Genomic DNA, 144,179 nt, shown 5'->3' with positions numbered 1-144,179 from the left:
GTGAGCTGTGATCAACGCTGCTGGGTGACAGAGTGAGACCCTGTCTCAAAAGAAAATAAAGAAAATTTAGAAAGGAAATGTAGATACATCACAGAAGTACTAGAAAGACTTAAGTAACAGACTCTGACTGAGTTTCCAAGAATGATCTCCAAAACCCAGCAGAACTGGACAACTAAGAGAACTGCAGCCACTATTATGATCAGGAATTTGCCACCAGCAGTACTGGTTTTAGTATCACGCTGCCACTGCCACAATCTATATGATAAAACCAAATGTACTATACCCTGTTTCCTCATAATTCAATCTTGAATCAAAATCTCCCTCAAGTGAATATTATTAACACAACCTAAATTACATTCAGAATTCTAACTGCTAGAGAATCTAAAACATGTAGATTTTACTTTCAGCCTCTATATGTTATAAAGCAGATTATAAAAATAATCTACATGATCAGATTGTTTTAAAGATGGTTTCTTCAAAACTTTCCCAAAAGAGATAAGTCTAGTTTATACAAAGTGTTCCAGAATAAAAGAAAGTGAAGGACAGCTGCACAACTCGTTTTAAATCTTCCAACTCTCAACTCATTTTAAGAAGTTAATTATAATCTTCAGACAACCACTGGATTAGGACAGTACAAAAAAAGAAAGTTATTAGCTACTTGTTAGCCATAAGTGAGTTATTAGCTCACTTATGAGCAAAAATGTGAAATTCTAAATAAATATTAGCTTATTTCAACCATGTTTTAATAAAATATGGCAATGTAAAATTTATTCCAGAAATGTAAGGAGGTTCATCACCAGAAAAGATAATAATATAGTTTATCAAATTAGTAGACTAAAGAGGGAAAAATGACTCAACATATACAGAAAGACCATTTGATAATGTTTAACATCTAATTATGAGATAGTTTAAAGTGTTAGAAAAATATGAATAAAAGATAATTTTTTAATTTGACAAAAACTTTTTTTTTTTTTTTTTTTGAGATGGAGTCTCACTCTGTCACCCAGGCTGGAGCGCAGTGGCATGATCTCGGCTCACTGCAATCACCACCTCCCAGGTTCAAGCGATTCTCCTGCCTCAGCCTCCAGAGTAGCTGGAACTAAAGACGCCCACCACCACGCCTGGCTAATTTTTGTATTTTTAGTAGAGACAGGGTTTCACCACATTGGTCAGGCTGGTCTCGAACTCCTGACCTCAGGTGATCTGCCTGCCTCGGCCACCCAAAGTGCTGGAATCACCGCTCCTGGCCTCAACAAAAGCTTTTAATAAATATCTATTAGCAAACTTCGGAAAAAAAATTGTGACATACCATCTTTAGGGACAAGAAAGAGCCTTGTTATCATGGCTTCCATTGAGTATGGTGAGGGGTTCTCAGTCAACACGGTATTTTTTCCTTCCAAAAAAATAGGAAGTATAAGGATTGGATAGAATGGACAACCCAACCCTTTCACTGTTTGCAGATTATTAGATCTTGTACCAGAGGACCCAATTGAATCAATAGACAAACTATTAGAACTAATAGGAGAGCTCAGAAAGGCTGTGGAGATGCAACATTGATGATAGGCAACAAAACAGTAGTGAATACATATAGCATTTACTTAATTAGTATATAAGAAATTTTATAAATATTTTCTGTATATTAATTAATTTAAATTCCATATAAAAATCAGTAACATTCTTCTGTATCAGCAGTGACCAACTGGAAATTAGTATAAAATGCAATTTCATTCACGATAGCAATAACAACTACAAAGTACATAGGATGTAAACTAATGAATGAACCCATCCTTCACAGAGAGTTTTTCAAGCTCTATTAAAGGACATAAAACAAGATACAGGTAAGAAGAGAAAAGTACCACGTTCACAAATGGGATAAATTAATATTGTAAAAATATTATTCTCCCTGAATTAATCTATAAATTCAATGCAATTTTAATGAAAATTTCATCAGGATTTTGTGATGAACTAGACAATTAATTAGCTTATAAAATGTGCATAGAATAATAATAGACCACAAATAAATAAGATGAATTTTTTAAAAAGAAGAGCAAACAGAGGGAACTTGTCTTGTTGAATATATTAAGACATATTATAAAACCATAGCAATAAAAATAGTATGATACCAGTATAGGAATGGACAAAAAAATTGATGTAACAGAACAGAAAACCAGTAAACAAGCCTATGTTATATATGAGAATGTGGAATATAATAGAAATTAGCATCATAACTCATAGGGGAAAGACAAATTATTTAGTGGCTCAACACATAGGAAAAAATAAACTTAGATTCTTACCACACTGCAAATACAAAAATAAATTTTGAATGGATTAAAAACCTAACTATAAAAAGCAACACTATGAAGTTAGTAAAATACATGAAGCTTTCTTTGTGAACTTGGGATGGGAAAGGATTTTTAAACAAGACCCAAAAAGTACAAACCTTAAAGGTAGGTGGTGGAAATTGATGGATATGATCATATTAAAACTGAATATTTCCATACAAAGAAGATATGATAGACAAACTTAACAGACTGGTTGCACACATATTAGCAGGAAATGTTTTTAAAGTATAACACTAAAAAGTGATTAACATGTAGACCATATAAGGAACTACTAAAATCTACAAGGAAACTCAAAAATTGAACAAGGACTAAAATAGACAATTCATGAGAGGGGAATTCTAAATAGCCAAAATGTGTATGAAGAGATGTTCAACTTCACTTGTAATCAACTTCACTTGTAATCATAGAAATTCAAATTAAGTCAACAAAAAATTGCTAAAAATTACAAAGTCAGCTAATACTAAGTGCTGGCTTGGATGTTGAGAAATCAGAAATATCTGTTGGTGGAAGTGTAACTCACAATACCTAGTGAAATTAATTATTCATATAGTTCTGTATATATTTCATTCCCTCACCTGGGTTTATATTGTGTACAAATCCTTAAGGGGATATTTTGGAGTGTGGTATCCTAGCATTATTTGTGTTAGCAAGAAGTTAGAGGCAGTTTAATGTCCATCCCTAGGGAAATGGCTAATCAATGCATAGCATGTACATACAATGGGATAAAATACAGGAAGAAGTAGTTAACCATTTTTATATATAGGAATGTAGATGGATCTTGGAAATATGGAATGAATTCTGTAGAACAAAACAATTTTTATATATTCAAAATATACAAATACACAGAAAACAACCATGTATTATATCTCAGGGCTATATTTTCAGATGCCTAAGGAAATGTATTGGATATGTTAATGTGAATATCTCTGATTGGAAAGACCATGTATACGAGAATGAATAGGACAAAGGGGAAAAAATAATGAAGTAAAACGAGGGGCATTGTACGGACTCATAATGATGATGGAATCTGAAATCTGTGTATTTGAGAGCTGTATGACTCACAGATAATGCATGTGTGCCCTAATTTGGGGAGGAATATTTAGGTAATGTTCTCAGCAAAAGGAAGTACTGGTTTTAAAACAGATTCTGGGAGGATTTGAATGGCCTTATGTAGAAGATAGATGGATATGTGATTAATACAAATTCTTGCTTTAGGTATTTTCCTCCATCAAAAGTGTTAAAAATTAATCTGAAATTAATTTGCCTCCAGTAATCATTCTAGGAGAGGAGTAGAAATTTAAAAGTATGGTTATTTAATATTCAAAGAGAATGGCTCTGTAAATCTGGAAAACACAAATATCCTGACAAAAGCTTGTTTTTTATTTAGTTTCATGTAATCTGTCAGGCAGTAGTTTAAAAGCTATCAGGTTTTTTTGTTCTCATATTATTTTATTGCATGTACTCACTGACAAAACCTTTTATTTATCAATAAAATGTTCCCTATGATTAATTGTTATGTAAGCTATATACGACAAATTACTGCATAGCTATTAAATGCTGCTCTGCCGTGCTAAACATACTGCGTTATTTGACTGTTTTGTGTTCTTGGTATTAATCTTAGGCTCTTTAAAAATAAGTCTTTTAGATATTATGTCATATATGGACATATTGTACTTAATAAAACATAGCAGTTTGCCTGTACAATTAAATGAAGGTTGAATCCTGTGGACTACAATATTCAAATGACACTACTCTTTTATATCCAGTTTCATATAGTTTTCATGGATTTCTCTCTTAGTTTAAAAATAAAGATGCCCTATAACTACCTTTTTCTATGTTTTTGTTTTGTTTTGTTGTTGTTGTTGTTGTTGAGACGGAGTCTCGCTTTGTCGCCCAGGCTGGAGTGCAGTGGCCAGATCTCAGCTCACTGCAAGCTCCGCCTCCCGGGTTTACGCCATTCTCCTGCCTCAGCTTCCCGAGTAGCTGGGACTACAGGCGCCCGCCACCTCGTCCAGCTAGTTTTTTGTTTTTGTTTTGTTTTGTTTTGTTTTGTTTTGTTTTGTTTTTTTGTATTTTTTAGTAGAGACAGGGTTTCACCGGATTAGCCAGGATGGTCTCGATCTCCTGACCTCGTGATCCACCCGTCTCGGCCTCCCAAAGTGCTGGGATTACAGGCTTGAGCCACCGCATCCGGCCTTCTATGGTGTTTTTATATTTTAGGAACGATATGATTTTCATTACCAATATTTTAAACAATGTCCTTTAAGTCATAGTTCAATAGCTATATTAAAATGAGAGCCTATAATAATTGTTACTATTATTTAAATATATATAATATGTTTCTTGTTCATGAATTTTGTGATTTCTTTATTCAATGAATTCTAGTCCTTTTCCAGCTTAAGGGAAAATGGGTCAGTATACAAATATTTTGAGCATACTAATGCATGTCTTTCCACCCTGGCAACATCGTAAGATATTTCTAAGGCATCCTGAGAAAATCCAGTGAAGTTGCCTGTAGCCAGAGGCAAGTGCCCTGCTTATAGGTCTTGTACGACCCCGCTAAGGGATGAGGAAGATGCTATTTCCAACACGCTTAACAACTATGTGTGCCTCAAAAGCATGATTGAAAAACTCTGAATTAATGCTTTGTAATTTTTCAAAAGAAAGAACTTTTCCAGCCTCTGGAGGTGAAATTAGTTCTAGAACATAATGAGGCTTCCTCTTTTATGAAGAATTTAGAAGGAATAAAAGAAGATAAAGTGGTATGGCTCTTCAAAAAGTAGGGAAGATTCAGGGAAGATCTCTGGAGATTTTCTTATGATATTATTATTATTATTATATCATTACTATTATTAGTAGTAAATGTGATTTATATTTGGAATTCTGAAATGTCTGTCTGGATTTATTAGTACTTAAAGCATGCCAGGAGTCAGGCAGACATAGAAAGGTGACAGGTAAGTAGAAGAGAATACTTGGAAGTAACTATGGAGTGACCTATAAGGCATTAAATTAGAGATCAAACAAGAGATTATTCCAGAGCAATGAATCACAAACTACTCAGACAATCTTTAAAGGATGAGACCCTGAGTAGGTATCTGTTGGGCTGTGTGAATTTCCCAAACTGGATTATCCAGGACTTTATCTTTGTAAGATCATCATCTTTAGAGGGGAAAAAAAAATGAATCCCTTTATCAAATCTGAGAAATTCTGAAATAAAATTACACTTGATACTTAATGTTTCAGTCTTTAATATGCTATCATTCTTTGTGTTTCTAGGAGAAATCAAAAATAGAAAACTTTTCTTAAACATGTTTGGCCACATACACTTTATTTTTTCTCAAAACACCTATTAATTTCTGTGAGGATACAATGGTTTTTCCTAAGATAAGAGCAGATCTACCTTACTGCCTTAAGGTATACTATTAGGAAATATATATGCCAACTTTGAAGCTATTGGTAGTAGCAATCTGTCCTTACACTAGTTCAGTGGAAGTGCTTTTTCTTTGTTTACTTTTACTTATTTTCTATCTTGTTTCAATATTTTGAAAATGAACACTATTATAATACAAATCTATTTGTGACTAAGTTTCTCAGTTTATATAGCTGAGTTTTGTACATTTTTGACAATCCAATCAATCTTTCTAGTAGTTAAGATTTTTTCCTACTCTTGGAAAAAGTTGATGGAAAATTACATATGGCTTTTATAGCCTTCCAGTGTTACTTATTTAATGTTTTTTCTAATAAATTAGGAAAATGTAGAGAATTATAAATTAGTGAAACTGATTAATTTACTTGGTGAACTTTTCATAGTTGATAGTAAATTTGATTTAAGTCATTAACCCAGTTACGTATTTTAATAATTTTTTATCTGTTATAATTTTTCTAAATTTTCTACAATAGAATATACTACTTTTATAGTGAAAAATCAGGCTGTGTATTATATTTTGCTACATGATGCCATATAAAATATATGATCCCAAAAAAACTAGAAGGAAATAGTGCAAAATATAACAGTGTTTATCTTGGGATGGTGGAACTTCATGTGATTTTTTTATTTCTTTTATTTCCTATGATGATCATGGGGAAATTTTAAGAATGCATAACTTTCCTGGATAAAAAAGGAAAAATGCCTTTTAAGCTTAACTTTTTATTTGCAAATCTTTTGTTTAAATAAACCAGAGTAAATGTTCTGAACTGTTTTATTTCACTTACTGATGTAGGAACACTTAAAAGGAAATCAGATGAACATCACACTTGTGGAATCAATGTAAAGAAACAAAAAGCACTCTAAAATTCTTTTCTGCTTTATTTGGTAGATGTTTATTACTTAATATCTTTCAATGATTATTTTTCTGAAAGCTTACAGATATTACATCTGAAAGTAGATAAATAAACATAGTCAAACACCAAAGGCATTGCTTCTTTCAGTGCTTCAGGAGTTACTTTGTTTAAAAGTAATTTATCAAATACATGAGAAGTCATAATTGCAGTATGATGTTTCAAAAGTTTTACCCAAGTATTTTAGTTAGGTATTTTTCTTGTTGTTGTAAGGCACATACTTCTTCAGTTTTGATCCCACCATTTCAACGCCAATGTTTCAGCTCTGAAGAAATATTAAATAGAAATATAATCACAATATATAAGCTTTCATTCTTTGGTTTTCCAACCAGAAAGTATTTTCAGAGCAAACCCCAAAAACCAGATAATTCCTCAACTTTCTGATATGGTTTGGCTCTGTGTCCCCACCCAAATCTCTGAATTATAATCCCTGTAATACCTACATGTCAGGGGCAGAACCTGGTGGAGGTGATTGAATCATGGGGGAGGTTCCCCATGCTGCTCTCGTAATAATGAGTGAGTCTCACAGATGTGGTGGTTGTATAAGTGTCTGCCATTTCCCCTGCTTGGATTTCTCCTTCCTGCTGCCTTGTAAAGAAGGTGCCTTGCTTTCCCTTGGCCTTCAGCCATGATTGTAAATTTTCTGAGGCCTCCCCAGCTATGCTGAACTGTGAGTCAATTAAACCTCTTTCCTTTATAAATTACCCAGTCTCAGGTATGTTTTTATTAGCAGCACGAGAATAGACTAATACAATAGCTTAGTTAACGTTTCTAGTTTTTACTATTTTTATCTTTATTAAACTTATTCTTACATTTTATAATCAAGATTTTAAATTCATCTAACTTGCTTTTATTTGTTTATTTTATTTATTTATTTATTTTGAGATGGAGTCTTACTCTGTCACCCTTCCTGGAGTGCAGTGGCGTAATCTCAGCTCACTGCAACCTACACTTCCTGGATTTAAGCAAGCCTCACACTTCAGCCTCCCAGGTAGCTGGGATTACAAGCATGCGCCACCATGCCTGGCTAATTTTTGTATTTTCAGTAATGACAGGATTTCACCATGTTGACCAGACTGGTCTCAAGCTCCTGACCTCAAGTGATCCACCAATCTCGGCCTCCCAAAGTCCTAGCATTACCGTGCCCCACCTAACTTGCTTTTATACATATAAAATGAACTATTCCATTGTGAAATTAATTTTTTTTGCCATTATATCAACATCATTTTTTTCTGACCTATATTTTACTTGTTATTCTGTTTATTCTGATGTCTACCCTACAAACATCCTTGAGAAGATAGTCTTGAACAAAGGCAGTCAGGTTCTTCTCGAAAGATGTAAAGAAATGTGAGCTATGTAGAGAACGCTCTCCTTATAGTAAAGCAAGAGGCAGAGAGGCTGCAGCTATTCCAATAGATTGCTAAACTGTGGAATTACAAGTGGCATTAATTCTTTTTTTCTCTGCTCTGTTTCCTTCTGTTAGTTCCTTCACTGCTGTTCCTTGCATCTAGCATCATGCCTCAGCATCTAATACAGTGCCCAGCACTGAGGAGCCCTTACTTTTTTGAGAGAGGAGAAGGAAAGAAGGAATTCAGTTTCCTATTACTGCTGTAACAAATTACCACAAACTCATATGAAATTAACATATACAGCTACTCTTAATAAAAAGAAAAAAAAATGATATAAATGATAAAGGCTTAATACATAAATTAGATAATAATTTATAAAATTAGAAAATTTAAAAAAGAAGGATAAATTTCACACATAATACCACTACTCCCAACACAGTCCCTTTAAGAAGTTTTATGTAGTCATTCCTATTCCAACATAAATGAGATAATAGACATATTAAAAATACTGTAACTGTGGATCATTCTAAAATATAGTAAAATTATCAAGTCATCCTACTACCACATTTAGCACAGGCTGCTAGTAGTATCCTTATTTCTTGTCTGAAGTTCTAGTACAGTTAAATAGAGGGGGCATTAAAATGAAAAAAATTAGACTGTAGTAAATAATTTTTTTTCTGGGCCAGGCACAATGGCTCATACCTGATCCCAGCACTTTGAGAGGCCGAGGCGGGAGGATCACTTGAGCCCAGGAGTTTGAGACCAGCCTGGGCAACATGGCAAGGCACCATTTCTACAAAAAAAAAAAAAAAAAATCAGTTGGGCATGATGGTGCGTGCCTGTAATCCCAGTTACTCGGGAGGCTGAGGTGGGAGGATTGCTTGAACCTGGGAGAGTGAGGGTGCAGTGAGCCATGATTGTACCACTGCACTCCAGCCTGGGTGACAAAGCAAAATCCTGTTTCAAAAAAATAATAAGAATTACTTTTTCTGACAAACCATTGAAGGAAGGCTTAAAACATGTTCAGAAGACAGAGAAACTCAGCAAACACTGTGCTTCCCAGTGCTTTTGTCTCTGTATATAAGATTAAGTTGTAAAGAGATCAGGAAATAACTAGGGCTTCTTATTCAAGAGTGAAAATGAGACTCTTCCTACGGGCTAGAGTCTCTGAAGGTTACCACCGGCAAGTCCCAAGCCACTCTTAACCAGTCAAGAAATACATCCCACTGACTGATGAAAGTTGGAATTAGTTCTTTTGCTAATTGATCTAGCATGCTATCGTAGGGGAGATTTCTTTTTCTTAGGTTCTTGGTTGAGATACTCTCCTGAAGTCAGATTAACAAAAGAAAAATAGCAGAATTTTGCTAACATTTGTACCTATTATGTGGGAGAGGCCTCAGGGCAAACATATTTATCTTTCAAGGTAGTGTTTTAGAGGCCTTGTTGAAATGGTATTTTAACAACGGCCCATAAATCCTATGTAGTGACAAGACAAAGAAATGTTAAAAGAAAAACCTTAGCCAAATTAAATTTAACAGAATTTAATTGATCAAAGAACAATTCGCAAATCAAGCAGCCTCCTGAGCCAGGGAGACTCCAGTGCAACCATGTGGTGGAAGATTTACAGACGGAAAAGGAAAGTGACATACAGAAAACGGAAGTGCAATAGGAAACAGCTGGGTTGGTTACAGCTTGGCATTTACCTTATTGAACATGGTTTCAACAGTTGGCCCCCTTTGGCTAAAACTCAGTGACTGCACAGGCATAGGCTTTAGTCTGTGTACACTTCCATTTAAGTTATAGTTCACTATGTACAGAGAAACCTTTAGACTGAACTTAAAATGTGTAAGGAGGCAGCTTTAGGCTAAGCATGATGTAACAGAAAAGAGTATGTTCAGGTTTCCATAAGGCAAAAAAATATAGGAAGGTAAATTTATGGGGAAAGGAAAGTCTGCTCCTAGATCCTCTGGCACCTCTGAGTCCTGTTTCTGAGCTGATAAACAAAGGAGCCCATCTTCAGGTAGGAAAGGCAAAGGGGAGGGTCACATTGTACTCCTGCATTTCAACCTTAATTTAGTCTTAACAATCCCCAGTATTTTAGAGAGAATATTTTGGTTTCCTTCATCAGAGATATGTTCCCAAAACGTGTAAAATTGGTTTTCTGCCTCTATTTCCCTGTCTAGCATTCCTTTTCCTGACTAGAACAACTGAAGTTCTATCCAAAACCTCAGCCTGTAACAGATGGGCTGGATCACCGACACTGCTCCAGCCCTAGACTACAGACTCATGTCTGCCCAGAACAGCTGAAGCCTTGCCAGAGAGGGCATGATTTTCCAGAAGCACAACGCCTTTCTTCAGTATGGCTATACATTTTTTTTTTTTTTTTTTTTTGCATGATAAAAGCCAAATTACATGACACAACATTAGAAAATGTAGAAAATAAGGACAAATTTCACACGTAATACCACTACACCCAACACAATTCCTTTAAGAAGTTTGGTATCATTATTCCTGTACAGTTTTTAATGTACAGTCATTTTAAACATGTAGAGCGAAATTCCTACCTTCAGAATAAACTAGGCTCACACTAGAACTCAGACATGTCTGGGCATATCTCAAGGTCTTGCTGAGGCCTGCCAGGGGAGAGAATTTTGAGGTGGGGTGGGGCTCCCAGTTGGGATTCATGCCAGCCACACAGACCCACATATGAGTTCTGGGAAGAGAGGACAGTGAATGGATATGAAAAACTCTTCCCACCAACCAATCAGCAAATGAAAACTTAATTTCATTACTGTTTGAAATCCAGATATCAGAGTTTATCACTAAAGTGAGGGAAGAGTGATTTCTACAACTTCAGCAGGACTAAAGTAGGACTTCTCCTTTAAGGGCTTAGGGATAGCTTCCTTAGGGCACCAACCCAGAGGAGAAGGAGAGGGCAAGATATGATCAGTGAGATGTCTGAGGTCATGAGAACAAATGAGAAGGCTTCTGAAAATGTGAGGAAATGTCTGAGGCTTTGAAACAGGTTGAGGACAGAGGAATGCTATTGTGAACCTAGCATTCCACCTCTAGCCTAGAATGACTTTATGGAATTCAGGTTCCTTTTGGAGCCTCATGGAGCAACATTATAACCTGGTGCATTGTCTGTGTGCTCCAAAGATTGCTTCCTTCCCTAGAATTACAGCTAATTGACATGTTAGAGACAATGGTGGGGACATGATTAGACTACATTGCAAGCTCCTGGAAGACTGGAACTGTGCTTACCTCATTCTCTATTGCCAACACTTAGCACAGTGCTAGCGCGTAAGAGATACTCAGTAAACACATGCTAAATAAATGCCAGATAAATGCAGAATGAAGCCTAGTACACCTGGTTACAAATGGAACCTTTGGAAATCATTGCTGATTTGGAGAAACCAGTGAACTCTGTGACAAGGCTAAAACCGGAGACATCCTGCAGACTGCTCTAAGGTCTTCAGAGGGTAGAGACTGATCAAAAGCCTGAAAATCATTCAAGGCCTTATTGCAGACAATCTGTACAACTGTGATGGAAGGATATGGGCAGAAGGTGTTAGTTTTAGAATGGTAGAGAGTGATTAGCTCTGAGAACATTAAAAGAAGGAGGCTTTTGGGACAAGAGTTAGGAACCTAAGAACCAGAAACAGGTCAGAAATTGGGCATGCACACCTGAGATCATAGGAGCCAGAGGAGTAAATTCAAATCCAAAATTTTCGTGGCTTAACATAATAAAAACACTTGCTATTAGGGAATGCAAATGCGTATCAACTGTCTTAAGGGTAATTTGGTGACATAGTAATAACCAACTATGTGCCAGACTTTAAATGTCTTAACTCATTTGATTTTCTCAATAGTTCTGAGTTAAGTATTAATATTAACTCTATCATATAGATGGGGAACTCAGATGAATTAACTAATTCAAGGATGTACAGCTAGTGAAGCTCTAAGTACAGGCAGCTTAGCTTTGGAGGTCAAGATTTGAACCGGGCTCTGATCTCTTTTGGTGTAGTAAGAGGTGAGGGCCTTCTGAATGATACTTCTGTTTCTAGAAATTTCTTCTAAGGATAAATAATCAAACATGTTACTAAAAATATTTTGATTGTAACTTGGATTATAGTGGCGAAAAAGTGTAAGCATCCAAAGTGAGGCAGCAAGTCCTAGGTGTAAAGACACCAAGGGTTTTAGAGTCAGTTCTGGGTCAGATCCTGTCTCTGTCACCTACCATGGAAACTTAGACAAGTCACTGACCCACTCTAAGCCTCTTCCATAAAATTAGAATAGTAATATGCCTACCTCACAGGAATTTAAAATAGGAAAATACTGTTTTCTGGAAGCCTCAACTAAAGATGTGACTGCATAAAGACAATAGCTCTTTGAAAATCTCCCAATTTGGTAACTTAATTGTACAAATAAAGCAATGTTTTGCCACTGATACAATCAGCTTAATCTTTAGTGCATTAAAGTTAGGGAAACCCGGAGGGAAACTGTAAAATGTGAAAATTCTAAAATAATCCACAACAGCTCTGATGAGACAGTGAATCTCCAGCCTGCCTCTTTCAAACCTCTGTCTGCGTTTTACATAGATCAACATTCTATGGTGGTGGAGGCGGTTCCCCTGCTTGCCTTTGCTGAGACAAGGCCCATTATTGTTCCACTTTAGTTCAAAGATGCAAGGTCACTAAGCATGCTTCTTTTTTGTTTCAGTTTTAGAAATTATTGTATCTTGTTCTACATCACTTTAACATTCTTGTAATTGTTGAAATTTTACCACCCAAGGCATAAAAGGAAATATCTAATAACCTCGATGCAACAATTGTTTTAGATGCATGAGTGGCTTTGAATCCCAGCTCTCTTACGCTGGTCCACGAAGTGAAACATTTAGTCCTTTATGTACTTGTGGAACAGAATGAAGGAGGGTGTCTTAAAACTTTTATCTTTACTACAACAATTTCTTACTATTGTATTGCCTTTTTTTTTCAATTTAAAAGGATAATAAGATAAATAGTTACAGGGAAACTATGTTTCAGTTTTAATATTTTGAACAAAACAATCTATTGAGTCTTTGACAGGAAAACTCGCCCACAGGGGAAAAAACAGTTTGCTGCTGCTTTGCTGCAGTTTTTTTTTTTTTTTTTTTTTTTTTTTTTAAATATAGACAGGGTCTTACTCTGTTGTCTAAACTGGAGTGCAGTGGCACAGTCACACACACAGTCACAGGTCATTGTGATTTCAAACTACTGAGTTCAAGCAACTCTCCTGCCTCCACCTCCCAAAACACTGGGTTTACAGGAGAGAGCCACCATGCCTGGCCTGCTGCTTCTTAAGGCTCATTTTTAAAAACTTTAAAATACAAGGACATTCATGAGAATTATCTAATGATTCCTGCAATATAGTCAGATTCATTTAAGGGCAGAACACCAGTAAAGAAAATTTGCTGCCTGGAGGAAACACAGACCCTAGATTAGATGGTCCTGATGATCTATTACACTGGCAATAAATAGCATGTAGGAACAGCGCTATGTTCTGGAACATACTACTTGTTTTTTGAATTTTTAAAACAATGTTTTAAGCAAGGATTCTGCTTCCATAATCTTTGGATTCTGCTAATCCGAAAAAGGATTTAAACCCCTTTTTTGATCCCAATCCAGATTTTACTCATGGCCAGAGCCTCTTAGTTCCTGGGTGAGGATAGCTGGTGGAAGACGAGAGGGGCACACGTTGCACAAAGGAGTGTGCTGACTATGCTCAGACACACAGAAGACAGAGATAGAAAAGTGCTTGGTATGCAATATGTAGAATGATTTTGCACATCTAATTTTTGTTATTCAGGAGTACTACTTAGAAGAAAAATACTACTGTTAATCAGCATCCAGTCAGAAAAATAAAGCCCTCACGAGGTAATTCAATAGAGGCAATTTAGTATAGAGACCTGTTACAAAGGTCCTGAAATCTGGGGCCAGCATGATTTTGTGTCAACAGTATCTTTACCCCCAGGCTGTTTCTTTCATTTAAAAAAGAATGAGGTAAATGAAAATTTTCTTTTCAATTGCTTTCTTCTTAGAAATTTTATTCTTCATATAGATTCATTAAAATGTAGTTTATATATTTATATATATATAATTTTAGAATAGATACTCTAAATCCTTTTCTTATTTACTTTTCCTATGCAACTCATACTCAGAAAAGTATGGGTTGCATTTATTAGTATTACTCAGAAAAGTGTGTTTAAAATTATAAAATCAATAATGTTCATTTTAGAAATCTAAAAAATATAGAGACAAAGCTTTAAACTACCAGTTATTTTATCACGTAGAAATAACACTTGAAATTTTTTGGTTTAAAAGCTTCTAGAAAAATCTGTATGGAATCAGATATTCTTATCACCAGATTTTCTTCCTTTTGTTTTTGCAGTAAACATACTTTGTTTTCTTCCTTCTTCATTACATATTCTTCAGAAGCAGTCTCTTTAGTGGCTTTTTCAATACATTCTAAGTCTAAATTTCTTATTTTCCTACTAGTGGACGTTAAGTTTCTTTTCAACTCTTCATTATTTCAGATCGTGCTTCAATATTGCACGATTGAAGCAGGATTTGAGTTACACCTAGGCTGGAGTGCTGTGGCACAGTCACAGCTCACTGTAGCCTTGACCTCCTAGGCTCAAGAAACCTCACAGCTCACTGTAGCCTTGACCTCCTACCTCAGCCTTCTGAGTAGCTGGAACTACAGGAGCACACCACCATACCTAGCTAAATTTTTGTATTTTTTGTAGAGATGCGGTTTTGCCATGTTGGCAAGACTGCTCTTGAATTCCTAGGCTCAAATGATTCACCCAGCTCAGCCTCCCAAAATGCTGTTGTGTGCAGAATTTATTCCTTCTTGTGGGTTCTTGGCCTTGCTGACTTCAAAAAGGAAGCCACGGACCCTCGCAGTGAGTGTTATAGCTCTTAAACATGATGTGTCCAGAGTTTGTTCCTTCAGATGTTCAGATGTGTCCATAGTTTCTTCCCTCTGGTGGGATCATGGTCTCTCTGACTTCAAGAGTGAAGCCACAGATCTTTGCAGTGAGTGTTGCAGCTCATAAAGGTAGTGCAGGCCCAAAGAGTGAGCAGCAGCAAGATTTATTGTGAAGAGAGAAAGAACAAAGCTTCCACAGTGTGGAGAGGACCCGAGTGGGTTGCCACTGCTGGCTGGGGTGGCCAGCTTTTAGTCTCTTATTTGGCCCTGCCCACGTCCTGCTGATTGGTCCATTTTACAGAGCACTGATTGGTCTGTTTTACAGAGTGCTTATTGGTCCATTTTACAGAGTGCTGATTGGTGTGTTTGGAATCCTTTAGCTAGACACAGAGTGCTGATTGGCGCATTTTTACAGAGTGCTGATTGGTGCATTTACAATCCTCTAGCTAGACGCAGAGTGCTGATCCGTGCATTTTTACAGAGTGCTGATTGGTGCATTTACAATCCTTTAGCTAGACAGAAAAGTTCTCCAAGTCCCCACTCAACCCAGAAAGTCCAGCTGGTTTCACCTCTCACTGGGACTACAGGTGTGAGCCACTGTGCCCAGCCTGTAATAGTCTTTTTTTTTATTTTTATTTTTTGAGAGGGAGTTTTGCTCTTGTTGCCCAGACTGGAGTGCAATGGCGCGACCTCTGCTCACCGCAACCTCCACCTCCTGGGTTCAAGCAATTCTCCCGTCTCAGCCTCCTGAGTAGCTGGGATTACAGGCATGTGCCACTATGCCTGGCTAATTTTGTATTTTTAGTAGAGACAGGATTTCTCCATGTTAGTCAGGCAGGTCTCAAAACTCCCGACCTCAGGTAATCTGCCTGCCTCAGCCTCCCAAAGTGCTGGGATTATAGGTGTGAGATACCGCACCTGGTCCCCAGCCTGTAATATTCTTACAAATAAACTTTATTTTTTCTTTTTGATTGTTTCCAAGCCAAAACAAAAAACAAACAAAAAACTCAGCATACTCTCTTTTTGCCTCTCTTCTTAATTAGATTTGTGAGAAGGGAAAAAAAATCTGCTTCAATCATGGTTTAATATGAGTGGTGTTAAATAACATGATTTCTCAAAAATAAAGGAATATGTAATATAAAAAGCAATTAGACATAACGAATAATACCAGCAACCTCTAAAGACCTTGAAATGTCCCTGAGTCCACTCAACAGTCTCTTTATTTTTTTCTCTCTCTCTGTTTTCCTCTAAATAACCCCAGTCTTTTTCAGTATTATCCCTTAGGAAAAAAATCTGATTCTTTTGTATAGATATTCCACTTAAAGAGTGTAATCGGAAACAATATTATTTCCTACTATTTCTTCAATTGTAATTAACTGCATTTCAGGTAAATAATAATCTTGGATACACTCTTTTTTTTTTTTTTTTTTATTTATTTATTTTTTTTTATTATACTTTAAGTTCTAGGGTACATGTGCATAACGTGCAGGTTTGTTACATATGTATACTTATGCCATGTTGGTGTGCTGCACCCATCAACTCGTCAGCACCCATCAATTCATCATTTATATCATGTATAACTCCCCAATGCAATCCCTCCCTCCTCCCCCCTCCCCCCTCCCCATGATAGACCCCAGTGTGTGATGTTCCCCTTCCCGAGTCCAAGTGATCTCATTGTTCAGTTCCCACCTATGAGTGAGAACATGCGGTGTTTGGTTTTCTCTTCTTGTGATAGTTTGCTAAGAATGATGGTTTCCAGCTGCATCCATGTCCCTACAAAGGACGCAAACTCATCCTTTTTTATGGCTGCATAGTATTCCATGGTGTATATGTGCCACATTTTCTTAATCCAGTCTGTCACAGATGGACATTTGGGTTGATTCCAAGTCTTTGCTATTGTGAATAGTGCTGCAATAAACATACGTGTACATGTGTCTTTGTAGTAGACTAATTTATAATCCTTTGGGTATATACCCAGTAGTGGGATGGCTGGGTCATATGGTACATCTAGTTCTAGATCCTTGAGGAATTGCCATACTGTTTTCCATAATGGTTGAACTAGTTTACAATCCCACCAACAGTGTAAAAGTGTTCCTATTTCTCCACATCCTCTCCAACACCTGTTGTTTCCTGACTTCTTAATGATTGCCATTCTAACTGGTGTGAGATGGTATCTCATTGTGGTTTTGATTTGCATTTCTCTGATGGCCAGTGATGATGAGCATTTTTTCATGTGTCTGTTGGCTGTATGAATATCTTCTTTTGAGAAATGTCTGTTCATATCCTTTCCCCACTTTTTGATGGGGTTGTTTGTTTTTTTCTCGTATATTTGTTTGAGTTCTTTGTAGATTCTGGAAATTAGCCCTTTGTCAGATGAGTAGGTTGCAAAAATTTTCTCCCATTCTGTAGGTTGCCTGTTCACTCTGATGGTAGTTTCTTTTGCTGTGCAAAAGCTCTTTAGTTTAATTAGATCCCATTTGTCAATTATGGCTTTTGCTGCCGTTGCTTTTGGTGTTTTAGACATGAAGTCCTTGCCCATGCCTATGTCCTGAATGGTACTACCTAGATTTTCTTCTAGGGTTTTTATGGTATTAGGTCTAACATTTAAGTCTCTAATCCATCTTGAATTAATCTTCGTATAAGGGGTAAGGAAAGGATCCAGTTTCAGCTTTCTACTTATGGCTAGCCAATTTTCCCAGCACCATTTATTAAATAGGGAATCCTTTCCCCATTTCTTGTTTCTCTCAGGTTTGTCAAAGATCAGATGGCTGTAGATGTGCGGTATTATTTCTGAGGACTCTGTTCTGTTCCATTGGTCTATATCTCTGTTTTGGTACCAGTACCATGCTGTTTTGGTTACTGTAGCCTTGTAGTATAGTTTGAAGTCAGGTAGCGTGACGCCTCCAGCTTTGTCCTTTTGACTTAGGATTGTCTTGGCAATGCGGGCTCTTTTTTGGTTCCATATGAACTTTAAAGCAGTTTTTTCCAATTCTGTGAAGAAAGTCATTGGTAGCTTGATGGGGATGGCATTGAATCTATAAATAACCTTGGGGAGTATGGCCATTTTCACGATATTGATTCTTCCTATCCATGAGCATGGTATGTTCTTCCATTTGTTTGTGTCCTCTTTGATTTCACTGAGCAGTGGTTTGTAGTTCTCCTTGAAGAGGTCCTTTACATCCCTTGTAAGCTGGATTCCTAGGTATTTTATTCTCTTTGAAGCAATTGTGAATGGAAGTTCATTCCTGATTTGGCTCTCTGCTTGTCTGTTGCTGGTGTATAAGAATGCTTGTGATTTTTGCACATTAATTTTGTATCCTGAGACTTTGCTGAAGTTGCTTATCAGCTTAAGGAGATTTTGGGCTGAGACGATGGGGTTTTCTAAATATACAATCATGTCATCTGCAAACAGGGACAATTTGACTTCTTCTTTTCCTAACTGGATACCCTTGATTTCTTTCTCTTGCCTGATTGCCCTAGCCAGAACTTCCAACACTATGTTGAATAGGAGTGGTGAGAGAGGGCATCCCTGTCTTGTGCCAGTTTTCAAAGGGAATTTTTCCAGTTTTTGCCCATTCAGTATGATATTAGCTGTGGGTTTGTCATAAATAGCTCTTATTATTTTGAGGTACGTTCCATCAATACCGAATTTATTGAGCGTTTTTAGCATGAAGGGCTGTTGAATTTTGTCAAAAGCCTTTTCTGCATCTATTGAGACAATCATGTGGTTCTTGTCTTTGGTTCTGTTTATATGCTGGATTACGTTTATTGATTTGCGAATGTTGAACCAGCCTTGCATCCCAGGGATGAAGCCCACTTGATCATGGTGGATAAGCTTTTTGATGTGCTGCTGAATCCGGTTTGCCAGTATTTTATTGAGGATTTTTGCATCAATGTTCATCAGGGATATTGGTCTAAAATTCTCTTTTTTTGTTGTGTCTCTGCCAGGCTTTGGTATCAGGATGATGTTGGCCTCATAAAATGAGTTAGGGAGGATTCCCTCTTTTTCTATTGATTGGAATAGTTTCAGAAGGAATGGTACCAGCTCCTCCTTGTACCTCTGGTAGAATTCAGCTGTGAATCCATCTGGTCCTGGACTTTTTTTGGTGGGTAGGCTATTAATTGTTGCCTCAATTTCAGAGCCTGCTATTGGTCTATTCAGGGATTCAACTTCTTCCTGGTTTAGCCTTGGGAGAGTGTAAGTGTCCAGGAAATTATCCATTTCTTCTAGATTTTCTAGTTGATTTGCGTAGAGGTGTTTATAGTATTCTCTGATGGTAGTTTGTATTTCTGTGGGGTCAGTGGTGATATCCCCTTTATCATTTTTTATTGCATCTATTTGATTCCTCTCTCTTTTTTTCTTTATTAGCCTTGCTAGCGGTCTGTCAATTTTGTTGATCTTTTCAAAAAACCAACTCCTGGATTCATTGATTTTTTGGAGGGTTTTTTGTGTCTCTATCTCCTTCAGTTCTGCTCTGATCTTAGTTATTTCTTGCCTTCTGCTAGCTTTTGAATGTGATTGCTCTTGCCTCTCTAGTTCTTTTAATTGTGGTGTTAGAGTGTCAATTTTAGATCTTTCCTGCTTTCTCTTGTGGGCATTTAGTGCTATAAATTTCCCTCTACACACTGCTTTAAATGTGTCCCAGAGATTCTGGTATGTTGTATCTTTGTTCTCATTGGTATCAAAGAACATCTTTATTTCCGCTTTCATTTCGTTATGTACCCAATAGTCATTCAGGAGCAGGTTGTTCAGTTTCCATGTAGTTGAGCGGTTTTGATTGAGTTTCTTAGTCCTGAGTTCTAGTTTGATTGCACTGTGGTCTGAGAGACAGTTTGTTATAATTTCTGTTCTTTTACATTTGCTGAGGAGTGCTTTACTTCCAATTATGTGGTCAATTTTGGAATAAGTGCGATGTGGTGCTGAGAAGAATGTATATTCTGTTGATTTGGGGTGGAGAGTTCTATAGATGTCTATTAGGTCCGCTTGGTGCAGAGATGAGTTCAATTCCTGGATATCCTTGTTAACTTTCTGTCTCGTTGATCTGTCTAATGTTGACAGCGGAGTGTTGAAGTCCCCCATTATTATTGTATGGGAGTCTAAGTCTCTTTGTAAGTCTCTAAGGACTTGCTTTATGAATCTGGGTGCTCCTGTATTGGGTGCATATATATTTAGGAGAGTTAGCTCTTCCTGTTGAATTGATCCCTTTACCATTATGTAATGGCCTTCTTTGTCTCTTTTGATCTTTGATGGTTTAAAGTCTGTTTTATCAGAGACTAGGATTGCAACCCCTGCTTTTTTTTGTTCTCCATTTGCTTGGTAGATCTTCCTCCATCCCTTTATTTTGAGCCTATGTATGTCTCTGCATGTGAGATGGGTCTCCTGAATACAGCAGACTGATGGGTCTTGACTCTTTATCCAGTTTGCCAGTCTGTGTCTTTTAATTGGAGCATTTAGTCCATTAACATTTAAGGTTAATATTGTTATGTGTGAACTTGATCCTGCCATTATGATATTAAGTGGTTATTTTGCTCGTTAGTTGATGCAGTTTCTTCCTAGCCTCGATGGTCTTTACATTTTGCCAAGTTTTTGCGATGGCTGGTACCGGTTGTTCCTTTCCATGTTTAGGGCTTCCTTCAGGGTCTCTTGTAAGGCAGGCCTGGTGGTGACAAAATCTCTAAGCATTTGCTTATCTGTAAAGGATTTTATTTCTCCTTCACTTATGAAACTTAGTTTGGCTGGATATGAAATTCTGGGTTGAAAATTCTTTTCTTTAAGAACGTTGAATATTGGCCCCCACTCTCTTCTGGCTTGTAGAGTTTCTGCCGAGAGATCTGCTGTTAGTCTGATGGGCTTCCCTTTGTGGGTGACCCGACCTTTCTCTCTGGCTGCCCTTAAGATTTTTTCCTTCATTTCAACTTTGGTGAATCTGGCAATGATGTGTCTTGGAGTTGCTCTTCTGGAGGAGTATCTTTGTGGCGTTCTCTGTATTTCCTGAATTTGAATGTTGGCCTGCCCTACTAGGTTGGGGAAGTTCTCCTGGATGATATCCTGAAGAGTGTTTTCCAACTTGGTTCCATTTTCCCCCTCACTTTCAGGCACCCCAATCAGACGTAGATTTGGTCTTTTTACGTAATCCCATACTTCTTGCAGGCTTTGCTCATTTCTTTTTCTTCTTTTTTTTTTGGTTTCTCTTCTCGCTTCATTTCATTCATTTGATCTTCAATCGCTGATACTCTTTCTTCCAGTTGATCGAGTCGGTTACTGAAGCTTGTGCATTTGTCACGTATTTCTCGTGTCATGGTTTTCATCTCTGTCATTTCGTTTATGATCTTCTCTGCATTAATGAGTCTAGCTGTCAATTCTTCCACTCTTTTTTCAAGATTTTTAGTTTCTTTGCGCTGGGTACGTAATTCCTCCTTTAGCTCTGATAAGTTTGATGGACTGAAGCCTTCTTCTCTCCTCTCGTCCAAGTCATTCTCTGACCAGCTTTGATCCGTTGCTGGTGATGGGCTGCGCTCCTTTGCAGGGGGAGATGCGCTCTTATTTTTTGAATTTCCAGCTTTTCTGCCCTGCTTCTTCCCCATCTTTGTGGTTTTATCTGTCTCTGGTCTTTGATGGTGGTGACGAACTGATGGGGTTTTGGTATAGGTGTCCTTCCTGTTTGATAGTTTTCCTTCTGACAGTCAGAAGGACTCTCTGTTGGTCTGTTGGAGATTGCTTGAGGTCCACTCCAGACCCTGTTTGCCTGGGTATCAGCAGCAGAGGTTGCCGAAGATAGAATATTGCTGAACAGCGAGTGTACCTGTCTGATTCTTCCTTTGGAAGTTTCCTCTCAGGGGTGTACTCCACCCTGTGAGGTGTGGGGTGTCAGACTGCCCCTAGTGGGGGATTTCTCCCAGCTAGGCTACTCAGGGGTCAGGGACACACCTGAGCAGGCAGTCTGTCCGTTCTCAGATCTCAACCTCCGCGTTGGGAGATCCGCGGCTCTCCCCAAAGCTGTCAGACAGAGTCGTTCGCGTCTGCACCGGCTCCCGCTACTTCCCCTGTTGGTCTTCAGCTGTGCGCTGTCCCCAGAGGTGGAGACTACAGAGACAGGCAGGCTTCCTTGAGCTGCTGTGAGCTCCACCCAGTTCGAGCTTCCCAGCGGCTTTGTTTACCTACTTAAGCCTCAGCAATGGCGGGCGCCCCTCCCCCAGCCTCGCTGCTGCCTTGCGGATAGATCGCGGCAGACTGCTGTGTTAGCAGTGAGGGAGGCTTCGTGGGCGTGGGACCCTCCCGGCCAGGTGTGGGATATATTCTCCTGGAATGCCTGTATGCTTACAGCGCAGTATTGGGGTGGGAGTTACCCGATTTTCCAGGTGTTGTGTGTCTCAGTTCCCCTGGCTAGGAAAACGGATCCCCCTTCCCCCTTGCGCTTCCAGGGGAGGCGATGCCTCGCCCTGCTTCAGCTCTCGCTGGTCAGGCTGCAGCAGCTGACCAGCACCGATTGTCCGGCACTCCCTAGTGAGATGACCCCAGTACCTCAGTTGAAAATGCAGAAATCACCGGTCTTCTGTGTCGCTCGCGCTGGGAGTTGGAGACTGGAGTTGTTCCTATTCGGCCATCTTGCTCCGCCCCCTGGATACACTCTTATACTTAATATTGTTTCTATGGGAAAATGTGTTCACAGATTCAAATACATATTTACAAATGAACTTTTAAAGACACTATTTGTTTATAAATAAAGGATTTTCAGTATCTCAAAAATTAAACCATATTTACTTAGCCTCATATTTCATAATTCTTACATTGCTAAATAACACTGTGCTTAGATATATAATTAATCATCAGATCAAATATTAATATTTTCTTTTGTTTTAGCTTTTTTTTTTGGAGACAGAGTCTAACTCTGTCACCTAGGCTGGAGTGCAGTGGTGCAAACATGGCTCACTGCAGCCTCAACCTCCTGGGATCAAGCAATCATCCCACCTTACCCTTCTAAGTAGCTGGGAGCACATGTATGTGCTACCATGCCCAGCTAATTTTTTTTATTTTTTATTTTTTGTACAGACAGGGTCTTGCTATGTTGCCCAAGCTGGTCTTGAACTACTGGGTTCAAGCAGTCCTCTACCCTTGGCCTCCCAAAGTGCTGGGATTACAGGCATTGAGTCACTGTACCCAAGCCTCTTTTTGCTTTTTTTGGGATAGGGAGATAGGGTCTCACTCTGTTATGCAGGCTGGAGTACAGTGGTGTAGTCATAGCTCACTACAACCTGAAATTCCTGGGCTCCAGTGATCTTCCTGCCTCAGCCTCTCACATAGCTGGAATTATAGGCACATACCACTACACCTGGCTGAATATTGTCTTTTCTAAAAGATTTGTGTGTGTGCATGTATTATATATTAGATATGGTAGAATCTTTGTAGGACTTGGGCATTGGAATTATTAGCATGACCCTTAAATTATGTTGATCTCCAAAATGAGATTATAAACTGTTAAGAGTGAAGATCCAGGACAAGCTATATAAAATAGCAGTCACCTCTGTTGCTTGCTGTCCCTTTGCCCTGCTTTATTTTTCTTCATAATGTTTATCACCACCTGGCTTATATTTATATGTTTTCATATTTATTGTATGCATATTTCACTAGACTATAAGCTCCCTGAGAGTGGGACATTTCTTTCATTCTCTGCTTTATTCACTATCTGGTACATAGAAGGTGCTCAATAAATGTGTCTTATTTGGCCAGGTGCAGTGGCTCACACCTGTAATCCCAGCATTTTGGGAGGCTGAGGCAGGCAGATCAACTGAGGTGAGGAGTTTGAGACCAGCCTGACCAACATGGTGAAACCCCATCTCTACTAAAAATACAAAAATTAGCCAGGCGTGGTGCCGCACACATGCAGTCCCAGCTACTCGGGAGGCTGAGGCAGGAGAATTGTTTGAACCCAGGAGGCAGAGGTTGCAGGGAGCTGAGATCGCGGCACTGCACTGCAGTCTGGGTGACAGAGTGAGACTCCGTCTCAAAAAACAAACAAGCAAAATTTTAAAAATTAAAAATGTGTCTTATTTGAATGAGTGAATATTACTTGAATAAACAGTGAAGGATCTTTGTTTTCAGATTTGATATAACAGAAATAACGTATAACAAAATATTGAAAAATTTGTAAATAAGTCCAGTTTTGAAAACTTTCAAGTGTCATGTTTTTATTATCCTTTTAAAATTTTAATGTGTCAATTCTTTAGCTAAATCTGTGCAGGAAAGAAATATGAATCTCAGGGAAAAAATATCTTTTTTCTTTCCAAGTAAATTAAAGAGTTTTGCCTTAAAAATGTGCGATAAACTAACTCTCTCAACGAAGGAGCATTGCTAATGATTTCAAAATGTAGTTGTCCTAACCTTTATGGAAAGTCAGAAACCTGTTTTTCATTTAACACAGACTACATTTGCTAAATTTTTAATAAGTAAATTAAACTTCCCACATCATAAAAATTACCCTTGGATAGTGAATAATATGTAATCTAAATTTTTGAAAAGTAAGAATTCTCAACAATTCAAAGATAAACTGTTCAGTTTCTTTTTTAGAGGGGCAAGTCTACAAAGAAATAATGAGGGCCAGGCACGGTGGCTTACCCCTGTAATCCCAGCACTTTGGGATTACAGGCGTGAGCCACAGTGCCCAGCCAGGAATGGGATGGATTCTAAACAAATGTTTATTAAAACCCACAACTGTGTTCATTTTTGGTAACTGGATCTCCAAGGCAGCGTAACTGAATATACAATAACGGATTTTTTTTTTCATTTATAAAAGGAACTACAAGTTAGATTGTAAACAATAATCAAAGAATCGTTAACATCAGTCATCCTTACAACCAAAGCCTTTGCTTTCTCATTCACTAGGAGATGAACAAGTTAATATACCAATGCCCTGCACATTTTTATTATATCCCTTTTCTCCACGTGTCTTTTTCACTCTAGCCCTCCCATTTCAGACCCCTTCCTTCCTCTCACAACACAGTCAAACTACATCCTATACACATAGAAAGCTATGTCTTTGGTATAAAGCTATTGTATGCCTAAAGTTTAATGTTAGCATGTTGTCTTTACTAAAGGACCTAGGCATAATTATCTCATTAGCACAATTACAGCAATAGCTGCACATTGCCACAGAAGATCATATGGAAAAAAGTTATTCCCTTTTCTTTTTCTAAAATACCTACCTTGTAAAGAAAGCAATTACTTTTATCATCTCCTGCAAGTAAAAATAATAATTTTTTTAATTTAGTTTGGCCTCTGGAATCACATAGACAGGTATTTATATCAGAGTCTAGAAAAACTGTCCAGAATGTTGACTCAATAATCCTAATGCTAACAAATCTATCATTAGAAAATATTCCAAAATATGGGAAAGTATGAATGTAATTATTGTTACAAGTAACACAATTAATTCTGGCAAAATTCAGCAAATTGTATTTGTAGAAAAGATAACAGGTAAGTCACAAAATTAATGAAACATTTCTAAAACAGTTTCAGGATTGAACAGGAGTTAAAATATAGCTCTAGTGTAGATCGTCCAGGATACAGAACTCCCTAAAATCTCTTGTCAATATCCTGCTACTGGAATTAGCTCCAACTGCTTTTTCTGTCTTGGTTTCACTGTGCTTCAGATTAAAAACCCCAGAAGACTGATCGGCTTTGTGTTTTAAAGCAACGAACACTCTAAAATACAGTGGATCAAAAATAAATACAAATTTATTTATCTGTCATGTAACACTCCAGATTATAGTTCAAGGCAGATAATCTGTCCCACAATGTCATTCAAAGACCACGTAGTTCCTTTTGTTTCATTGTACTGTCATCCCTTAGGGACTGTCGACTCTAGCCAGATAACCATAGATGGCTCACATGAAAGGGGGATAGAGTTTAGTGGATAAGCAGCTTAATTCTTTCAAAAGATGCTGTCACCTAGAAGTTGAATATAGTATTTCTGTTCATTTCCCATTACCTGAATGCTAGACACATATACACAGATCTGGAAGTAAAGTTAGAAATGTGGTCTCCAAACTAAAACTTGGAAATATTCTACTGCTAAAAAATGGAAGAGGAGAATGAATGCTGGGGACCAGAGCAAAGACTAGGATGAAGCAAGTATATTGCCTAAGGTGCAAAATTTAAGGAGACACTCGCAGGGATAAGGTTTGTTTCTGTATCCCCACCCAAATTTCATCTTGAATTATAATCCCCACTTGTCAAGGGAGGGACCTGGTGGGAGGTGATTGGATTATGGGGACAGTTTACCCCATGCTGCGCTTGTGATAGTGAATGAGTTCTCATGATATCTGGTGGTTTTAAAAAGTGTTTGGCAGTTTCCTCCTGCTGTCTTCTCTCCTACTGCCATGTAAGACATGCTTTGCTTTCCCTACACCTTCTGCCATGATTGTAAGTTTCCTGAGGCCTCCCCAGCCATGCAGAACTCTGACTCAATTAAACCTCTTTCCTTTATAAATTACCCAGTCTTGGGCATTTCTTTATAGCAGTGTGAAAATAGACTAATACTGGCCGGGTGCGGTGGTTCACGCCTGTAAACCCAGCACTTTGGGAGGCTGAGGTGAGCAGATCATTTGAGGTCAAGAGTTCGAGACCAGCCTGGACAACATGGTGAAACCCCCATCTCTACTAAAAATACAAAAATTAGCCAATCATGGTGTTGCACACCTCTAATCCCAGCTACTTGGGAGGCTGAGGCAGGAAAATGGCTTGAACTCAGGAGGTGGAGGTTGCATTGAGCCAAGATCATGCCACTGCCCTCCAGCCTGAGTGACAGAGTGAGACTCTGTCTCAAAAAAAAAAAAAAAGAAAATGGACTAATACACTCAGTATTATATAAATGCATGTGCGCCTTAAATTTTGCACCCTAAGAACTTCACTTGCCTTAACCTAGTTCTGGTCCTGCTCAGCACAATCAGCACTTGCTTTAACCTAGTTCTGGTCCTGCTCTACCACCCCTAGCTTATATTACATATGAGCACAAAATAGCTTAATTTACCAAGAGTACATACATTGGGGAAGAAATAGTTCACCAAAAAGAAATTGGAATACAATTGGTGAAAATAGGCTGAATATATGGTGTGTAGTCTGAAAAAAAAACAAGAATACCCATTACAAACATGAAGATGGCTGTGATATATTGCCAAATCCCCACAACTTTTTATACTCCTGTATCCACACCCCTTGCCATGTAAATTTTCAGCTCCCTCCCTTTGGATCAGGGTTGTATGTTTGATGAGCTTTGAGCATCAGAATGCAAGCAGAACAGAACAATATTGGGAAAAATCTTATTTGCTTTAAAACTTCATTCAAGACTGCTTCCATGAAAAGACAAACTGAGTATTATGTTAGCTGTGGGTTTTTCATATATAGTTTTTACATAGAGGTGGGTTTTTTTCTATTTCTAGTTTGTTGTACATTTTTATTGTGAAAGGGTATTAAATTTTATAAAAGTTTTTTTCTTCATCAATTAAGATGATCATGTGGGTTTTCTCCTTCGTTCTGTTAATGTGGTATATTATGTTAATTAATTCTCATATGTTGAACCATCCATGCATTCTAGGAATAAATTCTACTTGGTCATGGTGTACAATCCTTTTACTATGCTGTTGAATTCTGTTTGCTAGTATTTTGTTGAGAATTTTTGCATCAGTGTTCATAAGGGATACTGATCTGTACTTTACTTGTAGTTTTTGTCTGACTTTGGTATTAGGGCATTGTTGGCCTCATATAATGAGTTAGAAGATGTTTCTTTAGTTTTTTTGGAAGAGCTGAAGAAGGATTGTTGTTGGTTCTTCTTTAAATGTTTGATAGAACTTGCCAGTGGAGGTGGCAAACTTCAAGTTCAGGGCTTTTTTTGTTGTTGTTGGGAGGTTTTTCATTACTAATTCAATCTTTTTACTAGTGATGAGTCTATTCAGATTTTGTTTCTTTGTGTTTCAGTCTTCATGTTTCATTCTCTTATAATCTCTTTATTTCTGTAAAATTGGTATGCCTCCATTTTCATTTCCGATTTTAGTAATTTGAGTCTTCTCTATTTTTTTCTTTGTCACTCTAATGGTTTGTCATTTTGTTAATCTTTTTGAAGAAACAACTTTGAGTTTTATTTATTTTCTCTGTTGCCTTTCTATATTCTTATTTATTTATTTATGTTTTTTTGTTTGTTTGTTGGAGACAGGGTCTTGCTCTGTCACCCAGGCTAGAGTGCAGTGGCATGATCATGGCTCACTGCAGCCTTGACCTTTTGGGTTCAACCAATCCTCCCAGCTTAGCCTCCCAAGTAGCTGGGATGACAAGTATGTGCCACCACACCCCACACCCAACTAATTTTTATTTACTTATTTCTTTATAGAGACAGGGGTCTATGTTGCCCAGGCTGGTCTCAAACTCCTGGGTTCAAGCAATCCTCCCACCTCGGCCTCCCAAAGTTTTGGGATTAAGCATGACCAACCATTCCTGGCCTATTCTTTTTTATTTATCTCTGTTTTAATCAGTATTATTTCTTTCTTTTACTGTTTCTTGAGTGAGCCTACCTTATCCCCTCTTAAATCCTTTACATTAGCTTTCATCTTTGCTTGGGGTGTTCTCTTAACAGCTATATTCTAGTTGGCTTGTTCCTTCCTTTCTCTCTCTCTCTCTCTCTCTCTCTCTCTCTCTCTCTCTCTCTCTCTCTCTCTCTCTCTCTCTCTCTCTCTCTCTCCCTCTCTCTCCCTCTCTCTTTCTTCAACAGTGTCTCACTCTGTTACCCAGACTGGAGTGCAGTAGCATGATCATAACTCACTTTAACTTTAAACTCCTGGGCACAAGTTATCCTCCTACCTCAGCCTCCGGAGTAGCTAGGACTACAGGTTTGCACCACCATGCCCAGCTTGCTTATTTATTTATTTATTTATTGAGACAGAGTTTCACTCTTGTTGCCCAGGCTGGAGTGCAATGGCATGATCATGGCTCACCACAATCTCTGCTTCCTGGGTTCAAGTGATTCTCCTGCCTCAGCCTCTCTAGTAGCTGGTATTACAGGCATGCACCACCATGCCCAGCTGATTTTATATTTTTAGTAGAGACAGGGTTTCTCCATGTTGGTCAGGCTGGTCTTGAAATCCCAACCTCAGGTGATCCGCCCACCTTGGCCTCCCAAATTGCTGGGATTACAGATGTGAGCCACCACGCCCAGCCCAATTTTTTATTTTTTTTATTTTTTGTAGAGACAGGGGTCTCACTATATGACCCAGTTGGTCTTGAATTCCTGGCCTCAAGTGATCCACTCACCCCAGCCTCTTAAAGTGCTGGGATTATAGTCATTCTTTCCTTTAGTATTCAATTTCTTAGGAAACCTTTATTTTCCACACTAGAGTAGCCTAATCATACTTTATTCCTCAGAGCCTTTATTACTTCGTGATTCCATTAGCCCATTTTGCATTGCTATAAAGGAATACCTTAGACTAGGTAATTTACAAAAAGAAGTTAATTTGGCTCACAGTTCTGCAGGCTGTACAAGCATGGCACCAGCATGCACTCAGCTTCTGGTGAAGCTTCAGGAAGCTTACAATCATGGCAGAAGGCAAACGGGGAGCCAATGTATCACATGGCAGGAGAGGGAGCAAGAGAGGAGGAGATACCAGCTCTTTTAAACGACCAGCTCTAGTGTGAACTCACTAATTCCCATGGGGAAGGCACCAAGCCATTCATAAGAGCTCCACCCCCGTGACCCAAACACCTTCCACTAGGCTCCAGCTCCAACATTGGGGAACACATTTCACCATGACATTTGGAGGAGACAAGCATCGAAACAGTGTCAGTGGGACAAGCATTGAAACAATGTCAGTGATATTTTCTTATTTCATTTCATTTGCTCCCTGTGACTACTACATGCATGTACACACACACAAACATGTGCATGCACACATATTAGAATGTAAGCTCTGTAATAACAGGAACCTTCTCTGTCTGGTTCAACCACTGCATCCCAACTGCCTAGAACTGTCCCTGATTCAAAAATAAAAGATGCTCAATATATATTTCTGGATTCCTCTAAGATGTTGCAAAGGCTATTATTGTGAAAAAGGAATGATTGGCTGAAAAATGTATCACTCCTTGCTCCAAGGAGATTACTGAGAAAGAAGCAGTTTTAGATTTTAAGATGAGGCTAGATGCAGTATCTTACGCCTTTGATTGAAGCACTTTGGGAGGCTGAGGTGGGAGGATCACCTGAGGCCGGGAATTGAAGACCAGTCTGGGCAACACAGTGAAACCTTATCTCTACAATTTTTTTTTTTTTAAATGTAGCTTGGTGTGGTGGTGTGCACCTGTAGTTCTAGCTACATGAGAGGCTGAGCCGAGATGATCAATTGAGCCCAGGAGTTGAAGGTTATGAAGGGAAGGGAAGGGAGGGGAGGGGAGGGGAGAAAAGAAAACGGAAGGAGGGAAGGAAGGAAGGGGAAGGGAAGGAAGAAAGGAAAGGAGAGAGAAAGAGAAAAGAAATTTTAAGATGTTAGTAATCAAAATTATTACTAATATGCTTTAGCAATATAATAATTACTGTTATAGGACATCTTTATAGTCAGCATCTACTTATTTATAGATTCTTCCATTCATTTTTGAGGCTAATGGATTTTGGACTACAAATATACACTACTCATATAAGGAAGTCAGTATGTGGCACTAAAATGAGCATCAAACTGAGAGTTTGGTATGTTAGTTTGTAGCCTCATCTTTGCTACAATATAATTGTATGATTTTGATTCGAATTATTTAACTTGGGCCAGGCGCAGTGGCTCATGCCTGTAATCCCAGCACTTTGGGAGGCTGAGGCGGATCACTTGAGGTCAGGAGTTTGAGACCAGCCTGGCCATCATGGCGAAACCCTATCTGTACTAAAAAATACAAAAAAACTAGCTGGGTGTGGTAGCACGCATTTGTAATCCCAGCTACTTGGGAGACTGAGGCAGGAGAATTGCTTGAACCCAGGAGGCAGTGGTTGCAGTGAGCTAAGATCATGCCTCTGCACTCCAGCCTGAGTGACAGAGTGTGACTCTGTCTCAAAAAAAAATTTAACTTATCTGTACCTTGGTTTCCTCGTTTGTAAAATGAAGATATTAGATTAGTTGACAAGTACCTTCTAGCAATCTAATCTATAATTTCATAACTTACAGCTCAATTTTGTGGGTTTGAGATACATTTTTAAATTGTTATTCATAATACATTTCTACATTTTTAAATGCCAAGTTCTTTGATGAGTCATTAATAATCCACTTATAGTATTGTATCTACCAATTGGAACACAGTCTGCTTCACACATTTCCACTTTATAATGGCATTTCCAGAACTGAGCTTCATGAAGTTTTTCCTACCCTAGGCAAGATGAGTAGTTGACTCTCATTAAATGTTTGTTGCATTTTTATCTTGAGTCTACCAACAGGAGAGCAAAGATAATATAGCATGACCGATTTTTAAGAAAAAATAAATAAATAAAACTGGACCTAGGCCAGGTATGGTGGCTCACACCTGTAATCCCAGCACTTTGGGAGGCCAAGGTGGGAGGATCTCTTGACTCTAGGAGTTCGAGACCAGACTGGGCAATGAGACCCCTTTCTCTATTTTTATATTATTTATTTATTTATTTATTATTTTTTAAAAATAAAAAACTAGACCTAGTGAAATAAAAGGAAATGAATTAAAAGGGTAAATCATTAACTTGGTAATTTAAAACTGCTGTTTATTTTTTATTTTTTATTGATTTTTTGACAGACTATCACTTTGTAGACCAGACTGGAGTGCTGTGGCACAATCTAGGTTCACTGCAACCTCCGCATCGCAGGTTCAAGCCATTTTCCTGCTCAGCCTCTGGAGTAGCTGGGATTACAGGCACATGTCACCCAACCTGGCTAATTTTTGTATTTTTAGTAGAGACGGGTTTTCTTCATGTTGGCCAGGCTGATCTCAAACTTCTGACCTCATGCTGGTCTCACACTCCCCCATCAGCCTCCAAAGTGCTGGGATTGTAGATGTGAGCCACCACACCTGGCCAAAACTGCTGTTTTTATTTAGCAGCCAACCAGGTGTCTAAAATCTAAAAATCAACCTCATTGCTTGTGCTGAATGTTGTCAGTAATTCTGCTGCTACTTATAGATTGGATGTAATTGATTACATTACAAAAGTGCATAAATAACACTAAATCAAGGAGTTGCATTTTCATATAACAACTAAAACAACAAAATAATAGGTTAAGGAGAAAAAGTATTTTCAGACTCTATGATATTGATAAAATAAGTGGCAATTGCATTTCGATATAAAAGACATTAATCTAAATATAATGAGTAACATTGAGAGGACAATACTGATGCTTCACTTAGCCTTTTAAGATCTTAAATGTAAACAACTGTCATACATTGGAAGAAATAGATCTTAGCAGGTAAGGTAACTTTACTTTCCAAGCTTCCTGACCCATCATTGGAGGACCTGTCACATTTGTGTTGAGATATACATGTGTGCACACACACATAAATAAAAATATTTTTGGTACATTTAGAGTAAAAAAAAGCTTCTGGGGTATAACGAAAAGAATATTTCATGTCTTCAGAGACTGGAAGTGGTAAAGACTAGCTATAAAAACCCAATAGGTAGCTCTGCTCATTAAGAAAAATGTGGGTTATAACTCTATAAGGTAAAGTTTTTATTTCCGGTTAAGTTGCCATTTAGGGACACTTGTACGATTGTAAAATGCCTTCTGTGGATGTAATCTATTTGATTTGTTACCATTGCTTTATAGGACTAGAGATAACACAAAGGGAGTCTCCGAAGAGGTATTAGAGACTTTAGTACTGGCCAACCATTTAGCATGTTTCTAATTACCCTTTTACTCCCCTCTATACTTAGACCATTTAACTCATTTAGAATCCTCATTGAAATTGCAGCACATCCTCTGCTATGAACCATTTGTGGAAAAACTTACTCCATACAATCCATTTTGTACTATATAATGAAAGGGCTGAGCAGAAAGGATTTGTTAGGCATAATTTATATCTACTGCATAGTCAAACCTTAATTACTCAGTGGCTACCTGTCCTGTTTGGGGATTATACAAGCACTTGGCCTTTACTTTGTCTCACTGTGGCTATTTAGCTATTTCACTAATCACTAATATATGTGCCAAGAGTAGTTTGGAGATAGAGGAAAGCAGGGGATCATGTTGTCCATCATTTTGCTATTTATTAGAGGATTTAATACAGTCTTTGATGAAAGAGGGGACTGAATTTCCTGTGTAAAGTGATTGTCAGTGGACGTTAATGTTTCTGTTAGCTATATTAGTCTATATATTAGTCTCTCTCTCCCAAGGACAATTAAAAGCTGTCTGTGTATGTTTTTAAAACCTTAAAATAAGGATAAGAACATGGTTATGCATATTAGCATTTTAAATATATTATCCCACAAAAAAGTTATATCAAACTGCACTCCCACAAATGGTATGTGAGTGTGCCTTTCCCTTTTAAACTTCTCCAAACAATACTGTAGCCCAGTGCAATGACTCGCACCTGCAGTCGCAACACTTTGGGAGGCCAGGAGTTTCAGACCAGTCTGGGCAGCATAGGAAGACCGGTGTATACAAAAAAAAAAAAAAAGAAGAAGTAGCTGAATGTGATGATGTGTGCCTGTGATCCCAGCTGCTTGAGAGGCTAAGGTGGGAGGATTGTTTGAGTCCAGGAGGCTGAGGCTGCAGTGAGCCATGATCACCGCACTGCACTCCAGCCTGGGCAACAGAACAAGACTTTGTCTCAAAAACAAAAACAAAAAACCCAACACTGAATTTTTTTCCTCCACAGGGTAGGTGAAAAATTATCTTTAACTGTTAGTGTGTTAGGCATTTTATCTTTCAGATACATAAATGCCCAAAGGCATTTTCATTTCAAGAGATAATAAAATCCACAGAGAAGTTTAAGGCGTAAGGCGTAAGGTTAAAGGGAGAGGGATATTAAATCAGGAAAATTATTTTTAATATAATAAAGTGTTTCCTTTAAATTGCATTTTATATTAAAACTTCTTTCAGAAGTAGAAAAAATCAAATGAAGAATTACAATTTCACATTACAAATATTTAATATTAACATATAACCTGATATTGTTATATTGTTACTTCAATATAAAATTCCACTATGAGCTAATTCAGCAAAATCATTATATAAACTAACTGGAAAATTAGATAAGGGGTAGCATCTCCTGTTATAAAATGAGTGAAAGGAATATATCAAAAGGAAATGTTAAAATTTTACTTACTTTCATACTATCACCAGCATTTTCTCTTGCTATCCAAACCCCTTTTTTTGTGAATAATTTCCTTATTATAATCATTTATAATACAGAATATTTGGAAATGGTCAAAATCTTCAACAATGGGGCAGTATAATTAAATGTTGTGCAGCCAAAATGGAAGTTTCAAAGAAATGTTAATGGCAAGGAAAATACTCTGCAATGATATAATGAGTGAAAAAGAGAACAGAACTGAAAATTCCATGTGATTTCCATTTAGTACTCCCATCTCCCGGGGGTAGAGAGCAAATGAGAAGGGAGAGGAAGGGAGAGGAAAGAAAGAACATATATAAATGTTAATAATTATCCCTGGACTGTGGCATATGAGAATTTTAATTTTCCAAGTTTTCTTTATTTCTGTATTTTTATTTTTATTCTGTAATTTTATTAACAAAATTTACTCTCCATTCAATGTGCATTTTTTTTTACATCTGTATTCATGCACCTATCAGCATATACTACAGCAATTTGATCATGGCACATCTTCCATAAAACTGGGATTTCTTTGGGGAAGGGAGTCTTGTTTATTTGTATTTCTAGCACATAGTGCTTAACAAATGTTTCTTAAATGTAAAACTTCAAGAAACATTGAAAATAACCTCACAATACAATGAACATCCAACTATCAGAGTACTCATCCCCTAGATTTTCCAAGTATTAACAATTTGTCAGATTTATTATCTATCTGTTTACCATTGCTGATGTCATGACACATCACCTCTCCAGAACAAAAATACTGTTCTACATAAATATAATATTATCACAAGCTACACATTTAATACTTTGTAGTGCTATTATGTTTTGTTCAAATGTCTCCAATTGTCTAAATAGCAGCATTAACATTTATAGCTTTTTAAAAAAATCCAGGGCAAAACAAGGACCAGACAGGCATTGCATTTAGATGATGAGTTTCTCTAGCTTTTATTCTAGGAGTGTTCTGTTTTTGTTTTGGATATTTTTCTTTGACTTCCATGAGACTGACATTTTTGAAGCATTTGGGCCAGGTGTTCTGTAGGATGTCCCACGGTTTCAATTTGTCTGATTGTTTCCTCATGATTAGAATCAGTTGAAATATTTTTGATAAAAATATTACAATGATGATATAATGTCTTTCTCAAATGAATTACATTGGGAAGTACATAATATCATTTTGACCTATTTATATTCTTATTTTCTTTTAAAAACTTTATTTATTTTATTTGAGAAATAAAAATTGTATGGTTATGGTATACAACATGATGTTTTGGTATATGCATACATTGTGAAATGGTGAAATCAAGCTATTTAGCATATGAATTACCTCACATATTTATTTTATTGTGGTGAGAACACAAAATTTACTCTCTTAGCACATTATTTAATTCATTCATTCATTCATTCATTCATTCATTCATTCATTCATTCATTTTTGAGATGGAATCTTGCTCTGTTGCCCAGGCTGGAGTGCAGTGGTGCGATCTCAGCTCACTGCATCCTCCGCCTCCTGGATTCAAGCAATTCTCCTGCCTCAAGTAATCCCAAGCAGCTGTGATTACAGGGATGCACCACCATGCCCAGCTAATTTTTGTATTTTTAGTAGAGAGGGGTTTCACCATGTTGGCCAGGCTGGTCTCAAACTCCTGACCGCAAATGATCTGCCACCTACCTTGGCCTCCCAAAGGGCTGGAATTACAGGCGTGAGCCACCACTCCCGGCAGCACATTTCAAATATACAGTATATTGTTATTAACTGCAGTCACCATGATGTGCTATTTTTTATAGATCTCTTGAATTTATTCCTCCTGTCTAACTGAAATTTTGTGTCCTTTGATCAACATCTCCCCAGTTCGCTTATTCCCAAGTCTGGTAATCACCATTTTACACCTTGTTCCGATGAAGTTTCACTTTTTCATATTTCACAGATGAGATCATATGACATTTATCTTTCTGAACCTGAATTATTTCATCTAACTTATGTCCTCCAGCTTCATCCATGTTGCCACAAATGACATACATATTTTTTTCTAATATAAGTATTTCAAGTGCTATAATTCCTTCTGACTACCATCATAGCTATATTCTACAAATGTGCATAAGTAAATTCATTTTCATTCAGTCCTAAATATCAGCTTCCATTCTGGTTACCTTTTGAAATCATAAATTATATAGCTATGTGTTTTGACATCTCGAACAAAATTTTCCCCTTTGTTTTTATCACCCAGATCCTCTGTTAATATTTCTGAGCCATTTGAGAATAAGTTGCAGACATGATACCATGTTATCTCTTAATATTTCAGTGTTTGTTTCATGTATACAAGGACACCCTACTACAAAATCACACTAGGACCAGGAAATTAGAATTGTAAATTACCATCTAATCCATAGGCCCCATTCAAATTTTACCAGTAGTCCAATCATGTCCATCATAGGTCCGAGATGTAATCCAGGATCACATGACACATTTAGTTGACATGCTTTTTTAGATTCCTTCAATCTGAAACATTTCCTGTCTTTCTCTTTCATGCTGTTGTTACTTTTGAAGAGTTACTTTGTAGAAAGTTCCCCAAATTGGTTTTGTCTGATTTCTCATGATTTGTGCATTTTTGACAGAAATGCCATATAAATGATGTGGTCTCCTTAGTGCATCATATCAAGACCCACAAGGTATCAATTTGTCCTTTATCTGATGATGTTAACTTTGAAAACTTGGTTAAGATGATGTCTTCCAGTTTTCTCTACTTGAAAATTGGTTAAATATGTTGTCATTATTAATTAATAAGTAATTAACAAAACACTCGGAGGCTATCTGAATATCCTGTTCCTCATAATACTTCACTGATATGGTTTGGCTGTGTCCCTACCCAAATCTCATCTTGAATTGTAGCTCCCATAATCCCCATGTGTTGCAAGAGGGACCTGGTGGGAGGTAATTAAACCATGGGGGCAGTTTTTCCTGTGTTGTACTCATGATAGTGAATAAGTCTCATGAGATCTGATGGTTTTATAAAGGGGAGTTCTCCTGCATGTGGTCTTTTGCCTGCCACTATGTAAGACATGCCTTTGCTCTTCCTTCACTTTCCATCATGATTGTAAGGCCTCCCCAGCCATGTGGAACTGTGAGTCAATTAAACCTCTTTCCTTTATAAATTACCTGGTCTCGGGTTTGTCTCCACTATTCTAGCTGTTGGAGAGCAGCATGATGCCTCTGTGCTTAAGAGGCTGAAGCTCTGCCAGAGCAGCTTGAGGAGGACAGCTGTGGTTTGGTCCTTTTAGAGTTGTCTGTTCTATCCTATCATACACCAACTACTCAGGGAAACTGAAGTCAGATTTCACCTCCTTTATTTTGCTGCTCGAATTGTCTCACCCTTGGCCAGTGAAGCCCCTTCCAACAGGTTTCTGCGTCCTTTTGATATGTCCACATTATTCTTTGCTCTTTCCTTATTCTCTAGCCCAACAAGGCATGCCTGCTCTATCCCTGGGATCAGCCATTTCTCCAAGGACCCCCTTGGAGAAGATCTCCAAGGTTCCTTCTAGTGGAGAATTATTTCTAGAAAACTAGATCTAGGCACTAGGTATGCTTGTTGCTAAAGTGATTTCTTTACTTCTTGGACTTCTCAGGGTATTGAGTTAGGAAATATATGTGTGCATATTTGGACATACAGCTGTATGTACAACCACACATACATACGTTTATTCCTGTTTCTATTTCGTTGGTTGTTTCCTTTGGCTGTTTTGTTTTGTTTTTGTTGCTGCTGTTGCTTTTGTTTTTTAAGATAAGGTCTCACTCTGTCACCCAGGCTGGAGTGCAGTGGCGTGATCACAGCTCACTGCAGTCTCAACCTCCCAGCCTTAAACGATTCTCCCAGACTCAAACGATCCTTCACCTCAGCCTCCTGAGTAGCTGGGACTGTAGGTGTGCATCACCACACCCTGCTAATTTTCAAATATTTTGTAGATACAAGATCTTGCCATGGTGCCCATGCTGGTCTTAAACTCTTGAACTGAACCAATCCGCCTGCTTTGGCCTCCCGAAGTGCTGGTATTACAGGCATGAGCCACAGTGCCCAACCTCGTTTCTGTCACTGTATCTATTTCTATATCCGTATCTATCTATACCTTAAGCTATCAATTTATCTGAAACAATAAGTTTACACAGATATCTCCAATTCCAATCCAATGGCACAGGATTCATTCCAGCATTTCCTTTTCCCATACTAGTACTCTTTTTCCTTTGCTCCAATTATTTCCAATTTTCTCTGTATGTAACCAAATTCCTGGGCCTTCCTATTTGAAATATCTCAGCCTGATGAAGAAGGAAGAAGAAGAAGAAAAGGAGGACAACATAGGAAAGAAGCAGCAGAAAGGTCCATTTAGAAAGCATGGCTTCAATCACACCAAGCCTGGCACGTGAAGAAAGCTCTGTCAAGAAAAGATGTATTAATCTGTTCTCATGCTGCTAATAAATACTTACCTGAAACTGGGTAATTTAAAAATGAAAGACATTTAATTGACTCGCAGCTCCACATGGCTGGAGAGGCCTCACAATCATAGCAGAAGAGCAAGGGATGTCTTATATTGTGGCAGGCAAGAGAAAGCTTGTGCAGGGGAGCTCCCCTTTATAAAACCATCAGATCTTGTGAGGCTTATTCACTATCACCAGAACAGCACAGGAAAGACCCGCCGCCATGATTCAATTAACTCCCACCGGGTCCTTCCCATGACACATGGGAATTGTGGGAGCTAGAACTCAAGATGAGATTTGGGTGAGGACAGCCAAAACGTATCAAAGGAGAAGAGGAAGAAGGAATCTCTCCAGTTATTGTTAATATTAATTATTGTCACTTCGTTTAGGTGTCTACTATCTTTTTCCAATTGTAAAGGAAATGTTTATTCCTGAATAGTTTATAATGAATATGTGGTTGATTCTTTGGCAGTGAATATTTTGTTCTTCAACAATATTTTAACCACCCAATGGTTTTAGCATTTATTAATGATACTTTTCTGAATGGTGTTATGGTGGTGTCTGGAAAATGGTGATTTACTAATTCTATCATCTTTTCTATGTACATTATCTGACATTCTTCTCTGAAGAGTAGCTTCACTTTCTCCCTTTTTTTCTTTTTTAGTATCACTGTGAACTCATGAATTATTTTTATAATCTGGGTATACAAAGAGGAATCACACCCAGAGCCCACACTCCAGTGGTTCACAGTTTAGTAAAAGAGAAAGATGTATACAAATAATTGCAGGAATGTGATAAAATTCACAAGTCATTCAGGAAGAACCAAAGTATCTATAAACATTAACTAGAAAGCCACTTGTTTTGTTCAACATCAATTTCAAAGTTATTTCCCACCAAATCTTCTAGGTTAGGTTGAGAATACAGTACTTATTTAAAGGCTGTAGTTCCTGTGTACCAATATACTGTCAATAAAAGAGATATCTGAGGGGAGCCCTTAATTTGGTTTGGACAACTGTTATTCTATTTGTGCACTGAGTAACACATTTTGTAACTTTAAATGGACTCAGTGATGTATTTTAAAAAGAATGTGTAGGTCATGGCTAATATTGTTGCTGTCTGAGAGAGATGTCTATATTTTATAAGAACAACAGTCCAAAGGATTATCATGTTTTGCATATTTTCCCCCACAAATGTCTCCATTTTTCTGAGAGGCTCGTAAGTTCAATTATATTTCATCACCAATCAGGAAACCAGACAAAGCTCAGACTATGAAATCCATTGGCTTTGTTTAGGTTTATTTTAAACCTCAGTGCACTCATGTTTTTGCTTTCAATTAGCTTTTCACTAGTGAGTTCACAAAGTACTGTATGCATCTGTTTGAAGATGGGCAGAAATCTTGTGACCATCTCACTACCGGTAAGTTTCCCTGCATACAGGTGTCCTGGAGGTGAAGGACAAGTGCTTTGGTCCTGGTTTCACCTTTAAAATGCAGCACATTATTCAACCTCACTAAACCTCAGTATGCTCCTATGAAAATGTTTATCTTGTACAGGTTGCTGGGTTGATTAAATGAGGTAACATATATTAAGTTGATTTATCATTGCCAGTAATTAATCAAGCAATGGCCACTGTTACTATCCAAATAGCACACAAACAAAAAGCAGACTTTAAGCCGTTGCTCAGGATATGCTTGATGATTTTTCCACTAGAATTATTTATTTGTGTATTTATAGTCAGTCAGTACTTTTCTAAAATAAGCAATTCCCTAACATTCTATGTGATACCTTAATTCAGTGATAACATATCACCTCCTATGTGATTTTCTTTTTCTTTTTTTTTTGACAGAGTTTGGCTCTTGTTGCCCATACTAGAGTGTAATGGCACAATCTCAGCTCACTGCAACCTCCGCCTCCCGGGTTCAAGTGATTCTCCTGCCTCAGCCTCCCAAGTAGCTGGAATTACAGGTGCGTGCCACCACGCCCAGCTGATTTTTTGTATTTTTAGTAGAAACGGGGTTTCACCATGTTAGCCAGGCTGGTCCTGAACTTCTGACCTCAGGTGATCTGCCCTCCTCAGCCTCCCAAAGTGCTGAGATTACAGATGTGAGCCACTACATCCAGCCCTCTATGTGATATCTTCAGTGGAGAAATTTGAATACCGTTTTGGTATTCTAGGTTGAATTATTTCACGTTTGTGTTAATTCATTTCCTGCCACCTTTTACCACTGTGCTGTTAGGACACAGTAGTGGCTCTTATCTTTTGATATTTGTGATCTATGCCTCTTTGTAGCTAAATTCACATTATCTATTTAAAACTCAACTGTTTTTTGAAAATTTCCCTTGTGCCCTCATGATCACACTAACTAAACCTCACTAGATAGTAATGTAAATCTCTTTAGCAACAAGCTGATCCTCAACAGCTTGAAGAAAAATACAGCCATTGTACAGAACTCATTATAGATTAAGACAAAAGACTTCTTCGTTGTAATTTCAGCAGACAAGTGACTATAATGTCACAGTGGTAAAAATGCTTCATTTTTGCATGCTATCTAGAAAAACTGAGATAAAATCTCACAGTCACAACTCACATATTTTATCATTTAAATTTCAAGGTACTTTTTTTCACTCTGAAAGCTGATATTGTGAATTTCCTTATGAGTTTGTGGCAAAAGTTATCGTGTGATAAATAATTGTCGTAGGAACTCTTTTATTATATCTAAGATATTAAAATATCAATTGGATGCCTCACTGAAATATGTAATCATTTTATGAGTCTTTTAACATGTTGACATTTTACACCATTCTGTTTTAATGATATCAACAAATTATACCAGATTTGAGAAGATTAAATAACAAAGAAAATGGGCAATAGCATTGTTTCTGTTAATACGATCAGTCATAGCAATAATATTAACAGAATAGTGCATAAATAAAAGGTAAACATTTTAACAGTGTAATGACTTTAGACAGATATTTAAGGCTTCAGTCTGTCAAGGGAGATGAGGAAACCTCCAAGGTTTGTGGGTTTTTCATAGAGGGGGTGAGCCTAGTTTCTGTCTCTCTTTAGTCCCAGAGAGGAAGATGAGAAACAGACCTAATGCTTCTTTTATCTTTTTTTTCTCCTGTTTTTCTCTTTATTCCAGTCCCAAGAGGAAAATTTCAGAGATGGCATGTCCATTATACAAGTAAGAGATTTCAAAAGAAGAATTTTGAAGCAGGGTGCAGTGACTCATGCCTGTAATCCTAGCACTTTGGGAGGCCGAGGCAAGCGGATCACTTGAGGTCAGGAGTTCAAGAACAGCCTGGCCAACAAAAAATTAGCTGAACATAGCGGTGCACACCTGTAATCCTAGCTACTCGGAAGTTTGAGGTAGGAGAATTGCTCGAACCCGAGAGGCGGAGTTTACAATAAGCTGAGATTGTGCCACTGCACACTCCATCCAGCCTGGGCGATAAAACGAGACTCCATCTCAAAAAAAAAGAAGAATCTTAAAGAATGATAGAACATGTATGTGGAATAGGAAAATAGAAACAAGGGAAGTGGGAGAGCTTCAGGCTTAGTAAGCTGTGCAGAAAAAATACCACTGAAATGGGTGTGGGAAGAGACAAAGAGCATTCAGGAGGAAAAATGGCTGAGATAAATGAGGGAAGACAATAGGGAATGGAGATGTTTGGAAATCACTATAGAAAATAAAAAACATTGAATAGAAAACTTTCATTTTCGCCAAATGACTTGCTCAACTTCGTTCTGGTTTTTTTTTTTTTTTTTTTGAGACGTCTGATGCCCAGGCTGGAGTGCAATGGCGCAATCTTGGCTCACTGCAACCTCTGCCTCCCCGGTTCAAGTGATTCTCCTGCCTCAGCCTCCTGAGTACCGAGGATTACAGGCACACACCACCACACCCAGCTAATTTTTGTATTTTTAGGAGAGACAGGGTTTCACCATGTTGGTCAGGCTGGTCTCAAACTCCTGACCTCGTGATCTGCCCGCCTCGGCCTCCCAAAGTGCTGGGATTACAGGTGTGAGCCACTGCACCCGGCCAAGTTAATTCTTTAGCAGGCACTGGAAAGCAGGGAAAAAGCTGTTGACCACATATTCAGAAGAATCTTAAGCTCCTCAGCAAGCTACTCATAAAAAGTATCTGTCTCAACCCGTTCACCTTCACCTTCACCTCTCACCTGGTCTAGAATTTTGACCTCTTCTCTCATTCCTTTGGATGGCATACCAAAGTATCATTAAAAAACCATCATTAAGACTTTTTGAGATAGGGAAGAGACCCTGAAGGTTATTTTAGTGTAGCACAATGGAATTTTTCAGATTCACTGGTACTATTTGAAAACACCAAGAGCCTGATATGGTCCACAACAAAGTGTTTGCACTGAGGGAATTACAGAAAGAGGAAAGATTGTAACTCAATGATTTTACTCCTAAGGCTGCCTTCTAAGTAGGAGTCTCTAGAAAGCACCACACCTAGGAAAGTAGGCCTTGGGATCTGATTCAGGAAGCACACTCTTAGGGAGGGCAAGAGTAACCGAAGTGAAGACTATGGAAAAGCAAGAAGTACAGATTTTCTTTTTTTTTTTTCAGATGGAGTTTCGCTCTTGTTGCCCAGGCTGGGGTACGATGGAACCATCTCAGTTCACTGCAACCTCTGCCTCCCTGGTTCAAACGATTCTCCTGCCTCAACCTCCCAAGTAGCTGGGACTACAGCATGCACCACCATGCTCAGCTAGTTTTGTATTTTTAGTAGAGATGAGGTTTTACTATGTTGGTCAGGATGATCTCGAACTCCTGATATCAGGTGATCCACCCGCCTCAGCCTCCCAAAGTGCTGGGATTACAGGCATGAGCCACTGCCCCTGGCCACTTTTTAAAAATATCTGTTTTACATAGGACTTAACTTTGGTTTGATGCCTGTTGACAGCCAGGACTGGAATGGGCCTGGATGGGATTCCTCAGTGTCTTGAGCAGACTGGCATGAAAAGTCAGGGATTACACTGTTCTTCCTCCTAAAATTGGCTGTCTGGAATAGCATGGTGGCACCCTTAAGAGTCCTGAGCTCAATTTTGGGACTAATGCTCTGAGATTACATACTGGTTGAATAGTCTCTGAGAATTGATTATGAGAACATAATTGATTGGGTCTAACCTAAACTCAGAGGTGATCATTTGGGTCAAAGTTGACTAGCAATTGAAACTTAGGGCAGAATGGTAGTGAATTCTAAAAGGTAGTCTAGTACTTTTGAAAATGAGGGCACTTGTTTTCATCTACATTTTGGGCTGGAATCCTCTGGAAGGACATTTATAGGGGAAAAAATGGACCTTGATTAATAAGATTTAGAAAGGTGGAGAACGGTGTAAAGAAAATCATTGATTCATTTACTTATTCCTTCAAGAAATATTTATGAAACTGCATCACAGATAAAGTTCAATGGCCTAAATGCTTTATATTTTTTCTTTTTCTTTTTTTTGGAGACATGTTTCGCTCTGTCGCCCAGGCTGGAGTGCAGTGGTGTGATCTCAGCTCACTGCAACCTCCATCTCGTGGGTTCAAGCAATTCTCCTGCCTCAGCCTCCTGAGTAGCTGGGACTATAGGTGCACGCAACCACACCTAGGTAATTTTTTTGTATTTTAGTAGAGATGGGATTTCACTGTCTTGCCTAGCGTGGTCTCGAACTCCTGAGCTCAGGCAATCCGCCTGCCTTGGCTTCACAAAGTGCTGGGATTATAGGCGTGAGTCACTGTGCCTGGCCGGTTTATATTTTTAATATAGTAAAAGAGTTAAAACTTCAGTGTGGGAAGACAAAAATAATCAGCATATAATTTAGTCCTTAGAAGTATTATTTTGTTTGTTTTGTATTTTGAAGGCTTAACGATACTTTAATTTGGTCTAAATTCCTTTGCCTACCAATTTGAACGACAAAGAAAGTTCACTTCCTTCCCAAAGAAGCTGAGATTTTAATTAAGTACACATTATTTACCGGACTTCAGGGTCCCAAATAAACACTGGGTGAGTTTTTTTCTAAAGGTTAGCATGTTCTCAAGGGTTTATAACAACTTTTCCTGACTAGTTCCATTTCAGTCTGGATTGTGAAACTGCTTCTTGACACATGCTTTGGAAAGGAACAAACATTTAATCCTCTGATAATATTGAATGGACATTGATCTTTTTTTCTTTTTTTCAAGGCAGAATCTCGCTCCGTTGCTCAGGCTGGAGTGCAGTGGCACAAACTTGGCTCACTGCAGCCTCCGCCTCCCGGGTTCAAGCGATTCTCCTGCTTCTTATCCAAAAAAAAAAAAAAAAAAAAAAAAAGGAACAAAAAACATACCATCTGTTGAGTGCATATGAACTAACAAACAGAATTTTTTTTACAACATTCTGCAAAACATTACTATGAGATGACATTGTCATCTACAGATGCAACTCAATCAAAAACAGCAAGTCTGAGGTATAAAATAGCCAAGTAGAATTTGACATAATGTCCATTGATGGCCAATCTATGTGCTCTCCACTAGGCAATGTAGTATCTCCTTATTTAAATATAACAATGAATATAAAGAATAATTTAATGTTAAGAAAAAATAAGTAAATCCATGTTTTGAATGATCACCTTTATTGTAATATTCCCTTCTTCTGATAGAAAGTTAATGGTTAGAAACCTGCCAAAGATCAAGGTTATATTTCAAAGAGAGTTTGTGATGTTGGAGGCCTGGGGAAAGAAGGAAGAACAAAATCATTTGCAGCTAACTATCGCCTGCACGGAAGCCCTAGAAGCATTATCCATCTGTGACTGAGGAAGAGGAATTTTCTTGAATTCTTTTTTTTAAAATTTTATTTATTTACTTATTTTTAAGAGACAGAGTTTCATTCTGTTGTCCAGGCTGGAGTACAGTGGCATGTTGATAGCTCACTGCAGTCTTGGCTTCCTGGGCTCAAGTAATCTTCCTACCTCAGCCTCCCAACTAGCTAGGACTACAGAGGTGCACCACCACACCTGGCTAATTTTTAAAAAAATTTTGTAGATGAGGGGTCTCACTGTGTTGCCCAGGATGGTCTCCAACAGCTGGCCTCGAGCCATCCTCCCACCCTGACTTCCCAAGGTGTTGGGATTACAGGTATGAGCCATCATGCCCAGCCTGGATTGAATTCTTTTGGCCTGTTATTATTCTGGAATTCACACAGAAGCCTAGGCTGGACACCTTAAAAATTTCTGAAACAATCTTTGTTTTTTCTTTCTTAACAAAATAATCACTGAAATGTTAAGAACTCTTTCAGTTAACGTTTATGTTTATTGATCAATATTTTCCCTTGGCAGAAGATTGTTATGCCTGCTCTTAAGCACCAACCACTTGAGGCCAGAGAGACTAATGTTTACCCAGCTCCTGGGCAGGCTGAGTCTTAACTGTCATTGAACATGTGACTTCATTAAACCATGTCTAACATTTCCCTCTCCTACCTGTTTTCTCAGAAGACAGTCTAGTGGCCCAGTGTGTGGCCAAATTGAGTTGCAAGCAATAGGGAGAAAAAGCCAAAGTTCTTTTCACTTCCCTTTACTTGAGCTTTAGATTTCTTATTTTGTACTTATACTTTAACAATAATAATTTTATTAACATTATTAACAGACATTTACCTAACATGTATTATATGCCAGGTACCATGCTGTTATTGCATTATTTATTCATCAAATAATGATTATCAGCTGGGTACAGTTGCTCACACCTGTAATCCCAGCATGTCGAGAGGCCAAGGTGGGAGGATCATTTGAGACCAGGAGTTTGAGACCAGTGTGGGCAACACAGGGAGACCTTGTCTGTACAAAAAAACTAAAATTTAAAAAAAATTACTGCTGAAGTATTAGACTTATCCTTATTTTATAGACAAGTAAACCAAGCTAAAGGAAGTTAAGCAACTTGCCTGATGTCATCCGAGTTAAGTAAGAAGCAGAGTTAAATTTTGAACACAAACTTTTTCTGATTCCTCTTGAACTCCAGTCCTTAATTGCTACATTACATAATATAACATAACAGGTACAAAATTTCTTTGAAATTGTGTGTTAGTGGCCAGTAGTTTTCAAATAACTACTTTTGTTATTTTCTTTCTTTCTTTCAAGAGATGTGGTCTCATTCTGTCATCCAGGCTGGAGTGCAGTGGCACAATCACAGCTCACTGCAGTCTTGAACTCCTGCGTGCAAGAAATCTTTCTGCCTTAGTATTCTGAGTAGTTGGGACTACAGGCGTGGACCAACCCCAGCTAATTAAAAAAAATTTTTTTTGTAGAGATGAGATCTTGCTTTTGTTGCCCAGGATGGAGTCTCCAACTCCTGGCCTCAAATGATCATTCTGCCTCAGCCTCCCAAAGTGCTGGGATTACAGACGTAAGACACTATGTCCAACCTATTATTTTCAATAACAGCAGTTTATGAACTAAATACTTCTCACTTTCTCCTTAAATTAGTACTTTTGTATATATTTTTTTGTTTGTTTGAAAAGTCAGACCTGGCTAGGTATTGTGGCTCACACCTCTAATCCCAGCACTTTGGGAGGCCGAGGTGGGTGGATCACTTGAGGTTAGGAGTTCGAGACCAGCCTGGCCAACAGGGTGAAACCCTGTCTCTACTAAAAATGCAAAAAATTAGCCAGGTGTGGTGGCGCACACCTGTAATCCCAGCTTCTCAGGAGGCTGAGACAGGAGAATTGCTTGAACCCAGGAGGCGGAGGTTGCAGTGAGCTGACATGGCGCCACTGCACTCCAGCCTGGGCAACAAGAGCAAAACTTCATCTCAAAAAACAAACAAACAAAAAAAGTCAGACCTAAAATAGGTCCTTTACCAAAATATACACAAATTATCCCACTTAATTCTTGTAACAATTTTAAAAGGCTTAATGAGGTTATGTAACTTGCCAAAATGCTCAAATTGATAATAAGCAGCTGAGATGAATTTCAACCCAAGCTATGGGCTCACATAGCTTGGGTTGGTAACTGCCAAATTATGCCACAGAAGCTCACCTATGTGACAAAATCATAACCAGGTCAGGCATTCAGCTCAGTGGCAAGTGGTGGCCCCTCATTAACTATAATATTCCTATTTGGTTTTTCAGCTTTTCAAAGTCCAGATCTTTATATTCAGCTGGTGCTAAAGTGTAAAAACTTGCCTGGTAAACTCAGTCACCAGAGACCTGAAGATTTTAAGTTCTTTAAATCTGCTTTTCTAAATTGGATGGCTGCATGGCTACAATTCCTAAAACCCGATGTAAGACTTCAGTCTAATATAACTTTGTAGATTAATGAAGTCTACTAGGATCTTCATCTTTGCTTTTGAGAAATGATGAATTGAGCATCTGTACTGAATTTTATAGTCGAAGATAACAATTAGGATAATTTAGTTGCAAATAAAGCTTACTGGCCAGGCACAGTGGCTTACCTGTAATCCCAGAACTTTGGGAGGCCGAGGCAGGTGCATCACCTGAGGTCAGGAGTTCAAGATCAGCCTGGTCAACATGGTGAAACCCCGTTTCTACTAAAAATACAAAAATTAGCTGGGTGTGGTGGCGGGCACCTGTAGTCCCAGCTACTCGGGAGGCTGAGGCAGGAGAATCACTTGAACCCGGGAGGTGGAGGTTGCAGTGAGCCAAGATTGCGCCACTGTACTCCAGCCTGGGCAACAGAGCAAAACTCTGTTTCAAAAAAAAGAAAAAAAAAAAAAAAGCTTATTTTCTGTTCTGCAATGAAGTGGTTATGGTCTTTCCTGCGAATCTCATCTTAATTACTTACTACCTGTATAGATTTAAGCAAGTTGATTAAACTCTCTGAGCTTCAGTTTTCTTTTCTTTTATTATTATTTTATCCCCATTAGATAATGCCTGTCTGCCTATATTATAGGCTTTGGGAAGAATTAATGAACATACATAAAATGAATGATTGACATGATTGGCGATATGCTTATTGTGGGGTCTTCTTGAACAGAGTAAGTGTTCAATTAATGCCAACTCTTACTATTTTACCTAAATTGTCAAGACATTCGCTTTGACTCTTCCCCTGTCTATAGTTTGTATGCTGTTAAAACAAGCTTTGAACATGAGCTAGAGTTCAACAAGCAGACAAATCTGAAAGAATAAGGACAGATTTTAAAATTTAATGTTTATGGCCGGGCGTGGTGGCTTAGGCCTGTAATCCCAGAATTTTGGGAGGACGAGGCAGGTGGATCACCTGAGGTCAAGAGTTTGAGACCAACCTAACCAACATGGAGAAACCCTGTCTCTACTAAAGATACAAAATTAGCTGGGCATGGTGGTGCATGCCTGTAATCCCAGCTACTTGGGAGGCTGAGGCAGGAGAATCGCTTGAGCCAAGATTCCACCATTGCACTCCAGCCTGGGCAACAAGAGTGAAACTCCATCTCAAAAAATAAAAAATAATAAAATTTAATGTTTATTTATTAGATTTACTGTTTATAATTCTTCTTTACAGTTTGTCCCTTTTTATTTCACCTAAAATTTGATTTGGCATTAACAACCTAGTGTAGTTTGGAACAAACCATGCTAGATACTTAGGTGTACAAAAAGAGAAAATAATCTGGCTTTAATCCTTGCAAATAAAAAGCAAGCAAAGGTAAATATTCTCAACCCCCTCAGAGTAAGTTAGGCTTATGAATAATCAAGTGTAGATAATGAGAGTTTCTGTTTGAAATAAAACAGTATGATTAATTACATCTCTTCTATCAGTTTTTTAACTTTCCAAAATACCTGATCTATTCATTTATATTTCCTGATTATAGCGTATGCTTTATTTTTTGCCAATTTAAATACAGTAATTTATGTCGCATGCCGAAATGTTTTTAGACTGTTTAATATACTGCACCTTCATGAGCCCCATGGGCTAGAGTGAAGCTATACGAAAAACACTGAAATCCCAGTGTTCTTCTGTATTTGCAAAAGAGAAATATAGGTGGTTGTGTGTTCCCTGATTGATTTAGCATTTGTCTGACACTTAAAGCACTTTTCAAATTATTGTTGCTCCAAATTCATATCCAGATGCTTTTACAAATTGTGTAGGTTACAATCCATCTAGTTCAAAGCCTCTAGAATGGATAAGCCAATCCATTTTCTGAGAGAATTCGAATGAAAGTATAGTGAAAAATGTATATTTTTAGCAAAATATTCTAAACAAAGCAATATTTTATTAACATTTCCCATAAAATAGGTTAAATTTACAGGAAACAATAACAACAGCTCTGTAACCCTGTATTCACTGCATTCTACGCATTTACCTCCAGCCAACCATCTCACAAAGGTAATCTAATCCACTGACCATAAAGAGAACTAAGTAAGAGACTGGAGATAGAATCAGTGAAAAATATTTATTGAGCAGCTTTCACTAAATGAAGATCCGGAAATGAATAAGATCCAATGTCTCCCTCAAAAGCTTACTTACAGTCAACAGAAATTCATCCAACCACTTGAGAAAAATTCTTCTTCATTATGAATAAGTCAGTATATCTTTAAGTAATCAAATGGATGCTACTAGATGGGTGTACATTAAAGATATGTTTACTCTGCACTCTCTCTTTAAAGATCTTTATCAAACATATTTACAAAATGAAATAATATAGAAAATTATAAAGTATAAAATCATAGCTTCCAAAGACAGTGTGTATCACAATCAAAAATGAAAATCATGACGTTAATTGTCTTCTTGAACTCATGTTCTTTACCTGGTTTTTGTGTGTTTTCAATGTTTAAACATTTTAAATTCCTCCCTTCTAGAGACCTATTTTTTAACAAGTTGTCTCCTTCTGCTTTAATCATTATATGCCTTGAGCTAATTAAGGTCCAAAGGTTAATGCTATCCAAAGTTATTGTTGATTCTCTGAAATAACTTACTTAAAATATTTCTGAAGACAAACATTCCATAAGACATATGCATTGCACTGATAGCCATTGTTTCACAGAACAAAGCCTAACCAGTTACCATTTCTTATTTTAGAATCCTGATGGAACCTAGCAACTTATATAAAGTTGTCTGCTCAGCCTCAGCTGTGGGCTGCAACATAACTAATGCTATGTGCCAAGTACTGTCTTGTTTACTGACCATATTTCATCTTTTAAATGACCATTCGATAGCAAAGAACATTAAGTCATATGCAAAAGCCTTTTACACTGGTTAGAGATTTCTAAGCCTTCTAAAAATAAAGACTAGTCTAGGGTAGCGTCATATTTTTAATGCCCTGAGTTTGTTTTATTACACAGCTCAGCTGTTAATACTGCCAATGAGTCTCTGTTTCAAAACTGTGTCAATCTTTCAGCACCAAAATGAGGGCATATGTCCTTCACAATGTAGCTGTTTTATGAAAGGGGGGAAAAAAGAAATTCTTTCTGATTTAGCTGTACCAGCAAACTTTGTTTCTAGTTGTTATGGCTGCATTATGTATATAAGCTTTTTGATGCTTTGGGGTTTTTTGTTTGGCTGAGAGTGTGTTGGGAGGCAATAACAATGTGTGTAGCTTAATTTATTGGACAGGAAATTCTGATACATTACAAAATACTTAGAGTTGTTTGTTTTGCAGATAGCTAATATAATTTAACTGAAAAACTTTGGTAATCTTTTTGTCAAATAAAACCATGGCTGTTTTGGTTTTGTTTTACAATTCTTTGTCTTTAGCAGCATTCTAATATGGGAGGCCTTACAGGTGATAACTTTTCAGGAAGCATCTTTCTTACCCAAATTTCTGCTCCTCGGGACTCAGTTCAGAGGGTGCCTGAAATCCTATAATTCCCTTGTCAATTTCTTGCATTCTTTTGTCCCTATTAAAATATTAACAACTCGAGGTTGGTTGACATTTTAAGTCTTATCAGGCATCTGGTACACTCTGGAGTCCTACTATGAGTCTGGATACCTAAATTCATGGATAAAATCTTTTGTTTTCTTGTAACCAGAAAAATAATAGACCAAGAATGAGCCTGTTCATAAAGTGTGGTGGGAGATGCAATTGTAGGGAAGTTAAAACACTTTTGCTTGGAACTGACCCTATGTTTTGATTAAAATGCTTGTTTAATTGAAAATGAACTTATTTAGCATTTAGAAAATACATATGGCCACATTATAAACACAGTATTTTTAAATTCTCTGTTTTAGAGCAATTTTGCAGAATATAACTGTTAACCAACCTCAAAGATGGCCTCCAACAATCCCTATCTCCTAGAATTCCCATCATTGCATAGTCTTCTTCTGCCCTGTACCGGGGCTAATTTACTGTGTGAGTAATAGAATATGACAGAAGTGATGATATGCCATTTCTGACATTAAGTTATAAAAGTATTTGTGTCTTCTGTCTTGCTTGTTCTTTTGGATCATTTGCAATGGGGAAGCCAATGTTATGTTTTAAGCACCACCATGGAGAAGTCCATGCGGTAAGGAACTGAGGCCTCCAGCCAACAGCCACATAAGTGATCTGGGAAACAGTTCCTCTACCTCAATCAAGCCTTCAGATGACTGCAGTCCCAATAACAATTTTACTGCAACTTCATGACCTTGAGCTGCAGATTAGCCACTCCCAGATCTCTGATCCTCAGGACTCTATGAGATAATAAATGCTTGTTGTTTTAAGACACTAAGTTAAGGAATGATTTACTTTATGCTATAGATAACTCACACAATTACCTACACATCATTACTGTGAAAAATCCTCAGGCTAAAATACCCATGAAACATTATAACTTAGCATGAAATTCCTGCCAGATAAAGAAGTATAAACTAGGTGTGGTAAAACTCAAATGGTTACAAAGGCCAGCCAAGTGGGGACCCTGGGGAACTGAGGACCACTTTCTAGGTCTCTGTAAAGATAGAAATAGCTCTAGACGTTCGTTGCTATCTGGGGATTTGGATTGCAATGTTGCTAGATCTTTTGATTTTTCAAGGTAGTACACATAGGTTGGATTGGTCTCTTCCCAAGCATCCATTATACCCCAGATAATTAGTCCAAGCTGATCCTAGGAAGTTTATCCTCCCTGCCACAGAATGTTTATTGAACAAGTATGTGACCCAATTCTGGTCAACAACATTAGGAGAAAAATCTCCAAGAAGGCTTCTGGGAAAGATTGCTTTGCTCCTAAAAAAGAGGTACAGAAATAACAAGTCTCTCTTCTTTCCCTGAACACAGGCTCTGTCTGAATATGGTGTCTTGCCATTTGCTGGCACTATGAAGGTGAAGCTAACAGTAAGATGGGCAGGCAGAAAAAGACAAGGAACCTAGGACCTCAAGAGCATAGTTTAGTTAGACATTGAAGGAATTAACCCTGGGGAACTTGATGCTTCCTATTTTATGAGACCTATATGGTCCTTTAAACACCTTATTGTAAGGCAACTTGAGGTTTATTTTACTTGTAGCCAAAAGTGTTCTAACAGTTACATAAGAGAAGCTAGAAATCAATAATTTTATGTGTGAGCTACTGATCTTAAAATCATTAATGAAATTTAATTTTTAAAATGAGTTGGGGCTGGGCACTGTGGCTTACGTCTGTAATCCCAGCACTTTGGGAGGTTGAGGTGGGTGAATCATCTGAGGTTAGGAGCTCAAGATAAGCCTGGCCAACATGGTGAAACCCATCACTACTAAAAATACAAAATTAGCCAGGCGTGGTGGCAGGCACCTGTAATCCCAGCTACTCGGGAGACTGGGGCAGGAGAATCGCTTGAAGCCAGGAGGCGAAGGTTGCAGGGAGCCGAGATCATGCCATTGTACTCGTGCCTGGACAACAAGAGTGAAACTTGGTCTCAAAAAAAAAAAAAAAAAAAAAAATGAGTTGTTAGCACATAAAACATATCTGGATGGCATATGCATTTTGCTGGCTTCTGGTTTGTGATGTCTTTTGTAGACATTACACTACCATATTATTAAAAAAAAAAAAAAGGAAAAGGCTCATTTGCACTTTACTTAAAAACCTCATTTGTTCAATGACTGTTCATTGGCTGCCAGTTAAGGAACAATCACTGTGGAGTGCATAATTCTTTACATTAAAGAGCTTATAATGAAGACAGCTCTGGATTAATGTGATTATGATTGTGAAATTGTGTGTGTACAGCGTGCCAGGCTAACACATATTTTGAGAGCAGAATTTGGTTAGGGAAGATTTCACAGTTTGAACAGGGCTGTTGACAATTTTCAGGCTGACAAGAATTTAAGTAACTTTGTGCTTATTGCATAAGAACCAAATGTTATGTGGCTGTAAACAAGTTAATATAATCATAGTATGATATTTGAAACAAGGGCAACATTTTTATTCCATTGAAATCTGCACTGGTCAAATAATATCTAAAATATTGTTTTTAATCCTATGAGCTACAGTTTAATGAGGATATTGCTGTAATTGGGTTTAACCAGAGAAGGGGTTCCAGCATAAAGAATCAAAATAAGAAATGGTAGAAGGAAAAATAGTACATTTAGTCTAGAAAAAGCAGAAAAGCCCTGCTAATTGTTTTCACATACTTAAATGATAGTCATTTGCTCAGTGTCCAACACAATACTTTTAATCTTGTAGAGTAGAATTGTTACCTCCATGTTATGGACAAGCAAACTATATTTTGAGAGGTCATCAGTAATGGATGGATTACTGGGAAGCTAGGATCCTGAAATCATGATGTCACAGGGTGAATCCCAAAATTGGGAGGCCATGTGAGTTCTTTGCTTCATGTAGGAAGGAATTCAAGAGTGAGCCAACAGAGTAAAGTAAAAGCAAGTTTATTAAGAAAAGTAAAGGAATAACAGGATGGCTATTCCACAGGTAGAGTAGCGGCATGGGCTGCTTAAGTATACTTATGGGTATTCCTTGATTATATGCTAAACAAAGGGTGGGTTATTCACATGTTTTCTGGGAAAGGGGGTGGGAGTTCCTGAAACTGAGGGTTTCTCCCCTTTTTAGACTACATAGGGTAGCTTTTGGACATTGCCATAACATTTGCAAACTATCATGGCACTGGTGGGAGTGTCTTTTAGCATGCTAATACATTATAATTGGCGTATAATGAGCTGTCAGGATGACCAGAGGTTGCTTTCATTGCCATCTTGCTTTTAGTGGATTTTCAATGGCTTCTTTACCACATCTTGTTTCATCAGCTGGGTCTTTATGACCTATATCTTGTGGAGCCAGTCCGGCTGACCTCCTATCTCATCCTGTGACTAAGAATGCCTAACCTCTAGGGAATACACTTGTCCTCCAAGAAACCAGCCCCTATTCAAGGTGGAGTTGCTCTGATTTGAACACTTCTGACACAATCTTCATGCCTCCCCACTCCCAGTGAATTCCCCAGGAGACATTTATATGTAGAGGACAAGTTCAGGCAAATGCAAGCTTTTAAAATTAACTGGAGTTTTGCCCCCAACCCCCAAAGTAGTTTACTAGTAGCTACGCCAAATAGCTAAACAGCACCTTTCCCTACCTTTTGCTACAACTGTTACCCAAACCTCAGCTTTAGGGTTCTTGCAATTCCAATGATGAAGTAAAGAAAAACACAATAAGCAAAAGGAGAGAAAATAGGAAATGGATTACTTATGCTTATGCAGACTTATTTACTTTTATTTTCTATAGAGACAGGGTCTTGTTATGTTGCTCAGGCTGGTCTTGAATTCCTGGGCACAAGCAAACCTCCCAACTTGGCCTCCCAAAATACAGGGATTACAGGAATGAGCCACTGCTCCCAGTCATATACAGACTTATTTATATCTCACATGATAATACTACTAATGGACCCTAGTAATGTGGACTAATTACTGCTCTTGGATCTGCACCCTCCAAGTCAACACATCTCCTCTTTCTTGAGGATAGAGAGAAATGGGGAAGAAAAGAGTCTTTAGCATCCCCTGGAGGCCAAGAAGCTAATACATAATTTAACAGGGATTTGAACCCAGGTGGGGTGGATGCCACAACTGTTACTGCCCACTCAAATAACCTCTATTGCCCCAAATCAGTAGGAGGATAGAAACAGATTTACAGCTAGATAAAGTAGGTTTCTACCTGTAGGGAACTTCTGGCTTTGTGGAAGGGAAGATTTTCTGAACAATTTGGATTTTCTAGAGATGGAGTATGCTGGCTCCCAAGTAGGAATTTCTCCAATAATTAGTTTTAAAGAAATAGATGGGGCCCGGCATGGTGGCTGATGGCTGCAATCCTAGCACTTTGGGAGGCCAAGACAGGCGAATTAGTTGAGGTCAGGAGTTTGAGACCAGTCTGGCCAACATGGTGAAACCCTGTCTCCACTAAAAATACAAAAAATTAGCCAGGCATGGTGGTGCATGCCTGTAATCTCAGCTACTCAGGGGCTGAGGCAGGAGAATCACTTGAACCTGGGAGGCAGAGGTTGCAGTGAGCCGAGATTGTGCCACTGCACTCTAGCCTGGGTGACAGAGTAAGACTCCATTTCAAAAAGAAAGAAAAAAGAAAGAAAAAATAGATGGAGGTCCATTTGTCAGAAAGTTCTGGAAGGATTCTTGCATTTGACAGAAAGTTGGAGCTTTAAGCCCTTTTCTACACTAAGATTCTGTGATTCCCAGATCATTGGCAAGCAGTTCTGGTGCTGTGTTTCTTTCAATCTGTTTACTCTTTTCCTATGTGATCACAGCCCACTTGCAACTAGAAGGCTGAGGGATTTGAAAACCACTCATTATACTTAGGCAAACTCTGGAAAAGTGTTTTAACTTGAGATACTTAGTATTTCATTGGCTTTCAGGGACAAAATTTGTGGAGAGGAAGAGAGAGAACACACAAAGAGAACAAGTGCTCAAGTGAGCAGAGCTACAGCAGCCTCATGACTGCCATCAATCTTAAAGCAGAAATTGCTGAGGTGCAGTAACAGGCAGAGCAAGATGGGGAGGAACAAATTTCCTGCATCACTGATGTAGATTTTCACTGGGTGACTTAGTTTGAGGGGCTAAGAATTCAATGGCAGTGACTGATGCTATTCCACTGTACAATATGGAGTACTCTGTTCAACATGCATTATCTCAATTACCCCTCACAGAAATCTAGCATGCAAGTACTGTCCCTCTCCCCTTTTCGCAGATGAGGAGCCTTGGGCTTAGGAGGTAAGGAAACTCGTCTGAATTTCCCTACTGATTAGTGTGCAGATCAAGCACAGGTTTGATGCCAAGGCCAAAGTAACCAAGTTTAAGAGCTATATATCTAGAGTGTGAGGCATACACACACACTCCTTATCTTTTAGTATATATAATTTGGGTAACACCGAAAATAAGTCTGTAGAACTAATTTCTGTACAAGAATTATATCAAGTTTAGGTGAATTTTAAAGATCAATCCAAACTTCAAAAACATTTTGTTCCATTTATGAAATTTGACCTTAAACCATGAGAAAAATCAAGATCAAATGACTCCTATGGTACTACTGTTGCAATCATTGGCCCTCAGATGTCTTCATGGTTTGGGGCAGACAGAGAAGAGTGTGACTAATACAAGGCATAGGTAAAGACTTTCCCTATATTACCAGAGACCGCCTGCTAACAGGGACTTCTGACCCCAAAGCATTGTGCCATTCATTTGGCAATTCATCATTTATTTTCTGGATATTTCTCTTATTTTTTTGAATTTTACATAAAATATTATATTGTCATCTAATTGTCTTTTCACCCCTCTGTAGGCTGGACAATGTTCTATAATTTTGAGCCTCCTAGAGTCCCTAGACAGTCCCTCATATTATTTGACTTTTTTTTTCCTTTGATGTGAAAGAGCAATGCTCAGTGTTCTTTTGACAATTTTTTTGCTATAGGAATTGTCAAAGTAAATACTGTTCTTATGCCATCTGTTTAAAAGTTCTTAGCTTTTCCAAATACAGGCATTATCTAAATTGTAAATGGGCCTTTTCCAAAAGTTATTTTGTATATTGGTTTTTGGAACTCTGTAAAAATAATATATATTTCGGCTATGTTTCCAAATCAAACTACACAAGAGCTATTCAGCCCATCACTTATGTGAAGTAAGATGATACCCTAAACTACCACAAAACCAAATGTTCGTGTATAACATAGTTGCTGTGGGAAGGTGCAGATATGCAGACGTATGTGTACCGCACCCTCACCCCCAAGACTGCCCACCTTCCCTGCCGTTGTGTGTGCAGGGAGACTCTTCCCTTCACTTCCCAAGGTTTCCAGTTGTGGTTCTGGATCTAAGCCCTACCAGAATAGGCTGTGTGGCAAAGGAGAGTTGAATTCTTGGGTCCCAAATCAATGACAGAGGATTGATGGAATCAGAGGTGACAGAGGTGACAGGGTCCCATTATGGAGGCCTCCCTGGGACTTCACGTGTTACGATGAGGAGTGCCTGCAAGATGTCATTTGTTTCTTTTTGTCCCTTTCCTTGCTCCTTTGTTGTTGCTGAAAGGAAGGGAAAGCAGAGGATCAGCCGCAGGAGTTTTTTCTTTCTTTTTTTTTTTGGAAGAGTCTCTCACTCTGTTATCCAAGCTGGAGTGCGGTGGCGTGATCACATCTCAGTGCAACCTCAATCTCCTGAGCTCAAGCAATTCTTCTGCCTCAGCCTCCTTGTAGTTAAACAGATTTTTTTTTTTTTTTTTTTTTTTTTTTTTTTTTTTTTTTTTTGGAGAAACGGAGTCCCACTATGTTGCCCGGGTTGGTATTGAACTCCTGGGCTCAAGCAATCCTCCCACCTCAGTCTCCCAAGGTGCTGGCATTATAGGCTTAAGCCACTGCACATGACAAGGATTCTTACAGTTGTAACAAGATGGAATTGCCTCCTCTCTCCTTTGCATTGTTATCCATAATAGAGGGTGATGAGAATCCTGGGAGGGAACTTTGACTAAGTAGTGCCTTAATAGAGGTAGAAGGAAAGGATTTCTTCCTGCAAACCCCTGTACTCTTAAATCCCCCAAACTCCATGCATGCTGTGATGTGACGGGCAGAAGAGGGAGAAATGCATTTCAGGGATTGAATTGGGAATTGGAAATTCTAAACATCTGTATGTTGGTAGCAGCAAGGAGAAATGAAAGAAGAGAGGAAGAGAAAATATTAGCAGAGGAGGGGACTAATATGTCAAGAAGAGAGCTATTTAAGACACACTTTTCCTGTCAAATAGAAGGCAAAACCCAAGCTGAGGCCCTCACATCATAATTACATAAATACCCTTATATTTTCTAAGAAAAGCATGTTTTAAAACTTAAATGATGAAATCCGGATGTGGAATTTTCTGTGGGTAACTCCACTTTGTGTATATCAACTTTATAGTCTGTTAAATGTTAAGAGGCCTCAGAGTACAGGGAAGTGGAGGAGAGGCCAGACTGCCCGAGGCCATGCTCCTCTCTGGAGCTCAGATCTAACAGTCTTCTGCTTTATTCACTTCTCTCTCATTATTTTCCTGTCTGCAAGGTATGTAGATGCATGGGAATTGGGTCAGCTTCTGGACCCCCAGGAAGCATGGAAGCAGTGATTGCAGGGGTCATGTGGGAAGGGATGGGAGCAGGATTCAAGTAGTCTCCCCACAGTCCTAAAATGAGCCTTCCCTGGGCCGTCAGGTGTATAGCCTGAGGAGGAAGAGACAGTCAGAAAGGAAAAGGGCTGACCCCTGATAGAACTGTTGCCTATTATTTCAAAAATCTGTGACGGGTGAGCTCTGCCAACCCTCGCTAAAATGAACAAATACACTACTCCAGATATATCTTTTATCTTTCATTGTCTTCCACAAGTATAGTTTTAACTATGCTTTTGGAGCTAGAAAAGTATTAGTAAAAAAATAATGGGTAAAAACAACTGGAATAAAAACATCTTGAATAAAGATTTGACAAATATATCCCTGGACTTTTAATATCATTTCTTTTACCCAGTTCTCTCTGAAGCAAAATCAAATATTTCATTAACAAGAGTGAGACAAAAAACAATAAAATGACCCAAAAAAGTAAAGTGGTTTTTTTTTTTGAGACAAGATCTCCCCTCTGTCGCCCAGGCTGGAGTGCAGTGGCATGATCTCCGCTCACTGCAACCTCTCCCAGGTTCAAGCGGTTCTCCTGGCTCAACCTCCCAAGTAGCTGGAATGACAGGCGCGCGCTAGCACTCCCCCGGCTTTTGGTATTTTTAGTAAAGGCAGGGTTTCACCATGTTGGCGACGCTGTTCTCGAACTCCTGGCCTCATGTGATCCGCCTGCCTCGGCCTCCCAAACTGCTGGGATTATAGGTGTGAGCCACCTCGCCCGGCTAAAGATGGCTTATTTAAAGCTAGTAGTGAATTAATTCAGTTCCTAATTGAACCCTAGGTTTTAACAATAAACATTTGCATTTTGTTCAAGTTTTCTTCAGGGTATATTGTATTATGAGACAGCATTGCTCTCTCACAATGAAACATGACCATGCCAGAAAATAAAATGTAGCCTTCTTTACAGGCTTCCTTTTCCTTGTTAAACTTTGATGCCATAGTCAGAAACAGCTGAAAGGCAAAATACTAAAACATCCAGCTCCAGTGATTTTTTTTTTTTTTTAATTGTAAGCCAACAGTGTTTTGGAGCCTGCGGGAGGGAGGCGGGGAGTGTTGAAAGGGCCCTACTTAGTTGAGGTCGAGCCAACAGTGAAGCCTCAAAATTGTCAGCAGGCAGAGTCTATTCTGGAGAGGCAAATGAATAGGCTTAACTGAAGTCCCTTGCCCTGCAAAAAAAACGAGGCAGGTGCTAGGGGGATGGACTTTTGGATACGATGGAAACCGGGACGGATGAAGTCTTCCCTGGTTAGGAAATTTGGTATTAAGAGAGCCTCACTGAATCCCAATAATAACCAAACAACTGGTGTTGTCCAGGGCGCCGGCTGGAAAGTCGGAGGCAGGAAGCAGAAAGGCTCAAGCTCCTTTCCCTGAGTCGGTTCAGGAATTTAATTTCAGCCAATGTTTACTGGGGCACGGTGTTAGGCACGGGGATATCAAGCTGAATAAAACGTGGTCTCGTCCTTGAAGAGCTTATAGTTCAGTGATACGGCTTTAACATTCCTCGTGGGCTTTGATAACTTTTATCCTGGGAGTCGTCAGGGGAGAGCTGCATCTAAATCCATCCACACTTTGGTAAAGATTTCAAAACAGAGGAAACAAGATACGGGGCGACGAGGTTGGAGGAGAGATGACGGCAGGGGCCGGTGCCAGACTTCGGAGCCGCCAACGCTGGGCTGTGCTGGTGCTGCATGCTGGCAAGGGGCAGCCAAGACCGTGCTCCGCGCGGGCACCCTCGGGCTCAGCCCCGGCAGCTGACAGTGCCGTGCGGGCGAACTGCGGTGGGCCTGGCAGGGGCCAAGAGGAGGTCCCGAGCCGCCTGCGCGGCCGGCGCCCGCCCCCAGGGGGCAGAGTTCCCGGGCTAGTGCCTGCGCCGCTACCTGGGGCTCAGGCCCCACTGCCCCCCGCTGCGTCCGCGCCTTCTCTTTCCAGGTTCTCTCCGCCGGCTGGGGCTCGGCTGAGCTTCAGATTCCCCCACCCGCGGTCGCCGCCGGGGCACAGGAGCCGAGGCCGGCAGGGCACCAGCGGCGAGAGGCGAGGTTGGGGAGGCGAGGGCGGTCCGCGCGCGGGGGCGGGAGGGGGCTAGGGGATTCGAGGGACGCAGCAGCCCCGCCCCCGCCCCCTCCTCTTCTCCGCTCCAAGCCGGAGAATCTGGAGAGCATGGACCAGAGTCCGCAGCGCTGGCACCATGACGCTCGCCCGCTTCGTGCTGGCCCTGGTGTTAGGGGCGCTCCCCGAAGTGGTTGGCTTTGATTCTGTGCTCAATGATTCCCTCCACCACCGCCACCGCCATCCGCCCCCTCCCGGACCGCAGTACCCCTATTACCTTCCCACCCACCAGCGGCCCCCGAGGACGCGTCCGCCGCCGCCTCTCCCTCGCTTCGCGCGCCCCCCGAGGGCGCTCGTTGCCCAGCGCCCGCACGCCCTCCAGGCCGGGCACACGCGCCGGCCGCACGCTTGGGGCTGCCCCACCGGCGAGCCATGGGTCAGCGTGACTGACTTCGGCGCCCCGTGTCTGCGGTGGGCGGAGGTGCCACCCTTTCTGGAGCGGTCGCCCCCGGCGAGCTGGGCTCAGCTGCGAGGACAGCGCCACAACTTTTGTCGGAGCCCGGACGGCACGGGCAGACCCTGGTGTTTCTACGGAGACGCCCGCGGCAAGGTGGACTGGGGCTACTGCGACTGCAGACACGGTGAGTGGCCTTGGGGCGGCCGCGGACACTCGGGACCGGCCCGGAGCTAGTGAGGCTTGGGGCCAGCTTACAGGTCTCTTTGAAAAAGTGACGGGGTGAGGGGTTGTGGGCTTACATTGCGGGCTGTGATGGTGGGCTGCAGCTGGGTTACCAGTAAGGTATACTGGTGCTGCAAATCTAAGCCAGCCAGATGTGCTTGTGTGAAGGTTGTCAGGGGTGAGAGTTTCTATGCAAGGTGCTGAGCTCTGGGTTTCTGTCCTCTGGCCACTGTGTGTATTGGGTGACAGTGTGCTTTGGACGTCTGTTCTCTAGATTAGCTTACGTTTATAGGGTTACCATATTTACATTGAAGAGGCACAGAAGGAGAGAAAGTTCCTAATTACTTGTTCTGGAAAGGGAAATGTTACATTAACGTGACAACCAAGAACCTTCCCTCCATTCTTTAGATTCCGATTTGGAAAAATGTGGTAATATTTTTGCCTTGATTTTACTATTGACCTCTGTTTTAAAAAGTATGGCAAAATTATGTGGCCAAAATCAGCCATATTCACATACTCCAGCTCAGTATAGGAAGTATCATCAGTGACTGGAAAAAAAAGAAAGGAAAAAGAGGTGGGAATATTACTATCTTGGTGAAGCAGCAACTTGATACAGTCATACACAGTTTTCCAGAGCCATTACTTAACTTTATATGTTATATGTGGAAAATCAGGATTAGTTGGTAATATCAGGAGATGAAAGTGACAAAATGTTTTAGGTTTGTGGTAATAAAAGCATCCCACGAATAAATTTAATGTAAATGAATAATCCAGCTTTGAGCATTGCTTCATTTTGAATTGTTGGAATTTTGTTGAGATTAGTTTTTCTTTTTTTCTTTAAAAACTGGGGAAGAAAAACTTAATATCCTCCAAAGTTTGAATTTCTTTTCAACAAAATATTTTTGGAAGCTTTCCATTCACACTGTGGGGCAAGGGTTTTCTGAATTGAGATCCTGAATCACATTGTACTTTGTACTTTTTGGAGGTAACTTGGAGGTTAGCTGTCACAATGTCATTCCTTTCCTGGAGAAATTTTATTTATCAGTACCTTCAATTACATTAGTGCTTTGAGTTAAGGAAAAGTGATAGGAAGGTTAAGATCAATTATCCTTCGTCCTCAGGAATGAAGTCATCGCTTTACTTGTGTTTCATGAATGGAATGCCAATGTGGGTATAAAAATATTTGAGGTGATGTCAACAAAGAGTGCTAGCATTGTCTCGTTATTCACCATAAGAGATTATTTATAGTAAAATCTTATGTTTAGCAAACATTGACTTTTTTCATCTTCATATTATTATTAGTTTTGTTTTTTTTTTTTTTTTTCTTGAGACAGAGTCTTGCTCTGTCACCCAGACTGTAGTGCAGTGGCGTGATCTTGGCTCACTGCACGCTCTGCCTCCCGGATTCACCCCATTCTTCTGCTTCAGCCTCCTGAGTAGCTGGGACTACAGGCGCCCGCCACCACGCCCGGCTAATTATTTTGTGTTTTTTCAATAGGGACGGGGTTTCACTGTGTTAGCCAGGATGGTCTTGATCTCCTGACCTGGTGATCCGCCCGCCTCGGCCTCCCTAAGTGCTGGGATTACAGGCGTGAAGCCAACTGCGCCCAGCGTATTCTTAGTTTTGTGAATAGATAAGAGTGGAGAATTATTAGAGAATGAATGTGTAGGAGAGAATATACAACTTCTCTTTAAGTACATAAGCACAGACTCAAGAAAAGTAATTTAAAGTTAGAAAATGATAGTGATCTGTTGCTCTCTTTCTGACATAACTCTTAGCCTTATATTTCAGACAAGGAGAGTAACTTGTCCTTGGATATCCTGCCACCGCACCCTCTTCAGTTGACTAGAAATGTAAATCTTTTGAATGCCTTTATGTTCCTAGCTAACTCTCACCAGACAAAATCTCAAATACTGCATAATAGTTGTTTGTACTTCTTGGAGTAAAGTGATTGAACAAAAGAGAAACAAAAGAAACTACTCATGATGGGAGATAAATGCCCTTCCCACCACCACAAAAAAATAGGAAAACAATCAGCTGTGTAATAATGAATGACTTTCACAGACTCAATCTCATTCTGTCATTTACTCCTGCAGGTCTGCCTGGGCATAGCCTATAGCTTTGAGATGACTGCCATATTCTGAACCTTATGGCTCTCTTGGTCCTACATTTCAGTTAGGAGTGTGAACAAAAGTTTCATGGAGTGGTGAAAAGAATATTGAATTGTGCTTTAGAAAACGCTGGTGTCTGCTTTGGCTCTGCCAGTGGCTGTGCACTGTCAGGTAAAACTCTTAACTTTTAGAGCTTTGGTTTCCTCATCAGGAGAAAAGCAAGTTTTGAGTAAATTAATTTAAAAGACCTTTGCAGCACTGAGCATGTACTCAAAACAACCTGGCCTGATCACATTAGCTACGACTTACTGTGCATTCATTCTGTGTTGGATGCTGGACTAAACATTTTATTTGCATTTTCTCATTTCATTTTTAATTTTTATTTATTTATTTATTGACAGAATCTCCCTCTGTCACCCAGGCTGGAGTGCAGTGGCACAATCTCAGCTCACAGCAACCTCTGCCTCCCTAGTTCAAGCGATTCTCCTGCCTCAGCCTCTTAAGTAACTGAGATTACAGGCGCCTGCCACCACGCCTGGCTAATTTTTGTATTTTTAGTAGAGATGGGGTTTCACCATGTTGGCTAGGCTGGTCTTGAATTCCTGACCTCAGGCCATGCACCTGCCTCTGCCCCAAAGTGCTGGGATTACAGGTGTGAGCCACTGCTCCCGGCTTCATTTCATTCTTGTAGCAACCTTATGAGTGAGTTCCTGCATTTTATGGATGGAAATATGTGAAGACATATTATGAGGAGTGCAGGAGAAAATAGGGTTAGATATGTATATTTTTACTTCACAGCTCATTTTGCTGTATTTCTTTACTTGTAATCCTCATTTTGTAGTTTATGGACTAGTCTAACAGGAAGAAAGAGAATTATGTTTGGCCCGATGCACATGATTTACAGTCTCTTATGCTTAAAAAATATCTGGTATCTTTTTCTTTCTTTTTTTTTTTAATTTTTTTGAGACAGGGTCTCTGTCTGTCACCTGGGCTGGAGTGCAGTGGCACAATCTCAGTGCAGTGCAACCTCTGCCTCCTAGGTTCAAATGATTCTCCTGCCTCAGCCTGCCGAGTACCTGGGATTATAGGTGTGCACCACCATGCCCAGCTGATTTTTTGTATTTTTAATCGAAATGGGGTTTTGCCATGTTGCCCGGGCTGGTCTCAAACTCCTGACCTCAAGCGATTCACTCATTTCAGCCTCCCAAGGTGGGACATGCCTGGAATTACAGGCATGAGCTACCGTGCCGGACATATTTGTTTCTTTACAGAAATCCAGGGCAAAAAGAAAGAACAATTCATAGTAATGTGATCCCTCCTTTAAAAAATAAACTGGTGGCCAGAGTTGCATATCTAGTTGCATCAGGAAAAATCAGGAAGTTGGTGTCTCCGTGGTGAAGAGTTGATTGAAGCCAAGTTGAAGGGGCAAGTTGGGGACCTCAGGTGAGCCGGGGCTGGGCGTGGATGTTCCAGTGGCTCAGATGCCAGAGAGCAGGAAACATGATACCTGGGCCCTGGTTTTATGAAACTTGCAAATTAATACTGAGGAATCATTCTAGGGCTGGGAGCGGTGGCTCATGCCTGTAATCCCAGCACTTTGGGAGGCCGAGGCAGGCGAATCACCTGAAGTCGGGAGTTTGAGACCAGCCTGACTAACGTGGAGAAACTCCTGTCTCTACTAAAAATACAAAATTAGCCGGGCATGGTGGCGCATGCCTGTAATCCCAGCTACTTGGAAGAGTGAAGCAGGAGAATCGCTTGAAACCGGGAGGCGGAGGTTACATTGAGCCGAGATCGCGCCATTACACTCCAGCCTGGGCAGCAAGAGCGAAACTCTGTCTTAAAAAAAAAAAAAGAAAGAAAGAATCATTCTGGCTATGGGAATACACTGAATCAGCCCGGGGAGCTGGTCTCATTATGAGCATTTAGAATCACCTTGGGACTTGTTAAAATGCAGATTCCTAGACTAGCCCAGGCTCTGAGTAATTCTCAGATCTGGATCGAGAATGGAACATGCATTTCTATTGAGCAGTCAGATTGATTTGCATGTGAAAACTCTGTCACAGTCAGGCAGAACACATGGAAGGGCATTAGAACTCACCTAAAATGCAGAGTGGTAGGTGATGATATAGACTAACTGAGCCCACCATTCTGTGACTTAACCCTGTTAGGCTTTAAGAGCAGGTGTAAGGCATGCCAATGGTAACTTTTTGTGTGGTTTTAGAAATGGCACTTCCGGTTTTTCCTTTGACCAGTGTAGGATAGTAATAACCTAGTTCACTGGAATATGGTTATTTTATTTTTATTTTTAGAGACAAAGTGCAGTGATGCCATCTCAGCTCACTGCAACCTTTGTCTCCCAGGATCAAGCAATTCTTCCACCTCAGCCTCTGAAGTGGCTGGGACTACAGTCCAGCTATTTTTTCTTTTTTTTTTAATCGTTTGTAGAGATGGAGTTTTGCCATGTTGCCCAGGCTGGTCTCCAACTCTTGGGCTCAAGTGATTCTCCTGCCTTGGCCTCCTGGAGTACTGGAATTACAGGCATGAGCTACCATGGCTGGCCAGAATATAGTTATTAATTGAATTTGAGCTAGGTTATTTTTGCATTTCTACAGGAAGAATTAACAGGCAACTAATTTCGCCCAACAATAGCTTGTGACCCAGCATGGTGGCTCATGCCTGAAATCGCAGCACTTTAGGAGGCTGAGGCAAGAGAATCACTTGAGGCCAGGAGATAGGGGCTGCAGTGAGCTATAGTCATGACACTGCACCCCATTCTGGGCAACAGAGGAAGACCCTGTCTCTAAAACAAAAACAAAACAAACGCAATAAAACACAATAGCTTGCAATAACTTAGTGTTTCCTGCCTAGGAGGGGCAGTCACTTTTCTAGTCTCTGGTTGGCATGGCAGGTGGGGCAACTTGCTTGACACTGTGCTGCTAACCTCCCTTTTTACAAGCCAACCGTAGGTGGCTGATGATTGAGAGGTAAAACAGATTAAATAAATGAGAATGTTTTAATCATTGAGATTTTGGAGGAGAGGATGAATCAGATCTGACTTTTTGTCTTGTCATGCTCATCTGTTCATGTGCACCTACCCACCCAAAATCTCTTGATTTAAATAGAGATAGAGGACATGTAGGCTAGTACTATTGTTTACAGGCTGTACTCATGGAACTCCATCTGTTGTTTGTAGTGAATGTTAATTAAAAAGTTAGCTGAAAGCTGTCCCCCATCCCTTTTAAGTGCTACATCTTGATTCTATGTAGCAGGTGCTGAAAAACATTTATTAGCAATACCAGATTTGATACATTTCCTGGTTGATTTTAAATATTGCGCTCAATCTGCTTTTCAGACTAAGGCAGATGTTAAATACTTAGATTAGATTAGTTAAGAATCACAGTGATTCTTAACTAGTGTGAGGTTTTTTTTTGTTTGTTTGTTTTTTTTTTTTTTTTTTTTTTTTTTTTTTTTTTTTTTTTGAGAAGACAATAAGATATCCCGTTACTGTTGCCTTTTATGAGCTGTTGTCCAGGGGTGTATATATACTTATGTGGTCAGTGTCTGTGTGTGTGTGTGTGCATGTGCGCATGTGCATGTGTACGCCTATGTGTTAAGACACCAGTCCCCAACCTTTTTGGCACCAGACACCAGTTTTGTGGAAGGCAGTTTTTCCGTGGACCGGGGGGATGGTTTCATCAGGCATTAGATCCTCATAAGGAGCATGCAACCTAGATCCCTCACATGCACAGTTCACAATAGAGTTCCAGCTCCTAGGAGAATCTAATGCTGCTGCTGATCTGATAGGAGGCAGAGCTCAGGTGTTAATGTGAGCCATGGGGAGCAGCTGTAAATACAGATAAAGCTTCACTTGCTCACCTCCCGGTCACCTCCTGCTGGGCAGCCCAGTGCCTAACAGGCTACGGACCTGTACCAGTCCGTGGCCTGGGGGTTGGGGACCCTTGTGATAACATAACCTATGTAAAAGTAATTTGGTTTATAACTGAAGGGGAACTGAAATATCCAGTAATAAGGTACTACTCGTAGGTACCTGCATTTGATGGATATTATGCAACTACCAAAGTAATTACTATAAATATTATACATATAAATATAATAGGAAAGTGTTTATGATAATGTTTAGGGGAAAGAAGGGTGCAAAATTTATATATAATACATTATGACTGTGAAAATAAAGATGCTTTTGGAAGATTTGGAAGAAAATATGATAATTATGAATTTGAGTATGGATGTGGCTTGGATCAATTTGGGTGGTTTTGATAGCAAAGAATAGAAAACAGAAACAATAAGGAGGCTTATTGTTCCTATTAAAAGAAGTCCATATGATGGGTAAGCTCCAGCATGGTACACTCTGTTCCTCTGCTACTTTCTTGGCTCCTTTATCCTCTTAAGAAGCGTGGCCTTTATTCTTAGGCTGATGGTTATTCCAGGCTTCACTTAGAGATAGAACAACCTGCAGAAGAAAGAGAAAACCCCTCTGCAGGAATGTCCTTTTGAAACAATAAGGAAACCTTTCTGGAATTTCCCCCACAGACTTCCACGTTTCATTTACCCAGACTGGATCACGTGTTCCTTCCTGACACTCTTTGCAAAGAAATGTACAATTACCATGATTACATAGATTAGTTAGCTTAACCTCTGAATCATCTGGGGATTCAACTGGCAAGGAAGAAACAAGGTAGTTGTTGATCAGAACCAAAAAGGTTGCTAAGGAGTATGGTTGGGACTTGTCCTTATATTTGGGAAACTTAATGCAATTAAAAACTAACAGTAAGTAATTTATAAAATGCTGTGAAATGCTACATTAATTTTTTTTAGTCATATCTGGATGAATAACATTTAGATTCTGGTTTGGTTGACAAAGCATATTTCCTTATCTTAAGATGCTATTTGCAGGCAAATATTATGACACATTTATTTCTGAAATGAATAATTCCATAACTGATGAGAATGCTGAAGTTAGTTCATTTACTAAGTAAACATGATTATATGATTTAATTCTAATTTTGAAGGGTTTTTTTTCCCCCTGAATTAAACTTTAAAGAAAGCAGTCCTTTGAAATCTCTTCTCCTTAGCTACATAGTAAATAGGCAATATATGAACAATTGATTTAGACTGATGTCTACGTGGTTGGTCTGCTGTCATTAGAAACTAAATAAATGTTTATTTTTGCCCCTTTAGCATCCTCCTTTTCCAGGGCAGTCTCCTCTTCCCCTCCTCCTCCTTACAAATCAGTGCAACAATATTAATAAAAAATTTATTGTATGCAAAACACTAAAGTAATGATATTTACCCTCCTACGAGCCACACATGCACATTTTGCCTCAGTACTTTTTATTAGGATCAGCAGAGGGGATACAAAGTGTAATGCTGATTCTTTTAACAGTGTAAGGATAGGTTTCATTTATTCATTAAACATTTACTGCGTTCACACTAGGTGCGGCATTTATAAAGATGAATCAGAAATTCACCTTTGTCCTCTGGTTGAGGACAGCCATTTTCTGGGTGAGGTGTCAGAAGAATAATAAGCATTTTCGTTACCTTCTCTGTGGTTCATGATCTGGGAGACAAGAAGATTATTGTTTGGTTTCAATTTCATCACTCAGTGCTATACAATAAAATGGTAACACCCGTATCATTTGTTTATGTGTAGATGGTCTGGGAACACTCCATTTGTGAAACCTTCTGTTGGGGTTATCTGCATGTATTGTTAGCCTACTATAACTTAACAATGTACAGAGTCATCTTTTTTTGTTTGATATCGTATGATGTTTTAAACTAAGGAATAATTTATAAGATTTATAAATTTCTAATAAGCACAATGTAAATGGGTAGAATTGCTAATTCAGAGGATGCACTCTCATTTTGAACTATACGAACTGATTTTTTTCTCAGCATTTAAGTTGTCTACATGAATAATAAATGAGCAATTAGTATGAATTATAAATGTGAACTAATGGAGGCAAATACAGCTCACTTGGATCGTGGTTCAGGCAAATGCCTTGTTTTTTTTTTTTTTTTTGATTGCAGTGGCACGATCTCTGCTCACTGCAAGCTCCGCCTCCCGGGTTTATGCCATTCTCCTGTCTCAACCTCCCGAGTAGCTGGGACTACAGGCGCCTGCCACCGTGCCCGGCTAATTTTTTGTATTTTTAGCAGAGACGGGGTTTCACCGTGTTAGCCAGGATGGTCTCGATCTCCTGACCTTGTGATCTGCCCGCCTCGGCCTCCCAAAGTGCTGGGATTACAGGCGTGAGCCACCGCGCCCAGCTGCCTTGTTTGTTAAAAATGATTTGATTTCATTTAGACCTGGGAGGACTTGAATAAAATATACTATTTAGCAAAGATATAGCAGGTTTAATTAATGGGTAAATATAATTATAGATGAAAATAGTATAACTTAGTACTGTTGAATATGGTGAAGAAAGAAAATAACATAAAAATTAACCTAGCATCCTCTACTGCACTGGAAAAATTCAACCAAGAGCCCCCCCAATTCAGTTGTTTTCAGATACTGTAATTTTTTGGATATACTTTATAATTGATAGAGAATGGTCATTTAGTATATTTTTATAGTGTTGCATTTGGTATGAGACATAGTTTTATATTTAACTTAATGTCAAATATGTGTACTAAATTGTTCAACATATAATGGTTTTTTTCTATTCTTTCAAATAGGTCATAAATTGAAATTTCTGTGTCACTCACAGCTTTAAGTATACTTTTTGTCAAGGATCTGAACACTAGCTGGACGTTGCCGACATGCTTTCTTTCTATTCCGCTAGAACAATAGAAATGACTAAAATTAATTATTTTATGCATCTGTAGAGTTCAGTAATAGACAAGAAAGGATTTGTGTGAAAACATGAAGTTTTTTTTACTCTTTTATCAAACTGACTTTTTAAAAAAGATTTAAAAAATATTTGTTACTAATTTTATTCAGAAAACACTGTTGGGGTGGGTCTTTTACTGTATTTTCTTCCATTTAAATTAAGTAATGCTATTTTATAAGTACATTTTAATGAGGGGTTAACTTAATAAGCAGGCATGTTTTTTTTTTTTCCCCCCCTACAGGGTCTTGCTTTGTTGCTCAGACTGGAGTATAGTGGCATAGTCATAGCTCACTGTAACCTTGAATGCCTGAGCTCAAGTGATCATTTGCCTCAGCCTCCCAAGTAGCTGGGATTACGGGCCCAGGTCACCACGCCCAGCTAATTTTAAAATTTTTTGTAGAGGTGGGGTCTTGCTATGTTATCCAGGCTAAACAGGGATATCTTTTCATTTGCTTTATTTTGGAATAAGCTAGGTATATAGAATGAAGATAGTTGATCCTATTTCTTTTAGGTTTCCTTCATGTATGGAGTATGGAAAGGAAGGTTGTTTTGTTTTTGTTTTTGTTTTTTGTTTTTTGTTTTTTGAGAGAGAGTCTTGCTCTGTCACCTAGACTGGGATGCAGTAGCACAATTATAGCTCCCTGCTGTCTTGAACTCCTGGGTACAAGCAATTCTTCTGCCTTAGTATCCTGAGTAGCTGGGACTACACACATGGGCCACCAAGCCTGGCTAATTTTTAAGTTTTTTTTTTTTTTTTTGTAAAAACAGTGTCTCACTCTGTTGTCTAGGCTGATCTCTAATCCCAGGGCTCAAACAGTCCTCCTGCCTTGGCCTCCCCAAGTGCTGGGATTACAGGTGTGAGCCACTATGCCTTGCCTTAGTCTTAAACCTTAGAGCTCAGAAACCAATGAGACTTGTGAAGGGAACTTTTATCCAGTCAGCTGTTTTTTAGTCTACCTGTATTGATTGAGACTCATAAGATGGTTAAAGAGAACTCTTCTTGAATGTCTGTCCCTCCATTTGGGGAATTCCTGTTTTCTAGCGAAGGTGTCCATCAAGCAAATTTCTGTTACATGAATCTTTTATGGTTTCTTTCCTTTATACAACTGTTGACCTATGTACTTAGAAGGAAATCAGTTGTAAACTATTTTACTGTAAATGTTTAACAGTTAAACATTTTTGTCAAGGAATTAAGATAGTGGAATTCTGAACATTATCGTACACTGGAACATTTTGCCTTTAAATAGTTGTAACACCAGCAGACGGTTGACCTTTTTCTTTTTTGGTAGTGATTCATTTCAGGAACTCTGGGGCCTCCACTCCATGACATGCCATCACGCATAGTGGTACAATTCCAGACTTTCTTCCTTTACTACTTTGGTCTGCATGTTTATAAGGCTTAATATAATTGACCTACTGTGCTTGAGACTTTAAATTATTATTCTTAACGCATTTTAAAGATAGAAGTATGTAGAATAGAATATTTTCTGTGCACGTGGCACTTGAGAGACTTTAAGACAGTACAACCCTAGATCACACACACTGGGGTGTGGTTCCAGGACGTGAGCTCTGACTCTAACGAGTATCAAAGAATGCTTGGTTGCTGGAGTGGAATGTGGGTGGAAGGTGAGGGACCAATTCTTGATAATAAAAAATTGGACAATTGAATAATATTTGCCAAACAAAGAATTTCGTCTACAATTTATGCAAATCACTTTATTGTTAGGTACAGCAGTAGAAATTAGTTCACTTAGTTAGCTTTGAGCTTCGCGGGTTTCTTTGAGCTAAGGTTATTTCCCTTTCTCCATTGTGTAATTGTGTACCTATACATTTGTGCAAATGTATACACACACACATTCATAGTCTTCCCACAACTTTGTACAGCTGTGGGACAAATCAGCTTCTACTGGAGGATCAGCCTCAACTATAGGAGCACCAGAAAGGCACTTCTTTACTGTTCCACAGTGTAAAGAAGCTTCAGGCTACTTTATGCTTCTCTGCCTAGTTGGCTTATTTCCATACAACATGTGGTGGATTCCTTGCTGTATTTTCAGTAGGATGGTGAACACTAACATGGTATAATGCATAAAGTAATATCTGAAGTTTTGAAAGGTGCTTATTGTATTTCAGGGTCTTTGCTTAAGTTTGGAGGTAGAAGGTCAGTAACGAGGGCAGGGAACTAGGAGATAGTTGATCATGGCTCTGTAACTGCTCAGTTGCTTTGGTCTGTAGCTTCTTCATCTGTAAGTAGAAGGAAATAAGTTATAGTTTGTTGTTGTTGTTTGTTTGCTTTTGAGACGGAGTTTTGCTCTTGTTGCCCAGGCGGTAATGCAGTGGTGAGATCTCAGCTCGCCGCAACCTCAGCCTCCCGGGTTCAAGCGATTCTCCTGCTTCAGCCTCCCAAGTAGCTGGGATTACAGGCATGTGCCACCACGCCCAGCTAATTTTGTATTTTTAGTAGAGACGGGGTTTCTTCATGTTGGTCAGGCGCGTCTTGAACTCCCGACCAAGGTGATCCACCTGCCTCGGCCTCCCAAAGTGCTGGGATTGCAGGTGTGAGCGACCGCGCCTGGCCATAAATCACAGTTTTTAAGATCTTGACCACCTCAGCTGTTCTAAGAGAATAAATGCAGCAAGAACAAAATAAAGCCAAAAAACAAATGAAAACTACTACTTGGCTTGAATGTATATAGAGTTGGGTCTCAGAAAATGATATCCCCAAATGAAGGCCTCAGAAGTAGTCTCAGAAACAAGTTTTCCTTTGATCTTTTCCTACTTTCCTGTCACTGGCGCTTCATTTTCCCCTGAGGTTAGCCATAGAAACTAGAATTCCTCTTTCCCAAGGTGGGCCATAGACACCAGAATGCCTTGTTTCCACAACCAGCCATAAAGCCTACAAATATTACTCAACTCCCCTCATGCCCCAGTTTTCTGTGTAAAGACTGGCCTTAAAAATTTATCTGACCTACCTTGTTTAATTACATGTCATAAGACCCCCCATTCCCGAGAGGGCTCTTCATACCCAGAAAAAAACAAAACAAAACTCTAAGAGACCAAGAAAAATCTAAACTGATAAGCATTACTGGGTTTCCCCACTCAGTCTATTAAGATTAGATCCTACCTGTTTTGTCCAATCATATTTCTACATGGCTGTCCACACTTTGTCAAACCTAAACATAAAATTGGGCAATAGCCCCTATAGTTTTGGGTCCTCATTCTAAAGCCTCCCACGTCACGTAAAACCATGATCAAATAAATGTATATGCCTTTTATCCTAATAATATGCCTCTTGTCAGTGAACCTTCAGAAGGCAAAGAGAAAGTTCTCTTGGCTCCTACATTAGAATGAATTGTGTGTTCAAACTTTTAGTCTTTTAGAGCATATTTGAATGCTGTTTTTAAAAAAGGTGTTTCAAATAATTATTAGAAGAACTGAGCTTTATAGAATGATATAAATACTCATTCTGAGCCCTAGGTAGATGGTTTCCTCAGAATAGACATTTTTATGGCCCTTAGGAAAGGGCACTTTTCTAAGTGGAGGGCACTGTTAGGAAGGTGTGCGTTAGGACTGGCTGTGCCTCGAGTGGAATCTGACATAGAATTCATTAGTCATTGACATGCAAATTGCCTTTTAAGAATTGCAAATATTTGTATTCATTTGTTAAAGGAAAATTGGATGAGCACTGCACATTTCTTGCCCTATAGCAGATACTGCTAAATGAATCCAGGCTTTCATAGTGTGCTTGGAGCGTTAGAGAAAATGATGGTGCAGCTGATAGTTGACCTGGAAACTATTTCCAGCTCTATCATTGCCATTATATTGTTATGGTCATAATTATACTTTACTCAGGATTTTCTCCTTCTCACCTCTAAGTGCCTCAATCATTTAGATTCTATGTGTATATCGTTTCTTCTTGATAGCTTTTTGATGTAGGCAGTATTTTAAATCTTATGATCACATGATGTGCATATGTGCATAAGTACACATTTCCTTTGTTTTCATTACTAAAACTATCTCCCAGCCCTTCTGACATGAGTAACTTCGTGATTAAGGGGAGGAATTAGCAAAGAAATAATAGATTAAGTAGCAATTCAAATAAAGTTTGCTTGAGGTCAACAAATTAATTCTTTGACTAAAATAAACTGCTGACATTTGTGATGTGCATAATATTACGTGGACCACTGTAGAAGAGGTTTTGTGATATAAAAAAACCATTCAAGATCTGTTGAACTCTTCAGAAATACTGCCTTCAAAATATTCTGTAGTTCATACTTCACTGAGCTAGGCAGGTCTTCCTCTTGCTTATTGTGAATTAAAGAGGTTTAGAATATATGAATGAGTTTTAGATGATTTGTCATATGAATGACCCATGCCCTGTTCATTCCTGGATAGTCAGGATTTGGCAGTACTCTACAATGTTTGCCTCCATTTATTATTGCCTTTTGTTTGAATTAAATGAGACTTTGTTTTTGTCATGAGAAATATAATATGTTTTTCTTAAATGCTTACATTTTTAAAGGATGATGATGTGGAAAATAATAGTGGTGGATGACTAAGCCTGTACAAATGAAATGAATGGGTACTTTGTGAATCTAATTTTTTGGAAGTTATTATGAGGCCATACATAATAACTTTGAAATATGCAAATTATGCTAGATTTTTGGGATAGGATTGATTTTTAAAATTAATTTCTTAATTTTCTTACCTATGAAATAAAGACCACTGTAGGTGATTTTAAACAGAATTTTATGTAATTCTTAAGTTGTCTGAGGTTAATTCTGTCTCTGCTCAGTTGTCCCACTTGCAGCATCCCAGTGCCTGCTCCGGAACCAGTTCCAATGAGAAGAGGAATGTAGGGCCTTGAACCACACTTAAGGGATAAGACCAAAGTGTTATCTTTCACAGGGGTGCTTGAATTTAAATCTTGGCTCTTTTAAGGACTGAAAGGAATGACTTAAATTGTGGACTTTGGGACAGCTCTTTGGGTGTAGTATATTAGAGGAGGTGAGTTTCCAGGGGCATTCAATTGTACATACTACCTAGCAGCTATTTTTCCAAGACTAGCATTAGGCAATATTTTCAAAATGAACATCTTCTTGAAATTATGGACATAATCTTGAGAATTTTAATGACTACTGCTGAAAGTTAAAAGCGGAAAACACATTTTATTTTTCTTTGGTGGATGAACAAATCAAATGGAAGATATAACACAACTAATTACAGCTAATTCATATGCAGAACATTTAATTTTGTTTCTGTGTTTCTTATTGATGACCTCATGAGAAGAGGAAAGTAATAAATGATAAAAACTTCATATATGATATAATCTAGTATTTGAGATACAAGATCTGATATTAGTCATACTCTTCCACTTTTTCCCCTTTGAAAATTACAGTGGTTGCTTCTTGATGAAGAGATAATGGAATAAAGAAAAAAATTATAATAGGATTGTCTGCCTAGATAAAAAAGAAAATATAATTAGCATTGACATCAGGATGTTAATTAAAAAAAAGAAGGAGCTTGCTAAATCCTCACTTAAAGGAAGAAACACATGCCACACACAGTGGAGGCCAAATTATTCTGCCTGGATCCCTTACTACTTAAGTTTAAAAATGATGTTAACCCAGGACTGGCTCAATATGTTCAAATGATTATTTACTATTAAAGGATTTTGGAATTATTTTCCACTTTAGGATCAGTACGACTTCGTGGCGGCAAAAATGAGTTTGAAGGCACAGTGGAAGTATATGCAAGTGGAGTTTGGGGCACTGTCTGTAGCAGCCACTGGGATGATTCTGATGCATCAGTCATTTGTCACCAGCTGCAGCTGGGGTGAGTGCACCCATCCCTGACCAAATCAGTCTGCTAGTATCTGAGAATAATGCTGGGTGCCGGTCATTGCTTTGTAAAGCTTGTATCTTTGTTTCTTTTTTTTTTTTTTTTTTTTTTTTTTTTGAGACGAAGTGTCGCTCTGTCGCCCAGGCTGGAGTGCAGTGGCCAGATCTCAGCTCACTGCAAGCTCCGCCTCCCGGGTTTACGCCATTCTCCTGCCTCAGCCTCCGGAGTAGCTGGGACTACAGGTGCCCGCCACCTCGCCTGGCTAGTTTTTAGTATTTTTTAGTAGAGACAGGGTTTCACCGTATTAGCCAGGATGGTCTTGATCTCCTGACCTCGTGATCCGCCCGTCTCGGCCTCCCAAAGTGCTGGGATTACAGGCTTGAGCCACCGCGCCCGGCCCGTATCTTCGTTTCTTACTGTCACTTTCCTCATTCTCACTTTTCACAAAAGAGCTATAAAAAAAGGGTCCCAAATGGAAGAAATGAATTCTCTCACATGCAAATGTACTTCACATATTACTACCTGGGGCTGAACTAGGAAATGGGCAAATACCAAGTGGGCAAATGTAAAAGCATCTTTTGGTCTTTGTCTTTAACAAAATACAGAGGCATTTGAAGCAAGTTTTGGCTTTACAGATTCCAAGGATTTAATTCTAAAAATTATAATTTCTTAGAATTATAATGAATTAATTATACTTATTTTAATTACTAATTATAATTAATTAATTAGCACAGCCTTAGCTGGTTGTTGACATTGGATTTTAGCTTTCTGCTTTTATCCACCCACAAGTTCCATTTGTGTGTGAAAGGGGCAATGTTTACCTGTGCCCTTGTCCTCGATGGGGAAGTGGTGATGTCCCCAGGCCTTAGGTTTTGGTGCTGAGGAGGTCCTGTGGAAGATGGCAGCTTCTGTCAGCTCTGGCAGTGTCCTGCTGTCCTGAAGAGCTGCCAGCCTGGGAACTGGCTCCACTGTAACCCTAAGCACTGTCTTTAAAACAAGTCAGTATATTTTGAATTCATTAGTCCCAGCATTTTTATACCTTGTGCCATAGAGTTTCACCAGGAGCAGAAGGCTTCTTTTTGGGAAAACAGGTTTTTTGTTTTTCTTATTCTTTTGTTTTTGTGTCTCCTTTATATTTTCTAAGCGCACTTAACATATGTTTTTTCTTGGTCTTTATCACCAGAGATCTTTAGAAAGCATGGAAAATATTTTGTTATAAAAAAATACAGTCTAAAAGACTGAAAAAAAAAGGTTTGCAGTTTGCAAGTATTTTGCTTTAATAATCAGTGTGGTAATATGATGACACAAAATGAAGAAGTAGAACTTTAATTTACCAGATTTCTCTTGTCTTCCCACTAGGGAGGTAAGGAATGAGTATTGGGTAGAGGCAAAGCTTGGAGGCCTAAATTTTGCTTAGACTTTTGGTGCTGTTAGAGCAATAAATAGGGTTACCATAGTAAATTAAAATTAGTTAATTATTTTGATGAGTTGATATAAATCAGGATGAAAGAAGGAGTAAGGCCAGAGCCTATAAAGTATTATGGTGCTTGGAAATGTTAATTACTGTTTTTTATCGTGAATACTTAGTCTGGCAAACAGACATTGGCAGGTGGGCAGGTCACAAAGAATGTTGATTTCATGCTTTTTCCTTTGAGGGGCAAGAGATGTAATAAATTTGTAGGCTGATGTCAATGTCTTCCTTTATATACATACCTATTTGTGCTTTTATTACCCCAGAAAATCAGAAAGAAATAAAATTTTCTGTGAGATACAAAGAAACAAGAATGCTATAGTGGAGGTGTGAACTACTGTGTGGTTTATTAGTCTTTTGATTGATGAAAGTATATGAACTGTTATTCGGCAAACAAACTTCAGATAAGCTGATCCAGCTACTTATACAGTATCATCTCTCAGTAGTCCATTAAAAAAAAAAAGGAATTGCACATTAAAATCAGAGAAACCCAGCTTTATTGCTGTGAAGACACATTTACATTTTAGATATACCCCAAATGTTCAGTTTGGTTGATGGAATGCTGCAGCATGGAGACAATTGTAGAGATTACCATGTTAATCAGATAAGCATTTTGTCTTTTTAAAATTTAATGCCAGTTTGTACACAGCAAAGGTTACTTAAAAAAATATGTGGATTAGATGAGCTAAAAGCAAAGCCCATCTGTATGCTATTATTTTCATTTTTTCTCTTTAAAATACTCTCCTGGTATTAGGAAAGAGATGCATGTTGCTATTTTATTAATTGGTTTCAAAGTCTTGCTAGCAAATACTATATACAGTGTAAGGTTTTAAAAATTATAAAAGGATTGCTTCCCGTGATATTATTGTGCTTAAATGTAGTAATAATAATTTTGAAAATGCTAGCCTAGAATGTTAGAGTGAGAAAGAATCTTCAAGCATCCAGATTTTTCTTTTGGCACATTGGAAGACAAAGCCTTCGAGTTACTTGCAGCTTGGCATGACTTTTAGCTGAGTCCAGACTGGAGTCCAAGCCTCACTGAAGCTTGTGACACACCTCTTGCACAAAGCCTTACTTTTATATCTGCAGTACTTGGCCATTTTCTTCTAAATCAGTCGTTGATGGTAAAGGCACGTAAAGTAGTTATTCAAGATTGATGAAAAGAATTCCATAGGTAGGCAACCCACGTTGTGATCTGATGTTTTGATTTCCTTGAAATTTATGTAATATTTTGTGTTTTTCTTCTTTCTTTCTTCTTTTCTTCCATATTCATCTTTGTTGATGTCTTCCATTTTTTTTCAAATCGAAATGTTTTGATAAAAAATTTTGCCTACATTTGATAAACTTAGTATTGCTCATTGTACTTCCAGAGGAAAAGGAATAGCAAAACAAACCCCGTTTTCTGGATTGGGCCTTATTCCCATTTATTGGAGCAATGTCCGTTGCCGAGGAGATGAAGAAAATATACTGCTTTGTGAAAAAGACATCTGGCAGGGTGGGGTGTGTCCTCAGAAGATGGCAGCTGCCGTCGCGTGTAGCTTTTCCCATGGTAAGAAAAAGAAAAAAGTTCTGTTGTTCTACTTTCATTATGTTTTAAACATGATTCCACATGATGAAAGTGTCTTAGTTAAATCATTTCCTTAAAGAGTTTAATTACAGAAGTAAGTCTGAGTCAAAATATTTTACCATCTAATTAGTCTTCAATATGAGTACAGTTAATTTGAATTCCATTTGATTTTCCAATAGTATCTCATTTTTTAACATATTTTTTATTTTATATAATTTGCTTAAATACATATTGTATACTCTATATGTAATACATATACTGTATAATACATTGTATATGAAACACATATTTTAGTTGTGGAAAATTATGATGGAATCAAGATGGAAGATAATCATGAAAGCAAATATAGAATGCAGCAAATACAACAAAATATTTTCACTTTGTGTAATGCAATATAATCATGCCTTTAGTGTTCTTGGGGCTGTAGAGAGCACCTTCCCTAAAAATGAGTTGTTGGCTTGAATGAGGGCTTCTTCCAAGCTCCATAGAGTAGGTATGTGGTAATTGTCAGTATGGGTTCCGTATACAGATATGTCTATGTTCATGGAAGTAAAGGAAGGAACAACTGCCTTTAAGATGGTGAAAGAGTTTTCTGGGTACCATGGTATATTCTGATGAATGATCACAACCTGAAGCTACCATACTCTCACAGTATCCCTTTTTGCATTTTCCTTGGTGATAGCAGCATGACCAGATATCCCAGGACTTGGAATGGTAGCAGTCAGCCCAGGGCAGTGGTTTTTGTTTGAGTACGAGTATCAGGGGGAGGAATAAGGAAGCTCCTACCACAAAACAGAGAGACCCAGTTTGGAGTAATTCCTGTGGATTGACTGGAAGAGCCAATGGAGGGATATAGTCCAGATGTATGCTCTGAGAACTGTAATCCTTTTTTTGGTTGGGAGATGCGTATGTTAAACCTTGATGTCTTGTAAGTTTTCCCTTTTCTTCTTTTGATTCTCTACCTTTAGGTAATGCTACTTTTGCTAAATCCAATGCTACTTCAAGGATGATGTGAATTGGGCCCAATAATTTATTGCTTTGTAGATTATTGGTTTTACTCTATGCTCAACCTAATTGATAAAATATTTTTCAAGTAGTAAAGTAAAAAATTTTAAAAACAATAATAATTTTTTCAGGATATGTATCTACATTTTTTACTTCTTCCACCTTCCATAATCTATCCATCTGTTTACATTCTATTTGCAAAGATAATTGTATGGTCATCTATAAACATATATAAAATATAGAAAGTTATGACAAATTAGAAGTGAGAATTTAAAAAGATTCTCTCATGGTAGATTAAATGAGAATGTGGAGTTGTATAGCTGAAGTCAGCAAACATAAGAGTTCACCTTAAGGGATAGTGATAGATATTTGGTATACATCCCTTAAATTTGGGAGTTACACTTAGTATCTTGTCATTCTGTAATTGTAGCTCTTCCAACATTTACAAAGTAGAAGATTGCTTACAAGTTGGATACAGAAAATAGCAGCAATCTAAATGAAAACATGTGGGAAGTTTAATTATCTATAAGCTAAACATGAGTCCATTGGTTTACTGTATTTTCTGTCAAATGATTTTTGCGTTTGTTGTAAGGATAGGGCTGTTAACTAAATCTTGTCCTTGTGCTTTTCTGTATTTTTTATGTTTTAACAGTTAGTTATAGAAAAAGAAAAAGAAACCATATTTTAAAATAAAACACAACATAGAGAAATGAAAGGTGGTGTGCCTTTTAAAGTCTAGGTTCTAGATGGCTTTAAATTTTCTCTTAAAAAGTTTTGTTTTCCTGTTTTCTCCAAGCATACCAGCTGGGGAAAATATATTAAGAAATGTATACATGCTTTTCTATATTTTTTTTCTGTATTTTGCAAGCTTTTTAAAGGAAAAATAAACATCATAAGTTGTGAGAATTATATTACCATCATTCAGCCATATATATTAAACCTGTCTTTATCCATTAACAAATTGTAAGTGCTAGTTAACTTATACAAGTAAACAGTATATGCAGATAGTCACTAATCTAAATTTCTGCTACAGAACTCAAATATGAGTGCTTGCTTTGGCAGCACATGTACAAAACTCAAATATGATATTTGAATTTAAGTGTGAATATCCAAATGCCATTTACTGACTGCTACACTGTGGAAAATTAGAAACATATTTCATACAGATAAATGATTAGTGTTTGGCAAAAAGTACAACTAGACTTCATCATAGGGAACCAGCCTGTTTATTTTTATCATATTACATCCTTTATTCTAGTAAAATTAGATTGCCTTACTCTTTGCCAGACACATTCAGCTTTGTGCTTCTTTCTTTTGTTCATAATGTTCACGTGGCCTGAACACGCTTCCCTCATCTCTGACTTCCAAATCTCATCTATCTTGGCCCTCTTAAAAAACAGCTTTTTCACAAGTGATTCCCTGAGTACCCCCAACCATAAGTAAGGTCCTTTGCTTCTGAACCACTGTAGGGTTTTTTGATAATCTCTTGTCTGTACTCGGTTTATCTACACCCTTAGGCAGTAAATTTCTTGAGGGCAGGGTCTGTCTAGTGTCCCTTCTAATGCCCTGTAGCACTGATCACAACATCTTATACAAGGCATATGTCTGATACCTGTTTGTTAATCAGAAATTAATGAATGGATGTTGCCAATTATTTTTTCGTGTTTGGGGTATCTTTTCTAGGTTTATTTAAGATTGCTTGTCAGTTGAGGCAGTCAATAAATAATTATTATATGCCTCTATATACTAGGTGCCTGAAATACATAGGTGAAAAGGAGCGCAGTATTTCTGTCCTCATTCTAGCCAAGAGGAGAGAGACAATTGACATGTAAAGAGTAAATCAGTGACAATTTTAGATAAAAGTAAATACTCTCAGGAAGACACAATTAGGGAATGTAATAGGAAGTCCCTTAGTGTGCTGTCTTAGCCAGGGCAGAGAAGAGACAGAGAAGTTCACAGTCTGACAAGGGCTAGATCAGGGCATTGTAGATTATGAGAATGTAGTCACATTTGATGGTCCTTATCAGCGAAAACGGATATGAGCTGATTCATGCCCAAATGAAGTTTCAATATTGTTCTGTTGAGGTACTGGCCATGATGTCCAGTAACTTGTTATAATGAATTAGATATTAACTTTGACCCGATTTCTACAAATACATAAATAATTCTATACCGAAAAGAAGTATTTTGTAGACATAAGTGTCATTCTCAATAATGACATATTGGTAATGCTCAAGTTACTGTAAATAAAAAAAATCAGTGCCACCACCATAATACCATAAAAATCAAACACGTTTCCAGTAATGTGCAGCTTTTGAGTGTGCCTTTTCTGGTTTCTGAGGTTGTTGGGGAAAAGTAAATTTAAACACGTTTCCTCCTGAGAATTATTTGTATTCATATAATTCAATTTGGGATATTCTAATTGGTCAAGATTACATGTGGCTTAGTAAATATTATTTAATTACTGAGAATGGAAAAAAATGTAGAATATATACCTAATCTTATCAATCAATGCAAATGCATAGGTTTTGCTGATTTTTAATTTCACATTGCACAGGCCCAGCATTCCCCATCATTCGCCTTGTTGGAGGCAACAGTGTGCATGAAGGCCGGGTGGAGCTCTACCATGCTGGCCAGTGGGGAACCGTCTGTGATGACCAATGGGATGATGCCGATGCAGAAGTGGTCTGCAGGCAGCTAGGCCTCAGGTTTGTTTTTACTACTTTTGTTTTGCTTAAACTTTTGAATCTATTATTTCCATACCCAAAGGCAGGCGCTGTTTGTTTAAATTGCACATTTCCTTGAACAAATAGAAAAAGTTACCTTTTGATCTTTGTAGTAGGGCTGTAGGCTTCCAGAAGAGCAGTGACATGTAGTCTGTAGGTTTAACCTGCTTGTATCTGAATTAGGCTGATTTTATTCACTAAGAATCTAAGCTTTTACTACTTCTCATTAGTAGTCTTTATGTTACTCCCAGGTAGTAACCAGCACTGTAAACTATAGTGACGTAATCAAATTCCATACGATGAAACACTAGTTGTTAGCTTGTAACTCAAATTTTACTTCTAGTCCTGAAATATTGTCTAAACTTTTGAACTGCACTTCCTTGTTAGGTATGTGCTTAGAACAAAGGATGTTTATTAATGTACAGAGGAAATAATTCTCCTGTAGGGTTGGAAAGGAATCTGATGTCATGAAAATAGCAGTCTGAAAATCGACATTCCAGGTTGCCTCAGTTGGGATTATTCTGGAATATTATAATTTTAGACCTTCTAATCCCTCTGTTTAGTGATTCTGAACATTGGTATAGCAAGCCTGAAAGTTTCTCTAAAATTATATTGCAGGATTTTTTAAAAGTTAATCATTTTCTTCAATTTTAAAAATATTTCATTTAGTTAATCATTTACTTCAGAATTTAAAAATATTTCATTTAGCACTGAGGGGCCAATGATGGGAGGCCTGTTCTTCCCTGTCCATTGTGTTCAGTTAACCATAATCCTTGACTGGAGCTTGTTGAACCTTGAACAGTTTTTATGGCTCAATTTTTTTGCAATTTTTTTTTATAGTTGGCTCTCTTTTTCAAAACTCTGTGTTATACTGAAGTATTTTAAAGTAAAATATAGACATTTTAACACTTTGTCTATAAACACTTCAGTACGCATCTCTTACAAATAAGAACATTGTTCTATGTAGCCAAATTATCATTATCACAACTAATCGTTGGTAATCATTTTTAATATTGTCTAATACTTCATCTTATTCAAATTTTCAGAGTTGCCCCTACTGTGTCCTTAACAGATGGTTTATCTGAAGCAGAATTTAGTCCAGGACCAATCTGGGTATTATGTTCCTTAAGTCTCTTTTACTCTATAAAGGCCTGGGTTTTTTGTTGTTGCTGTTTTTTTTGGGTTTGGTTTGATTTGGTTTGGTTTTTCCATAATGCTGAAGAAGAGCCTAGGCCAGTTGTTTTGGAGAAGGTGCCGTCTTCTGAATTTCTCATTTTTTTCCTTCTGGTGTCATTTAGTTTACTCTTCTGGTTCTTGTAATTCATAAAATTAGAGTTTAGGTTTAAAGCTTGATTAGATCAAAGCAAACATTTTGTCTGGAAATCATCACAGGTGATGTATTCTCATCTTGCCTTTCACCAGGAGTCACGAGAAGCTCTAGTTTTCCCCACAAATGAGGCTGAAATTGAGCACTGGTTTAAGTGACATCAGCCTGATCCTTCACTGTAAAGTTAGATTTCCCCCTGTAACTGACTATGGGACCTAAATGCTAATTTGTAGTTCACATGTGGGACAGGAGCAAACATGGCAAATCCTGTGTCAACAGGTTTTGCTATGATTACTGGCATTGTTTACTATGGTATGATCATTTACTTTGGGTTGGTCAGGAATACGGCCTCTTGGTTTCTTTTGAAAAAACTAACAAGTACATTTTTGAGACAAGATTTTTTAAAAGTGTTTTGACTGGGTATCAATTTCAAGAGCAATTTTCTCAAAGTTTCCTGGTGCCTGCTGTTGGAGTCAGCATAGCATATGATTATGGGCATGTGTTCTGGACTCTGAAAAACCTGCATTTAAATCCCACTTTTGGAGTTGAGAAAAGCTACAGAATATCTCTTAGTTGCAGTTTTCTCATCTATAACGTATTTCTTAATTTATAGGGTTTTGTGTCTACAAGCAGTTAGCACACATAGTAAGTACCATATACATTGGCTATCAAGGGCACTCTAATTAGGTACTGTTATATTTTAAAGATGTTGTTAAACATTCACAGTAACCAGCATTTGGTAGTGACAGAACATCAAACACTATTGCTCTTCTGTTTAGTTAGCTGTATCTATGAACTTCTATATTTTTAAAACCCTCTAATGTGTATATATATGTGTATTCACTGGGTTATCAGTTATGTGTTCAGTGATGTGCTAATTGATTTTCATGTGAGTTATTAAGAAACCTATGTCTTTGCCAAAAATATTAAGAACTTTAAAGGTATAGTAACAGCATGTTTAATATTATCAATTACAATATGGATTATTCTAAGTTTAACATATAAGGCATTTTTGATTATTAATATATTTCTGTAGGTAAAGGCAAGTTTTTGTTGCTTAGAAAAATGCATAGAACATTTAAGTGACACACTGAATATTAGTTACATTACAGTTATTGAAATGATTCCAAAAATTTATGTTATGGCCAGGTGCAGTGGCTCATGCTTTAGGAGACCAAGGTGGTAGGGTAGGTTGAAGACTAGCCTGGGCAGTATAGACAGATCCTGTGTATAGGATGGGCACAGTGGCTCACACCTGTAATCCCAGCACTTTGGGAGACCGAGGCGGGTGGATCACGAGGTCAGGAGTTCGAGACCAGCCTGTTCAACATGGTGAAACCCCATCTCTACTAAAAATATAAAAATTAGCTGGGTGTGGTGGTGGACACCTATAATCCTAGCTACTCAGAAGGCTGAGGCAGGAGAATTGCTTGAACCCGAGAGGCAGAGGTTGCATTGAGCTGAGATCACACCACTGTACTCCAGCCTGGGCAACAGAGCAAGACTCCGTTTCAAAAAAAAAAAAAAGAGAAAAAATTAGCCAGGTGTGGTGGAGCACAACTGTAGTCCCGACCACTAGGAAGGCTGAGGTGGGAGAATTACTTGAGCCCAGGAGGTTCAGGCTACTGTGATCCATGATCACATCACTATACTCCAGCCTGGATGAGACAGCAAGACTTTCTAAAATATAAAAATAGAAATTCATGTTGTAATGTAGAATTCTTTCTTGAGAGACAAATATTTTTTTCACTTTAATAAAAACAGTTTTTAAACAAAGGCCATATTGACAAGGATAGTCAGTTACACAGAAAGAATGTGGAGATAGAAAGAATCGCAAGGAAGGCCATATTAATGTTGAACACACTCATGGGTTAAGTAAAGTATTAACGCTTTTCTCAAACACTAGCTCATTACTGCTTTTCATATGAGTGGATTCTTTGGAAAAGTCATTAAAATATACAAGCAAAAATCCTCCGCAAGCACTTGTAAGAAATAACAATCCAGCTTTATAGAGATTTGTTTTTATTATAAGTACTCTGATGCTCTAGCTGACATTCTTCGTTTACCTTTCTTGCACTTGATTTTATAGTTCTCTCATAAGTTTGCATTAAAGCAGTACTCTACAACTCTTCCTTCTCTATAATTTGTTTTGCTCATTTAAAGGCTAAGTACTACTTTCAGATGAGGATCATTTTTTAATGGCACGGGGTTGATAGCAGACACATAATTGTTGCTTGTCTCAATTTATGATTCATTTTTAAGCAAATTTCATCTCAGTCTTATCTGCTTTGTTGAATTCCCACAGGGAAACTACATCATGCTTTTCTGGAGTAGTAGTTACAGTTTCTTTATGAGATGCTGTCATTGTTGACCTTCATCTTTTAATGGTGTCTGTATATTTTGGTAGCTGGTGAGCTTCCTAAATACAAAAGGAATTATTATACTTAAGATACTTAAATTTGATTAACCCAGAACTTGGAGAAAGATGAGCAGCAAGAAAGGAGGCAGCCAGATGTTAGAAAATTAGATAACTTGAGAACGCATGTGTACCCAGTGAAGTTTAGTTGGAGACATTTTCATTAAAGTTCCTTTTTATGTGCTTAACATTAAAGCATTTTCCATGTCTTTCAAAACTCTTAAAAGCATAGCTTTGTACTGTGAGATCACATTTTATTTTGTGGATGTGCCATAATTTACATGGGAATTTAAAAATTGTGGATACTTTCTTTCCTTTTAGGGTGCTTTCCTTTTTACATTTTTGCTCTAAAATTATATAGAACCATATTATTGAGTAGTAGAATACAAATTCTTCCCGTATAAATTACTCTCTAAAAATTGTTTTTTGCCAGGCATAGTGGCTCACACCTGTAATCCCAACACTTTGTGGGGCCGAAGTGGGAGGACTGCTTGAGCCCAGTAGTTCCAGACCAGCCTTGGCAACATAGTGAGACCCCCATCTCTACAAGAAAAAAAAAGTAGCCAGTTGTGGTGGCACACACTGGTGGTCCCAGCTACTCGGAGGCTGAGGTGGGAGAATCGTGAGTCCAGGAGGTTGAAGCTACAGTGAGTTGCAGTTGCACCACTGCACTCCAGCGTGGGTGACAGAGTGGGACCTTGTTTCAAAAAAAAATTTTTTTTTCTTTGCTCTTTTATTTTACTGTTCATTAAATTTTAAAAAAACATTGTATAAACCAAGCTTGTCCAACCCACAGCCCACAGGCCACATGCAGCCCAGGATGGCTTTGAATGTGGCCCAACACAAATTCATAAGCTTTTTTAAAACTTTATTTATTTATTTATTTATTTTAGATCATCAGTTATTGTTAGTGTTAGTCTATTTCATGTGTGGCCCAGGGAAGCCAAAAATTGGACACCCCTGGTATAAGCTTTACAACAAAGATAGCCTGGTGCATGGAATTATTGAGCAGGAAAGATAACTTGTTTAACAGTTGAGGAAGTTAGGCCCACTGAGATGACACAGTATTCCTGAAGTCTGTTAGTGGGAGGCAGAGTCTTGAGGTTTATGGCTCCCAGTTTAGGATTTTTTTGTTTATGTTACATTATTTATAAAATGGTCAGGTGTTAATAAGAATAAATACAAATATAGGACTGAAAGAAATAGGGAAGTCAAGAGAGAAGGTTACGTTTAAGAAGAAAATGATACTGAACGTGTTTTATATAGATTGTATTTGAGGTGCCGTCAGTCATCAATTGACAGCGTTCCAGGAGGCTGCAAGAATGCCCAGTGTTTCGGTCTGCTCTGTAGTCAGACAAACTTTACCATCTAGTAGTAGTGTAATGTTGGACAAGTTGTTTAACTTTTGAGCCTCAGTTTCCTTATCAGTAAATTTGGTATAATAGCATCATTGGGTTGTAGGGAGGATGAAATGAGTTAATATGTCTGAAAGCACTGTTAGACCAGTGCAGGCATACAGGAAGCATTTGATATACACAACTATCATTATTGTAGATGGCGGGTTTTTTTTTCTAGAGAGAAATCTAGGATATTATAAAGGAGTTTTTTCATCCATGGATTACAAACTCTGGATGTGGCACAAACTGATACTTGCAGTTAAAGAGCCAATGTTTTATAACCCAATAAATAATTATGTTGTGCAATAGAATGGCCTAACTGTATTCTAGGTCTACCTCAAAGCAGTAGCTAAGCTTGGAGATTGAGTTAGTCAGATGGTGCCATTTATTTGGCCTTTTTCTGTGTATGTAAGGGGGAAACAAAAGCAAAAGTTTTGTATTAATACAATTTGATGAGCTAAATAGATTCAAGAATATTTTGAATAGGGATTGGAAATAGAACCGGTTCAGTAAGTGTTTACTGGGGATTGCTATTATGTAGATCAAATATCTTTACACCAAAATAACTCAGGGTATTAGATCAGAGTACCTCTGCCCAAAAATTTATTTACAGATTGTCAGAGGGTAAAAAAGTAGGCAACACTAGAGATTTTATTATAGATGAACTGCTGGGGCTGGCGTGGAAATAATTTCCATAAAGGACAGAGAACACACAGCTTTATCAGATTCACATTTAGTTGAACAGTTCACGAGTTCTATGTTGATTTCCTCAGTATTGTAATTCACGACTCTTTAAAAGCAGAGTCATCAATTATTTTGGTATTCTCCTGAAAGCCAGCACTGTTCTGAGTACCAGGAAATACTAGTGACTGGCTGCAGAAATGTGTGAATATGGGAATATTATTTTCTTAAATAAACTAAAAAGTTAGCTGGAAAACCTGATTTTGTGTTACGTTATAGTTTCCTGGTTAATGTTTTTTGTTGTTGTTCTCAAGTTTATTCTGCTGGTTATTCTGATTAGTTTATTTGAAACATTTTTGTATCATTAAAATAATAAAAATACAGAAATGGGTAAGAAGAAAATAAAACACGCAAGTAGTGTTTTTTTGTTTGTTTGTTTTTGTTTTTGTTTTTAAATTTTCAGCTTTTCATGGGTATACTGGACTCATATAATGAGCACGGGTATAATGAGTACCCACGGGTAGTTTTTCAACCCACACCTCTCATCTCCCAATAGTCTGCAGTGTCTGTTGCTCTCATGTTTATGTCCATGTGTGTTCAATATTTGGCTCCCACATGTTTTCACATGTACTTGGTTTTCTGTTCCTGTGTTAATTCACTTAGGATTATGGCCTCCAGCTTCGTCCATATTGCTGCTCATCAATGGTGGATTGAATAAAGAGATATGGGCACATGTATGCCATAGAATACCATGTAGCCATAAAAAAGAATGAAACTGCGCTGGCCGTGGTGGCTCACGCCTGTAATCCCAGCACTTTGGGAGGCTGAGGCGGGTGGATCACAATGTCAGGAGTTCGAGACCAGCCTGACCAACATAGTGAAACTCTGTCTTTACTAAAAATACAAAAATTAGCTGAGCACGGTAGTGTGTCCCTGTAATCCCAGCTACTGGGGAGGTTGAGGCAGGAGAATCGCTTGAACCCGAAAGGCGGAGGTTGTAGTGAGCTGAGATCGTGCCACTGCACTCCAACCTGGGTGACAGAGACTCCGTCTTCAAAAAACAAAAACAAAAACAAAACAAAAGAATGAAATCATGTCCTTTGCACCGAGCGGTGTTTTCAGAGAAGATTTAAAAATACATAGCATCCCCAGAGTCAATGTTTGGGGCTTCTACTCTCCTATCTTATAATCTCCTTTAAGGAATGAGCCTAATTCAATGGCAATTAACCAGGTCTTTTGCATTTTCCTTGAATGTGTGTCATGTAATAATTGATGTATTTGAAACACAATATACTTCAGCTCCCCTTTCTCAGCCTATCAGAGTATTCTCAGCCAAAGCATGACTTTAGGGTTTGTTTGTTACTTTTTCTAGTGAATTAAAAAGACTTCAGTTGGTTGTCTTTTTGCCTAAAAATTGTATGAAAGTGATATTAATATTTTAAATCTCCAAAAATGTGATAGGTAAACATGCACTGTTGTTTAATTTCACTACTAGTGATCTTGAGCATCTTATCCTATGGTCATTGGCCATGGATATTTCTTCTTCTGCGAATAGTTGGATCCTCTCTATTGTCTATTTTTTTTTTAAGTTGGTTGCTTTGTCTTTCATTAAAATATAATAATATCCTTGCACTTTGATAGACTGAGGTGGGAAGATTGCTTGAGTTCAGGAGTTTGAGACCAGATTGGGCAACATGGAGAAACCCCGTCTCTACAAAAAATATAAAAATTAGCCAGGCGTGGTGGCATGTGCCTGTAGTCTCAGCTACTTGGGAGGCTGAGGTGGGAGGATGACTTGAGCCTGGGAGGCAGAGTTTGCAGTGACCCAAGATTGTGCCACTGGAATCCAGCCTGAGTGACAGAACCAGACCCTGTCTTTAAAAAAACTATCTATCTATCTATCTAGATATCTAGATATATACACAAACATTTATTTAAATAAACTGTAACGTATGTGCATGTGTATGTATATATATAAAATAATTTATTACTATTATTCATTTCTAGGAGGTTTTTTTTGCAAATTGCAAATGTTTCTTCCAGCCTGTTGGTTTGCATTTTGACTCTGATTATGGTGTGTTCTACTGTATGGTAGTTTTCAATTTGTATGTGGTTGAATTTAACTTTTTTAGTTTTTGTTTTCTGACTTCTGGGTTTCCTAAGAATTCTCTCTTACATCCAAGATTATAAGAACTAAGAACTATGTTCCTATATTTTAGTCTAGTAACTTTTTAGTTTTCTTTATTTTCTTTCTTCTTTCCCTCCCTCCTCCTCTCTTTCTCTTTCTTCCTCTTCCTTCTTTCTCCCTCCCTCCTTTCTTTCTTTTCTTTTTTTTCCCCTATATTTAAGCCATCTGAATTTCATCTTTTTATTGAGTTTGGGATCAATTTTATATTCTTCCATATTGGTCCCATGTTTCCTTATAGCACCTAATCATGGCTCAATGAATTATACTCATTGAAATTTTCTTCAATCGATTTTTTTTTTTTTTTTTTTGGTGGCATTTATCTTAGGGCAAAGATCCAAGAAGCCTGTTTATCTGCCTTTCTCTAGAGCTTTCCTATCTGGCTTCTCCATCAGTCATCCTGTCTCCTGTTTTGTCCTTCAACTCTCAGTGATCTCTAAGTCAGTTTCCATATTTGCTTTCATTAATCTCTTTGCTCTAGAGCAGGGGTCTGCAAACTTTTTCCGTAAAGGGCCAGAGAGTACATAGACTTTGCAACTATCCAGCTGGGCCATTGTAGCATGAAAGCAGCCATAGACAATAACTTAGGAATGCGTGTGGCATCGTTCCAATAAAACTTGGTTTCTGGACAGTAAAAATTGGATCTCACTTGATTTTTCACATCACAAATTATGTTCTTATTTTGATTTTTTTCCTGGCATTTATAAAATTTAAAAACCACTCAGCTGACAAGCAATATAAAAACAGATAGCGTGCTGGATTTGGTGCACAGGTCATATTTTGCTGACCTCTCCTCTAGGGCATAGGGCTTCTTCCCTCCTATCCTGTATCTTCCCTGTAAAAAGGAGCCACAGGTCTCAGGCAGGCACACAACTCCAAGCAGTTTTCTTCTTTCAACCAATATTACCATATTCATAAACATATTATAAACAATACATTACAGTTACCCTCCATCCCCAAATTCTGGGAATTATAGCTTTTACATGACTTTTGAATTTCATTTTCTGTGAGTGTTAAACTGCTCCCTTGTTTAATGTATTGTAATCTTTTTTTTTTTTTTTTTTTAAGATGAAGTCGCACTGTGTCACCCAGGCAGGCTGGAGTGCAGTGGTGCAATCTTGGCTCACTGCAACCTCCACCTCCAAGGTTCGAGTGATTTTCCTGACACAGCCTCCCAAGTAGCAGGAATTACAGATGACACCATGCCTAGCTAATTTTTGTACTTTTAGTAGAGACAGGGTTTCACTACATTGACCAGGCTGGTCTCAAACTCCTGACCTCAGGTGATCCAGCCACCTCGGCCTCCCAAAGTGCTGGGATTACAGCTGTGAGCCATGGTGCCCAGCCTACTGTAAGTATTTTATGAACTTTTTTTTTTTTTTCTGGAAGAGGATACTTTTTCTACTATGAGTAATCTTTAAAACAGTTGAACTTTTTTCACAGCCTTGTACACTACTATTGCAAGATCATTTTGGTTTAAAACGTATTTTTCTAGGAACATCAGTGCTTTAATTGCACAAAATGTTTTATTTTGGCACAATAACTTTTTAAAATATAATACTTTATGTGCATTAAAATATTTGAAAATGTTTGCCTCTGATTAGATATATCTCTATCACAGGAAAATCTGAAGTTTAGTGATGCAAGTCAGAGCTTACTTAATAGTCTTCTGGGCCATAACCTTATACTCTGTAATAAAAAATAACACATACATGCATTTGTTCAGTCTCTTATAGGCCATAAATTCTTCCATAAATATTTCTTTGAAATTTACTTTAAAATAAATAAATAAATGAAACAACATTAAAACCAGAAAATGTTAAGATATTGATTGATTCTCCCTTCCTTACCATTCCCCCAACTTTACTTTTTGGGGATGAAGGAAAGCAACAACTATGGTGTTTGTTTAAATACCAAATGGTCTTTATATAAATTGTTTAGCAGTGAAAAATATGTTATTTATCAACTGTCGGGGGTACGTGGGGATTCCTTAACAGTGTCAGAAGAGAGAAGGGAACCAGCATTTATTGAGCTCCTACTTTGCATCAGTGTAATTCCTACAACCCTGCAAGTTAGCCATTATCATCCCTGTATTCAGCTGTCACATCCTAAGCCTGGAAGGTTTTAGTAACTTCCCCAAGGTAGCCCAGCTTGTTGAAGGTAGAGCCCAGATTGGAAGCTCAGAGTCTGTGTCCACATATACTTCTCCACTTCAAAGATTAAGCTTGGAAAAAATAAGTCAGTAATATACAAATATTTATACATGATTAGTGCACTCTTCTGTAGGCATATAGACATACTTCGAAACAACTGAAAACTTTATTTAGAACAATCCTATTAATTGAGCATTTATTGCCTCTTTCCAGAGTAGGCATGACTTTCTGTTCTGTCATTACATTTACCTTAGCAAAACAAACAAATTCACTCACAAAATTGTCATTTTGACAATATCATTTGTGTTAGGATTCCTTTGTGTTAGGACTCCAATCAGCATTTGTGTTAGAATTCCAAATGTTTTCCTCACATTTGTCCTATTAGTTCTAGATATTAGTCTTTAATTTTTGTTGGGGCAGATTGCTCAGAGACCACTGTGTTACAAATATCAGATAGTGATCCAAGTGCCAGGATTCTAAATTTTAAAATGTTAACTCCATGAAAATATTTTGCTTAAGCAATCTTCTTTTCCTCAGCTTCCTCTGTACCTCCTATAATATTCTTTTATCCTTCCTCTTGGCACACTCTTTGAATTTTAAACCGAAGGTGAGTCAGGTGATGATGGAGCATTTCCTAAGCGTTTGCTCTAATGATATTGTTGTTATTATTATTATTATTTTGAGACAGAATCTCTCTCTGTCACCCAGGCTGGAGTGCAGTGGCATGATCACGGGTCACTGCATCCTTGACTTCCTGGGTTCCAGAGATCCTCCCACCTTGGCCTCCCTAGTGGCTGGGACCACAGGTGTGTGCCACCACACCTGGCTAATTGTTGTATGTTTTTGCACAGATGGGGTTTTGCCCTGTTGCTCAGGTTGGTCTCAAACTCCTGAGCTCAAGTAGTCCACCCACCTTGGCTTCCCAAAGTGCTGGGATTACAGGCATGAGCCACTGCGTCCAGCCCTCTAATGATATTAAAACAGGTGTTAACTTTTAGATATTTTTGTTTTCTTAGACATGTTCTTTTAAAAGAAACTTCCTTGTTATCTAGCAGAAATAGTCAATCAGGCTCCTTTTTAGCCACAAAATTGCTATCTAACACTTCACCATTACTGGGGTGTTACAGCCATTTAGCACACTTTTTTTCTTCAATGTATTTTGTTGTAAATTCTCAAGTTATAATGTTATAAGAAAAGAGCAGCTAAAATAATGGGGGAATGGATGCAGTATCATTGTAAAACAAACTAAAAATATAAATGCTATAGTCTAAAAATTAAAAGCCTAAAAGGGACTGAAAATGCAATATCTGAAATTATTAATCACTTTGACAGGTTTGTGATCTTCACTTAAATCTGGGGTTCTAAGAATATGCTATTGCTTTGAATTGTGGGAGAAGTAAATTTACTACAAATAAACTTCAGTAAAGAGATGTTTTTGTTAGAAATAGGCTTGGCTGTCAGGCATGGTGGCTCATACTTGTAATCCCAGAACTTTTGGGAGGTTGAGGTGGGAAGATTGCTTGAATGCAGGAGTTCAAGACCAGGCTGGGCAACATAGTGAGACCCCATGTCTACAAAAAATAAAACATTCACTGGCACGGTGGTATGCACTTGTAGTCCCAGATATTGAAAAGGCTGAGATGGGAGGATCACTTGAGCCCAGGAGGTCAAGGCTGCCTTAAGCCATGATCACACCACTGCACTCCAGCCGAGGCAACAGAGTGAGACCCTGTCTCAAAACAACAACAACATAAAAAAAGAAATAGGTTTGGCTGTGAGTAACAAAGAACTGAAAATAACAGCAGTTTAAACACGTTTAGAGTCGAGTTTATTTTATGTTTAGGAAAAGAGACTAGAGGTAGCCAGCTCAAAAATAGTTTGGTGGTTCCGCAATCATTAGGGCCCTGGATATCTCTTGTTTGCACTTCTGTCATCCTTAATATGGGATCCTGTGGCCCAAGATAACTTGTTAGGCTGCAGTCATCCTTGCAGTCAGGAGGAGGAAGTGGCACAAAGATACTTCTACAAGCAATACATGGTACTTCCGCCTAAATATCACTGGTCAGAACTTATGGCTGGGTGCGGTGGTTCACACCTGGAATCCCAGCACTTTTGGAGGCTGCAGTGGGAAGATTGCTTGAGACCAGGATTTCAAGACTAGCCTGGGTAACATACTGAAACCCCACCACTTCAAAATAAAAAATAAAAATAAAATTAGCCAGGTGTGGTGGCATACACCTGTATTCCTAGCAACTCAAAAGTCTGTGGTGAGAGGATTGCTTAAGCCTAGGAGTTAAAGGTTGCAGTGAGCTATGGTCATGCCGCTGCACTCCAGCCTGGGCGACAGAGTGTGACTATGACTCAAACAAAACAAAAACAAAAACAAAACTTAGGTGTCTAAAATGGGAGCACAGTTTTATTTGGGGATGATGAAAAAGTTCTGGAGATGGATGGTGGAGATATTATAAAATAATCTGAAAGTGCTTAATGCACTATAAACCAAAAATGTTTTAAATGGTAAACTTTATGTTATGTTTATTTTACCACAAACAAACAAACATAGTCATCAAGAAGGAGGGGAGGCCAAAATGTGATCTTTATTTTGGATAGCCATTTTCCTCCTAAAAATCTGAGGTTCAATTACTAACGAAGAAAAGGAGGTTAAATATTGGGGAGTACCTAGCTTTGAAACACATGTAATAGCTGAAAATATAAAGGACAACAAACAAATGTACAAAAAAAGAAATACAGAAAGTCATACATAACTTATGAAGTGAATTAATAAGTGGGCATTAATAATAACACTTTTACTAGGGACAAAAAAAAGTAAAAGACCAATCTTTGGTATCTAATCCAGAATCCTTATATTCTTCTATTTGTTCAGTGGCATTGCCAAAGCATGGCATCAGGCATATTTTGGGGAAGGGTCTGGCCCAGTTATGTTGGATGAAGTACGCTGCACTGGGAATGAGCTTTCAATTGAGCAATGTCCAAAGAGCTCCTGGGGAGAGCATAACTGTGGCCATAAAGAAGATGCTGGAGTGTCCTGTACCCCTCTAACAGGTAAGGATTTTACTCCATTAATATACCAATTCTTGCCTCCAGTACCACGTGGGCCTGCCACAGCTTCCCTTCTCCTTAATTTCAACATTACCAAATGAGCATTCAAATAAATGCACCAAATAAAACAAACAAAAAGAATGCAAACTATATTAAAATACCATTTTTGTATTCATAGTTACTCCTATATTTTTCAATTTAAGGCAATATAGTCTTGTAAAGCTAGATCAGAAAATAGGACTTTGTTGCAGTATATAGTACCCACTAGTCAAAATCAGTGTGCAGTGATACATTCCAGATATTAGGTGTAATAATTCCATCTTTAGTCCATTCACCTGTTAACGTTTCTTGACTCAGAATGTGTTTAGAACTGGTATTGATGCAATTGTTGATTAAAGCACACTGTGAAAGAAACCAAGTTAACTTTGCTGTGCACAATTTTCAGGCTATTCCAAATGACAGCCTGCCTGTCAAAATGTGTCATGTGTTTTAAGAAGGGCATATGTGAGTACAAACTGGTGTGCATGTATGTTAAAGTTACATGTTTAGGGAGAAGAAGAAGGAAATGGACAAGGCAAGAGAAGTTGACTCATCAGAAACGATTTAGTAAAAAGAACTTGAAGAAAAAAATGGTTTGTTTACATATTTCTTTAGTGAAAATCAATAACTTGTTAGAATCTATGAAATACCAGATTTATATCTTTCTTTTGACATACTTCTATACATGCAGTGTTTTTATTAGCAGATTAACACATTAATACACCATAGAAATATATTTACACCAGATTTTTAGCCAGAGCACTTCGTTTTTTTGAACTGCCATTTTCCCCTCCTTCAAATGGGGATAGTCTTGTAACATTGCTGTGATGCTCAGATGAGATAATACATGTCTTAATGCTTTGCAGACAGTAAAGTGTTATATTAATAAATGGTTTGTTGCTCAGAGACCTTTACTTTAAAAGATCCCTGAGATTCATGAAAAGTATGACCCTTACCCAAGATTATTTGTATGTTTCATTGAGAGTTTTTGGATTATTTTGGATGGAAATGGCTTTTAAATCTACTTTTTTGGAGTTAAATTTATTATACTATTTATCTGCTTAGCTCTTTATAGAATTATAGGCAAATTAATTATTATTTGAGTTAATAAGATTCAAATTCAGATCTGTATTATCAATAAAAGAACAAAGGCGAGACATATCTTCCAGTTTTTATCATTCATGAATGCGTAATGAATAATATATGCATTGACATGACAGACTGTCTTTTATCCAGAATAGTTTTTTCTGTCATCCTGTTTCAATGTTTTTTTCATTTGCAGCTAAAATTCTGAGCTATTTACAAGTTACTGTATTTTCTTTTTAAATTTAAATGACATGTATTGCTCCAACTTGAGACTAAAGTTATAGGAAATTTACCAAATATTACTTAATCTAGAGAAATCTAAATAGATACTTTGGAATTATATCAGGATATATTTTTCTACATAGAGAATAGGAGTACCAATAAAAAGGAAAGAAAAATATATATGCATATATGCATATGCATATATATCCATATATATATGCATATATATTTTTATAGGCATATATTTTTAAAGGCATATATGTATATATATATTTTTTCCCCCTGAGATGGAGTCTTGCTTTGTTGCCCAGACTGGAGGGCAGTGGTGCAGTCTCAGCTCACTATAACCTCTGCCTCCTGGGCTCAAGCGATTTTCCTGCCTCAGCCTCCCAAGTAGCTGGGATTACAGGCATGTGCCACCACACCCAGCTGGAAAGAGTATTTTATTAGGACAGAAATGTGTTATGTCAAACTTCAGAAACAATGCAATAACCTCAGAGGGTCATTTAGCACAGATTTAGTATAAATTTAGCAAAAGGTCTAGAGCAAGGACTGAATATGGTGATATTTCTTATGAAATACAAATGTTTTGCCTTTTTCTGAAAGTTGATTTGCTTAGTCTCTGTGTCTCCTCCTTATCACAGATGGGGTCATCAGACTTGCAGGTGGGAAAGGCAGCCATGAGGGTCGCTTGGAGGTGTATTACAGAGGCCAGTGGGGTACTGTCTGTGATGATGGCTGGACTGAGCTGAATACATACGTGGTTTGTCGACAGTTGGGATTTAAGTAAGGTTCATTAATGTAAAGGCAGTTAAATGCCAGATTATATTGTTAAAAGTCTAATTATGTTAATCCCTACTTGTAATTTTTATAATAATAAAAATACATGTTCTCTCTTAGCTGTGTATGGAAGTACAACAATGAAAAATAATGACATTTTCTAAGATGATGAATAACCACCTCTTGCTGTTTATTTCATTTACCTTTCCTGCCATGACCCCTCTTCTTGGATAATTAGTTGAAGCCGGGGTGACCTCTAAGTCCCCTTGTGTCTGTTCAAGTAAGACTTTGAATGCTCATTTTTATTCTGACACGTCATTACTATTGGGTGTTTTTAGTTTTGACATCATTGTCTAAAATTGCAGAGAAGTCCAGTGTCAAATGCTTTGGTATCACATTATTCTCTTTCTCAGAATGTGATGATAATTATCACTTTTATTTGAGAAAAACAGCCCTCTTGTTAGGAGATGACCTTTAGAACTTGCTTTTGACCTCACTCTCTTAAAAGCTGAGTATCACACTTTGGAACATATATTTTATGTCACGCACATAATGCATTCCATAGTAAAGACTTAAGTTGGTCGAAGTAACCGCAAATGATGCTTTTGAGTTAAATATTTGAATGAAAGCTATGAATGCCCATTCTTTCTTGTTTTCCATATTTCTCTGTCATGCTTGAAGTAATCGTCTTATGCTTAAAAAAACTGGCAAAATTATTTCATTTTAGCTTGATTAGAGCTGATTGCAGATATTCACTACACTTTAAAACCATACCTTCATTCAAGCTAGGCAAAGTCATGTTAAACATATATTTTAAAATTTATAAAAGTAATGTAAAATCATTGGAAAATGATGAAAATAAAAAACTCCCTTATTTTTTATCCTTATGCTATCATTATAATTTGGGTACATAACTTCATATCAGCTCTAGTAATGGACATGTAATTTTTGTCCACATTTTTAACCTTATATTGCTATAGTCACAATTTTTAATAACAGTATCCATCAAATTTTCATACTCTAATTTACTTAATATTAGGTTAGCTTAATTTTTCCTATGATAAGTAATGCTGTCATGAAGATACAATATTCATATAATTTCCCTCTATTTTGTCTTTTCTTGGGCAGAGAAGTTACTGTAATTGTTGGGTAAAACGGTATAACAGCCAAATAAATACAATATACTGACAATTGATAAGAATTACTTAATAATTATCACTTTATATTTAAGTGAATCTCTGTTAGACTGCCAACTATACTCTGTTTTCACAGATTTAGAGAGATTCATAAAATCATGTTATTTCTATTTATTTTCACATTTGGAGAGATTCATAATTCCTGCTATTTCTATTTTTCACATTTTTTTCCTTATTAATGAAAACACTTGACACTGATTTTTTCTTCATATTTTATTTTGTTTCACAAATCTATGCAGAGTATTCACATTACTTTTAAAAATGTTCCCAATAATGTGTGTAAAAAGCTCTAAATGATTGTGTTAGAAGGCGGTCAAAGCATGTGCTACATTTGTTTCTAGTTTACAGAGGAATGTTTGAAAGAGAATATTCTTTTGTAATGAGAAAAAGTAAACTTTGGGTTTCTTTGTATAAATGCAATTCCAAAGTAAAATGACTTCCTGTTATCTGTTACGTAGTTGCTATGGACAGATGATAATCTAATGTATTTCGTAAAAAAAATGGTCTATAAGTTAAAAGTGAACAATATGCGATTTAGGCTTATTACTTTTCTAGCCAAGGCTTGATTAGTCAGCAGTAGAAGGAAGAAAAGCCATAGAATGATTAAAAAGCTTCATTGTTTTAATTTATTAAAATATTCATTTTGTCAAATAAATTTAATAAATACTTGCATAGAAAAAAATGAAGAAAATTCATATCCGATAGATCTCTTCATATTCTTAGTACAGAAATAATAAAAAATCAAGTAAGGGAATTATTATTATGAGTAAGAGTTGGATCTTATGGACTGTTAGAACTGAAAGACATCTTAAAGATTTGTAAGCTCAGTGACTTCTGGAGGTTTGGATTTTATGGAACAAAAGGAAATAAAATTGGGAAGATGAAAGAAGGTGCAGATTTACTTAATTTCTAAGTTAAAAAAATTTTTTCAGGTCTCTCCTATTTCTGCAGCGTATATGTTTATTATACATTTAGGTTTTGTTTCTGTAGTGCAGTGTTACAAATAAACTCAATTGAAACACAAATATAATTGATAAAAATTTTTAAGGTTCAATTTGTATACCTTATGAAAAGCTAAGAATATTATAATTCTGATTTTGATGGGCTGAAATCTAAATTTAATCATAGATTAGGTATAGTGCTTGAGCAATCAGTGAACGAATCCACCCTTTTCATTTTGAAAGAGAGAAAACCAAAGAAAAGCTGCTGAAATCAAATGAGTTAGACGGAGCATCAGAAGCAAAACGAGACAAGTGTTCTCACTTTCTGGTCACAGTTTCTGTGGTCAGGAATTTGAGATTAATCTCTTTGCATTCTCTCTGATTGGTTTTGTAGACAAAACACAAGAATGAATGGGGAAAAAGTATTAATTTCTCATTTGTTATTCATTGAAATAATCAAACATTTGTAAGGTGATTAAAACATGTGATGGAGCAAACATAGCTCTAAACTGAGTCCCCAAGGTAGGAGAAAGAACAGATACTTATCCTCTGAAGTCATGTCACTGAACTAGGTTGCCTGTGTTAAATGTTTTGTGGTTCCCTGTTCTACACACAGTGTTTATTTAATTGTCGCAGATATGGTAAACAAGCATCTGCCAACCATTTTGAAGAAAGCACAGGGCCCATATGGTTGGATGATGTCAGCTGCTCAGGAAAGGAAACCAGATTTCTTCAGTGTTCCAGGCGACAGTGGGGACGGCATGACTGCAGCCACCGCGAAGATGTTAGCATTGCCTGCTACCCTGGCAGCGAGGGACACAGGCTCTCTCTGGGTGAGGACTGACTGCAGCTCTCAAGTTTCCATCATTCAGTAGCCATTGTACTTCTAACCGCTGGCCTTGAATGTGAAGTGTTTCTCATCTTTGGCTTTTTGGGGGGTCTATTTCCCATAACTGTCTAATTTTCAGTAATTTTTATGCAGAGAAAAATAATCTTTTGAGTCTCTACACCAACATTATGAACTTTCTACCCCTAAGTTGTTTTTCTTTACTTAGAAAATTAAGTTTCTCACTAAAAATGCTTACAATCATCTGTATCTGAAAAATGGAATAAAGAAGCTGCAGTATCTATTCCCCTTACTCCTTGATCACTTATTCTGATTTTCATTTACCTTGAATTCTAGTGAGCTATTTGGGACAGGATTTAAAATAAGAATATTCTCCTCTCCCTGTCTCATGGTTCATTTCTTCCCTAGTCCTTGTCATTCATTGGTCACCAACCATTCATTGCTCTTTTAAGTTTCTCAGTGGTCTTCTAAGTGAATTAATTAAAGTTAATAGCTCACCCATCTTTCTAATGTAACTTATTATTTTAGAAACCCATCAGGGATCTCTGTTACTCTTCATTTATATTTTTTTAGACTTGTTGGATAAAAGGTAACTAGCTCCTCTAACTGTATTGAAACAATTATGGATAAAGATCCTCTTGAGAGTAGAGAGCAATTAAACATTCTTGATAAATTTCTTAATGTCTGGTGAGGAGGGCAGAATATAGATGAATCAAAAATACAGAGGGAAATATTCAAAATACTTTGTAGTATGCTATCACAGCTTTATTTATGTGTATGTGTGAGAGAGAGTGAGTGTGTGTATGTGAATAGATGTTAAAATAGCCTTAGGTGGTCTTTACTTTTAACCTTGGATTGAGTCAATTCCTTTATATTCTCCTGTTTGGAGACTGTGAAGCTGAAATCTTCATATTACAAAACAACAAAACTTTTTGAATCTCAGAGTATTAACCATATTACACACTTTAAATTTGTCAAAGTCTGTGGCTGATTCCTCATTGTACTCTACACTGTGAAAGCTTGGTGACACTGCATTAATCTAGCATTATACCAAGTAGAAATACATGTTTTTATTCCATCCCTTTCAGGCTATATTTCCATTTTTCTTTCTTTTCATTTTGTTTTCTTTTTCCCTTGCCCCTTCTTCTTATGAAAAATTTATGATCCTCCCAGGATTATGTGGTGGATGATTACATGTGGTTGAGGGAGATAGAACTTGTTTGCTGGAAATGGATTCTCTCAGCCCCAGATAGCAGGTGTTGGAATCATGGGATGATCTACGCAAATATGCTCTGTGAGCCACCAGTGACGAAATACTATGTGACCTGAGTTCTCTGTAGGCCTGTGTTGTTAAATACATCATATAGTTGGAATAACAAATCTTTTCAGTTCCCTTGAAAATCTTTTTAATTCTAGGACTCTAGATGTGTTTTTTCAAAATTTAAAAACCCGAGGGTGATAATTATTAATAAAACATATGATCATTATTATGAATCTCTTCGGTTCTAATCTCAGTAATGTGTCTATTAACTAAAGTCGTTTGTCTGAAGAACATTATGTCTGAGGCAAATATCCTTTTGGGATAGAATCATGTTACTATTTGTTCATTCATAGATCATTGCTTCCACCTATTAAAAACTACTATATATTTAAAAGAGAAGCTTAGAGAAGGAGATAATGGAATAACGATATAAATAACAGCATTTAGGAAACAATGGAGATTTTTTACTTCTTTGGCACTGCAATGATGAGCTCTTGGACTATTGCTATTTTCAGCTATTTGAAGGCTAATTTCTGGACCTTAACCTTATATGTCAAGGGAAACTTTTCTCAAAATTAGTTACAGCCCTGTAGATACTCTTTTGGGTCTGTGGTGGGTGGAATGCTCAAAAGTAGTATTCTAGGTTAGTAAAAGTAATTCTAGTAAGAATGCAGTTGCTGCCTATGTGAGTTGGGAGAAATTTCTGGGATGGTAAAAATATGGATTTCTCATTTTAATATTACATTAATTCTAAAGTTCAGAGTATTAAGTCCTGGCAAAGATTTCTTTCCCAGTGAGGTTGTTGCCTCTTACTCAATTTTACAGTATAAAATTAGGCTTAATTACATTAATTAATTAATTAATTAATTAATTGAGACTGAGTCTCACTCTGTCACCCAGGCTGGAGTGCAATGGCGCAATCTCAGCTCACTGCAACCTCCACCCCCTAGGTTCAAGCAATTCTCGTGCCTCAGCCTCCCGAGTAACTGGGATTACAGGCACCTGCCACCACGCCCGGCTAATATTTGTGTTTTTAGTAGAGATGGGGTTTTGCCATGTTGGCCAGGCTGGCCCCGAACTCCTGACCTCAGGTGATCTGCTTGCCTTGGCCCCCAAAGTGCTGGGATTACAGGCGTGAGCCACTGAGCCCAGCCTAAAATTAGGCTTTTAATGTGTATGTATGCATGGTAGAATTTATCTTTTTTCTAACAGACAGTATTATTTTCTAAAAATAATGTATTATGTTACAGGAAAAATTGAAGAAAACTACTGAAAGTCAATTTGAGATATATTTTAAAGATAACTGTATACCTATAGGATTGTTTAGGTTTCCCAAAAATTTTATCTATTTAAGATTTTAGAAATAAAACATGTTATGTATTATTATTTCCATAACAACACAAACTTAATAGTGACAACGTATGGATGGCATGACTTTTGTCATCCAATTTCCCTTCAAGAATTAAGAATTTTTTTCTTTTTTTTTTTTATTATACTTTAAGTTCTAGGGTACATGTGCATAACGTGCAGGTTTGTTACATATGTATACTTGTGCCATGTTGGTGTGCTGCACCCATCAACTCATCAGCACCCATCAATTCATCATTTATATCATGTATAACTCCCAATGCAATCCCTCCCCGCTCCCCCCTCCCCATGATAGGCCCCAGTGCGTGATGTTCCCCTTCCCGAGTCCAAGTGATCTCATTGTTCAGTTCCCACCTATGAGTGAGAACATGCGGTGTTTGGTTTTCTCTTCTTGTGATAGTTTGCTAAGAATGATGGTTTCCAGCTGCATCCATGTCCCTACAAAGGACGCAAACTCATCCTTTTTTATGGCTGCATAGTATTCCATGGTGTATATGTGCCACATTTTCTTAATCCAGTCTGTCACAGATGGACATTTGGGTTGATTCCAAGTCTTTGCTATTGTGAATAGTGCCGCAATAAACATACGTGTGCATGTGTCTTTGTAGTAGAATAATTTATAATCCTTTGGATATATACCCAGTAGTGGGATGGTTGGGTCATATGGTACATCTAGTTCTAGATCCTTGAGGAATCGCCATACTGTTTTCCATAATGGTTGAACTAGTTTACAATCCCACCAACAGTGTAGAAGTGTTCCTATTTCTCCACATCCTCTCCAACACCTGTTGTTTCCTGACTTTTTAATGATTGCCATTTTAACTGGTGTGAGATGGTATCTCATTGTGGTTTTGATTTGCATTTCTCTGATGGCGAGTGATGATGAGCATTTTTTCATGTGTCTGTTGGCTGTATGAATGTCTTCTTTTGAGAAATGTCTGTTCATATCCTTTGCCCACTTTTTGATGGGGTTGTTTGTTTTTTTCTTGTATATTTGTTTGAGTTCTTTGTAGATTCTGGATATTAGCCCTTTGTCAGATGAGTAGAATTTAATGATTTTGTAGAATGAATGGCTAAAATTAGGTTCAGAAATATTGTATGCATTATTTTTACAAAGCCATGCAAGTTAGACTTTAGAAAAAGTTTATCATTTGTATTTTCAGAGTGTATGAAAAAGTGCCTATAAAACTACCAGAATGGAACGTGTAGATCTAATTTCACGTGCAAATGTTTTCTTAATTTTGAACCAAATATCCAAAAATGTAAAAAGTGAAAACTTTAAGAAAAGAATTTCATTTGTTTGATTTTGGTATCTGAGGATCACTTTTTCACTTTCCTTTCTTGGAAAGAACTCCCAAATTTCAGATATATTAATAAGAAATATGAAGTTTCAATATTGTGTTTTATGACATAGCTAAAACTCCAGGTTTTTATTCAGCTAATAGTGAGAAGTGCATACACTCCATAAACATTTGTTGAGTTTGATTTTGCTATGTGATTCTGCTATATACTGCCTGTCCCATGAAGTGAACATGATTAGGGATAGACACTGGGGAGCCAGCAACTCTTGGGGCAACACAGAAGGATGGAGAAGTAAAAAATGGTCAGAAGAATAAAAATAGAATGTGTCCATCTTGCTAACAATATTTTCTTTTAGTTAACCAATGTTGATTTAGTAACTTCACATATTGGTTTAAACACAAATTAAATAATATATTGTCCATTACCTGCAGACTTCTACCTCCTTAGTTCTGCTGATAATTTTACCATGCTTTATTGTATTCCCTAAATCCTTACCAGTAAATCTTGGCCCTGAAGCTCGAGACCCTTCTAGTAACTAGGTAATCAGATGTGTGAGTGTTAGCTTGCTTGGGTTGCTATAACAAAGTTCTACAGAGGTGGCTTAAACACAGATATTTATTGTTTCACAGTTCTGGGGGCTAGGAGTCCACAATCAAAAGTCAGTAGGGTTCACTCCTTCAGAAAGAACTGTGAGGGAATGGCTGTGTGAGAGAGAGATGCTCCAGGCCTCTCTCCTTAGCTTGTATATGGCAGTCCTCTCCCATGTCTCTTCACATCATCCTCTTCATGTCCAAATTTCTCCATTTTATGGGAATACCAGCATATCTGATTAGGGCCCACCCTAATGACCTCACAATTCAACCCATGCAAGTCACAGTGAGGAGTTTCAATTCAACATCATAATTATTGATGTGGTGATACGTCACACAAATCCCTTCATTTGTATTAACTTAGATAAATCTTAATTTGCTAGAGTTCAGTTTCTCAACTTTTAAGTCAGTAATTTTTGTGACTTAATTCTTTCCCTTAAAATCAATAGAAAGCCTGAGATGGAAATTGTCCCTATTTACTGCTTTTTTTTTTTTCTTTTTCTTTCTTTTTTTGCCTCCTCCAGCATTAGACTTCAATCAAGTTACCCAACTATGAATGCCAAGGTTGTGTCTGTTTCTATCTTTCTAAAAATCTTGGCTTTGGAGTATAAACTTCTAGCTCTGTTCACGGATAAATGAACAGACATGAAGCAAAAACAACCTCAAGTTAATGTTCTTTTACTATTTAGAAGTAAGGTGTAATAAAGTAATTCACGATTTTATAATGCTATTCATTCATTCAACAAACAGCGATTGCATATCCTCTATATGCCAGGCACTGTTCCACAGTCTGGGGATACAAGGTTGAGCAAGGTGAGCACTTTGAATTCAAGGCTGCAAGAGACACTGCGAAAGTGAATACAATTTTTATTGATATATCTTCTCTCTCTCAAAACAAGTATTTCCCATCTGATTTTATAGCTGATTTAAAAAGAACAATTGTATTTTGTAGAGTTGCTCATGCTTTAGCATCAGTTTGCTGGTTTGGGCTGTTCTAATACTTTTGAATCGTGACTTAGGTTTTCCTGTCAGACTGATGGATGGAGAAAATAAGAAAGAAGGACGAGTGGAAGTTTTTATCAATGGCCAGTGGGGAACAATCTGTGATGATGGATGGACTGATAAGGATGCAGCTGTGATCTGTCGTCAGCTTGGCTATAAGTAAGGAAAACCTAATTATTTGGGATGGTTACTGATGATCATATCTGAATTTTTAAATGCTTATTTTAATGAGTTACCTCTTACTTAAAACGAGCTTCTGTCATTCATTTGAAAATAGTGGCCACATATTGTTTTGATCCAGAATTAAAAAGAAGTAATAAGTAGATCCTATTCATTTTTCTGTCTTCTCACAAGAAATATTATGTCACATAAGAAATGTAGCTTTTTGTCTAATAACAAAATCGTCTAATAACTCTGACTAGTCATAATACTGCTTGTATCAGCTTCTCTCAATTAACCTTTTCTCTGTGATAAATGTTTCAACACTATAGCCTTTTAAGGGACTCTAGAGTTATTGAAATTATTGTTGGTTCCCATTTTTCTTGGTAGTTATAAAGTCACTGTGGACACGGAATTAGCAAATGCTGAGCCATTGCTCCTAGAGCTGAGGTCACTGCTCTCCCTTCTTGTTTCAGCTTTCATACTTGTAAACAGTTGTCCTTATTTACGGTCTGTGTGGTGCCAATTTTTTTTTTTTTTTTTTTTTTTTTTTTTTTTTTTTTTTTTTGCATTTCTGTGCTTTCTTTACTGATGACTTCACTGTTTAAAATGGTCCCCATTTGTAGTACCAAAGTGCTGTGTAGTGTTCTTAAGTGCAGAAAGGCTGTGATGTGACTTTGAGAGAAAATGCATGCATTAGATAAAAAAGAAGGCAGATCATCTCCTGTTGGTTAGACCTCAGCTGGGTAATTTAAAATTTTACTTGGTTCTGCATATGTCATGAATGACTGTGAAAGCACCCTAAGTAATGATTTTGAAGTAACAAAAATATGGAAAATGTTATAATGCAGAGGGTTATACATTTAAGATAATATATATAAATTGCCTAGCTCAGAGTAGATTACTAATAGTAATTTGGATTTAAAAATATATCCTTAATTGTATATCTGTGTGCATCTTAAATATTGAACAGTTCATATGATTATTTTCTATAAATAATACACGTTTATTTTAAAAAGCATTTCTGTTTCAATAAAAGTTAAAATGTTAGGGGTAAACTTCAGCTGTGATCTGTCATCAGCTTGGCTATAAGTAAGGAAAACCTAATTATTTGGGATGGTTACTGATGATCATATCTGAATTTTTAAATGCTTATTCTAAAGAGTTACTTCTTACTTAAGTAACTTAAGTAAAGTTAAAACGAGCTTCTGTCATTCATTTGAAAATACTGGCCACATATTGATTTGATTTGATTGTTTCTGGTTACTCGATACTACTTCAATTTATGGCACAGTTTTGGACCCAGTTGTAATTCCAGTTGTCCTACAGCAAATTAATCCTTCATTTGTGATATAAATTTTCAATTTTCAGAATATGGGACAGTAAAATAGGGAAAGTCTACATTAGATGTGAAAGTGAATTTAGTCAGTGATTAATTTTAAATTTATTTTGCTCACTGTGTTTCTATCACTCCTTTTTCCATTTGAAAAAAAATTATTCTTGTTCTTGTATTACATTACATTCCCAATACATTTCCTCACCCCAAATCAGCCATTAAAAGATACTGCTCTTTGAGACTGGTTTCTTGGCCGTATTTTAATTTTATTATTTTGGTGGAGGTGATCCAAGAAGCCTAGTATTACCTTTGGAAATACAAAGGGAAGGATTGGCACCAAAGTTGATCTTCAAATTGTGTGTCTCAGCTAAGTTTAAGGAGAGAAAAATATCCTAAGTGTGTTCATCAAGCATCATCAATACACACATAATTGTGTGTTATTACTTGAATTTCTTTCTAAATTGTTGATTGCTTTTTATTTATCATCATTGATATAGTTTGGATATTTGTCCCCACCCAAATCTCATGTTGAGATGTAATCCATAATATTGGAGGTGGGATCTGGTGGGAGGTGTTTGGATCATGGGGGCAGATCCCTCATGAATGGCTTAGGCCATCCCGTTGCTGATAAATGAGCTTATGCCCTGAGTTCACATGAGATCTGGTTGTTTAAAAGTGTATGGCACCCTTCCACCCTGGTTTCTGCTGCTACTTTTGCTGTGTGACTTGCCTGTTCCCCCTTCACTTTCTGCCATGATTGAAAACTCCCTGGGCTTCAGCAGAAGCCAAGCAGATGCCAGCACCAAGCTTCCTGTAAAGCCTGTAGAGCTGTGAGCCAATTAAACCTCTCTTCTTTATAAATTACCCAGTCACAGGTATTTCTTTATAGCAATGGAAGAATGGCCTACCATAATCATTTAGTCCATTTAACATTTAACTCAAAAGTGAATTTAGCCTCATGTTAGGATGGCTATGATCAAAACAACAAAGAGTAACAACTGTTAGTAAGGATGTGGAGAAACTGGAACCCTTATACACTGTTGGTGGGAATGTAGAATGGTACAGCCACCGTGGGACATAATATGGAAACAGTATGGAAAATAGTTCCTTAAAAAGCTAAAAGTAGAACTACCATATGATCTAGATATCCCATTTTTGAGTATATGGCCAAAATAATTGAAATTAGGACATCAAAGAAATATCTGCACTCCCATGTTCAATGCAGCATTATTTGCAATAGCCAAGATATGGAAACAGCCTAAATGAGTGGATGAAGAAAACGTGGTATGCATATATATACAGTTACTGAAAGACAAATACTACATGATTCCACTTATATGAGACATCTAAAATAGTCAAACTTATGGAAGCAGAAATAGAATGGTGGTTATCAGGGGTTGGGAGGAGAAGAAAATGGGAAATTATTTTTCAATGGGTATAAAGTTTCTGTCATGCAAGATGAATAAGTTCTAAAGATCTGCTGTACAGTATAGTACTTATAGTTAACAATATGGTACTATATACTTCAAAATATAGTGAGGGTATAGATCTTGTGTTCTTAACAAAACCAAATGAAAACTGAAACAGAACATAAAGAACAAAACAAACAAACCTCAGAAAAGAACACAAGGAAATTTTTGGAGGTGAAGGATATATTTAGCACCTTGGTTGTGGTAATGGTATCACAGATATATGCATATGTCCAAACTGATGAAGATTTTTTTATATCAATTATACCTCATTAAAGCAGAAAAAAGATTTTAGATGAGAAACACAATCTAGATTAAGTGAACAAAGTTTGTTGCAGCTTTCAATATTTCTGTAATACTTATCAATCAAGAAAAGCATCAAAAGACTTTATAATCGTGTTTTAAATAGTCTCCTAAGTAATTCAGTAATTTAATGTTACCGTAACAAACTGGATAACATAATCTGCAATTTGCCATCAAATAGTATTTAAATGAGAATTGTTTAGCTATTTGATTAATCTAAATATACTTGCATATTTTTATAATTTCCCGCTGAGGGGAAATTGGATTTCATATAAGAACATATGTATATAAATAATTTTCATCATGTCTATTTTGATCACAAAAAATATTTAATAAAGGGCTTATTTGTAGAAATGAATCCAGGAAACTTTGAAGCTGTTATAAGGTTTGAGCCTCATAAATAGGAATTTCAGAGATCTGTCCTCCGGCCAGTCCTTGGAAACACTGAGAATCAAAATTGTATTAGAAAGCCTTTTAATAATGGGAAAGACAGAAATGAGATAATAAAAAAGGAAATGCGAATGGTAACTAATACATATATGATTAAAGTGAACAGAAAGTAAAAGGCATTATTTAATGATGCATTACATAATGTCTGACAAAGTCTAGCATATGAGCATGTTTGTAGATGGTTGATAGAGAATGTGTTGAGATCAGTTAAATTCATTGAGACAGACTAAGTAGTCATGATAGAAATTCCATTCTGTTTACACTTTATGTGGATCCATTAGCATATGTTCCAATAGAACGTTGTTTTTGAACATATTTGTTAGTGTATTAATCCTTAAAAAATTTTTTTAAATTGTATATTCTCACTGCTTTAGTAGAGATATAAAATTAAGTATATCTGGTATCTATTTTACATCTAACTAGGTGCAAAGGACTTAATTTCTGGCATATTTTTATGATATTTGAATATAAAACAGTTACACCACTCTTAATTATATCCAGTAAAATATAAATATAGTAATTTGATTCTGCTATCCATTAAAAAAAAATACATGAACAAAAGATACTTCTTTGACCAGAAATTTTACAGTTTTTTATTCTCCTTGAAATTGTATTTTAAATTTTCTTCCCCCACGGAATCTCAATGTTATTATGCCTTAAAAATGTGTGTGTATAGGTATGTACACACACATATATGCACACATACACATATACACGTGTGTGCATATATACAGATATATGCACACATATGTACATGGAGACAGAGAAAAATTATGCTAGGAAGTTTCATGTGTCTCTAGATTTTATAATTTCTAGTATATGACTGATAATAAACAACAAAAAATTTAATAACATTATTAAATAGTTATTAAACATAGAAAATAAAAGTTTACCAAAGCTCTCATTTCTTAATTAGACCAAAGGGTTGGGTTTGTGTTGCTTGGATTAAGGAAACTTCATTGCTATCATATATTTTGAATTTTTCTTTTGTCTACTTTAGAGGCTTTCAAACTTTGGAAGAATGTACTGTGGTAGGATTTGGAATGAGTGCAAGATATGCTTTTTTTGAAGTGAGAGAAGGGAAATTTTGAAAGAGAAGTTTGATCTTGATAGCAGCAAGATTATTTTTAAAAAAGAATATATGTGAAATTTGAGGATATAAAAATTGATTCCTTTAGAGCCTGTGTATCTCTTGGAAAGTTATTATCTACCAGGAACCCTCCTGGGTTCAAGTGATTCTCCTGCCTCAGCCTCCCAAGCAGCTGGGCTTACAAGCACACACCACCATGCCCAGCTAAATTTTTATATTTTTAGTAGAAACGGTTTCACCAAGTTAGCTAGGCTGGTCTTGAACTCCTGACCTCAGGTGATCTGCCCACCTCGGCCTCCCGAAGTGTTGGGATTACAGGCGTGAGCCAACGTGCCTGGCCTAAAAAAATTGTACTTTTTTCTTCTAAAGGAGGCAAAAAATTAGTTCTTAGCTCTGTAGGTTATTATTTAATCTCATAGTTTTCTTCACAATATTATACCAATATTAAGAGAGTATTATACTCTTTAAGAGGGTACGAAATTTAGAGGTATTTTTTTTTTTTTAATTATACTTTAAGTTCTAGGGTACATGTGCATAACATGCAGGTTTGTTACATATGTATACTTATGCCATGTTGGTGTGCTGCACCCATCAACTCGTCAGCACCCATCAATTCATCATTTATATCATGTATAACTCCCCAATGCAATCCCTCCCCCCTCCCCCCTCCCCCCTCCCCATGATAGGCCCCAGTGCGTGATGTTCCCCTTCCCGAGTCCAAGTGATCTCATTGTTCAGTTCCCACCTATGAGTGAGAACATGCGGTGTTTGGTTTTCTCTTCTTGTGATAGTTTGCTGAGAATGATGGTTTCCAGCTGCATCCGTGCCCCTACAAAGGACACAAACTCATCCTTTTTTATGGCTGCATAGTATTCCATGGTGTATATGTGCCACATTTTCTTAATCCAGTCTGTCACAGATGGACATTTGGGTTGATTCCAAGTCTTTGCTATTGTGAATAGTGCCGCAATAAACATACGTGTACATGTGTCTTTGTAGTAGAATAATTTATAATCCTTTGGGTATATACCCAGTAGTGGGATGGCTGGGTCATAGGGTACATCTAGTTCTAGATCTAGAGGTATTTTTTTTCCTGCTTAAACGAGAGTTAAAGACTATCATGATTTTTTGATGTGCCATTAAATGTGGGTTTCTTAGAAAAAGCTAAATTAGAGGCAAGTGATATAATAAAGTGGCTGTGGAGTATGGCAACAGAGAAGGTATAATTATTACCTTTTTAATGTAATTTTTTTAACAGTCATGAAACAAATGGTTTTTAGCACATGCAGATGCTAATGTTAATATATAAAAATTAAGGAATAAAATTGAATACATGTTTTGATTTATTCAGATATATGCTTGACTGATTCTTCACATCATTAAGAATGTTCTATCTTCAGGGGTCCTGCCAGAGCAAGAACCATGGCTTATTTTGGAGAAGGAAAAGGACCCATTCATGTGGATAATGTGAAGTGCACAGGAAATGAGAGGTCCTTGGCTGACTGTATCAAGCAAGATATTGGAAGACACAACTGCCGCCACAGTGAAGATGCAGGAGTTATTTGTGATTATTTTGGCAAGAAGGCCTCAGGTAACAGTAATAAAGGTAAGTCACCTTCTGGAGCCCTAAACAAGTCAAAGAATACTAATTCCCACTCTAGTACTAGAAGCAGTACTTTGATAACAGAAATCAAGTGCAACAAGAACATATACAGGCCATGTCTTGTGCTATTCCTTAGATCCAGTAGTTCTTGGCAAACTTGCCTAGGTGGGGCTGACAGGTAGAATAAGGGTCAGGGGTAGGAGTGGATTTACAGGGCCTTGTAATCTCTGGGATCATCCCCTTTTCACTTTTTTAGCCATTTCTGTATTTCCTTTTTTAGATATAATAAAGCTCTCATGCTTGTTGCTATCTTTGAAGATCCAGAATTGGTATTGACTTCATAAAAAGGAAAGTACTGAAAATATAGAAATGAATTAAAGGCATTTCTAAAGTCTTACTAATATTTTAAACAAGGATATTTAAAAATGAATTTCAAAAAGAAAATGATCTTTTGTATATTTTATTCTCTGAAATTTAAAAATTTAAGGAAAATGATAAGTAATCCTTTCATATGATACAGTAATGTTTCATAGTTTAAATGAATAGAGTTCTTGTAAGCTCTGTGTACATTTATTATTATTTATTTATTTATTTATTTTGAGACGAAGTCTTGCTGTGTCACAGAGGCTTGAGTGCAGTGGCACGACTCGGCTTACTGCAACCTCCACCTCCCGGGTTCAAGTGATTCTCCTCCCTCAGCCTCCCAAGTAACTAGGATTACAGGCGCCTGCCACCATGCCCGGCTAATTTCTGTATTTTTAGTAGAGACGGATGTTTCACTGTGTTATCTAGGCTGGTCTTGAACTCCTGACCTCAGATGATCCGCCCACCTGGGTCTCCTGAAGTGCTGGGATTACAGGCGTGAGCCACCGCGCCCGGCCTATTTAATTTTTATGAAACATTCTTTAAATGACTGAGAGAATGAGCTATTTTGGAGAAATTTGTGGTACATTTTATGAAAAGAACAGTCACCTCTTTATCTGGATTGAAAGTTTATAGTTCTGATATAGTTCTGATATAGTTCTGATCAGGTGCACCTATATTTGAGCATTCTCTTTTTCTAACACCTTTTAATAGCTGCCAAAGACAATGCAACAAATGAATTGGATGTCGTTAATATGATTCTTTGCCGTCTGAGGGGCTCCTGATTGTGAAAAGAACACTTACAATCCTTTGCACTTTATTTTCTATTCGTATATATATTAAATATATTTTTATTTATGAATGTGTGTATATATGTGTGCGTGTGTATAGATCTATGTATATATGCGAATGACTCGGCCAGCCCTTTCCCCCGAATTCTGATTATAACTTAATTTACTAAATTCCCTTTAATAATTTTAATTACCATTACAAATGGGACATAATTGATTCTTTGAATTATGTGAAATTCCGTAAGTAGTTGAAAAACATAAAAAATTCATTATTTATATGTTTGTTTTTAATGCCTTCCTAGAATTATAGCAATAATCTTTTTGATACCTTTCCATGGTTATGGCAATGCTACCATATTTCAAGTAAAAAGATTTCATCTTAGCCTAGCTAGATTACAGAATCTGGCATATTAACCAGTTGATTTTATGTTGATACTCAGCCTGGTGACATCTACAAGGTGATTCAAACTGAAGCCATTAGTTATTGATCATCTGATGGGCTCCTTTTATAAATGAACTTCGTTTTTCTTTTAAAATTTTTAAATAGCCGGGCGCGGTGGCTCAAGCCTGTAATCCCAGCACTTTGGGAGGCCGAGACGGGCGGATCACGAGGTCAGGAGATCGAGACCATCCTGGCTAACACGGTGAAACCCCGTCTCTACTAAAAAATACAAAAAAACTAGCCAGGCGAGGTGGCGGGCGCCTGTAGTCCCAGCTACTTGGGAGGCTGAGGCAGGAGAATGGCGTGAACCCGGGAGGGGGAGCTTGCAGTGAGCTGAGATCCGGCCACTGCACTCCAGCCTGGGCGACAGAGCGAGACTCCGTCTCAAAAAAAAAAAAAAGAAAAAAGAAAAAAATTTTAAATAATAGTGTATGACTTTAAGTAGAGTTTGCTTTCTTGCAGTCTGGTTCTTTGACCCAGAATGATGTAAACTTAAAATTTTGCTTGTTTTAAATATTACATCATTCCTTTTCTTGACATCATATACATTGACCCAACTTGGAGCATTATTGGAAACTTATGTTTTTTCTAATATCTTACAATTTGCAGTGTCATCTAGAGGACTCATATTCTAAGAGATGAAGGTTAAAGTTTGATAGCATATGTCTGAGATCATTTGGCAAATTAATCATCTTGGTACACACTGTTGAACCTCTTTCTCCATCAAGAAATAGCTATTGCTGATTCCCTATTGGGCTCCCTTCTACCTGGATATTATGGGAGACCATTAGGGTTGATTAGGTCTTCCTGTTCTTGGCACAATTCCCACTGTCCTCCTCTTAGATAGAAAAACTACATATCTGTACTTTTATACACATATATTTAACCAGAGAAATAAAGTACTTCTATATAAATTCTCCTATTTTCTCAAATATTTTAAAAATTAGTCATGCCTGTTATATTTGCCTTTCACATACCAGCTTTTCACATATTTTTAATTTAATTCTTTTTTTTTGTATGTTCTTGACAGAAGTCTGTTACCTTGGGAGGTTTGCCTGTATAGCCTTAACTATAGTTTACCACTTAAATTGGCTTAGCAAACCGTTTCCCTATGTTGACATGCTAAGTAAATGTAAATTCACATCAGAATTCTAGCCTGGGAATGTGCTTTGCTCTTCTGAGTTACAGTTTTATATGTGATTTAGAACAGTGTTGTGTGGAAAGTAAGTAATTTAGGCCATTACTGCCTTTGCAGTTCTCTTATTTTGTTTAATGTTCCATACATTTTGTTCCATACTTTACACAAAATAGCAGCAGCAGGAGATATAGGTACCTACCAGGATGAAGTACTGGACAGAGTCAAACCAGTCAGCAGCCCATGAACCCCTCAGAGGTGAAGAATGGGAAACCTCATAATGTTTCTTGTCTACTTGCAAATTATTGCCATTTAATCAAATGAGAAAACTATTTTTGTTACAAGAAAAATTTTAATTTGCAGAGAAAAGGCATTTTGACATAGAGGAGGAAGCATCAGTGGAGTATGTCACTTATCATCTTACCCCTCCATCAGCAATGTGATAGCTTAATTAATGACCTATTTCTGCTTCAGAGTCCCTCTCATCTGTTTGTGGCTTGAGATTACTGCACCGTCGGCAGAAGCGGATCATTGGTGGGAAAAATTCTTTAAGGTAAAAGTTCCTTCAAAAAATACTTTTTATATTACAGAATTATTTATATACATAGAGTGTTACAAACTGGGGATGTTCTGTTATATAAGAGACTTGTACTCATTTTATTTTCTAAACTAAATTCAGATTTCACTGATAATTTCACTGTCCTTTGACCTATGTTTACTTTGTATAGACCATGTTCTTATATCACCAGCTTGATTTAAGAGATTAGATGTGTTGCTGAAAAGTTACATGGCACAAACAAAATAATTTAACAGGGGACCTGGAAGTGTGTATAACTACAAAGAGTCATTTAATTTAGAATGTATTTGTTTCAGACTTGACTCAGTTTAATCTAAGTTTTTTGTTTATAGAATTTACTAATGGAAAACTTTATCAAATACTTCTTCAGACTGCATAGGTGAGGTAGAGGAGAGAAATTACACTTTAAATCATGAACTATAAGGAAGACAACTTGTTTCTAAGAGTGTCAGATAGGTGGGATCTATACAAATGCCTATAAGCAAATCTCCAGAGTTGCTGATGCCGGGCCTGCTCAGAGCTGTGGGGTCTCCTTCTCAAAGTAGAAAGGGATTGTATCCTGGAGTCCCTTTTGCTTTCCTTTTCCCCTGCCTGCAAGGCATTAAAGTTATTAAAGCCATTGCTTTAACCAGTGCTTTCCTTTGCTTTTTTGCCTTTTACTGACGTTGATGTGTAGCTCATTTTCTTCTTAGGGGTGGTTGGCCTTGGCAGGTTTCCCTGCGGCTGAAGTCGTCCCATGGAGATGGCAGGCTCCTCTGCGGGGCTACGCTCCTGAGTAGCTGCTGGGTCCTTACAGCAGCACATTGTTTCAAGAGGTATGTGTCCACCTTCCCAAACAACCCAGTGTAGCTTCTATTCATCAGTTATTCCAATCCCCTCATGCTCTACAGCACTCAAGGTGTCAGAGCCAGGCTATGAGCCTTCTCTGCTTGTGCCAGCAGCCCTGTAGAATGAGGGAGTGACACAAAGAGCAAAGAGAGCGCTTAGAAAGCCACTTGCTACCCTGGTGTTACAGCAAATTCCAGATTTAGGGAGAATAGATGAAGAGGGGTTTTTGGAGAGGAGGCAGCAATGTCAGTGCTCCCCCCAAGAACGTATCTGAGGCTGAAATTATATCTTTGTAGAGGTAGAAGAGACCTCAGATTATTTAGTCATAAATGATAAGGAGTAGGGAATGCAGTTGTAGTGTTTTTGATCCTTTGAGTCTTGGTGTCTTGTACCTTTGAGAAAGGTTGCATCTGTTTCATTCTTGGTTTCTTATAGTTTAGTCCTGATTATTTCATCTTGTCCCAAACATTTTATCAGTCCTTTCTGAAGTCTTCCCAGTTCAGAGGAGAGGTCACGCAGAGTTACCAGAGTCACAGAGCTCATGGTGGCAGATACTGCAGTAGAACCGGCTCTCCTTTCTCTTTGTTAAGTGCTGTTTTGTGGGCCTTGGTTAATGGCCCTGTCCTTAGCATTAATTTTGGTATTTAAATATGTATACCAATGCTTGTCAAAATATTGATAATTATTAAAGCAATGTGTTGAGTACAGTTTCATTATATTATTTTAATTTTGTGTTTTGAACATTGTCACAATGAAGTTTTAAAAAAATGTGCACCATATTGTGGAAACATTTTTGCAAGCAGAAATTTTTCTATTTTTTCTTATGTGATATCATATGGTACATACCTTTGCTTCATTATGTACTTGTAATCCATCCAGGCAGATTTGTTCATTCACTTTAACTGCTGTATGAATTTTAATTGCTATTGAAAGATTGAACCAGTTTATTTATTCCCCTGTTGCTGTGTAGTTAGCTGCTTTCCATTCTTTCATTGATAGAAAACAATGTTGCAACAAACAACCAGGTACCAGTCTCACTGGGTGTGTGCACATAGGGACATTTTTCTGGGTCCTAGAATATGTATTCCCATCAATTTGTCAAGCCCTACCAATTTATCCTTTGAAGAAGTTGTGTCAGTTTATAACCCAGCAATGTGTAAGTTCCTTTTTCTGCACAACTCCAGCTAAACTTGATTATCAAAATTTTAAATTTTTTGCCAATCACAAAGTTTTAGGGTTTCTTTTTAATTGTATTTCCCTGACCAGTGTCTTCCTCTTTCATGAATTCTTTGTTCATATACTTCACCTGTTTTTGTATTGGGCTATTTGTCTATTTGTAATTGATTTTTTAAATTTTTGGATATGTTTTGTGTGCTAAGTCTTTGTTGTTAAGTGTTACAAGTACTTTTTCCTAGTCTGGACCATGTCCTTTTACTTGTTTATGGTCTTTTTCTTACAAAACTATCTTAATATATTTAAAAATGTCATAATTTTCTTAAAAGTTTTACAAAAGCTTTGTATTTCTTATTTAAAAAAATCTTTGCTTTGCCCTTATTCTCTTATTTTTTTCCTAAAAACCTTTATAGTTTTACTTTTAATATTTAGAATTTTAATTTTTCCAGTTTATTTTTGTTTATAGTATATGGTATGAAGAAAGGACCTAATCTTATACTTTTCTTTATGGATAGTTTTCCTAGCATTTTTTATTAAATATTCTAGTCTTTACCCACTGATTATGCTGTCTGCCATATGCCAAATTCTCATATATCCTTGTTCCTAGGATCTCTATTTTCTTCCATTTTTGTACTTCAGTAAATATTTGTGCAGTAATCTTCCACATTCAAGGTGCTACAGAGAATATGTATTTTATTTATTTATTATTATTATTATTATTATTATTTGTTTTGAGACAGAGTCTCACTTTGTTGCCCCAGCGGGAGTACAATGGCACAATCTTGGCTTACTGCAGCCTTCACCCCCCCAGGCTTAAGTGATTCTTCTGCCTCAGCCTCTTAAGTAGCTAGGATTACAGATGTGTGTCATCATGTCCGGCTAATTTTTGTATTTTTAATAGAGACGGGGTTTCACCACATTGGCCAGGCTGGTCTTGTACTCCTGACCTTAAGTGATCTGCCCGCCTTGCCTTCCCAGCCTCACCAAACCTGTATTTTACATAACAGTGGCCATTTGGGTATATAATTGAGCTTCAGAGTCCACCTGTTTACTAGTGGGTTTAACACATTCCTGTGTTACCTGAGTGGCATAAACAATAAAAATCATATTAATTCATTCACTTAACAAATAATTACTGAGCACTTACTATTCTTAGGTACATGCTATGTACTAGAGATACAGTGGTGAACAAGTCAGATAGAATCCTTCCTGTTACAGAGTTTACTATGTAGTTATAGGAACTCAGAGGAAGGAGATGTTGACTTTGCTGATACAACCAGAAAAAGTTAAGGCACCTTTTTTAAAGTGAGATATTTTTACAATGTTAGATCCATTTAGCTTGTTAATATTCCAGGTTCCTGAGCCCCTGCTCTAAATCTGCTGAATCTTTGGAGATGAGACCCAGGAGTTGCTTAGGTTAAGACCCACTTGCTTAGAGGAGAGATAGTTGAAGAATGATGATGGGGAAGAATAAGTGGAATTACCAGACAATTATCTTTGTCGTGTTCAACATATTCATTGCTAAACTGATAAAAAAAAAAAATGATGGTAAATTGATTACATTTTTGGGTGCCAGAAGAAGGGGAGGGACAAGTAATGTGTTAGAAGGTAGGATCATGATGGCAAAATATCTCTTTTTTTTCATATACGGGAAGACCAATTTTTTAAAATGTCTTCTAAAAAAAAAAAAAAAAAAAGCCAGAATACATGTGCAGAACGTGCAAGTTCGTTACATAGGTATACGCGTGTCATCGTGGTTTGCTGCACTTATTGACTGGTCCTCTAAGTTTCCTCTCCTCACCTGGCAAAATATCTTGATAGGCTGATTCTAACAAGCAATATGGAATAAGGATGAAATAAAATGCTGCCTTTAGTTCCAGGAAATTTGGCTGAAATACAGCACAAGTGAAAAACTCACTGGTTTTAGTGTCCTGCAACTTTAATAAGACTCAGCAATACAATGTGGTTGCCCATGAAATTAATTCAGTCTTGGGTAGCACTGACGAACGGTGTCCAGACAAAGCAGTTAAGAACCTTGCTATTCTGTCTTTCTGTGCTCAAGTGACTGTCAGGGAGAAAAGCACTGTCTCCATAAAACAGAGAAAACTGTGCTCAGTTCTGCATGCCACATGATGAGAAAAGGACATGGTGCTCTAAGAAGGGCAAGCAGAAAGGAAAGATTGTGTGGGACTGGATTAGGTTTGTTGCCTTTTGCTTCAGATACCACAAATGTTAAAGGGAGATAAGATAATTTTTGTTTTGACACAAAAAAGAGTTTTCTGTTGTTTATTTTGTATTTCTTTGACACTAGGACAGTTCAAAGATGGAATGGGCTATGTGTGGGAGGAAAAGTGAGTTCTATTATGGAGTCTATTTAAGCAGAGAGAGGTTGGGTTCATGTGTAGGTAGAGGCTGGTGGTAGATAAGATGTAATGTTTAGAGTACTGTGGTGAGAAAGCAAAAGCTATGTTTGAAGGATAACAATTATCACCTAGAATACAGGATCTGGGGTTTGTTAGTGAACTTAGAAGAGAGAGACAAGAATAGCCTGGGATGTCAGGGTTATGGATTTCTCTTTCATTTACTAGGCAGTGGGAAACCACTAAAGTTTTGAGCCTTGAAAGATGATCAAGGAAGAGTTTTAGGAGATGAGTCATTTGGAGATTTATGTCATATATCTGAGGGGGTAAGGCAAAGTTATTAATCTAGGGAGGCATCTGTGAATGGGCTTGACGTTATGTTAAAAAATCTTTGTGTATGTTTGTACTTATATGCCTTTTTCCGGCAAATTGGTCTGTGTTACCAAATGATTTAAGCAGGAACTGGAGGGACTGTGAGGAAGGGACCTAATTTTATACTTTTATACGGGAGGGAGACTAGTTGTAAGATTATTGTAATAATAGAAATAGGCAAAAAGGAAAGGAGGGAGTGAAGGTAGAGAGGCTGTTAGAAATCCGTAGAGCCTGGTACAATGCAACAGAAGGAGACTTGGATCTGGCCAACAAGACCAGGGTTACAATTCTAGCTCTTCCAATTGTTAATTGTTTAACTTTGCGGAAATTATTTAACCTCTTGGAGTCTCAGGTTACTTCATTTTACATCTGTAAAATGAAGATAGTAATGTTCTACAGTGAGAAACAAATGATCTGCAAAGTATTTGAAAGTATTTTATAAACTGTAAAATTCAAAACAAACATTGGCTATTTTTATGTTGGAGTTTAAAGGCAAGAATTGAAGACTGTATTAGTGAAAGTAGGGAACTAAGGATGATTTTATTTCACTTACTAATGGAGAAGAATAAGGTATAAAACTGCAAAGAACTTGAAGAAGCCTATTTTGGGGCTTTGAATTTAAGCAAAATAATCTATTATCTTCCTGTTATTCAAGATTTCTTGTCTTTCAAATTTCAGCCAAAAGTTACAGTCATAGGAGTTCAAGGCTTAAAGTATTAAAGTAGGAAGATTGCTCAAAAGTTGCACTTGAGGTTACAAACTTTAACTTTTGGGTTCCCTGGACGGGCTCTTTTTTGTGGTTGTTGTTGTTGTTGGATTTATTTGTTTATGTGTCATTATTTCTCCTTTGGCCTGCTCTGTCTAGATTATTGCTTAAAGTCAATAATTGTCTCATTTGTGTTTATACACCAAGTGTCTACTGTATGACTTGGCACATAGTAGATACTCTAAATGATTGTTACATGATGAAAGTGGTGGCTCAGTTGCCAGATAGTGACTATATTTAAGAATGTTGGATTGTTTAGAGGATGGTGATATTTTTAAACCTAGATGAACAGATAATTCCTTCCATATGTCATTTGGAATTTCTTCTCATTATTTGCACAGTTTAAGATAAAAATAGTTGATTAAAGAGCAGAGGAGCAGATTATGATATGCAGCATTTTGATATGCTTTGGCTATAATACAAGATTCTTTTAATGTGAGTAGGGAAAAAACTGCTTTGCAAATGTGTTATATATCCTTCTGACTTGGTCTTTAACCTTTGCCGGATTTCATAGACTTCCTGTTTGAAGCGCCTAAGGAGGCTACAGCTCACATCTTTATTGAAGTAAGTTCATTAAAAGGCACACAGCTAGTTACTAGTGATTAGAACAAGCTCCAAATTTTGTTTTCCAATATTTAGGGATTTTGCTTAAAACAAATCCTCCTTTCATCATCAGAAACACTGAAATTTGCAAAATAAAGACTGTAATATAGAAGCAATGTAGTAGGGCTCTGAGGTTCCTATCCTTTTAGATGCCAGGTGAAAGATACCTTAGTTTAATATAAGGCCTATAGGTAGGGAAACTGGATTTCATATTTTGAAATTAGCTTCCCCTCACCCTCTTTTGATATTTCCACTGCTTTATCAACTACTGGTCTTCTGTACACCTAAAGATTTCTTGTTCATCAGCGCTTCCTTGGTACCTAATTCTTGCAGTGATATAGGCTAGTGTGGACAATAAGGCATAGATTGTTATTACCACTTGTGTTATTACACAGAATGAGAACTTTTTATGTTTATTTGCTTGCCTTCATAGCATAGTCACTCTTTTATATAATCTTTGTATCAGAAGAATCTAGGAATGATGGCCTGATGAGGATGAGATCAAAATGCCATAATCCCACTCTACCACATTAATGCCATAATGCCAGCAGCCTCAGTTACACTCATTTCATATGGAGTAGTCTCTTTAAGGGTACTTTATTTGAAGGCTGGCAAAGTTTTCGTAACTCAATTCTTATTCCCTCACGGCTTTCACACATTTCCATGCCAGTGTAACAAGCACACCTGAAGTAGTTGGTAAATCACTATTTAAAGGCTTTCTATCTCATTTTTCACAGTTTCCTTAATGTTAATGCAATACACATGGAACGCAGTATCCCGTTGGCAATTTTAAGTGGAAACTTCAATAAATTAAGTTCTTTTGTAGCTGGCTTGTGAATCTTATATAATATAAATTGCTAATTTTTGCTTTCTATTCTAGATTGTAACAAGTACCATGAAATGACCTTGTGTGTCTATTGTGGTGCAGCAATATAACTGAGGCAAAAATTCCTGAATATTAATTTATTTTAATTGCTTATTCTGATAACAAACATGATTTTGCAGGAATAAATGTACCTGAAACAAGGGCTTTCTTATTTCTGTAATTTTACTCCAAAGTGGATTTGTTCAAGAATATAACTTTACCTGACTTTATCTCATTGACTTTTTGCCTACAAATGCAATAATAGCTGGAAATTGTTAGAAATGACTAGATATTTCTAATTAGAGAGATAGCCACAGAGGTAATGGGACTTACTTTTTAAGAACATGGTGTGTCAGGTGCCTAATGTTGTTTCATCATGACATAGTATGTGGTAGAGCAGAGCTCTTAGGAACACAGTCTTTGGTAATACACATATCACCAATCATGCTAAAACTATTTCTGTAGTACACATAGTATTTGTGTATGTGCAAGGGCTAATGCAAGATTCTACTGAGGTTTCCTTCTCTGTAAGCAATTGGAACCATTTACACAAACAACTTTAGTCAACTCCTTTTTGAGTTTCATCCAGAGAGAGGAAAAACAGATTTTAGTAGTAGCAGATGTGCATGGCCTGATGTAAAATATTGTTTTCCTGTAGAGACGAATCCATGTAGAGAACAAACACAAAGAATATGACTCTACAACCTGAATTAATTCTACTTTTAATTCTAGTAATTTGTTGTTGTTGTTGTTTACTTTAGCCTCAGTCTCAGAGAAACTTGGACATTGGATTTTAATAAACTGCTGTGTCTCAGATCCTCTCTTGCTCAAGCTTGTCTGGGAATTTCATCCAATTTTTATTTGAGGGGGAGTTGAAGGCATTTCAGCAAAGCAAACAACTGAATGATGTGTCAGCCAAAACCTGAAATGTTTGTTTTAGGAGCATATTTGGATAAAATAAAGTCTATCAAAATAACAAAAGTTCAACTAGAAAAACCTTAAAATACATTGCAAAAGTGGATTGCTTTATATGTTGTCTTGAGAAGCCTAGAACCATAATAAATACTTCTGAAGTCCACACACATATTGAGCACTTCAGCTAAAGTGTCATCCCTAAAGCATATAATCATACCTACTAGGAGAGGTGACACTAGAAGACAAAAATTTGGTTGGAAAACTATTCCAATCTTGTGTCAGATGCTCTTCAAATTCTAAGCACAAAGTATATTCTAAGAACAATTGGAGTTAAAGGAGTGTGACTCCATGCTTAGGTTTAGCTGGAACATTTCCCTAAATTAGGACAACTTTAAAAGTATAGGTACTAGCGGGGTGCAGTACCTATAATCTCAGCACTTCAGGAGGCCAAGGCAGGCAGATCGCTTGAGCCCAGGAGTTTGAGGCCAACCTAGGTAACATAGTGAGACCCTATCTCTACAAAAAATAATTTTTGAAAATTAGTTGAACATGGTGGCATGCACTTGTGGTCCCGGCTGCTTGAGTGGCTGAGACAGGAGGATGGCTTGAGCCTAGGAGATCAAGGCTCGCAGTGAGCCGTGATCGCACCACTGCACTCCAGCCTGGGCAACAAAGTGAACCCTTGTCTCAAAAAAGAAAATAAAAAACGTGTGTGTATTCCATATATACATATGAACTAACAAAGAACTTCATTTTGACAAGAATGGTGCTGTTTGCCTTTTTTGTTAGGTAAATATTTTTATTCTCAGTTTAATATTAACTGCTGATTGGTGAGCATACAAATTCTGGTGTTTACCTGCCAAAATCTACTTGATCCAAGAACACAGTGTATGTATGGAACATGTATGCTTTTTGCATTTTGGTATCTATTAGTAATCTCTTAGGATGCTTACTTCATCCAGTGAAATTCTGGGCATGTATGGGCAGGAGTTATGCCCACACTTTTGAGTCTTTGGTTCAGTGGTTCCCAAGTCTGACTGTGTATCTGAACCACCTATGATCCCACACCAGCTGTATTAATTTATATTCTCAGAGATTGTATGGCTTGGGCGTTTATATTTTTTAAAGTGGTATAAGTGATTCTGATGAACAGCCAGCATTAACAAGAACATTGGATTTTCATGGGGATTTTTATATGAAATAGAAACTTTTTTTGATAGTTTTGTTATAATATGGTAATTGGTAAGATCTCTTTTTAATTTCAGTAAGTTAGGGATGAGAGTGTATGTATGTGGACATGAATGTCTTTCAAAATAACTCATTCAATATACATTTACTAAGCGCTCTCTCTGTGCCAAGCACTTTGCTGGGTGCTAAGGATACAGTAGTGATCATGACATGGTCCTTGCCCTTGAGGAGCCTTTAATTAAGTCCTAGAAACTGTTACATATGCATTGAGAGTGTTCAAAAGGATTGGCTAGCTTTCAGGAGAACAGAGGATTAGGAGGAGCCTCCTAGGAGATCTCTGACTTGATCAAGACAAAACTAGTTTTTGCCATATTAGGATAGAGGGGATGAGGGAAACAACATTGCACATAGTTTGGATAATGACAGGTTTGTAAGACAACTCTTCAAACGGTTTAAATGACAGAAGCACGGGGGCCAGACTGGTGTCAGAGAGGGGACCAAGGACCAGTTCTTAGATGGATTTGTGTATCATTTAAGGAATTTGAATTTCACATAGATTGGGGATCCCCTGAAGGGTACTCAGAAGGAGTTATATTATCAGGCAGAAACATCACTCTGGTGGCAGCATGAGGGAATGGGTTGAAAAAGTTAAAAGTTGAAGCAGCAAGGCCATTCAGGCGACTATTGCAATAGTCTTGGCATGAAATGACATATTAATGCAAGATTGCCCAGGGCTTTTAACACTGATATTATTTTAAAAATAAATTGCCTGTGGTAGTAATGTCCTGTTTCTTTGCTTACTGGTTGAAGACTCAATTTTTATAGATATTGCAGAATAGATTTAAACAGCCAGTTTAGCTGGAAAGATTATTTTAGCCAAGCGTCACAGCTGTTTCTTACAGAATGGAAAATATTGTTGCAATAAGACTTAAAACAGTGAATTCCTGTCTCAAAGAAAAAAAAAAAGATAAAAAAGATAAAAACTCAAACAGGTCAAATTATTTTAAGTAATATATTTAACCTAGTATATCTCAAATATTATCATTGCAAAACGTAACTAATAGAAAAATTGAGATATTTAATATTCTTATTATCTATAGGGACAATATTTTAGTATTTTTTTCATACTAAGTATTCAAAATTCTGTGTATTTTGTACTTTCAGCACATCTTAATTCAGACTAACCATATTTCAAGTGCTGCAATAACCACAGTTAGCTAGTGGCTACCATATCGGACACTACAGCTCTAGATAATTTCTTAAATTCCATTAAAAAGATAAATGCAACATTTCAGCAGTACTTTCAAGGGTGTATTTACAATAATTCTTATGGTAAAAGTGTTAAATCACTTGGGGTTTTACTTTAAATACGTGAATGTACTGTTAATAAAATTTACTGAATATACTAGCGGTATTAGCACACAGAAAGTAGAAGTGAGAATAAGTACTTGATTACTCTCCATACCTATTACTTTTTACAGTTTCAGTATGTGAAATAATCCTAAATTTTACTTAAATTTTCAAGGAAGCTATAAGAGCATATACTTTAGGCACAATATATTAAAAAGCCTTTGAACTTTAAAGATAGTGATGATTTGAGTCTCAATAAATCACAAACTATTAATATTAAAGATCAATAGTAGGTGGCTGTATAAGCCAAATCATCTTTATCGCACTGTTTAGTTTTTGAGCACTGACAGTTAATTATATATATAAGATGGTCAGAGCCCTACTTAAGGATATTAGAATATTGAGGCATCTCATAACCTCTAGTAATTTTAAAGAAGTGGGAAGTTTTATTTTAAATAGACACTAGAAAATGCCAAGCTTCTGAATACCAACTCTTCTAAGTTCACATTCAAGTACAGGTCTTGTAAACAATAAAAGACCCAAGTTTTGGTTAAAAAAAAAAAAAATTAAGGTGACAGTTGTTATATGCATGCTTTCCCCCTTTAACAGTTAGATGCCAGCACAAAATAGGTAGAGTTCATGAAACAAGGGCTGGAGTTTTGGCAGGTAAAAGACAAGCAGGGTAGTTTTACAAGAGTGATTGTTGTAATGGGCAGATGGTGGAATCCAAGCCAGATAATAAAGGAAGTCATAAAAGATTGAAATGAAAAAATAGTGGGGCCAAAGGATAGAAGTCCAATGGGTTTGAAGGATTTTAGCGCTGTAAAAACGGAAGGCAGAAATATGGTATGCGTGAAATCAAGATTTCAGAGGTGTGTGGTTATCTGGTGAATACAAGGTCTAGGTCTTACATTGTAAGTGGATGGCTGAGATGAGGTGGAGAATACACTCATTGCAGATGACTAAGTCAAGGAACTACAAAGGAAAAGTTATTGGAAATTAAGTCTTAAAAGAATGTTATAAGTAGTGGGATGCAATGAGCATGGTGCTCTAGTCTTCCGTGAAAAAGAGGAAGTAACTAGGAGATGGGTTGTGTCATACATTCTAGGTCAGAGGTTCTCAACTGGGGGCAGTTTGCTTAACAGGGAACATGTGACTATGTCTGGAGACATTTCTGGTAATCACAACTGGGGATGGAGGGTATGTGTACCATGTACCAGTGGCATCTAGTGAATAGGGGCCAGGGATGTTTTTAAACACACTATAATGCACAGGACAGCCCTCATAACAGAGAATTACGTGGTCCAAAATGTTAATAGGTTCTGAGGTTGAGAAACCCTGCTTTAGGTGGGTTCAGTATCAGAATTAGAGTATGATGGCTGAAAAATGGGCTGAGAACTATCCATCTGGTAAATATTGTTTCTATTTTAATGGAATATGGAAAAAAGTATACATTAACAATACACATTCACTAATTTAAATCAACCATTTTCTGCATTCCTAATGGCACAACACTATTCTAGGTGTTGTAATCAGTGAACACAACAAAGATACCTCTGACCTGGAATAGCTTTGACTCAAGCAGGGAGGAGAATAAATGCAATAAATAGTAAACTAGATAGTTTTGTTAGAAAGTGATGCTTAAAAAAGAGGAAAAGTAGAGCAGATGAATGACATTGCGAGTGTTCAATGATGGGAGGACAAAGAAAGATGGGTTGCAATTTTAAATATGAGGGTGTCAAAGTAGTCTTCATTGAGGTGACATCTGAATAAAGATTTAAAAGAGGGGAAAGGATAGAATGAATATATGTTGATCTGAAAGTATAGTTTGGGTTTGCATTCACTTTAGAGGAAAGTGAAGGAGTTTACGTCCACCTTGCAGGAGTGAAGTGGACTGTACCAAGTACTTTGATGGACACAAAGTTGGTTTCTGCCCTCACAGAACTTCATGACAAACTAACAATCTTGGAAATAACAGAGCAACAAAAATGGCAAACACAGGACAATAATTTTGACCTATTCCAGTTTTGATCCCTTTTCATTCGGGAAATGACAGGTTAATGATTAGTCTTTATTTTCCACTCATCCTCCACATTTGCTCCTTTTTGGAGAACAGATTACACAGTGAAATGAAGACAAGAGGTTATGACAATGGGTTCACAGTAGAGGATCAGGAATGGTGGGTCAGATAAATGGAAAGAAAGGTTGAATTTACCAAAGGGGCTGATGATTTGGAAGAAAGGCTTGTATCTTCATTAGTCTTCCTTCTTGACAATCAGTAATTTTCAGTATCTGAAGCAAATCTCTCATTAGTACTCTCTGCCTCTCAGGTATGGCAACAGCACTAGGAACTATGCTGTTAGGGTTGGCGATTACCATACTCTGGTACCAGAGGAGTTTGAGGAAGAAATTGGAGTTCAACAGATTGTGATTCATCGGGAGTATCGACCCGACAGCAGTGATTATGACATAGCCCTGGTTAGATTACAAGGACCAGAAGAGCAGTGTGCCAGATTCAGCAGCCACGTTTTGCCAGCCTGTTTACCATTCTGGAGAGAGAGGCCACAGAAAACAGCATCCAACTGTTACATAACAGGATGGGGTGACACAGGTAAGGCACAATAAAAAAAAAAAAAAGCAGGGACCTGTCTGTGTCTGGTATCCACATATTTGGGTGTGCAATGGGCAGTAAGATCTTAAATGGGTTCACTTATTTGGAGAAATTTTGCTTAGTGTGAAATGCATGCATGTAATCGAGACTTATATTCTGGAGGTATTGTTGGTTCTAATGAGAACTAGCATAAACTGAGAACTCAGTTTAATTCAGTGAAGTAGACATGAATTGATGTGCCAATGTGAAACCAGCATGAATGCATTCTATGCTTTTTGATATACAGAATTCAAATATGAATGCCTGCACAAATGTGCTTTCTTTAGGTCACCTTACTCTACAGATCCATAGATGTTATTCATTATTCCTCAGACAATTCAGTACTGAGAAGTAAATTCGTAAAGGTTAAGATTGTGTCAACATTAAAAATACCAGTCATTGCTCATTTTAAACTACACTAATGCCACAACAGGGATTTTATTTTCATGACTATTACATGCTCGGTAACTGTTAAATGTTGCGATGGTTATCCGGAATGCCACTAATCAGATGTTTGGTCTGAGTAGGACGAGCCTATTCAAGAACACTACAACAAGCAGCCATTCCCTTACTTCCTAAGAGGTTTTGTGAAGAACGTTATAAGGGTCGGTTTACAGGGAGAATGCTCTGTGCTGGAAACCTCCATGAACACAAACGCGTGGACAGCTGCCAGGGAGACAGCGGAGGACCACTCATGTGTGAACGGCCCGGAGAGAGCTGGGCGGTGTATGGGGTGACCTCCTGGGGGTATGGCTGTGGAGTCAAGGATTCTCCTGGTGTTTATACCAAAGTCTCAGCCTTTGTACCTTGGATAAAAAGTGTCACCAAACTGTAATTCTTCATGGAAACTTCAAAGCAGTATTTAAACAGATGGAAAACTTTGAACCCCCACTATTAGCACTCAGCAGAGATGACAACAAATGGGGAGATCCACGTTTTTGCTGTGTTGTGGTAAAAAATTGTGCACCCCCTGTTGCTTTTGAGAATTTGTGAACATTTTCAGAGACCTCAATGTAGTGGAAGTGACAATCCTTAAATGAACTTTGTTGTCTATCCTCATTTCACTGGAGTGACTTATTCTAAGCCTAATCTATCCCTGTTTCTCAGAATCATTCTATGTTGATTTCACAAAAGATAATTTTTACAACTGAATTGAGAACCCCTTATAATTTAATCAGTGGTGTCTGAATTCATATTAAATACCCACATTTGACATAAATGCGTTACCCTTTACTACACTTATAAGAGTGGCATATTTATGCTTAGATCTTTTCAAAATACTTGACAGGAAATCATCTTCTCTGTAGCCTTTGCCAAGTGAGGAAATCAATGGTTAAGGAATTCCACTACTAACTTTTAGGCCTGAATAGGAGTAGTAAGCCTCAAGGACATTTGCCTGTCACAACAGATTCTCAAAGTGATCTGATATTTGGAAACAAGTATCCTTGTTGAGTACCAAGCGCTTCAGAAACCATAAGATAAAAATACTTTCTACCTACAGCGTATAAACTACAAGATTTGAAAGGATTTCTGGTAAAATGCCAGTTGGACATACAACCTAGTTTATCCAACACATTAACGTATCTGCTATATTTGCTTTTAACAAGCACTTCAGATTTAACTTAGAATTAAATGTTAACTCTTCCTTAGTTAGCATCATAGTCCACGTTCCCCGACCATGATGTAAGAGTGCCACCTACTGACACTTCCCTGTAACTGACTTATACCTGCAGGTTTCCCCAAGACCAACCTGATACAATTCAATCTTAAAATACAGTAGTCAAAATGCTTTCCTGGCCTATACATTGAAAAGTTCTAGTAACTTTTCAATTGTTTTAATGCATACAGCAGTTATAACATATGCCAGGGACCGCATTCGGCAGCTTTGAACATCACTGACAAGTTGCAAAAGGCCAGTAGGATCTTACAGTAGCAGCCCTTGTTTTCAAATAGGGGAAAACAGGCTTGCCTCAAAGTGAGTCCAGTTGGTGAAACACTGATTCCAAACTCCATAAAAAGGAGTCCCAATGCTGGATTTTTACCCCATGGTTCTCCCACCTAAAGGACTGGTTTCTCTATGGCTATTTCTCTGAGTTAAGGGATAGCTGCTTAACTATGCACCTTTACAGAACATTCTTAGCAGTAATGCTCAAATTTAAAAGGCACATTCAAGATACTTCAATGTCAGAGATCCTTCCCCAGGTCCCAAGTAGCATAAATATAGGTACAAGGTTAGCATGAACTTTCGGATGGTTTTAAGTAATCCTCTTGAATGCCAGTCATTAAAGGACTTTACCCTTCTACATCAAATTACATCCTTTTCACAAATCCCCATTTCTGTAATAACTGGTGCAAATCTAAAGGTGCTTTATAGTTTTACTATTTTGCAGATTTGAAATGCTGCATATAATGCAGAAGAGCATTAAAAACTTTTGTAAAAACTCATGATTTTGACAAACTTTTTAAGCAGCTTTGTATAGAGCTACATATGGCACACACACTTGCACAAGGGCTTCAGAAAAACGTGCAATATAGGTGAGAAAAATGTCTATTGAAACGTTCTCACGGGCTGCCCTTATAATTAAACTACAGTGCTGGAGCAAGCAACATCAATGTTTCAAGTAGATCAGGGACTGGCAAACCTAAAAGGCAGCAAACAGCTTGCAATTTGCTCAATCCTGAAGAATACATGGTTCATATAACATGCTTTTACTATAACCGTCTTGTTACTTGAAAGATACACGTGTACTGTGCATATCTGTAAATAAAGTACATAATTTTTCACCTTGTATAGCTGCCTTAAATTTTTGTATGGTTTAAAAAGACTGCTCTCTCCCTTGGGGGTAACCTGGTAATTTTTATATTTTACATTTTTCACAAAGGCTGCAATAACTGTACTCATTCACACTACTTCCACATGAACGTGTAACATTAAACAGGAGGTATTCTGCTCACTATTAACTACCTTTCCGTCTATTAATCACTCAGTCAAAGAACAATGAGTAGCCACATGACTTAAGCATTTTATTTAATTATCAGGGACCACCTTAAGTATTACTTTAAAAAATTCAGTCCTATATTGAAAATAGGTGGCCTGATAACTTCCAGAACATTATTCGGAATACCCGTTTCCCCAACTAAGATAAATCCATTGCCGGATGCTGAAGACTTCGCCCATTACCACTTTGGATTTCTTGATAGTCTGCAAGAGAAAAAAAAACATTATAAAACTCCGAGCTGTGTACTTACCTCACTGTTCTGAGATCTTATCAGCTAATTCAGCTGGTTGGTAACTCTTAAACTACAAAAGCCAGCAAAACGGGCCAGCTTTAGCTTTCCAACGTCCTGGCGCTAAGGCGTTTCAGATTAACTCAGGACTATGAAAAAAGAAATGTACCTTCTGTTTCCATCATCCATCGTCATGTGTTCAGCTCAGCTTCCTAGAAACATTTGAACAACGGTTTAGAAAAGTTTGCCCAATAATCCGGCACCTTCCAGGTTTTTAACAGTGAATAATGTTACTTGTGCAAGTCAGAATCTGATACCAATTAAATGGTGACAGCTTTGCCAATAAACAAGAATATGCTCTTCCATGGCTAGGAAGGGAGACTGCCACAGCTGACAGGTCCCAAAGATACATGGAGATTCACAATCCAGAATTAACCAGCAAGCAAACTGCTACAGGTTATTACTCACCATCTGGCTCAAACTGACGGTTCTCAGGGTGCTATGGCACAAGAGCGACAGAGTAGACTCAAGAAGGCCACATGACACCAACAGCGAAACAAGCTTCACCGAGTCCCCGGGTGCACGGAACCTTTCCCCGAGGGTCCACGGCTCACGCACGCCGGGGTTCAGGGTCCAGGGCTGCACGTGGCCGCCCCGCGACCTAATGAGCACTCAAGTCCGCGCATGCCTGTAAACTTAAGGGTTTCCAAAGCTGCCCCCCGACCTACCAATATCCTGACTGCGCTGCCTTTTAGGTAAGGCGGTAAGTTTCGGCCCAATTATCATTTTAACGTACGAAAGACAACTAAGTACTTTCACCTAATCCCGACGCTTCCCGAATATGAAAGGCCGAGGCCTTCGGCACACGCTCTCTTATAGAACTGATGACGCTATTCCGGGGGAAGCGCCGCGAGGGGCGGAACCTATGTTGTTTCACTCTCCGCCCCGCCCAGCCCCGCCGCGGCTCCACCTGTTCCGTCGGCCACCTCTTCCTGTGATCCCTCTCCCCGCCCGTCCTCCACGTCTGAGCGGGTCACCTGGCTCCGGATCCAGACGCATGCGCACATACGAGAGCCAAAAGGTTCTCGCGATAGCGAAAAATCATGACGCTTACCCGTGTAGGTCACGGAAGCGAGGGGATCTTTTGGTGTTTCCTGTTTAGGATACTTATTTTAGACAATGTTAGAAAAAGGGGCCGAACGCGGTGGCTCACGTCTGTGATTCCAGAACTTTGGGAGGCCGAGGCGGGCGGATCACTTGAGGTCAGGAGTTGGAGACCAGCCAGGCCAACATGGCGAAACCCCGTTTCTACTAAAAACACAAAAATTAGCCGGGTGTGGTGGTGAACGCCTGTAGTCCCGGCTACTCGGGAGGTTGAGGTGGGAGAATCGCTTGAGCCCGGGAGGCGGAGGTTATGGTGAGCTCAGATCGCGCCACTGCATTCCAGCTTGGGCGACAGATCGAGTTTCCATCTCAAAAAAAATAAATAAATAAAAGAAGGTTAGACCCGATGAGCCTAGGAGACACCCGGTTTCATGAGCGTGTGCATGTTGCCCATGTTGCAGTCTGACCCTGACCCACAGTTTGTTGCCCACATCTGGCCTCCCTTGGACTCTTAATTCCGGAAAGCAGAACGCCTCAGTCTTACCTCACCCGCTGTACATTGCCTGGAGGATGCAATGAAATAGGGCTACCGCCACTGTAAAGTGGAATTTCCAGCCTTTAGGAATAGTTTTGTTAGACACGTGCTTTTAAAAGAACACTGAATTTCTTTTGTTTTCGTTTATCCTCCTGTATGAAACAAACCAGGTGAAGTTTTTACTTAGTGCTGGACCATTTGGAGCAGCACATTGTAGCAATTGCTGTTAAGGAAAAAGGTATCAAGACGGGTGAATAAAGTACAGTGGAGATCTACAAAAACATGAAGTCATTACATGCTTTTTGGGGGAAAGATTTAATTAGAGCAATAACTGCCATTCGGTTTGGAATGGACAAGCTTATAGGAGATACATTTTTATTTGAGATAATAGGGCTGCTTCTAAGGCTCACCATATTTCACCCTATCTTACTTTGTCTCCTTGTTTCACTCAGTTCCACTAATGAACCGAAAAGAACTATTCAATAACAAGGCTTGCATACTGAATCACAGGAGGGAGTTCCGCCCAGTTACATTTTATTTAAATCTAAATAATTATCTATATTACTTTGCTAGGACTCTCATAACAAAATACCGCAGACCAGGTGGCTTAAACAACAGAAACTTGTCACAGTTCTGTCGGTTGGAAGTCTGAGATCAAGGTGTCATTAGATTGTTTTTTCTGAGGCCTCTCTCCTTGGCTTGTGTATGGCAGTCTTTTCCCGGTATCTTCATACCGTTTTCTTTTTGAACCTGTCTGTCTCAATTGCCTCTTCTTAAAAGGACACTGGCTGAACTGGATTAGGGCCCAACCTAATAAAGTCGTTTAACCTTATTTACCTCTTTAGAGACCCTATCTCCAAATACTGTCATATTCAGAGGTACTGATGTACATTTTACAAATTACCTGATCAGTACTCAAAAACAAGAAAAGTCTGAGGGCTTCTACATATGAATTTTGGGAAGCACAGTTTGGCCCAAAATACCATTCATTTATGCTAACGTAAAAAGTCTGAAGATTTGAAATTAATGTTTCCATTGGCTTAAGGTGTTAGAACACCAATGAACATGAATGACAGTATGTGTGCATGCATGCTTGTGTGCACCTGTGTGTCCTGGCCTTTGAGTAGAACTTTGTGTTTTGTCTGAAACTGGACTTTAGAAAATCTGTTCTTTTCTACCCCCATATTTTATGATCTTTTCTCCATCTTGACTGCATTCTCATCTATTTTTATCTGTCAAAATTCTACTCAGCTTAGAGTGCTTTCCTCAAATATCACTTGTTCTATGAAAATTTTCATTGCTTCAATTGAATTTGTTCCCCCCCCCTTTTTTTTAACATACTATAGTACTTAACTCACATTTTTCTTGTGTTGCCTTTATTATAAACTGTGGTGAAGGACTATGTCCAATTCTTATTGAAAGTGCCTAGCAGAACGACTTTCATTATATGAACAGTCAATTGCATTACTGAATGCTTTGAAGTACTCAATATGTTTCTGAAATCGAAAAGGTTTTATGTTTACTTTAAAAAACCATTTCTCTCCAGGAGATGGAGTTTAATTCCCCTTTCTGATCCAAACACCAACTTTATTGTGGGCTGTGCTTAGTAACTTGCTTTCAAAGGGTAGAGTAAGGAAAGGGGAGAAAGCAGAACTTTGGTGAAAAGTGGCACGCATTACGGAGTCCAGGTGATCAGTATTTAACATCAATGATACGGCATGTTGATAATGTGTACTCTGTTACCATGTGATGAGGACACTTCACCTTCATGTTTTTCTTCCTCAAAGTCCATACCTTAGACTAACCATGAGAAAAAAGTCACACAAAACCAAACTGATGTACATTTTACAAATTACCTAATCAGTACTCAAAAACAAGAAAAGTCTGAGAAACTATTATACCAGAGAAAATGATACATAATGACTAAATGTAATGTGGTATCCTGGCTGGTATCTCCAGCAGAAAAAGGACATTAATGGAAAACTAGTGAATCTGAATGAAGTGTGGAATTTAGGTAATAGTGCCAATATTGATGTCTTAATTGTAACAGATATACCATGGTATTGTAAGATATTAACAATAGGGGAAATTGGATGAGGGGTGTGTGAGGATTCCATTTTTGCAAATTTTCTGTAAATGTAAAAGTTTGACTTAAAAAAGCAATTATAACCTTACAGTCTATTATACTTTCATTTTAACACAAAGTAGTGATTTAGTAGTGGTTTCTATCTACTTTAGTGTGAAATCTGTGGCTGAGATGACAGTATTTCTAAGTTTGACTTGAGATCAAACCCAATGAATTTACCTGTATTCAAAGGAATATTCAGAAGAGACAATGTGGTAACAAATAGAAGAATTAAAAATGGGTTGGTAAATGATGGTTGCCTTAAGGATTTTATTTTATGTATGTATTTTTTTTTTTAGAAACATTTTTGCTCTGTTGCCTAGCCTGGAGTGCAGTGGCATGATCTTGGTTGGCTCAGTGCAACCTCCTAGGCTAAAGCGAGTCTCCTGCCAGATGTGTGCCACCACACTTGGCTGATTTTTTTTAAGGTTTTTTTTTTTTTGAAAGACAAGGTCTCACTATATTGCCCAGGCTGATCTTCTGTGCTCCTGGGCTCAAGTGATCCACTTTCCTTGGCCTGCCAAAGTGCTGGGGATTGCAGGTGCCAGCCACTGCGCCCAGCCTGAGGATTTTAAAGATAGAGTGCAAGGTGAACCTGTTAGAACTGATCAAATGATGGCTAGGTAATATTTCAGTTCTGCTTTTGATACATGGACTGAACAGTTCATTATAGAATATTTATTCTTCAACAATGCTTTTCCATGCACTATATCTGTTTTCCTTTTGTGGTTTAGTGTTGAAACTGGTAGTCATCAGAAAAACAAATTTAACATAGAATGGCACATCTATCATATGAATGCGGAGATGAATAGGAGAAAATACAGTGAGGTAATAACCCGTGGACTTATTTTCATCTTAAAACACTTAGGAAATCTAAACTTCCAGTGTATACTAGCAGCTTGATACTTCTGCTATAAAAATTGGTTTTGCTGCAGTAATAAAAGTATAGTGTACTGCAGTATAATCTAGTGTTAAAAAAGGCATAGTGGCCAAAAGAGAGGAGATGGACGTTCCGTCCTATCTATATTACAATATTCTTGTCAGTTCTGAACATCTTGTTCAGTTGTTAAACATTTACTAGACTCCAGCAAATGTTTATTGAGTAGACATGGCCTTTGCCTCAAGACTTGAGAATATAATTGAGTAACTTACAGTTAGTGCCATTACAATGTTTTCCAAATTATTCAAAGTTCAAAGCAAAGGAATTAGTTTTAATTTTTCCCCATCCTCTATTTTCAGTATTTGATATATTTTTGTATCAACCAATGTATTAGTTATTGATTGCTGTGTATCAAATTAGCCTAAAGCATAGTAGCTTAAAAAAATAAGCACTTACTATCTCATAGTTTTTATGGGTCAGGAATCTAAGAGCAGCTTAACTGGCTCAGTGTCTCCTGTGAGGTTGCAGTCAGGATGTTGACTGGGGTTGCAGCCATCTGAAGGCTTCACTGGGGCTGGTGCTGCAGGATTCTCTTTCAAGGTGACTCATTCACAGACCCAACAAGGTAATGCTCGTTGTTGGCAGGAAGTCTCAATTCCTCAGCATGTGAATCTCTCCATAGGGCTGCTTGACTGTCCTCATGATTCTCATGGCAGCTGGCTTTCCTCAGAGTGAGTGACTCAAGAGAGGAAGCCCCAGTGCTTTTTATTATGGCCTAGTCTAGAAAGTTACACACCATCACTTGTTAGAAGTTAGTTATTAATGCCAGCTCACATTCAAGGGGAGGGAAATTAAGCCCCATCTTGAGGGGAGTATAGAATTTTGTTGACATAATTTAAAAGTGTTACAGTCAGGATGGATGAAGTTGTGTTGCAGTTATAAAAGCTACAAAATCTCTGTGGCTTAAAACAACAGAGGTTTGTTTCTTGTCATGCTCATGTTCATTTTAGAGACCAGGCTAATGAGGCCTTCACCATTTGTAATGGTTCTAGGCAACATAAAGGGAGAAGGGAAATTGTTACTATGTTCTTAAAGGATTCCATTCTGATGTGACATACGTTACATTGACTCTTATTTTATGGACTAAAGCAAGTTCCATGGCCACACCTAACTCCAAAAGCCTGGGGAAATGGAATCCTACTGTGTGCTTAGAAGGAAGATAATCAGAAATATTTCAATATATTATTATAGCACTAATGATTTCTACTGTGGCCAAGTTACAACTGTTTACATTATTTTTATAGCTACCTTTTCTCTATTGTTACACTGTGCATTAGTCTGATCTCACATTGCTATAAAGAACTACCTGAGACTGGATAATTTGTAAAGAAAAGAAGTTTAATTGGCTCCTGGTTCCATAGTCTGTACAGGAAGCATGGCTGGAGAGGCCTCAGGAAATATTCAGTCATGGTGGAACGGGAAGCAGGCACATCCTATGTGGGAAGAAAAGGAGGAAGAGAGAGCAGAGGGAGGTGCTACACACTTTTAAATAACCAGATATTGTGAAAACTCACTATCACAAGAACCCCAAGGAGGAATCAATGATCCAGTCACCTCCCACCAGGCCTCTCCTCCAACACTGGGGATTACAGTTCGACATTGAGCAGGGACACAAATCCAAATCCAAACCATATCACACTGCTAATGTAAGATAGCATATCTGAGCTGTCTCCTTACAGTTCTAATTCTCTCTTCCAATCAACTGAGTATATAATGAAAGATTACATTTCCTGAAATATTTTATACATGTTAAGCATTTGTTACAGAAAGTGTATGGCTTTCCTACCGATTATCAGGTAAAATTCCTCATCCCAGGCCAACATACAATGTATGTTACACTTAGCATGCTCATTCCTATTTTTGTTCATGCTATTTCATAGAATAGAATATATTTTCAATTCTTCCTACCCATCCTTTAAGATACATCTCAGTTCTTATTATTTTTTATAGTAATCTTTCTTTTAGAACATTAGAAAATATTGGTCTTGTCTCATTTTTGCTGTCCTTAATACTTATTCTTTGTACTGTACATTAAAAAAAATTCTCATCAATAAATAATGAGTTTCTACTATATTCCAGGTCCTGTCATAGGTGCTGTGGCTAGAAATACTAAACAAAATGGAATTTAAAAAAAATTTCATGGAGCTTACATTTTAGCAGAAAGTAGATACAAATAAGAGCATTAGAGTTCTATCAGAATCAACTACTAGGAAATACATATGATTAAAATCATATATGTAGAATCTGACCTTATACAATTGTGGAGTGGAGGGACCAAGGAAAATTGGCATCTGCAAGAATGAGTTGTAATCCATGAGAATGAACTAGAATCAGGACTAATCTCTTCCTGGTTTCAAGAGTTTAGCTTTGATGATGGGCGTGATCTGCAAGAGAAGCTGATGCCCTTTGTCACAGATTTAAGAGGTTGTTGAAGTTGAAACAGAAGATCTGGGATGACTGAAGAAGCTATAGATCTGACTACTGCCCCACACTTATGAGACGAGTTAGCAGATAAGTGATATCTTGCATGATCTGCAACATTGCCTCATGCCCTATACTGACCTTCCAAGTGTCAAAAGTGTATGCTGCTTTACTTTCATTTACCAAGTCTTATACAAAATGTCTCCTGTGGCCTTTTCAAAGCTGGAATTATTCAGGAAAGGGAAGGGAAATGTAGGGCTAGCTTAGCTAAACTGAAGTAGAAACCAATCACAATATGTAAATTATATGGTATGTTAAAGTCAATAAATGCTGTGGAGAAAAACAGAGCACAGAAGATGAGAAGTGTTTGGAAGGTAGGAATTGTAATTTTAAAAAGGTGTTCAGGAGAAATGTCATTCAGAAGGTGACATTAGGTCAATAAGTTGAAGAACATCAGGGAGCAAAACATGCAGACATGTGGAAGAGGAATATTTGAAGCAACAAATGCTTTCTCAGTGGGACCATACTTGATACACTAGGCAAAGTTCCCAGTAACTCCACCTCACGTTATTCCTTCCTTTATGTGATCTCTTAAATGGCAGAGTGGTGAAATGTGAGACCAGGTATAAAAACCTGACTTATGTTTTGCTACCACTTCCTCTTGTGCCTTTTTGTATTGCTTGCTTTGATCTAGCAAGCTGCTATGTTGGAGAGGCCCATGTGGCAAGGAACAGAAAGTTGCCTCTGGCCAACATCTCACAAGGAACTGAGGCTATCAGACCAGTAGTCCATGAGGAATTGAATTCTGTCAACAACCATGTGAATGAGCTTGGAAGTGGATCCCTACCCAGTTGAGCCCTGAGATGACTATACCCCCAGCTGTTGATGGCAGCCTGGGAGGGACACTGTAGCAGAGGATCCAGCTAAGCCACACTTGGATTCTTGACCTACAGAAAGTGTGTGAGATAATAAATTATGTTGTAAGCTACTACATTTTGGGATAATTTGTTATGTAAGAATAGATAACTCAACTTGGCATGTTCGAAGAATATTTGGACGAGTTTGGCTAGAATGAGGAAAGCAAGTAGGAAGTGAAGTTAGAAAGGTCATGATAGGCTATCTATGGCCTTATAGGTCATTATATAGTTTTTAGGTTTTTGGAATAAGTTGGATAGCGTTGGAGAGTTGTGAGTAGAATGGCATGATCTAACTTAGGATTTACATGTTCTCTCTCAAAGCTCTGTTTAGAAAAGCTCTAGGGTAGCGATGGGGATAGGGTTGGAGCAGGGAAAGCAGTTAGGATAGTGGAATAATAAAATGAGAGAATAGTGTTGGGTTAATGGTAGCAATGAAAAAAAATAAATGATTCAATTCTGGAAATACTTTTACAGTAGATCTGACAGTATTTGCTGAAAGATTGGACATAGTATAGTATATAAGATAAAGGGATTATAGGCTACGAGAGAAATGACTAAGGTTTTTAATTATTTACTGAGATGGGGACTGCAGAAAGAGCAGGTTTTTGGGGAGAATTATTTAGGAGTACAGTTTTGTATGTTATGTTTGAGATGCTTTTTAGGCATCCAAGTGGAATTGTTGAGTAGAGAGTTCAATATATGAGTATGGAGGTCTGGGGAGAGGTTTGGGCTGAAGAAATAAATATGTGAATTGTCAAACTATAGATGGTATGTAAAGCCATGAGATCAGATGATCGTACCGAGGGAGGAAGGATGGATAAAAAATAGGGTAAGGGGCCAGGTGCAGTGGCTCACATCTCTAATGCCAGCACTTAGGAGATTGAGACAGAAGGCTCTTTTGAGCCTAGAAATTTGAGGCCAGCTTGGGCAAATGGTGAAACTCCATCTCTACAAAAAATTAAAAAAATAGCCAGGTGTGGTGGCACGCACCTGTAGTCCCAGCTACTCAGGAGGCTGAGGCAGGAGGATCACTTGAGCCCAAGAATTCGGGGCTACAATGAGCTATGCCCATGTCACTGCACTCCAGCCTGAGCAAGAAACCGAGACCCCAACTCTTAAATTAAAAAAAAAAAAAAAAAGAAAGAAAAAAAGAAAATAGGATAAGAAACTGAGCCCTGGATCCTGTCAGTATTAATCTACCAGGAAAAACAGTAGGAACCTGCAAAGGATGTTGAGAAGTCATTTAGGGAGAAAGCCAGCAGAGTATGGTACCTTAAAAGTCAAAAAAGTTTTTTAAAAGAAAGTGGTGGCCGGGCGTGGTGGCTCAAGCCTGTAATCCCAGCACTTTGGGAGGCCAAGACGGGCGGATCACGAGGTCAGGAGATCAAGACCATCTTGGCTAACATGGTGAAACCCCGTCTCTACTAAAAAAATACAAAAAAACTAGCCGGGCGCGGTGGCAGGCGCCTGTAGTCCCAGCTACTCGGGAGGCTGAGGCAGGAGAATGGCGTAAATCCGGGAGGCGGAGCTTGCAGTGAGCTGAGATCCGGCCACTGCACTCCAGTCTGGGCGACAGAGCGAGACTCACCCTCAAAAAAAAAAAAAAAAAAAAAAAAAAAAAAAAAAAAGAAAGAAAGTGGTCAATTGTTTATGACACAAGTAGGATGGAAGTTGAGAAATGACCATTGGATTTAGCAATATGAGGGTCACTTGGGACCTTGTTAAGAGTAATTTCAGAGAGAACAGGAGAAGTATTGGAAATCATGGATTCGGAACAACTCTTTTGAGGAGTTACACAGTACAGAGGAAGACAAATGCAGCAATATCTGGAAAGGGATGTGGGATCAAGAGTGGGTCATTTTTCAAGCATAGGAGAACTTAAAATATGTTAGTATTCTGATGGGAAAGATCCAGTAGAAATTGAAAAACTGATGACGCAGAAGAGATTTGATGAACTCCTTGGGAAATGAGATGGGATCTAGTGCATAAAAGTAGGGGTTGCCCTAAGATAATAGTTTAGGCAGTTCATCTGCAGAAATAGGAGTACATGGGTACAGGTGCTTGTGGATGAGTGGTGGTGTGAACTTTGAATGCTCTCATCTACTAATTTTTTTTTTTTTTTTTTCTGGGGTAATAGAAAACCAGGCCATTAACTGAGAGTGAGGATCGGGGAGACAGTATTGGAGATTCGAGGAGAGGGGAAAAAATATAATTAGGAGATGGCATCAATAGACTTGGAAAAGTAGTAGGTTTCCCCGGTCACATTAGGAGCTTGCTTGAGTTCTTGTAATGAATTCAAAGTCAAATCTCTAGCATGATTGCGTATTTTCTCTTCATCATGCTCAACTGCATAGGTGCTGGTATGGAGCTGACAGGGAGTTGGAGTTAACCAAGTTGTAGTTTGCCAAGAGAGTGAGCAAAGTCAGAGAAGGGAAAAGGAATGCATGCAAGGGACTGGTTATATTGATTTGCCGTGGCATTTATGTTAGACAAGAAGAGACGCTAATACTTGGGAACAGTGAGGAACATTGAAAATGTGGTTTAATTTAGATCCATGAATTTTGAGGTGATGGTGATCCAAGAATTTTGGAGCTGGGATTTCAGAGTAAGTGTTTGATGTTGTGAAACATTTATAATATAAATTTATTGAAAAGTTTGGCAAGCAACATGGTGAATCTTTTGTGGTTTAGCCTGAAAAATTGGAAATGCCCATGTGT

At 37.9% G+C, this 144,179-nt stretch overlaps 1 protein-coding gene, 1 long non-coding RNA gene and 1 other non-coding gene across 3 annotated transcripts; 1 reads left to right on the top strand and 2 right to left on the bottom strand.

The window, feature by feature from the left end:
* Window positions 1–61,294: 61,294 nt before the first annotated feature.
* On the top strand, window positions 61,295–131,411 carry PRSS12 (serine protease 12). Its single transcript, XM_010364854.2, has 13 exons — window positions 61,295–61,940; window positions 76,638–76,776; window positions 79,624–79,802; window positions 83,383–83,533; window positions 96,595–96,773; window positions 98,762–98,903; window positions 101,671–101,867; window positions 107,422–107,563; window positions 113,612–113,817; window positions 117,020–117,098; window positions 117,815–117,937; window positions 129,873–130,153; window positions 130,720–131,411. The coding sequence occupies exons 1-13, from the start codon at window positions 61,439–61,441 to the stop codon at window positions 131,025–131,027; spliced, it is 2,628 nt and encodes an 875-aa protein (XP_010363156.2). The 5' UTR covers window positions 61,295–61,438; the 3' UTR covers window positions 131,028–131,411.
* Window positions 131,412–133,195: 1,784 nt separating this feature from the next.
* LOC104663580 lies at window positions 133,196–134,312 on the bottom strand. Its single transcript, XR_748149.2, has 3 exons — window positions 133,889–134,312; window positions 133,590–133,632; window positions 133,196–133,394 (listed from the first exon to the last, which is right to left on the bottom strand). It is a non-coding gene; the product is annotated as an uncharacterized LOC104663580 (long non-coding RNA).
* LOC115896255 lies at window positions 133,706–133,836 on the bottom strand. Its single transcript, XR_004056157.1, has one exon. It is a non-coding gene; the product is annotated as a small nucleolar RNA SNORA24 (small nucleolar RNA).
* Window positions 134,313–144,179: the final 9,867 nt, after the last annotated feature.

The sequence above is a fragment of the Rhinopithecus roxellana genome, chromosome 2 (genome assembly GCF_007565055.1).
Source record: "Rhinopithecus roxellana isolate Shanxi Qingling chromosome 2, ASM756505v1, whole genome shotgun sequence".
In the NCBI taxonomy this organism is placed as follows: domain Eukaryota; kingdom Metazoa; phylum Chordata; class Mammalia; order Primates; family Cercopithecidae; genus Rhinopithecus; species Rhinopithecus roxellana.
Note: the sequence above shows the minus strand (reverse complement) of the source record. Positions and strands in the feature narration are given on the sequence as shown.

Coding starts and splice junctions, on each gene's coding strand:
- PRSS12 (XM_010364854.2), top strand. CDS start 61,439: ATGACGCTCGCCCGCTTCGTGCTGGCCCTGGTGTTAGGGGCGCTCCCC. Junction 76,777..79,623: donor TGTCACCAGCTGCAGCTGGG/GTGAGTGCACCC, acceptor TTGTACTTCCAG/AGGAAAAGGAATAGCAAAAC. Junction 83,534..96,594: donor TGCAGGCAGCTAGGCCTCAG/GTTTGTTTTTAC, acceptor CTATTTGTTCAG/TGGCATTGCCAAAGCATGGC.